At 38.4% G+C, this 120,564-nt stretch overlaps 7 protein-coding genes and 8 long non-coding RNA genes across 24 annotated transcripts; 7 read left to right on the top strand and 8 right to left on the bottom strand.

Moving 5' to 3' along the window:
* Positions 1 to 8,325: 8,325 nt before the first annotated feature.
* LOC126590603 (uncharacterized) lies at positions 8,326 to 10,997 on the top strand. The gene is made up of 2 exons (XR_007612099.1): positions 8,326 to 10,123; positions 10,299 to 10,997. It is a non-coding gene; the product is annotated as an uncharacterized LOC126590603 (long non-coding RNA).
* Positions 9,526 to 13,261, bottom strand: LOC126590589 (uncharacterized). 2 transcript variants are annotated; one of them, XM_050256048.1, is made up of 4 exons: positions 12,704 to 13,261; positions 12,401 to 12,632; positions 12,073 to 12,290; positions 9,526 to 10,783 (listed from the first exon to the last, which is right to left on the bottom strand). In XM_050256048.1, exons 1-4 carry the CDS (start codon positions 13,220 to 13,222, stop codon positions 10,358 to 10,360), a joined length of 1,395 nt encoding a protein of 464 aa, XP_050112005.1. In that variant the 5' UTR covers positions 13,223 to 13,261; the 3' UTR covers positions 9,526 to 10,357. The 2 variants fall into 2 exon arrangements, with proteins under 2 accessions (XP_050112005.1, XP_050112006.1); XM_050256049.1 differs by having other exon boundaries at positions 12,401 to 12,623; positions 12,704 to 13,260.
* A 4,233-nt stretch (positions 13,262 to 17,494) lies between these two features.
* On the bottom strand, positions 17,495 to 18,042 carry LOC126590607 (uncharacterized). The gene is made up of 2 exons (XR_007612103.1): positions 17,911 to 18,042; positions 17,495 to 17,816 (listed from the first exon to the last, which is right to left on the bottom strand). It is a non-coding gene; the product is annotated as an uncharacterized LOC126590607 (long non-coding RNA).
* A 723-nt stretch (positions 18,043 to 18,765) lies between these two features.
* LOC126590377 (reactive Intermediate Deaminase A, chloroplastic-like) lies at positions 18,766 to 19,412 on the bottom strand. The gene is made up of 3 exons (XM_050255846.1): positions 19,229 to 19,412; positions 18,925 to 19,040; positions 18,766 to 18,825 (listed from the first exon to the last, which is right to left on the bottom strand). The coding sequence occupies exons 1-3, from the start codon at positions 19,410 to 19,412 to the stop codon at positions 18,766 to 18,768; spliced, it is 360 nt and encodes a 119-aa protein (XP_050111803.1).
* Positions 19,413 to 21,454: 2,042 nt separating this feature from the next.
* On the top strand, positions 21,455 to 21,811 carry LOC126590376 (uncharacterized). Its single transcript, XM_050255844.1, has one exon. The coding sequence runs from the start codon at positions 21,455 to 21,457 to the stop codon at positions 21,809 to 21,811; it is 357 nt and encodes a 118-aa protein (XP_050111801.1).
* Positions 21,812 to 35,747: 13,936 nt separating this feature from the next.
* LOC126590375 (zinc finger BED domain-containing protein DAYSLEEPER-like) lies at positions 35,748 to 36,615 on the top strand. Its single transcript, XM_050255843.1, has 3 exons — positions 35,748 to 36,023; positions 36,120 to 36,429; positions 36,509 to 36,615. Exons 1-3 carry the CDS (start codon positions 35,748 to 35,750, stop codon positions 36,613 to 36,615), a joined length of 693 nt encoding a protein of 230 aa, XP_050111800.1.
* A 13,312-nt stretch (positions 36,616 to 49,927) lies between these two features.
* On the bottom strand, positions 49,928 to 93,239 carry LOC126590373 (uncharacterized). Its single transcript, XM_050255842.1, has 5 exons — positions 93,156 to 93,239; positions 50,978 to 51,038; positions 50,608 to 50,885; positions 50,229 to 50,330; positions 49,928 to 50,119 (listed from the first exon to the last, which is right to left on the bottom strand). Exons 1-5 carry the CDS (start codon positions 93,237 to 93,239, stop codon positions 49,928 to 49,930), a joined length of 717 nt encoding a protein of 238 aa, XP_050111799.1.
* On the bottom strand, positions 68,305 to 69,027 carry LOC126590609 (uncharacterized). Its single transcript, XR_007612104.1, has 3 exons — positions 69,009 to 69,027; positions 68,846 to 68,895; positions 68,305 to 68,395 (listed from the first exon to the last, which is right to left on the bottom strand). It is a non-coding gene; the product is annotated as an uncharacterized LOC126590609 (long non-coding RNA).
* On the top strand, positions 88,417 to 89,137 carry LOC126590600 (uncharacterized). Its single transcript, XR_007612096.1, has 2 exons — positions 88,417 to 88,788; positions 88,912 to 89,137. It is a non-coding gene; the product is annotated as an uncharacterized LOC126590600 (long non-coding RNA).
* Positions 90,115 to 92,714, bottom strand: LOC126590596 (uncharacterized). Of its 3 annotated transcripts, none has more exons than XM_050256066.1 (5): positions 92,416 to 92,714; positions 91,410 to 91,609; positions 90,661 to 90,758; positions 90,448 to 90,528; positions 90,115 to 90,321 (listed from the first exon to the last, which is right to left on the bottom strand). In XM_050256066.1, exons 2-5 carry the CDS (start codon positions 91,519 to 91,521, stop codon positions 90,205 to 90,207), a joined length of 408 nt encoding a protein of 135 aa, XP_050112023.1. In that variant the 5' UTR covers positions 91,522 to 91,609; positions 92,416 to 92,714; the 3' UTR covers positions 90,115 to 90,204. The 3 variants fall into 3 exon arrangements, with proteins under 3 accessions (XP_050112023.1, XP_050112022.1, XP_050112024.1); XM_050256065.1 differs by having other exon boundaries at positions 91,410 to 91,555; positions 92,416 to 92,707; XM_050256067.1 differs by having other exon boundaries at positions 90,115 to 90,315; positions 91,410 to 91,555; positions 92,416 to 92,707.
* Positions 93,240 to 96,347: 3,108 nt separating the features above from the next.
* Positions 96,348 to 99,937, top strand: LOC126590597 (calmodulin-2-like). 7 transcript variants are annotated; one of them, XM_050256075.1, is made up of 9 exons: positions 96,348 to 97,069; positions 97,366 to 97,523; positions 97,643 to 97,723; positions 97,859 to 97,911; positions 98,082 to 98,139; positions 98,514 to 98,576; positions 98,856 to 98,962; positions 99,377 to 99,481; positions 99,577 to 99,937. In XM_050256075.1, the coding sequence occupies exons 1-4, from the start codon at positions 96,964 to 96,966 to the stop codon at positions 97,868 to 97,870; spliced, it is 357 nt and encodes a 118-aa protein (XP_050112032.1). In that variant the 5' UTR covers positions 96,348 to 96,963; the 3' UTR covers positions 97,871 to 97,911; positions 98,082 to 98,139; positions 98,514 to 98,576; positions 98,856 to 98,962; positions 99,377 to 99,481; positions 99,577 to 99,937. The 7 variants fall into 7 exon arrangements, with proteins under 7 accessions (XP_050112032.1, XP_050112029.1, XP_050112025.1 ...); XM_050256072.1 differs by having other exon boundaries at positions 98,064 to 98,139; XM_050256068.1 differs by lacking the exon at positions 98,082 to 98,139.
* Positions 99,938 to 101,672: 1,735 nt separating this feature from the next.
* Positions 101,673 to 102,159, bottom strand: LOC126590605 (uncharacterized). The gene is made up of 2 exons (XR_007612101.1): positions 102,082 to 102,159; positions 101,673 to 101,971 (listed from the first exon to the last, which is right to left on the bottom strand). It is a non-coding gene; the product is annotated as an uncharacterized LOC126590605 (long non-coding RNA).
* A 317-nt stretch (positions 102,160 to 102,476) lies between these two features.
* On the bottom strand, positions 102,477 to 103,251 carry LOC126590606 (uncharacterized). Its single transcript, XR_007612102.1, has 2 exons — positions 103,123 to 103,251; positions 102,477 to 102,779 (listed from the first exon to the last, which is right to left on the bottom strand). It is a non-coding gene; the product is annotated as an uncharacterized LOC126590606 (long non-coding RNA).
* On the top strand, positions 102,796 to 104,170 carry LOC126590602 (uncharacterized). Its single transcript, XR_007612098.1, has 2 exons — positions 102,796 to 103,518; positions 103,613 to 104,170. It is a non-coding gene; the product is annotated as an uncharacterized LOC126590602 (long non-coding RNA).
* Positions 104,171 to 112,395: 8,225 nt separating this feature from the next.
* LOC126590604 (uncharacterized) lies at positions 112,396 to 114,258 on the top strand. Its single transcript, XR_007612100.1, has 3 exons — positions 112,396 to 112,481; positions 112,578 to 113,418; positions 114,116 to 114,258. It is a non-coding gene; the product is annotated as an uncharacterized LOC126590604 (long non-coding RNA).
* Positions 114,259 to 120,564: the final 6,306 nt, after the last annotated feature.

Raw genomic sequence — 120,564 nt, 5'->3', positions numbered from 1 at the left:
TTGGACAAATAAATCAGAGAAACCAGTTCAGCACGCGAGGGTTAAAACCTAACTTTGCCATTTCCACTACTGTCCTATTCTTCCCCTCTACAACACCATTTTGCTATGGGGAGTAGGCAGCAATGAGTTGTTTCTGAAGTCCATAGTCTTCACAGAACTTCACAAATTCACATGGGTGTATTCTCCACCTTTGTCACTGCTCATCTTCTTGATCTGGAATTCAAATTGTAGTTCAACCATCGCTTTGAATTTTTTTGAAAACATTGAACACCTTAGGGTTGAGATTGAGAAAGTAAATCCAACAAGTTCTTGTGCAGTCATCAATGAATGTGAGAAAATACATGTTTCCTGCCATTGTAGTGATCTGCATAGGGCCACAAACATCATTGTGAACTAACTAACTCAAGAGGATATTAGCCATCCAAGTACTTCTCTAATAAAAGCCTCTCTATGTTGCTTTCCAATGGCACAACTTGCACATACCTTACTGTGTTCTGTCAATTCAAGTAACCAATCGCCATTTCCTTTTGTTTCAGCATCTGTAAACTCTTGACATTTAAGCATTCTTTTATGTGCAACCCCATACATCTTGAATTATAACTTTTCTTGCAGTAGGGATAACATTTCCCATAAATAAGGGAAAACATCTACTACCACTGATTTGAACAGTTGCCACTAAGCACTCTAGCTTCCTGCCTTCAAATATACCAACCATATTGTCACCAAATAACAGAAAGCGTCCATGATGAACCATTTGACCAACACTCCATATTGTCACTAAATATATAACAGAAAGTATCCATCTTGAACCATTTGACTAACACTCAATAGATTTTCAACCAATCCAGACACTAACCTTACTTCTTTGATATACCTGGTTCCATGTTTGGTTTCAATCACCAAAGTTCCCTTTCTCGTAGGTTGAACCAGTTCTCCATTTCCTATTTCACTCCAAGTGTCACAGTCTTGTCAATATTGATCAACAAGGTTTCCTCAGATGTCATATAGTTGCTACACCCACTGCTAATGTACTAGACACTAAACTTGTTCATCACGACCTCAGCAGCATGACAAGCATAGAACATAGATGCTTCTTCCTCCACATGCTTAGCATGGTGAACAAGTTGATTCAACTTGCTGTTGCAGTCCTTAGCTATGTGATCAAATTTAATTACTACACTTATGGCATTTTGGTTTATCTTTGAACCAACAACTGCCATAGCGTAATTTATCTCAGTATTTGGATATTTCATTAGCTTTCTGTAAATTCCCATGCTACTTCGCAAGTGGAACACTTCTATCATTAGCTTTAAAACCTCCCTTCTTCTGGTTATTATCCATTGTTTCTTTCCTTTGAAATTGCTTCCTTGAGATCCATCTCTGGAACTAATATGCAGGCTACTAAATGCCTTCTCATCAGTCACTTCATTCTCCTCAGCATGTCTAAGCCATCTTTGCTTAAACCCTTTCAAGGTAGCAACAACCTCAGTGGGATTGATTTCATCCAATTTCTTTATTCCCTCAATCACATAGACTATATTATCATAGCTAGGAGTCAAGCTAATCAACAATTTTTCAACTACTTTCTTGTTTGATAGCTCTTCTCCATACATTTTCATTTTGTTAATCAAATCAAATAGTCTAGTCAAATAATTAGACAACAATTCATCATTCTTCGTGCCAGCATACTCGAAATATCTCCTAATGCCTTGTAACTTCACAGCTCTTACCTGTGAATCACCTATATACTCTTGCTTCAAGGTATCCTAAGCTTCCTTGGCTGTTTCTTGGTTTGCAGTTCTTGGAAAAATTTCATCTGAGACTGCATTTTCAATCAAACCAAGAGCTCTAGCATCTCGAGCAATTAGATCTTGAGCTACGATTTGCATCTTCTCAGCTTGCTCACCTTCACGAGCTTCTGGGAATGCGTAGATCAACATTCTCCCACAAATTGTGAGATTTGAAGATTGTCTTCATTTTAATACACCAGAAATCATAGTTGATTCCTGTGAATACTGGAGCTCGAAGATGGGCTCCCGATTCAGCCATTCTTCAGCTAGATCCATCTGACTCTTCGTCGGAGCTCAGCTAAAACGCCAAAGCACAGTACATGCCCCTTGATTCAAGATAAACCTATCTCTGCGGCCATGTTGTTTTCAATAAATTGAATGATGTTGTGAATGAGGTGTAAGCTTGAGAGTACGTTGCTCCCTTGTAGTCCTCTTGGATCCGATTACGGAAGCATGAGGATTCACACATACATATGAGTTGTGGTGAATCGAATAGGACAAGTAGCCGTTGGAAGGTCACATGCTCAACTCATGCGAGAGTGCTCACGTGCTACGCACGAGACCAGTGAGTAAAAGTATCCACTTTGACCAAGTAGCCTACGAAATAAATATAGGAAAGCTCAATTATTATTTTTGTTTTAAAAATTAAATGGCGTTTTTATTAACTCTTAAAGAGAAAGCTTCTCTCTTTAATGCGCTCTTTAAAGATGCTAAGGTGGGATAGAGTAAAATTTTCTGTATGCCAATAATACTTCTCATTTAAATCATTTTATTTTCAAGGAACAACTACTTGTTGTTTTAACATAGTTATGAGTTTATACATGCATAAATCAAAGTTTATTTAAAAAAACACACTATGGTTTTAATTTTTTCGACTTTTATAAAAACGATATCATTAGTGAGTTAAATTATTAGTTGATTTCTTATGGCCCGTTTACTAATCCGTAATCAGAGTAGGAGGAATTAAATTGAGGAGGAATTGAATTAAGGAGGAGATGGAACGAGGTGGAATCAGAATTGGATTCATGGCGAAACTGTTTACTAAACTATCTGGAATCAGAGTAAAAATGATGTTGATTACATAAAAGTTGTTTACTAACTCACATGCATCGGAATTGAAAAATATTTGATTACTAAACTGCCCTTCTTATAAATAATATTTTTATATGCTAGTTAATGTTTAATTTTGATAACCATATATGATTGTAAAATCCAATTAGCTACATGAAAATATAACTATTTAACAAAATAAATAATTAACAAATTTATTAAAAATATAAAATAACATTAAAAAAAAAAACTCAAAAAACAAAAAGCTGCGGTGCCTTTTCTCTCCCCTACATCCCCAAACCCAGCTCATCTCCACCTTTATCACAACCCTCCCCCACCCCCTGTTCTTAGATGACCATGCGGCCACGCCACACATTTTCCCCTATCTTTGTGAGTTCATGCATGGGTTTTGGATAGTCTGCTAGTCTGCGACAACGGGGCAAGGAGAAAGGGGTCGTGATTTCATTGAAGTTGAAGCTCCTCCGTTAGGAAATGGTGGGATTGGGGAGAAGAGAGATGGGTCTATAGATTGGTCATGGAACTGGGGAGGTGAAATTGTGAGGGGTATTTCGGTTTACCAAAAAAACATGAGGATAGTAATGGTAGAAAACTTGGATCCCTGATGAATCTATTTTCCAGGAACTCAATTCCCACCTCCAAGTCGAGAATCCAATTCCAGGAATTAGCGCAACATGAACCACATGCACTGCAACCTCAACATAGATGAGCAAGACATGCCGAAGCGCAACATGGACCAGCAAGTCAACATCGAGGGCAGCTGGAGGCTCCACTGCCCCACCAGGTGCAAATCCAGAAGGAAGTACAAAGGCTCGTAGCAGAGTAGCTGTGTGGATTCCAGTGCATTGACATTACCGACGATGCCCTCCGTAAAGACGTGGCTAACCTAAGCAAGTCACCCTTTACAGACGAGATCGAGTAGACGGAGCCACCGCGGAAGTTCAACCCGCTACATTTCACCTTATTCAAAGGAGATGGAGATCCGGTCAGGCACTTAATGCACTAGCGAAGTGTCATGACCTTTTACGCCAACAATGACGCGCTCATGTACAAAATCTTTGTTGTGACGCTCCAAGGTGAAGCGCAAGACTGGTTCCACACCCTGCTACCATGCTCAATCCTGAACTTCAGCAAACTTTCTTTGGTTTTCACTAAGGAATATTCATTCCGCTCGATAAAAAAAGAAGTCTGACCATCTTTTCAACATGAAGAAGGACCCGAATGAGTCGCTCTGCACATATGTTAAAAGGTTTAAGGCGAAGACAACGAAGATCGTCAGATACGATGACAACATTGCATGTTCAGCTTTCCGGAAGGGGCTCCTGGCAGAACACCCTTTATTCGAAAAATTGATCATGGGAGGGTAGCTGACCTTGGCAGCCTCGTATGCTTTGGCAGAGAAGCACGCACTATGGGACGAGGCCAAGCAGTCATGCGGGAGCAAGCAAAAAAATAAGCGCATGGACCATTCCCCAAACAGAGATGACTCAGCGCCTAAGGCATTCACCAAGTTCACGGTTCCGATTGGCCAGATTCTCTGTAAGCTTAAGAATGAACCATGGTTCGAACTGCCGCCACCCATGAAGGGTGATCTTACCAAACTGAACCAGACAAAGTATTGCGCATTCCACCAAGGGCCGAGGCACACTACCAAAGGCTGCATGAAATGGAAGCAGTACCTCGAGGAGCTGACGAATGAAGGCTGGTGCGACGAATATCTCGACAAGCCAGTTGATCGGCCTACGCAAGCAGCGGAAGCCAACACTAAACCCCCATTGAAGATGATGCGGATTAATGGCATATTTGCCAGGTCAAAGCATTTTCAGTCCACAATTAGCAATGTGAATGAATGCTTGGAGAAATCCCCCATTACCTCCTAAACTCCGTTAAGGTCTATCCAAATAAATTCGAAGCCTCAGCCAGTTCAACGAACCCCGTAAGCCGAGGATTATCCCAGTTGTTATGCAATTTCTACCTTCCAGCATAGTTGATACATTTCTTTATTCTCAATAAAGATCCAAGAAGTTATTCACAATCCTAGTTCAACTGCTGCCTACAACAACTGCTCAAAGCCTCATATGGGTATGCTATCAAATGCGAGAGGTTAAATTAATTCCCTGACACCCATCTGGGTCTGCTCTCCAGTACGAGAGGGTAAACTAATTCCCCGACACCCATCTAGGGTCTGCTCTCCAGTGCGAAAGGGTAAACTAATTTCCTGACACTCATCTATGGTATGCTCTCTAGTGTGAGAGGGTAAACTAATTCCTTGACACCCATCTAGGGTCTATTCTCCAGCGTGAGAGGGTAAACTACTCTGGAATATCCAGACGTGGATGGGTTTTACGACTGCTCAGTTCCCCTTGAATGGATCGATTACTTGCGCTGGACGACTCCTAGAATTGGCCACGATAGTCCTTCCCCTGGAATAAACTTAGCCAACTGAAGGATTCAATTATGCGGGATCCTGGGTCTCTAACCGGAAGAGACACTAAGTGTAGGACCCCTGCCTATGAAAAAGTTCATGTGACAAGATGGTCCGTCCTCGACGTGCAAGTCTTCATGAAGCGGCTTGGTTTTAAAGTGTTGCAATACTAGTTAAGCGACATGCGAGATCAAAGTTGCGACTCGGAAGGATATGGCCTCTGAGGAGCGACTTCGCCTACACCTCACGCCAAAAAATGCATCTGAGAACTAGGGATGATGCCTGAAGTGGTTACGCGGGTCGTCTACTTTTGTAAGTAAGGCACTTGGCCGATAACCCGACGGCTAAAAGCCCAAGGTAGCCCGTAAGCCAAAACTTACACCTGCCATGACTACGCGGACTTGCTTGCTTATTTACAAGCAGCACTTCCGGCCAACATTCTATGGTTTAAGTTTTGCTAGGACAAAGTCGAGTGTCACGACTATAGCAACTACGTGGACCTCATCTGCTTCATACAAGAAGCACGAGTTCGGTCGACGTCTCTATGAGTAAAAAATCTCGCAACATGTCCAGGGAGGGCCAAAGCTCAAGAAGCCACTAAATTCGAGTGTCACGACTATAGCAGCTACGTGGACCTCCTCCATTTCCTACGAGAAGCATGAGTCCGGCTGACGACATGTTTATATATTCCTGCAGGTTTAATTTTGCATGAAAAACTTCGGGTTTTCATGGGTGATGTTTTTAAAAAAAACTTAAACAAATTAAAGTGTGGGTGAAAAAATATAAAAACCCATTGGGCCTAAAATAATTAGGCAAATAAAGCTCGAGGCCCAAAAGAAAAAAAAAGAAAAAAAAGCCTATGGGTGGCTTAAAAAAATTGTGCTGTGTATCCCAGGCCCAAGAATTGGGCTGGGGGTCTCGGGTAGGACTGTAGGCCCACGAAGAGGTATGGGCTGTTGCGGGTAGACCTAAAAGTTAAAAAAAAAGTTCACGGGCCGAAAGAATAGGCTATTGCAGGCAAGCCCAAAGGCTAAAAAAAAATTCATATGGGCCGCTTCAAGCGAGCCCAAAAATAAAAATAAAATTGTTTTTTTTCTTTGTTTTCTATGCAGGTGGGGGAAACATGTGGGTCAAAAACAGGTTTTTGGGTCATTGCAGGTGAGCCCAAGGCGAAAAAACGGGCCAAGAAGGGTTCGGGTTTTGGAACCAAGAACACCCCAACGTGTGCTGGGTGCGTTTCGCCGGAGAGGGTGATCGGCGCCGCCACTTCAGGTGGCTAATTCTAGGGCAAGAGGAACTTGGGGCACCCTTGTTGGGTGTATTTGACCACAATTGTGAATCAGAGATTGGGAAATCTCAATGATTCAACCAAAAACCTAGAAATTAAAATCAGAATTTCAAGAAATCCGATGAGATTCGATGGAATCTTCAACCAAAGGACACCATGGATGAACTTCAGGTCGTCAGGGAGGTAGCCGAGATGGATGGGCAAGGCTGCATGCCGTGCAGCACGGTGGCGACTAGGGCTGGGCACGGGTTGGGCCAGGCCCGATTTTGAAAGGACTAGATTGAACCTGGGCTTAAAAGAAACAGGGCAGGCCGGGTCGGGTACAAGAAATTCTAATACAGGAACCAAACCTAACTCGGCCCGTTTGAAACGGGCCGGGTCCACGGGTCCCTTTTTTTTTCTTTTCCTCTTCTTCTTTAGCTCTCTCAAATTCTGATTGTTCCAGGAGATATCGGACCACCACGTTCTCCTACGCAAGACCGAGATCAATATCGGTGACCTCGTCGTTTACCCAAAGCTTGATTTCCTGCAGTTCCTGTCGTTTCTGAGCCACAAGATCAGAATCTTGTCGAGGCAGTTCACTGTTTTCCTATCCTCGCCGGAGACCCGCCAGCGAATCCCTATCACTGGCAAGGTCAACTTGAGCGCGATTTCCCACACTGGACCGCCGCCGTTACTCCGTTGCACCTATGCACCTCAAGATTGCCGTTGCCTAACCCGTGTGCGTTCAGATTTGACTGAGACCTTGACCAACCACCATCTCGTGCCTGTCTTGAACCTCTGCTACTGCTTGTTGTAGGGTCCTTATGAACCTCCCGCCCAAATCGTCATCGCATAATGCGTGTTTGAAGCCTGTATTCCACACTCGTTGCTCCCTTTCGCCGCATCTTTTCCGTTCAGCCGAGAACCTGCATAGACGAACACCGCGCCAGATGGATTGTGGGATTTAATCAAAAATGGAGATTAAATCTCCACATATTGGATAGCAGATATGGTCCGGGCTGGGGGCCTGTTTTCTTAGCAATTTGGACCCGCCCCGCCCCGTTTTAGATTTATACAAATTAGACTCGCCCTGTACCTGCCTCGATCCGCTTGTACCTGCCCCTACCTGCGGGTCCAAGACCCGTTTGACCACCCCTAGTGGCGACACCTTCTGGGTGTCGGGTTCAAGGTTTTGGGTTGGGAGCAGAAGCTCCAGCTGAGTTCTTGGCTCAGGGGCCCATCGGCAGGGATGGGAGAGGGCACGGGTTCGAATGAACCCTAGGTTTCCTGATTGCAAAAAAAAAAATGTTTTTTATTATTATTTTTTCAATTCAATTCATATACAATTCAATTAAAAACATATTGAATTTGATGCATATACAAATATATTTGATGCAATTCATAACCAATATCAAATTCACATAATTCAACAATTATGATTATGGGGCATAGACAATTTATGTAGAATCTAAAATTCATAAAACGTAAAGTTGGGTCATGCATCATGGTGAATGTTCATGCTACCAAGACTGCAAAAATATCGAGTTAAAAATCGTTGTTTTGAAAGGACCTAATTGCGTAATGATATGGATGAACTGGTTTGATGTTGAAAATTTCTTCAATGTTAGATTCCTAAGCGCAATGGTAGGAACTTGCTGATAACGTGTTGTAGCCTATTTTTTTTTTTTGACAAGTTTTGGGTGGTTGGCGACAAGGAGAAGAGAGAGTGAGAGATATGTGTTTGTAGAATTGTAGGAGAATATGTGTTGTTATCTTTCTTACATTGTACCTTTATTTATAGTAGTAAAAAAGAGAAGATATTCATTATTCCCCAAGTAATACAAGTTGTAATAGGAAATGATAACTAGAATTAAATCAAGTCTATAATTTACAGAATCATATTTAAACTAGGAATGTTTACAACAACACGCACTATGTACAAGCTAATATGATATTTCAAAAACAAATCGGAAACAATAATAATGTAATTCCAAATAAACGCGTCCCAGATGAGGAGAAGAAGGAGCGAGAAAAGAGGAGGCTAATAAAGTAATTTTGAATAATGTGTTGCAGGTAGAGGGACGAAAGAGCGAGGAAACTTTGGGTTGGGATGGGGGTGGTGGTGGTGGTGAAATCCAAAATGCTATATGAGGTAGACAGACCATAAGCACCAAATGTACCGACTATAGAAACCAAAATCCCGAATTGCTATATGACATTCTGCTCTCCGTGAGAAAACGCCAGCGTCGTCCCGAGCAAACGCCCAAATGCTTTATTTGCCAAATGCTCATCTCCTCTCCGTGAGAAAACCCCAGCGTCGTCCCGAGCAAAACCCTAGAACCTTGTCTCTTTTCAGCTTTTCTGCTGCTTCGAAGCCCAAAGTTGAGGTTCAATCCTCTGCCAAAATATCGAACCCGAAACAGGGAAGCCCAAAGTTGTGATACGCGATCTGTAAATATAGTCCCTGCAAGAAGATGGATGCTCAATTGAGATCCCTCCCCACCTCATTTCCCTCATGCCGTGGCCTAAACCTTATGTGGTAGGTATTTTAGGTATTTATTTGTTTAATTGTTTACCTCAACTTCTTTTTCTATTTCATTTTTCAGATCGTCGGGAATATATGTATTAAGGAATGAGGAGTTTGGTTATTTGATATCAAATTCAATATCTACAAAATTCGAAGTCAACTAAGTATGATTACTAACAGTGGAACAATGGCAACCTCTCTTTTTAATTGTTTTTATATTTTTGGTCGAAGCCTCTTTTTTTTATTTTTTTAATAAACAACATTATTTATATTAAAAAAATAAAGGGTAGATTTAACTTTACAATGAACTAGGAACACCATCATATCGTACTATTAAATGATTTTTTAGTTTATTTTTAGATCATCAGGATTGATTGAGAAGACCTACGAGAATTCCGTTTAAGGCAATCATCTCAATTTGTAGGACTAGGATGTGATCGGATAATTGTAGAATTCAAAGCCTTCTGCAGAATTTGATTAATTCTCCCAACAATTAATACTGCTAAACATAAAAGAAAATGCCAATTTTCCACTTAGTGGAAAAATACTTTGTTGTTGTTGAACAATGATCTATTTATACACAGAAGCTATCCTGGCTGAAAAAATAATTATGTTGTAAAACAAAAAAAAACCGAACAACTTGCATCCTCCGCCGCTGCTGCCATCCGAAGGACCTCCAGACTCCAACCAGTTGCCAGAAAGCAAGCCAAATCGAGCCCCCAAAGTGGAGAAAAAGAAGGCGTCAACAACCGCCAAAGAGCACATCGAAGATCGGCACCACAAATCGTAGGAAGCTCGCAGGAAACAACCCACGAGCAATAGAGGCAACAAGGAAGTCGAGGGAAGAAGGTGGTGAGAACAACCGAGCATCGAAAAAATCCGAAGCTCTACACATCTCCCTCCTAAACGGGCGTTCACGGTGTGGATTAGTGGAAGCCGATCTAGAGGATGAGGGCACTGGAGGAGTGAGCCAAGTGGAAAGGGTAGGGTGTGGATTGATGAAAACGAAGTAGGTGGAGGGAAAAGGAAAGGAAGAAAGGGGAGTTGAGGAAGGGAAACCAGAGGCAGCAGAGAGAAGAGGAGAAGGTCGAATGAACAAAAAGGTAGTGGACAAAACAAGCAGGACAAAAGTAAAGAAAAGGAAAACAAGAGGAGCAAGGGGCTACCACCAACCCTAGCCATAGCTAGGATCGGTGGCAGCGAGGAGGAGAACAGAAGCTGAAGAAGCACTCACACGCAGGCGGTGAGAAGAACTTTCACGAAGGAAAGGAGAACTCTCACGAAGGAGAGAGACTCTTAACTAATTTTGAAACAACCAAACTGAAAGCGAATACGACAGGAGAAGGGGACATTTGTAGAGGATTAGGAACATGGCGACGGTGGAAATGATACTGCACTGCTGACCAAATGCATTGAACAATGGCCTGACCTAGTCCAAAAATTTGAGGGAATGTACCAAAAAGCATGTTTTTGGGATGTGGATAGTGAAAACACGGTAGCATTCCCCGCCTCCTCAATTCAACCCCTTCCTTTATAGCATTTTGAAGGAGCTCGCACATGAAAAGAAGTACAGCCACAATTGCCAACAGCATGCTAATTAATGCGTAGTGAGGACTTCTTGGGGAGGAAACCTGATCAAAAGCCGATGCCAGAATCTCGATGCCGCAGCCAGTGAGTAACAGGATCCACTGTGATGAAGTAACCTGCAGTACAAGTTCTAGTGAGTAATAGGATCCACATTAAGTTCTAATTGTTTCGTTAAAACCTGGGGTAGGATTAGATATTTGATCTTTAGCTTAAATGTCAAAATAGTCTCTGTATTATAGTCATATGACCAATTTAGTTTCCGTGTTTTCGATTTGACTAATTTAGTTCTCGTGTTTGTCTTCTTTAACCAATTAAGAACATTTCATTCAATTTCTTTTAAAAATTCAAAAGAAAAATTATATGCCATATAATTAGCCTTTATCTTTATATATATATATATATATATGCAAATCCATGAGAAATAACACATATAATAGATAAAACTTCCAAATTGAAAAATGATTAAGATTGTGACATAGAAAAGAGAGGGGACAATGTTGGGGGGAGGAGGTTGGGTAGTTTTGAGGAGAATAATTTTTTTTAAAATTTTTAATTTAATATTATTTTTGAATAATTTAAAAAATAAGTTTATAATAATTTATAAATGTTTTACAGATATTTGATGAAAATGTCCTTAATATAAATTGGCCAAATTAAAAATACAGAGATTAAATTGATCCAGTAACTAAAATACAATGATGATTTTAACATTTAAGCCTCTATCTTATTCCCCATGTCTTCATGATTATTATAACTCATAATTTGTTGTTTTTAAACTCTTTAATGGCTCTTTTTGTTTCCATTGTGCCCCTATAATTAATTATTCCACCTTCTTGGTATGTCCACATTATTAGGAACTAATTTTGACTTTGATTAATTTATGCTTGATTTCTTCCATGATTATAGTGCCTGGAAAGATTTAGCATATCATCATGCCTAAATTACAAGATGAAAAAAGTCAAGGTATCCTTTGATGTTGCATCCTAAATGGCTGATGCTCATTTTGAATTTTAAAAAAAAATCAGAAACCATTTAATAGCAATATTTAGGGGTAATACAGGAAGACAAAACATAGTACATAAAGGAAATTAAATATGACATGAAATATAAATGTTGATTTGGACAGGTGTCCAACAATTACAATTAGTTTTTAATCTTATTTACGGTATTTATTTAAAAGTAATCATTTTTTAGGACTAAAAGTTTTCTATTTTTTTATTAGAAAACAGAGAATCTTCCGATCCCATGGATAAAATCAAGAGTTGTAATCGCGCAAATTACTTCAAAGTTCATTTGAAATTATGAATGATAAACGAATACGAGAAGAAAATATTTGTTTTAAGAGCTAAGAGTCTAAGACAAGGAAAGTTTGATCAAAGGATAAGTAAAAATTAATGGTGCGCACCTCTCGATCTGAAGCACTTTCAGAAAGCTCGGATTCGGATGGCATGGCTAGGTAGAGTGAGGCAACACCCTCACATGCTTGGATGAAGCCGCCTTGGCAGAAAGGGCATTTCATTTCGACATGCACAGTGACCACTTGGCGACACTTGTAGCAGTAGTACCTAGTTGGAATTGCTTCCTCCGTTGTATTTATCTCGTTCATCTCCCAACGACCTTTTGCTGCACAACCGGATATGGACTAGAATCATAAAGAAATAACTGTAACATAACGAAAAAAACAGCCAACCAACAGGCAATAGCCTTGCGTTTTTTAGAGCAACCGTACGCACCTTCCATAAATTGATGTGCAGCTTTGATAATCAAGGCTGCGGTCCACAACTTGAGCAAGGGCTGGGAAGGGAGAACCTGAGCAGCAAGTTCGTGATTGGCAGTGCCATTGGGCGTCACTACTCCTCCGACTCCGACATTGCTGTCAGTGGGCGCATTGCTGTCTTTCAGGTAACTTTTCATCTGCATCTGCATCTGCATCTCTATCACCAAGGCCTCCTCCCGCTGTTGAGGCTATCAATTAATATGTTTAACTTTTCAGGTAAAATTTCGCATGCGAATAATAATATGATTAAATTAGTTACCAAATAACTAATTCCGGAATGGAACGGGACTCGGGTTGGTGTTGAAGGCAGGCTGGAGAATCCGGGTCGGCGCATGGACCCGCATGGTGACCAGAACCCTGGAGAGCCTGGAGACCCAAACCCAGAAGATCCCCCCATCCGAACATTCCGAGAAGAGGGAAAAGACTTGAACTTTCCGAGCTGCAAGTTCCTAAACGAAGCTACCATTTCGTTAATAGAGCCCAACCCAAGAGACCGGCTCATCGGAGATACCGGCGGCGACTCTTCCGGCGGGGATGACAGGAAAGGCATAGTTTTCACACACGAAGCAGCAGCGGCCTCCATCGCCTGCCTCAGTGGCAAGTAGCACTGGAGCGTCGTTACGGCTTCGTGGAGATAGTACGGGCTGTTGAAGTCGGCGCCGTTTGCATTGCCGTCGGAGCTGACAGAGACGCCGTTCAGGGGAAACGGTGAGTACATGTCGGCCGTCGAATACGGAGGGACGACCGTTGGATTGGAACGGTGCAGTTCTCCGAGCATTTTTCTGGTGGGTTTTCTGGTTGGTTTATATTTTCCCTTGGGCTCTTATAAAGAGGCTCGAACGGGCGCGAACGGCCACGATTACCTACTCAGGCTCAGTTTTTAAGGGTCAGGATCCTAGCTCCACGTGGAGGTGATTCTAAGAGCTTTCTAAGAGGGGATTCTAAGAGCTTTCTAGGAGCTTCCATAAGATTCTAAGAGCTTTCCCTTTAGTTTCTCGCAGATGTATTAAAAAGATGTGATTTTTCTAATTTTGCTCTTTCCTCGGTCAAGTTTGCTTCCATCATTTTAATTTTGAATTTTGTTGATAATTGCAAATGTACAATATCGTCCAAGTAATATAGTGATAAGTAGAGTGTCGTTCAAAATCCTTTATGTTAAATGGATAATTTCCCAATACTACACAAATCATAACCAGTATGTTTACTCAATTATGTAATTCTTGGTAATTGTTATGAGAAGCAGTTTACTAAACTCAACCTGTCAGTCACAATTTAGTTATTCACACAAATAATGACCAGTTATTTGATAACGATAAAGCACAATAACAATTACTCAGCATGACAATCGAGATCAATATAAAATAACAATAATTAGAAGTTCATGATGATAGTTTTTCGCAGATGTATTAAAAAGTGTGGTTTTTCTAATTTTGCTCTTTCCTCCGTCAAGTTTGCTTCGATCATTTTAATTTTGAATTATGTTGATAATTGTAAGTGTACAATATCGTCCAAGTAATATAGTGATAAGTGGAGTGTCGTTCAAAACCCTTTACGCTAAATGGATAATTTCCCAATACTACACAAATCATAACTAGTATGTCTACTCAATTATGTAATTCATGGTAATTGTTATGAGAAGCAGTCTACTAAACTCAACATGTAAGGTCAATTTAGTTATTCACACAAATAATGGCCAGTTATTTGATAACGATAAAACACAATAACAATTACTCAACATGGAAAACAACCGAGATCAATATAAAATAACAAGAATTAGAAGTTCATGATGAGAGTACACCCTAGTCCTAGCAAAAGGACTTTAAAATCCTCCTCCTATTTTATTTGGCCGCAGCCTTCTTGAACTCTCAAAAATCCAATCCCTTTTTGAGAAAACAACACCTAATGCTTTGCACCGCCTAATTAATTTGAGCTGCTTAATTGGGCTGCCTTTAATGTCCAATGCACTACTCCATTCCTTGCTCGGTGCTCCAACCCACTTGGCAATTCTTTGATTTTCTCCAAATTAAGCCTCCAATTTCTTGTTTTGTTTTGTTCACAAATTATATCTTCTACAAAAATCACACAAAAACACATCAAACTCACCAATTTATTATAAAATCATGACTAAGTCATGGGTAAACGAGGCATAAAATATATAAAATATCATCCTAACAAATACCCCCAAACCTATCTTTTGCTAGTCCTCGAGCAAAACATGAAATGAAAACTAAAACAAAAACCAACTAAGCCCACTTTTGCTGGCGAAACGATTGCACTGTGCATGTGCAACAAGCCTTTAAACCCCTAGGTGTCCCTAGTCAGAGGAGTTGTGTCTCCTGAGGATTTACCAGTTACGCTGCCCACAAACACTTTACTGAAAAGCAAAGATGTTACAGTTATCACTTCCATCGATTAATGAAAACCAATGCATGCCAATCACACTTCCAAAACTAAAGTTATGCCCTTATAAGTCAATGCATCACAATGGAAAGTATGTTGCCAACATCCCAAGCACTCGGGCTTAAAAACATCCACACTTGGCGTGTGTACAAATTCGCTTCGACTCTAAGCCTCACTAGATATCACTCCATTATCTCATAGAACCTAGGCTTTCTCTCTTAAACAAGCATATGTGATGAGTTTATGCAAAGGGAATCAATATATAATCACATATGATCAACATTGAAAAACAGCAATTTATGAAAATAGATCTCATGAAAGGAATCAAATACTAAGAACATAGGTATCAACCTTCACCAAATAAGCTAGACTTCCCTATAAATCCGTTAGGTCTTTGAAACGGTTGTAACGTAAGGCTAGGTATTTGGGCTTAAGAAAGAAAGGATTTGGAAAAACATGAACTTGAGAAACACCAAAACTTTTTTGTATGTATGTAGGCTGGCACCCCTTTGAAATTTGATGCGATCCATGGCGTCCAGGACTCATGTTATAATGAATGGTACAATTTCTCTTCTTTTTCTAGACTCTTTTTTCACTTTTTTTGTTTTTTTTTTTTTTTTGGTGGAAAACAACTACAAGAAATATTAATAAGACATATGGTACCTCGGTACACGCCACTATTTTGATGTAGTACTCAACCCTGATTTCTTTTGGTATTACCTTGGTATCTCTCAAGCTATATGGTATGGCTAATATAGGGTAGGAAATAGGCTAAGTGTTTGGCTTCAATGGGGTTAATGGAGCATACAAAAGGGTAGGAAATAGGCCTTTTAGTAGTGGAAAACACACATAGCCTAACATCGTTTTTATAGTTCCGTCTAACCCAATGACAAAAATACCCAACATATATTAAAGTTCTTTAGTACCCAATGCAAATTAATGTTAAAGAGATCATAAAAATTAAAGAAAGAAATTGAAAAGTGTTTTAAGAGTAGAAACAAATTAACCCTCTCAAGAAAAGCATAGGCTCAACAACTCACATGGGTAGTCTCCACTATTTCTCCACATCATCCAAACATGGACAATTTGTCCACCAAAGTACTTGAGACATGGCAAAATGAATGGTAAAAAGAATGTGATGCAAAAACCTTCTAGGCAACCCTTTAGCAAAGGAAGAATTCTTAGCAAGACATATACATCGCCATTAATAGGTTAAAGTGATAACCTTAACAACTTATGCTTCCAAGCTCTTATTGTTTCCAACAAATTCTAACACCCAATCCCAAAATTTTAATTCCTACCTCATCCTTTAAATTTTAGCAACTCAATTCATCACATAAAGATGTATAAATATAAGCATGGAAGAAAGTGAGAGATTAGAAAGAGAATACACCTATTTTTGGGCATCATGGAAGAAGGAATGGCTTTACAAATAATGAACGCCGAGCCAAAATTATTGCCGTCAACATAGGATAAAAATCTGCAAAAATAAGCAAAACTGACTTTTAGTGACAAAAATAATTCCCAGAAACCGTCGCTAAAAGTATGAACATGCGTTTTGTGACAGAGAAAATCTTTGAAGATCGTCACTAAAGCTCTTTTATGACAGAAATTATGCAGCAAATTTACAAATTTATTTTCACTTTTTGAGCTTCTAAACGTCCCAATTCACAATGTAGGTTGAATTTCCGTCCCAAACCTATTCCAACACATCATATTAAACATTCTAAACATGTTGGCATCATCAAATTAACTTGAAAAACATCCAAAATTAATTTAGGTAGCTAAGTTGATTATGACCAAAATATGAACTCAAAGTGCAATTTTGCAATTATTTGGCATATAACAACAAAACCACTCCAAACACATTTGAAATGACAAACTAAACATGTTCAAATCATCAAGTGGGTGAAGAAATCAATATCATTAAACTTGCAACATAAAAACCTTAATTGTTGACCTTAAAAACAAAAATTCAAATGAATCAACCAAACTAACAAAAAAAACCTATTCTCTCCCCCCAAACCTAAACCTAACATTGTCCTCAATGTAAAATCACAACAAAAAGATGCACAATGAGTAGTATGGGCAAGGAAGGAATAAAATGCAAAACTAATAAACAAGGAAAGGAACGAATGAACCTGGTTGAGTTGCCTCCCAACAAGCGCTTGGTTTAAAGTCCTCGCCCCGACTTGGCATTGCAATCACTCAGGAGAAGCAAGGGTCACAATGTTCCTGATTTCTCCTCTAGAAACAGCATCAATCCAACTTCTGTACTATCAATTTGGCCCTTTCAAATTTCAATTTTCTTCTTGTTTCTTTGATTATTGTCTGGGTTAAAAATCTGAGAAAGAGCACTTCACATTCCTCTAACAAAATATAAACACAAAGTGAAATATAAACACAAATATAATTCCTCGACTTCATAAGGAAAAGCAGGGAAAGTTCAATTTCAATAACGTTGCTGGTCTCGATCTTTAGTTTTTAGATACAAAAACGATGTTACAATAACATCAAAAAGCAGGAGGCCAGGGAGGAAATTAAAATGTGAAACCCAACACAAAGATTTCACCTCTTATATTATTACCTAAGTTGCTGAGAAGAAGCTGTATATTAGGAGGTTACAGTGCCGCAATGCACCCAGTTTCAATTTTGGCATCCAATGGCAGCGCTGCTATCTGAAATATTGACCGTGCTGGGGCTGGAGATGGAAAATCTGCAACACAAAACCATATAACATAAGTCAAGTTAAAATGAACAAGTAAATGGTTGTCACCACAGTGTTGCACATAACTTATTGAATCAAAAGAGTCATGGACCAGTTGAACAAAATAAAGGATTGTGTGTTCAAGGAAGGAGCAGAGTTAAAGGAAATTGACATCCCCTTCAGGAAGAGAACAAGATTCAACCACTCATCACGCTTCAAGCAATTTGTACTAAAAATTAAGCAGAGCCAAATCTGTTTCTACAAACTTCAACAGTAATTTGAGCGTCAAATTGTGCTAAATGAGATTAGCTCAAATAAACAGAACATTGAAGAGCTAAAGTCAGCTCCATTCTATCTACCTGGAAGTCCCATCGATATCTCAATACCCTTATGCCTCACAGTTTTGGACAGATAGAAAACAAACAGCGTATTTAAGAATTCAATCTCAAATGTCAAGTTTCTCTCTCAATAAAACTCACATTTAGCATAGATTTCATTGACTTTCTCGAAGTCATTCCAATCAGCCAACCTGTATGGACATAAGAGACAATTAATTTCCTCTCCAACACTAGAGTCTCCAATCAAGATTGTGCAAAGAGATTCAAAAAAGAAAAAAAAAGCCAATCCGTACAGAATAGTCGTTTCAACCACAGAGGAATAGCTGGCCTAGCTTGCTTTCAGTACTTCCCCCATATTTTTCAGAACCTACAATAGTTTCGTTAGCCCAAATCTTACAAAAGTAGTCACACAACAATGCTATCAACTATACACTTTTGCAAAGACGACAACTCTAAAAACCAACAACTATGTTAACAAATTCAACTTCTCCTTGATGAAGATTTGCAAGATTACTCTACTTTACGATATAGTGTCGGAGATTACTAATTGGCGAATTGGATTACATATCTTAAAGAGATATAATTTAAGTTCTATAGTAAACATCTAATTGCAGTAACATTAACCCCTATTTAGTAATCTCTTGAACACTTGGATTAGTGTCATCATCATTTTTGCAAAGGCTGCAACCGCCAAAATCTCAAACAGTACTGATTTCAATCGACTGTCAATTACTTCTAACTCATAGCAAAGGTTATCAGTTTCGAAGGTTATAGCTTTGACAACAAAACAGTTCAAGATCAAGGACATTTCACCAACCAAAAGCGTAAAAAATAAAATCACAAAACCGATTAACATATGACCATCTCAAATCCAAATTAACTACACAAGTATGAAGTATAGCCAACACATGAGAGCATCAACAATACCTGCCCTGTCTGCATTTAAACACACAACATAAGTTCATATCATCCACTTCGTACCAACATTAATGGATTAAAGTGGTAAAAACAAAAACAAAAATCCAAGACACAAACCTCAGGAATCAGACCAAGACAACCGGACACGTGAACAAAGTTGTCGACTTTCATTGCCTGAGAATACGGTCCCAATGCAGCCGGAGCCTTGCCTGTGTGAACAGCTTCCTTAATTCCTAAAATCCAACCATACAAAAACTGCCCGTGTTAAATTCACACGCAAAGTACAGACCTTTATCCAGAATTGATCAAAAGGGATTCCTATTATGCAACCAAACAGAGGAACCGGATTTCTAACCCAAAGGTAAATGAGAAATCCAATTAAATTAAAATAAACGAGAGAGATTAAAAAATTGGAATTTACGAGCGTCGGTGGAAATGGCTGAGCAAGCGAAGCGAGAGGAGGGCTTCGATGAAGCCAAAGATCGCCAGAAAGTGGAGCCAGCTACCGAGGCAAAGCCCGCGATGGCGGCTAACGGAGCACGGGTGCGCAATGCGCCCATGTCGACCGCCGGCATCTGAAAGCTCCTCGCCGCACACCACGCCATCTCTCTCTCTGGGAGTCTGTGTCTCCGTTGGACTTGTTGCCACTACTCGTAGTTTACATGTTTTGTTTTTTATGTTTAGATACTCTATTTTCCCTTTTCTTCTGGGACTATACTTTAATTTTGTTATTAGTCTTTTATTTTGGGCCAAATCTGGTTGGCTCTAACCAGCTCTAACCATCGTAATTTTTTTTTTGAGTAAATTTCATTTTAGCCTTTCAGGTTTGGAATCGATTGCAACCCAATAAAACATTTTTAAAATATTTCAATTTCATACATTTACTTATCATTTTATTTCAATTTCATATATCCGTTAGAAAATTCGTTAAGTGATGACGTGACAAATATGAGATTCATATTTGTGCTGATGTGGCTGTCAAATTTGTACCACATGACAAATTTTTTTTATGTATTTAAAATATAATAATTTACCCTAATTAAAAAAAAAAACTGAAACCCATCTTCCCTTGACCCACCTTCTCCCTCTCCTCCACTATCTTCACCTCCCCTCCCATCCAAAAAATCCACCCCACCCCCACCTCCACCTCCCCCGCAACACCATAAAACAATCGTAGACAATCAAAACCCAATAAAATGCATATCTATCAAGAAAAAAAAAGCAATCAGAAGATTCAAAAACCACTTGAGAGAGAGGGCCGGAGGAAGTGAGCTCTTCATGGACGAGATCTTCGGTGGTGATGTGAGGAACGCCGAGAAGATTCAAGAGCCGGCTGGCGTATGTGCCTTTTCTGACGCCCGACGAGCCCAGGAAGACCCACTGCACGCTGCGATCCTTGGGATCCTTGACAGCGAAATTGGGCGTGGACCCCAAGCGTGGGCTGTAAAGCGAGGCACCGTGATAGGTGGTCTCAGGGGCAGCGCCTGAGTACAGGCACCGGCTTATGCGGGAGACAGAGGGATGGGGTGGATTTTTTGGTTAGGGGGAAGATGGGTTTCAGTTTTTATTTTTTATTTTTAATTAGGGTAAATTATTATATTTTAAATGCATAAAAAAAAATTTTTTGCCACGTGGCACAAATTTGGCAACCACGTCAGTACAAATGTGGATCCTGTATTTGCCACGTCATCACTTAACGGTTTACTTAACGGATTTTCTAACAGATGTATGAAATTGAAATAAAATAATAAGTAAATGTATGAAATTGAAATGTTTTAAAGATGTTGTATGATGTTGCAATTGACCACAAACCTGAGGGGGTAAAATGTCATTTACCCTTTTTTTTTAACTAACAATATTATCTCTTGCCCTCCCCCCCCCCCCAAAAAAAAAAAATCTAACAATATTATCTACATTAAGGGGGAGGGGTGTGGACTTAGCCTTATAGTGGGCTAGCAATAATGTGGTTCAAATTCTCATTTAGCGAGATTCGAATCTAAAACCTCTCACTTATAAATAAATATGAATACAACTAGAGTAGTCCTAAGTGACTCTATCCATCGTATTATTAATCAGTGAAAATGCACAATTTTTCTTTATAGGTGATCCAATGAGGTTTAACTAATTTTGGTTTAATGTATTTAACTAATTGAGATTTAACTAAATCTCAACAATTCATCCGTGAAAGAAAAATATGTGAGTGAATAAGACTTATCAATGGCACATGTATTTACGACTCAATTTGGGATTGCTGAGCTTTAAAATACTTAGTTGTAAAATAAAACAGTTGAGCGCTGCTAAACTGTATTTTAAATGTGTTGTGAGTATGAAAAGCAGTGTAAAAACGTTTGGTAAATTTCAATGTAAAAGTGATATAATTGTATATAAGGACAAAAATAGATACAGTAGTAGCGGTAGTGGCAACAACAACGATGTCGAAGGTAGTGGTGGTGATGGCAGCAACAATGGAGGTGGAGTGGTGCTAATAATATGGTGTGGTGGTCAGGGTTTAGAGGTAGCAATGGTGGCAACGGTAGTGGTGGCGATTACAGAGGTATTGCCGATGGCAATGATAGTTGTGGTAATGACGATAGTTGTGTAATGCTGGTAGTTGCAGTCGTAAGTGATGGGGTCGACAATATCGGCGATGGTGATGGCAATGACAACAACAATTGTAAGTTGGGGTGTAGAGGTTGCAATGGTGGTAGAGGCGGTGGTGGTTGTGGACCATGGTGGCAATGGTGTTGATTATGGTTGCAATGGCGGCGGCAGCGACGGTGACAATTATGGCAACGGTAATGACAACAATGGTGGTTGTAATGGCAGTTGTTTTGGAACTAGTAGTGGCAGTTGTGGTTATAGTTGTAGTGGTGGTGGCAGCAACGGTGGTGGTGGTGACAATTGTGGTGGCAGTAGTGGTGGCAACAATGGCGGTGGAAATGGCTGTGGTGATATAAGGTTAGTGGTTATAATGCTAAGTGGTGATGGTCACTTTGTTCTCTAAGAATAAAATGTATGTAGAAGGATAAATAATCTCTTCTTCTTTTTCTTTTCTTTTTTTTTAAAATTAATTGGGTATACATTCATTAAAAATATTCATAAAAGGCTCAATCTGTTTTTTGTAAAAGCACCTTTTATAAAAGTTGTTGTATACAGGTCCATGCTTTTAAAAATAAGTAGGGCTGGAAAAAATTCCTGAAAAATCTGGAATCAAACCTAAAAAAAATCCCGATCCCAAACCAAAATAATTGGCGTGGCCTACATATATTAACCATTGCCCTTTATCACCACATATGCTGGTACGAACCTCCTACAAATGTGTCTATTTCTTCAACATGAAATCAAAAAATTATATTGTTAGTTTTCGAACATATTAGGTTTGTAACTTATTTTTTTGTTTTTGGGTTTGTTACTTATTTTATTTTGGTTGCATGTTTATTTAACTTGGTATGAATCATTGATATTTCAATTTGTATGAAATTTGGGAATACCAAACCATCCCGAAATACCTAAATATTTCGGGAATCCTGAAAATTGGAATACCAAAATTTTGATTTGGGATTGGTCTTCAAATTCCTGTCCCAAAAATCTTCGGTTTGGGATTCAGAATCCCATTTTCGGTTTGGGATCCCATACTGAACCATCCCTAAAAATAAGTAGGATATTTTATTTTTACCAAACACTTTTTATTGCTTAACTTTAAAGTGAAACTGTTTTTGTTAATAATAAAAAAAAAGTAATACCAAATGGTGCCTCAGCGTTTTATAAGGTTTTATTTATTTTTTATTTTTTATTTTTTTTATATTCAAAATGTTTAATTAGGTTTGTGAATATATTAAATATGAAGATGATGCATGCGTATGTATGTTGATATAATAATAATTTTGACGAAAGAAATACAAAAATACTAAGGTGTAAATACAAAATCCTAACAACAACAACAAAGCCTTTTCCCACTAAGTAGGGTCGGCTATGTGAATCCTAGAACGCCGTTGCGCTCGGTTTTGTGTTATGTCATCCGTTAGATCAAAGTACTCTAAGTCTTTTCTTAGGGTCTCTTCCAAAGTTTTCCTAGGTCTTCCTTTACCCCTTCCGCCCTGAACCTCTATCCTGTAGTCACATCTTCGAACTGGAGCGTCAGTAGGCCTGCTTTGCACATGTCCAATCCACTCATTCCTAATCTTATCCTTTCTCGTGAGCCCACACCTCCAACGAAACATCCTCATCTCCGCTACACCCATTTTGTGTACGTGTTGATGCTTCACCGCCCAACATTCTGTGCCATACAGCATCCCCGACCTTATTGCCGTCCTATAAAATTTTCCCTTGAGCTTCAGTGGCATACGACGGTCACACAACACACCGGATGCACTCTTCCACTTCGTCCATCCCACTTGTATTCCATATATTCTGTCCTTGATCAGCTTAGGCGAAGACCTTTAGATTCCAACAATTCTCTCCAAAGGTTAAGCTTCGCATTTACCCCTTCCTGAGTTTCATCTATCAACCTTATATCATCTAATCGTAAATACAAAATCCTAACGCTTTACAAAATTACTACCTCATCTTCCAATAGTTACCGAGAATTTAACGACTCTTAGAACACCTCCAAGGCTCCAACCATACTTGCAATCCCTAAAATATACTACGTTTTCAATGTGGATTGTAGTCTGCACATAGGACAAGAGGCTTGTCGCTTTCGCCATTGGTCTATGCATGCCAGGTGAAACATATCCCCACAAATGGAAGTTTTATAATAGTCTAAAGATAGTTTGGAATTTCTCTAACCTCATCAAGTATACAAATGAAAGATAGTCCATCATAATATTGAACAAATTATATGCTAGCGTTGCCAAAGCTCATTTTGGAGAAGATAGATGCGTCATTTTTATTAACGTTCCACCATCAAATAGTTGAAGTATGTTGATATGAGGGGGGAGAATCTCATGTGGGGAGCATTCAAAAACTTTCGAAGTAAAGGACATGTGCGCTATACTTTTTTCCCCTTCGATTAAGTTTTTGTCACACTATATTTTATCTAGAAGATTAACGAGACAAGATTGAGCACGTCTAGCACTTTACCAATGATTCTGAAGAATGTTGCACTCTTTTTCCCCTTGTTTAGGGTTTTGTACTATTGGATTTTCCAAGCCAGGTTTTCAGTGAGACAACTATATCATTGTATGGTGGACATACAAGGGGGAGTTTTGAAAATGTATGAAATGTTGAGTTAAAATCCTATTTATTGTAAGCCTATAAATAGGGAGGCATTTAAGGGAAGAGATCCTCATTTTTTAATGGGGGATTCATTGTGATGGTCACATCACATCGAACTTCAAGATCCGAACCATCTATTTTTCAAGTTGCACATCTTAGATCATCTTTGCAAAATATTAGCCAAATCAGAAATATTTGAGATATCTAATTGAGTTCAAAGAAATTGACGAACACTCTGTTCTATAAGAAAGTGAAATTTCATTGTGATTATTAGATAGATAAATGGTTTCGGATTGAATTGGATTTTTGCAAGGATGATCAATGAATCAAGATTTACAAAATAAATGATTGGAATCGTTGAAGTTCGTAGAGTGAGTCTTACAACTAATTCTCATTTTTCTAATGTCTTTCTCTACTCTCTACTTTTCATTTCCCTTCACCACTTTCATTAGTTTTATAACAGGTGTTACATTTTTCTCCAAAATATCAGTTGGGCTATAAACCAACCCAATGGTTGCATCCGTACAAATATCTTCTGAACGGGCAACACCACCAATACTATACCATGGTTGCAACAAAATATCTCTCCTCACTTACACCAGCTCTCTCAATGAATCAAAAAACTTGGGGTAAATAAACGAAAATGAAACATCAGCTGTCTCTAACTCCGATTGAAGAAAATGGAGGAAAGTCAAGCTTACTCTGTGTTCCTCAAACTAGAGGAATCGCCATCCTCCTAAAACGGCGCCATTGTAGGCAGGCTTTTCAACGCTGGTTTCGTCTTCCCCTCCCTGATTTCTCCATCCGCGACACAACTTGGCTCCTTGATTTCTCCAGCTAGAAAAAGGCATCAATCCAGCTTCTGTGCTATCAATTTGGCTATTTCAAATTTCAATTTTCTTGCTGTTTCTTTGATTATTGTCCTGGTTAAAAATCTTAGTTAAGAGCCCTTCACATTCCTCTAACAAAACAAGACGAGTTAAATCTAAGAGAAAGGCAAAAAGCACAACGGAAAGGAGGGCATAGTTGTTGGAAAATTTAATAATATTATTATTATATTAAATTTATTAATTGAATGGAAATTAGAAGTGGAGCCTTTTGGTAGAAAGATGTGTCTACTCAAATGAAGAGTTGCAACTTTTAACTCTTCATGAATAGTCACATGCTTTCCAGAGAGGTATCTCACATTCTATAAATAGGGAAGCCCCTATAATCATTGTATGACTTTTCATTGTTTACATATACATATATATAGTGCATTAAATATTAGAGAGTCTATTAGAATCCATATGGGAGAGTTTTCAACACAATCGTGGTTCATGGAGCCTTATGATTTGGAGTGCTACTATTGCAAGGACATGGTCGTTGTATCTTGGGAGATGCGCCGATCAACCATGAGTACCGTAATGGGGCGTAAACTTGTCTTAAGGACAAAGTGTCCAACACTTGCCTCGACCGTATTTTCTAGGTTTTTCTAATCCATTATATCATGTTCATTTAACATTGATTACTCATGTGTATGCATTACTTTGATATATAATTGCATGAATTATTTCTTGATTTTTTATGCGACTTAATATAGCAATTATACCCTATTTTTCCAACAACTTAAGACACGTTTACTGGTTTGGTTGCTATTTTTGTTTTGAGAATAACATGCTTCCGAGACAAAGTAAAAGTTGATCCTAATGGCATGATCTTTCTTTCAGATTTATTCTATCATGTTTTTGTCCAATAGATTAATTTTTGTGGTAGAATAGTCTAGTATGTAGTCTTGGTTTCTTGCAAAACTGTTTGTTTGTATTCTTGCCTAGTTGGTTACTTCTTTGCCATGCATTAAGTTTCGGTTTGTAAAGTAAGTAATGCTTTGGGAGAGTTTTGTTTACGACTAACCTTATATATAATATATATACGATTTCATGAATTCACGGCTTTCAAATGATTGTCGATCGAGTGTTTGACAAATTAATTGACGGATTTCCAAGTGGTTGAGATGCCAATTGGGAAACGATTGCATACATTTACTTGTATATTGTGAATTATATAAGAATGCGTTGGAATGAATCCCTATAATTGATGGGTTGATTTTTTGTCTGGAAAAGAAATTCACTATATCTAACTTCATGAAAGGGTTCTCTGTAGAGCCTTCACCGACAAACATGACCCTTCCAAACTATAAGGAAGCGGATCATTTGACCCTTTTCCAAAGGGTAACCATTCCATCACCGTGATGATGCCGTTTGGGATTTTGAGTGGCAGTTTGGTTTCTAATAAGTTTCATTTTTGTATATTTGGTTTTCTGAGTTTTGCTTACTGTATGCATGTATGTTGTCTCACGTTGCTATGAGTTTATCTAACTGAACATGGTTTTTTTTAGCGTCTATATATCAATTTATATGTGGTTTTTCTTGTGCAAATGAAGCTTAATGCTTCTTGGTAGGGTTGCATGCATGAGAATGGCTTTGATTGCGTTGACCTATTTTGATCTGATACTTGTTTCTTTGAAATTGTGTTACACGTGTTTTGTTGAAATGATTATTTCAATTATAGTAGCTTCTCTAACTAAAGGGGCATCTGGTGTGAAGAGAAAGGTCTGTGGATTTGAACTGACGTATTATATATATGGATTCCATTTTCCCATTGTAAGTAACCCTAATATACACGAACAACTTGCATTTCTAATTGATAGAATACATTCTCAAACATGATCCGTTGGAATGAGTTGTATTCAAATGAAAGGGTATATAAGTTATAACCCCAAGAGAACTGGACACATGCCTTTTGGTGTAGTCAGAACTCATTATTACATTTGACTGTTTGAATGGTTGTGCTATGTACATCGGTTGCATTGCAATGAAAGGTTGGCTGCCAACCCAGTGGGTAATCACTGAATGTTGTCATTTCCTCATGAACCGGTATAAAGATAGTGTGGCGATGAGGATGTGATCCTTCGGGTTTTTGTTGCTTTACAAATTATTGTGATTTAAGAACACAACCTTTCTTGTTTTAAAACAAATGTTTATTGGTTAATTAAGAAATGCACTAGTAATATGCATATATTTATCAGATTTATGTGTCTATTCATAAAATCCATGTTTGCAATAAAAGGTATATAGAAATGCATTTCTTATCGTTTGGCATATCATAATTGCATATTTGAATTTCTCCATTGTATATCAAGTGTTGTACTATGGAGAATTATGAGTACTTTTCTCGAAAGAGTAATATAATGGGAACCATGTTTGTCACAGTAAGACGATGAAATTTGATTTTTAGTGACAATTAGTTGTGATGTTGTGACAATCAGTAGTGATGTTGTCCTTAGTTAGATTGTAAAGCATGAACTCATTTTGTTTGAGTTATTCGTCTTGAAGATGACGCTTCAGTTGTGGGGGCCAAAGTCTGCTTTGAAAGGTTTAAGCACTCTAGGGTGAGGCTTACCGTGAAAACTGTGTAAGACAAAACCCTAAAAAAATTGAAGATAGACAAAAGAAAGCACTCCGGCCAAGTTATGTAATTAATATATACGGTTGATTCAGTGACTTTTGGTTCTTTACCAAAAGAGTGGCTGTAATCTTTTGGAAATTACAAGTTTGGTTCTCATTTTAAGAAGTGAAGTATCCAAACGGGGTATAACGTTGTGATAAATTTTCTGACTATGGTTCTTGTTTAATTTCAAGAAACAAAAGGTCTGAATACCTAGTTGAATGTGAAATGAGTGCTTCTTATAGAAAGGACTTGTGAGGCTTGAAAGCCTAGAAGTGAAGAATAGATAAAAAGAAAATATCTTCACTGGTTCCTAATTCTTAAGTATGATGAAGGAGTAATTGATAGCATTAAAAAGCAACCACAATATGAGTGAATTGTGGGGGAGTGACATAGTTATCTTTGGATTATATGTCAACTTAAGTAGAATGAAAAAGTAATTTGCTTCTAGAAAGAGATAAGATTATCTCTTGCAATGATATTTTAAGGTATTGAAAGGTTATAGACTTTTCAATAAATACCTTAAATGTGGGAGGAGTTTACCCAAGCATAGGCAAATTACTTAGTAAGTCCCAATATATGTTTGAAAGACTTAACATTGGAAAACAACTACTCTCAAAGGAAATAATTTCCATGCATGGATATAAAGTTCGTGATGGCCATATAATGAATAGTCAACCTAGTGGTACCAATTTTTAAAGGTTTGATTAGAGAGTAAGTTGTATCATCGAGGGGAATGAGTTAAAAGCCTACGTCTTAAGAATCGCCATAATGGCAACCCAACCTAGCTGACTGGAGATCCCAAGATCTAGGTTCAAAGGGACAACCGAATTGTGGATGATTCAATGAGAGCACTGTGGAGATAATCTCCTACCCATGTCCTGTGATGAAGCAGTGCTATCTGCAGCGTATTTAGGATAAGCTTTGCTTTTAATGATTCCTATACTTGGAAATAACAAGTGGGGTATTAATGCAGGATACTCTTAATGGGAAGTCACCTATCTTGAGTGAGGAATGGGGCCGTTCCTGTGAGAAATTTTTTTTTTGAAGGGCTTAGTTCTCTAAAAGCAATCATGAGAAACCAAGAATTGTTCAGGACCAAAATGAACACAACCGAGCAACAAACGGCTGAGCAGTTCAAGACATCGCATTCACTGATTAGCCAAGTAAATCCGATAGTAATTCACTACGGAATGTTCAAAGCCAAAAGCCACCTATCCCGATGCGGTACTTTTCCTACTGAATTCTCTCTCTAGTGTCTGCATTATCATTTGCATAGTATTGCGTCAATTTCCATTCATGTGGGGGATTGTTGGAAAATTTAATAATAATATTATTATATTAAATTTATTAATTGAATGGAAATTAGAAGTGGAGCCTTTTAGTAGAAAGATGTGTCTACTCAAATGAAGAGTTGCAACTTTTGACTCTTCATGAATAGTCACATGCTTTCATCTCACATTCTATAAATAGGGAAGCCCCCTATAATCATTGTATGACTTTTCATTGTTTACATATACATACATATAGTGCATTAAATATTAGAGAGTCTATTAGAATCCATATGGGAGAGTTTTCAACACAATCGTGGTTCATGGAGCCTTATGATTTGGAGTGCTACTATTGCAAGGACGTGGTCGTTGTATCTTGGGAGACATGCGCCGATCAACCATGAGTACCGTAGTGGGGCGTAAACTTGTCTTAAGGACAAAGTGTCCAACACTTGCCTTGACCGTATTTTCTAGGTTTTTCTAATCCATTATATCATGTTCATTTAACATTGATTACTCATGTGTATGCATTACTTTGATATATAATTGCATGAATTATTTCTTGATTTTTCATGTGACTTAATATAGCAATTAGACCCTATTTTTCCAACAATAGTATCATAAAGTGAAATATAAACACAATTATAATTACTCAAGACTGCCGTAAGGAAAAGCAGGGAAAGTTCCATTTCAATAACGTCGGATGGTCTCACTCTTTAGTTTTTAGATACAAAAGCAATGTTATAATAACCTCGAGCAGGAGGCCATGGAGGAAATAAAAATGTGAAACTCAACACTCAAAGATGCCACCTCCTAGTTCCTACATTATTCTCTAAGTTGTTGAGAAGAAGCTGTATATTAGGAGGTTACACTGCTGCAATGCACTCAACTTCAATCTTGGCATCCAATGGCAGCGCCGTTACCTGAAATGTCGAACGTGCTGGGGCTGGAGATGGAAAATCTGCAACACAAAACCATATAGTACAAGTCAAGTTAAATGAACAAGTAATGGTTGTCACTGCAGTGTTGCACATAAATTAAAAGAGTCATAGTCCAGTTAAACAAAATAAAGGATTGTGTGTTCAGGGAAGGAGCGGCATTAAAGAATTTGACACCCCCTTCAGAAAGAGAGCAAGATCCAACCATTCATCATGCTTCAAGCAATCTAGATTAAAAACTAAAAATCTGTTTTGTAAGAACTTTAACAGGTAATTTGAGCATATAAGAATGTGGCGAATGAGATTTAGCTCAAACAACCTGAAAGTTGAAGAGTTAAAGCCATCTCCATTCTATCTACGTGGAAGTCCTATCAATGCTTCAGTACCCTTACATCTTACAGTTTTGGGCAGATAGAAAACCCGCAGTGTAATTAAGGATTCAATCTCCAATATCAAATTTATACAGTATCTGTTAGAATATGAGCATAAGTGTAGGTGTAATTTGGCCATATGTTTGAGTTCAAATTGGTTTAGAAAAGTCTCATCGAATGAGGTTTGGATGTCCTAGATTATATACAAATGAAACGGGGAATTGATCATATAATTACTCACTTATGATATTAAAATTGGGAAACAATATTGTTGGATTCCTACAAGTATTTTAACAGGAGAATAAAAGAGATTGTTTGTCAATATAAAAAGCGGCCGCTGATCTCACAGAAAAAAGAGGCGCTTATTATTGGACTTAGACCTATTGTAAGTCAACCATATTGTTTCTGCAAGAGATGAGAAGCTTACTATTGACGTCAACTATGACTTCATCTTCTTCATTTGCTAAAGGTCAGATTGTTTCTTATAGCATCCATAGAACTTACAATTAGCATTGATTTCAGTGGCCTTCTTAAGTTTTTCAAATCAGCCAACCTGCATGGACTTAACAAAGATCTAATTTCACCTCCAACACTAAATCCGGACATAATAGTCGTTTTAACCACGGGAATAGTTGGCCCCATTTGCTTTAAGTGTTTCCCCCGTTTTGTTAAGAACCTGCAATAGAAGCACACCAGGTGAAAAAAAAAACAGATTTTAACCATCAAATACACAACTAATAGTATAATACTACTTATTAATCTAACAACTGCAATCTGAGGCACGGCAGTTGGAAGAAGATGATGTCTCATGTGGACTCTAACAAATGGAAGAACACTTAAAGTAATAAAGGATAGCAAAATCAGTATCGACCATCCCTCCGGTCCACATTGACAACAATTCAAGAAAAAGAATCAGAATCAGACATTTCAGCTAAAGCATCGTAGTAAAGCCAATAAAAGATCTGCATAACCCATTCAGAATATTTCCTCTGCAGTCAAATAGCAGCACCTACGAAAATCGGCAGAAACAGTTAGTAATGGCATTGTTGAGAAGACGAAATATGCATTAGAAGTAGAAACACTCAGCAAATGACCATAATAACCTGCTTATACTGAAAGCTCTCGAGAACCACAAGAGATTACACCGTAACAGTCAGTAGATGACAGAACAAACTTTATTTGAAACATTTAGATTTACAGTAGAGAAATTTTCACTTATACATAATTATAAGCACAGTGATTCTTCAATGTTGCAACTTTGGTAGCTTTTAAAGCAAACCTTTATGCAGCAAACAATTTGAGATATGGTATCATATAACATTATGGTCGATTTGGACAAAGGAGAGGAATTAGACGGTGATGGCTAAAAGTTGACACTCTTAAGATGCAGTAACATACTCTGCTTATATTTTCAATGCTGATGTTGTGATCAAGTGTGCAAAACTACGTTCTTCCTGATATAAACTTATAAAAACACTAACCTCTAAGCCCAACAGGCTAAACTAAACTTTAAAATGAGGGTAAATTACATTTTACTCTCTCAAGTTTGGATGTAATTGCAACCTTATACAACATCTTTAAGACATTTTAATCACATACATTTGCTTGTTATTTATTTCAATTTCATAGTTCTGTTAAAAAAACTGTTAACTTTTGCGTTAGGTGCCTACGTGGACATCGCGAATCCCGCAATATATGTGCCATGTGGATTAATTTAAAAGAAATTATAAAAAATCTCAATTAAAAAATAAAGTTAAAAATAAATTTATTTTAAAACTTAAATCCTTCTCTCCAACCCAGATTCTCCAGCCCCTTCGTCCGCGACTCCCATGGCCGCAAGCATTGGTGGAAGACACCCACATCGACATCGACCTCCACGAACCTCTCACCACACCATTCATTACAGAGATAGAGGTTGAGGATTATGGCGAGCTCAGCGCATGTGGTGGATCAGCCATCGAGCAAAACGGATCTTGTGGAGCTGCCCGATTTACATCAGATGCGGATTGATTGATCAGCCATTCATAGGTTCAGATCTAGTATCCTCGGTACTGTGTCTTGGCTGTTGGTGCAGCGGGAAAAAGAGAGAAGAAGGGACCAAAACCCAGTGCGATGAAAAGAAATCAAGCGGATCAAAACCCATTGTAGATTTCGAGAAAACAAAAAACCCATGAATCGAAAAGCTTAGAGCAGTTCCACCCCTAACACAAATGAGCCAGCACCCAGTGCATTTATCCACTTATTGAACAATGATAAACCCCAATAAACATAAACAGTAATATGTCAAATGCATCTCCATCCCTAAAACTAAATAGCCTAATCAATTTTATTAAAATTTTATTAATTTTTATTATAAAATAATAAAAATTAATAATTTGATTTTAATTTCTAACTTTACTGTTTCTGCTTCCCAAAAATGCTCCTCCAATGAAGCAGACTAGAGCACGCCAACCCACCACCCATGCCGTTAATCCCCACTCCCTTCTATGATGAAATGACCATTTCCCTCCCTTACCACCACCACCATCCTCTTCGTAGATTGTACATCAAAGATCATTACTTTAAGCCTTTCTAAGACAACCCAATTCGAATCATTGCATAAATTCCTAAAAACTTAACAAAAACATTGAAAGACACGGCGATAGCAGCTTGAGTGACGAAGTGGTGGAGGCTGGGGCCACCGGATTGGCCTGAGAGAGAAGCATTGGTGTTGGAATTCGAGAAGTTTCTAGAGATACTGCGGCCAAGACTCCTCATTTGCGGCTGAGGCGGCAGCTTCTGGCGGTGGTGGTAGCATTGGAAAATGGACTTCTCCGGTCCCCAATTGAGGAACCTCAGAGTGAAGCGGCATGACCTATAGAGCTTGAGATGCAGAGTGTAGTGCGACTGGTTCAGGATCGAGGACAGGTATGACAACAACGACGACGCCATAGGTGAGATTCTAGCAACTCGTGCCTTCGGTTCCGGCTCCACCCTTGCCTCCGACGCCACGCTAGCGTCTGCATGGCGTCATACGGGCAGGCCCACGCCTTTGTCGATTTTGGGCTGGCCTGGAGACCAGCTTGGGCTGGGTGCTGGTCAAAAGAAGTTACACCATGGCAAGGTCGGGTGGGTCGGAGGAAGTAGCCTGCAGAAGAAGTTACACCAACTTCAATTAATTTCTTATGTTTTATGAGAAAACAGAGAATCTTTTGCTAAATAAAAATCAGCTGACAGAATCTCTAGACTAAGAACCTTATCTCGTGGCGTTGCTCGTCAACCTTATTATTTACATCTTGGGAATCAATGCCAATAACAAAACCACTGGGATTTGAATAGCAGATACCCTGCAATTATGAGTTTTAATCAACCAAATTACTTCAATGTTCATTTGAAATTATAAATGATAAACAAATACAAGCAGAAAATTTTGTTTTAAGAGCTAAGACAAGGAAAGTTTGATCAAAGTATAAATTACAGTGGTGCTTTCTCCATCTGAACCACTTTCAGAATGCTCAGATTCAGATGGTATGGCTAGGTAGAGTGACTCAACACCCTCGCATGCTTGGATGAAGCCGCCTTGGCAGAAAGGGCATTTCATTTCGACATGCAAAGTGACCACATGGCGACACCTGTAGCAGTAGTGCCTAGTTGGAATTGCTTGCTCCGTTGTAGTTATCTCGTTCATCTCCCAACTACGTTTTGCTGCACAACCGTATATGTAGGGTTGGCATTTTGAACCCGACCCGTTAACCCGGCACGACCCGACCCGTTAAAACTAGTATTTGGGTGAGTGTTTAACGGGTTGGGTTGTTAACGGGTCAACCCGTTAGTCACCCGTTAAGTAACGGGTCATTTTGGGTCAACCCGCGAAACCCGTTAGCATCCGTTAACATCCGTTAAGAATGACTTTTGTGTAATTTTATAGTTGGAATAGAAAACCTAGCTCTCTGTGTTCTCTCACGTTCGAACCCAACTGAGTGGCGCCGTTCTCTCCCTCATCTTCTTCCTCAAAGTTGGCTACCGTTCACTAAGTTATGCCACCCTCTCTCCGGTAAGTTTCGATTCCCTTTCACCTCTTTTTCCATCGCGATTAATTTTCGTTTTTGCAGATTATATTTTTCGTCTTTCTCAGTTTTTGGTTGAGCTTGGTTTGAGTTTTTGGTTGAGATTATATTTTCCATTTTTCTACATTTCTCAATAATTCATCGTTTTAGTTTCTGGGTATCCTTAGTTTGTCAGGTTTGACGAATGGGTTCCGATTGTTTATCGGTTTCTCCTGCTTTGGTTCTTGGTTTCGTAGATTCTGTATATTTCGTACTTTTTATTAGAATTTCATAGCTTTTAAATATGGATGTGGGAAAGTTGATTTATTTTTCTCTGATTCTTAAATTTCCATCACAGTACGAGTAGGATTTCGTTAATCATTAAGACTATTACAAAAATGTATAAGGGGTGAGTAAGGAGATATGGTTTCTGGAGCAGCGATAGTAGGGAGAGATGGTGGAAAGCTAGGGAGCAGGTTGGAAGTGATGACATTGACGAGTGAAATGATTGAGATCAGCTAAACTAAAACTAAAAGCAACTGTATACGAGTTCTTTACAGGATTTCCCATTTGTGTTGAGTCCACAAATCAGAATATTGCGTAGCGGATTCGGTCAAATGTGATGAATGATTTCCTGGAAGGAAATCTAGATTGACTTCTTTGGAAATTGTGTCTTCGGTTTTGGTTTATGGTTCCAGACGGGTACTTGTTATCGGCAAGTTTGGACTCAAATTTGAAATAAGTTTTAGATGGACTTGTCTGTCTCTCGTTGTGGCTGGTTTGAGTGCGTTAAAATGGGATGTGATGCACTCTGCTGTGATTAGTAATTAGTTCAAGTTTAACGGATTATAAGCCTACAAATATATTCACTATTTTTAGTCTAAGTTTATGGAGTTGCAGAAGATTGTTATTTGTAGATTATATAAACCCTGTGTTATCATCTGAACCTATTCTTTAAATTTTTGTCATATGCCTCCTCCACATACCGGGGTTGCTTTGTCTGAAAAAATTAACACCTTATTAGTTGAGTGGGGGATTGAAAAGAAACTGTTTTCCATTACTTTGGATAATGCCTCTGCAAATGATTGTTCTGTTGAGTTATTGAAGAAACAATTAAATTTTAGAGGTTTGCTATTAATGGATGGAAAGTTCTTCCATGTTCATTGTTGTGCTCACATCCTAAACTTGATAGTCCAAGATGGACTAAAGGAAATTGATGGATCAGTGACGAAAGTTCGTGAGTGCATCAAATATATAAAGTGTTCAGAAGGGAGAAAAAATAAGTTTTTTGCTTGCGTTGCACAAGTAGGGTTGGCAGGTAGTAAAAGAGGGTTGAGACAAGATGTGCCTACTAGATGGAATTCAACATATACAATGCTGGATAGTGCTATTTTCTATCGTCGTGCTTTTCTCAATTTGGCACTTGTTGATTCTAATTTTAGTTCATGTTCTTCATTGGAAGAGTGGGATAAAATAGAGAAGATTTCCAATTTCTTGGGGTATTTTTATGAAGTTACTTGCTTATTTTCCAGAACAAATTACCCTACATCAAACTTGTTTTTCCCAAAAGTGTTCAAAGTCCATTATTGTATTCAAGATGCTATGAAAGATTGTGATGATTTCATGAGACGGATGGGGAGTTATATGAATTTGAAGTTTGAAAAATATTGGTCAGAGTATAGTTTGATCCTTGGCGTTGCAGTGATTCTTGATCCTCGCTATAAATTGGAATTTGTAGAGTGGGGTTATAACAAGCTTTATGGTAAGGATTCCAGAGAGTTGAAGGATGTTAGTGGCACATTGTTTTCACTCTATGGTTGTTACATAGACAAGTTCTCTCATCTTCTTGTATCCAACTCAGTCAATCAAACTCCTACTCAAATAAAAGTTGGAGACAAACTTTTTGAGGTAGTATTTATATTTGTTATTCCTGATTTATACTTTTTATATGCATCTTTATATTGTTCGTTGACGTCATTGTTTCTATTTTTTTTTTATATGTAGGAATTTGATAATATTTACCAAGATGGGTCAACTTCAAATGAAAAAACTGAATTACATCTATATCTTGAAGAAAAGAGACTTGATAGAAAACAAGAGTTGGATATTCTTTCATGGTGGAAATTGGAGCAATTTCGTTATCCCGTACTTTCTCGTATGGCTTCTGATGTGTTAACAATTCCCATCTCAACTGTTGCCTCGGAATCAACATTTAGTATTAGTGGTAGGGTGCTTGATCAATATCGAAGTTCTTTGTTGCCTGAAACCGTTCAAGCCTTGCTATGTACTAGAGACTGGCTTTTTGGCAAAGGAGGTAAATTTTATATTACTTTGTATTTTTTTTCTTACATAATAGATTATAATTGTTTTCCTTTTTTAACTTTTATGTTTAGCTTTAGAGAAAGAGGGTGCTGACTTGGAAGAACTCACTGAAGAAATTTTTGACATGAGCCTTAATGAAAACTCAGGACAATGCTCCAATAGTATTAGTCTTGATTAAGCATGGTATGTATTTTCACTTGTTCTTTTAAAGATATTTTTTGTGATGTTTAATAATTAGGATGGATTATGCAAGAGTAATGTCTGATTTTGTATACTTGCTCATTGCTCTTGATTTTGTGGGTGTGTTGCAGATTTTGGGGTGTTCAATATGCAAATTCTTCCTTGAAGTAGCGATGTAATTGGGTGGTACATCTTGGTGATGTTGAATACGGCATTGCCCCATAATGTCTAGCTATGCTTCACATTTTGTAAAACCCTTATGGAGTTCTATTAATTAGTTGATTTGGAAGATTGTAGTATGATATATATATATATATATATATATATATATATATAAAATACATCTCGGTGATGTATATACCTCAGTTATGAGACCCAAAGTCACAAATCTTAAGGTCACAATTTGCATTGAGAAGTAGGTTACTCGGTTTCAAGTCACGGTGCAAAACATTTGCAGAGTGTCTGCAATTTTGGGTAAAAGATGTGTAATTTGTATTGGAATGCAAAATGTTAAAAAAAAAACAAAAAACAAAAAAAATTGTTAACGGGTGAAACGGGTGACTTATTAGGCTTAACGGGTTGGGTTCGGGTGACCCGTTAGCTTAATGGGTTGGGTTCGGGTGATCCGTTAAATTAACGGGTCGGGTTCAACCCGACCCAAACCCAATAAACCCGACCCGTTTACAGGTCTACGTATATGGACTAGAATCATAAAGAAATAACTGTAACATAACGAAAAATAACAGCTAACCAACAGGCAATAGCCTTGCGTTGTTTAGGGCTGGTTTGGTATTGCTGTGCTTTCAAAAAAAGCTGCTGTGAGAATAAGCGGTTGTGCTGTGAGAATAAGCGGCTGTGAAATAAAGCCAGTAGAGTGTTTGGTAAACTTTTTTGTGAAAGTGCTTTTGGAAAAAAAAGCAGGATGATAGTGTGTCTTTTTATTAAAGGAGCACTGTAGCTCCGTGTGCTTTGAAAAAATTGGCTTTTTTTCAAAGCAGCAAATAGCAGCTTCAGCTTTTCCTTTGATTTTCAGCTTATTCTCATAGCAGATGGTCCATGTACCAAATGGACGTGAAGAACGCATTCTTGCACGGTGATCTCAAAGAAGAAGTCTATATGAAATTACCACCAGGGCATCCACAAAGCAATGAATCGAATGTGGTGTGCAGATTGCACAAAGCCATTTATGGCCTGAAGCAGTCCCCACGAGCTTGGTATGCCAAACTGAGCTCAGTTCTCACTAGTGTTGGGTTCAAAAGCAGCAACGCCAATTCCTCCCTATTTGTTCGCACAAAAGTTGTGGGCACATTGGTTGTGCTGATTTATGTTGATGATCTGCTAATTATGGGTGATAATACTGACGAGATCTCCATTCTCAAACAGTCTCTCAAACAAAGATTTGCAATCAAAGACCTTGGGATATTGAAGTACTTTCTTGGTATAGAAGTGGCAACCTCACACAAGGGACTGTTTCTTAACCAAAGAAAGTATGCCTTGGATTTGCTCAAGGATGCTAACATGAGCGATGCTAAACCAGCCACCACTCCTCTTGACAATAAGCAAAAACCTAGCTTGAAGGGCAAGCCACTCACTGATATCACCCATTATCAGCGATTGGTTGGAAAATTGATCTACCTCACAATCACTAGACCAGACATCACCTATTCTGTAAGTCTTGTGAGCCAATTCATGCACTCCCCGACTCTTGAACATTTGACTCTGGTTAAACGGATCTTACGCTACTTAAAAGGTTCAGTGGGTCGTGGTATCATCATGCGAAAGAATGACAACACCCAAGTCGTAGGGTATTGTGATGTTGATTGGGCAGGCAACGCAATCGATCGTAAGTCCACCTTTGGATACTGTACATTTGTCGGTGGAAACTTGGTCACCTAGAAAAGTAAAAAGCAAACTGTTATCGCCAGATCCAGTGCCGAAGCTGAGTACCGTGCAATGGCTTCCATTGCTTGTGAGTTGATCTGGCTCAAGGGTCTTCTGTGTGATTTAGGGTTTCCTGCAACTCTTCCTATGTCTTTATTCTGTGACAATCAGGCAACCATGCATATAGCATCTAACCCCGTGTTTCACGAGAGAACGAAACACATTGAGGTTGACTGTCATTTCGTTCGGGAACAGGTGCAATCGCAGGTAATTCAGACACGGTATACACGAAGCTTCGACCAATTGGCCGACATTTTCACCAAGCCCTTGGCTTCTCATCAGTTTCAACAGCTTCTGTCCAAGCTTGGATCCATAAACCTTCTAGATCCAGCTTAAGGGGGAGTATTGGAAGTCAGTCCGGTTGTCAACATCCCTTAATTCAAGGGGATGTTATTTATATTTCCTAAGTTAGACAACTTCCTTAATTCAAGGGGATGTTATTTATCTTTCCTAAGTTAGACAACTTCCTTAATTCAAGGGTGTCAACATCCCTTAATTCAAGGGGCTATTATTTATTTATTTCCTAAGCCTAGCTCCGGTTGTCAACATCCCTTAATTCAAGGGGATGTTATTTATTTATTTCCTAAGCCTAGTGTAAAGCATGAGGTTATTCCTCTTATATATGGTTGTACAATTGTAAAAGAACTTATGAGTGAAATACAATTCAATCCTTGAAAATCAATAATTAGAGAAAGAGAGGACCTGAGCAGCAAGCTCGTGATTGGCAGTCTCAGTGGGCGTCGCTACTCCTCCAACGACGACACCAACACCAACATTGCTGTCTTTTAGATGGCTTTCCATCTCCATCTCCATTTCCTTCTTCAGCTGTTGATGCTGTCAATTAATGCCTTTACAGGATTCTTTGGGCTGTATTTATACTAGACATGCATGAGAGCCCAAAGTTGGTGACGAGTGCGAAAATATACTAGAGAGATACATGAGAGCCCAGAGTTGGTGACGAGTGGGGCCCTTTGCGAAAATATACTAGAGAGATACATGGGAGGGAAAAAGATTCTCGGATCTTTTTCCTGGAGGTCCCGTGATCGGAACTATTCATCGCACATCATGTGGTCAATTTTTGTTTGGTACTATTTATATTTAATTTTAAATTTTTAAATAATTTCTAACCGTACAATATATAATGAATTGTCCCGATTACGGAATTCCCGAGATCCCTAGGAAAAGGATCCCGGAGTTGGTGACGAGTGGAAAAATATACTAGAGAGATACATGAGAGCCCCGAGTTGATGACGAGTGCGAAAATATACTAGAGAGATACAGGAAAGCCCCGAGTTGGTGACGAGTGGGGCCCTTTGCGAAAACCCCAGGATGTGGCTTTTTTCTTTGTTTATTTGTTTAGTTAGTTTTCTAAATTCATAGTTTAATCTAAATTTTGTCTGAGCCCTGTCCTTTTCTACCGATAGATAATGTGTGTCACAATGGATGATCCGTACATGGTTATTCTGCTACTTTCTTATTTTCAAACATTCAGTTACTGTTTAATATAATAATCTTAATGAAAATAATTTAAATTTTAATAAAAATTACAAAAGTTTTAATATAATAAAAAAAAATAATAATAAGAAACACACATTATTTCTGAAACTAAACATTACTACACTATTTCTGAAACTGAACGTTACTACTAAGGTTCTAAAACACGCAAGACGCTAGTCGGACAACGGGCTGGGGCCTAGTGCCTAGGTGGGCCTAGATGAATTTAACTAAATCTATTATATTTCGTGTAAATAAGTGTCTGTTTATACTAATATATATAATTTCATTATAAACTACAAAATAGAATTACATATATATCATGTAGTATTGGAACATAATGAAAACACGGAGAACAAGTATATAATGTGTGTTCTTTAAGTAGTCAACAAGTTTCTGACAATTTACTGAAAAAAATAAAATACAAAATGAAAGTTATTTATTTTATGTCTAAGTGAGATCAACCTTGGTGGGTATGGGCAAGTTAGGCGGGTGATGTGTACTCAAAATATCAAAAGCTTAATTGTTGTCAAAAGTACACCGTTTTTCAATTTTTAGTGTATTTGCATTGTTCTTGGTATTCATGGGATAAGAGTGTGCGTTTGACACCCTTTGAAACTTAGCAAATAAACACATAAAATGTGTTACTAAGACATAAGAATGTGTACTCAAAAGATCTAAAGCTTAATTTGTGTCAAAAGTACCCAATTTTTATATTTGGAGTGTATGTACACTGTGTGGATGCAAATTTTCGCCTTCTCCTTCTTGGACAAAATTGCACCTACAAAACAATCAACACCTTTGGTCAAGGCCAAGAGCCTCACGCGCCCACGATGAATAGGGGGGCTTTGGCCGAAGAACCTCCGATGCCAAAGTTAGAATTTAAAGAGAAAAAGTGTTTAGAGAATTTTTGAGAGTTTTGCAAGAGTATGGATTTAGCTTTTTAGAAGAAATAAGGTCCTATATATAGGGAATGAGGAGGGTTTTGTGTGAAAATGGTGATTAATTTGGTGATTAATGGATTAATTAGGAATTAATCCATTAATTAGCCTAATTAATATAATTTGTATGGAAAGTTTTGAAGGTTATGGAATGAGGATGGATGAGACAAATTTGAACTTGTTACCTATTTTGGGTACTCCTGATTTGGTTGATGGATGATTCTCCACTGCTCGCGTGTAGGAGACCCGGTATGTCTCGAGGGTAAATTTGATATTTTCACCCAAAAATCCACATGTTGCCTTGTGATTATTTTTTGCTCCACAAATGCCTCCACACCTGCTGGGCTGCTTGTAGGCAAGGGCAGTAGGTGTAGAGATCTTCTTGCTCTAGGAAACTTAGGACTGCTTCCTGTTTTGATGTAGATTCCCTCTTTAATATGAAATTAGATTCTTCTAAGAAAGGGAAATAAATTTATCTCAAAGCCTATTTAAGTCCACCTTAAGTGGGTTATTAAATCAACTTTGGAGAGTGATTTATTCTACCCTACAAGAGAGAGAGAGCTTAGAGGATATTTGTTCCCCCTCATTTAGCAATCTTTTACATCTTGCCCGTGCAAATGATTGTCTTTCGTTGCTTTCTTCGTCTTCTCTGGGTCGCACCGATGCAAGAAAAACTTAATTCTTCTTGTCTTCTTCCTGGGTGGTGCTGCCACGGGGCAGTCGTCGAGGTGATGCGGCACGTTGGCTGGCAAGGGCCAGGAGTCGGTTTGACATCGGCCAAGGAAGTGGTTGACAGGGGTCATTGCTTGCGCTGCTCGGCTTGATTGAAGCCAAGGGTTGGCTCGGCATGGGCAACGGTTTGGGCTGCCACGTCTGGGCTACTTGCCCAAAATGAGGAAAACTACTTGAGTTTGATTTCTTTGCTGCCGTAGATGGAGCAGTCAATGATAAAGCTGTCAAGATCGTAGCTGCCAAAGATGAAGTGTTGGATAAACGAACTATTAAGTGCAAAAGTGGTTGCTGCCTAGTTGATCTTCAAGCATTCGATCTTTTAAGCTATGTGACCTTCTCGCACTAGAGATCTTACCTAGGTGGGTGTCGGGAAATTAGTTTACCCTCTCGCACTAGAGAGTGATTAGTTTACCCTCTAGCACTGGAGAGCAATTGGTTCACCCTCTCCCACTGGAGAGCAATTAGTTTAACATCTCGCACTGGAGAGCAAACCCTTTTGGGTGTCGGGAAATTGGTTTACCCTATCGCACTGGAGAGCAATTAGTTTAACCTCTCGCACTGGAGAGCAGACCCTTTTGGGTGTCGGGGAATTGGTTTACCCTCTCGCACTGGAGAGCATGGAAGTCGTTGTCATGAGTGCGGCTAAGGAAAGCTGGACTGCTGGACAACTGAAATAATCCTCAGGCTACGAGGTCGTGTTTGGCGAACTGCTTGAGACTTCAAACTGCTTGTGGAACCCACGTAAGAGTGTAAGCGCAGTGAGTTGCTCATTGAATTATTGCACCATCATTAAGTGTTTCGTCTTGTGCCTTTTTTTAGGCTTGGTTGGCGTGAGAAATTGCACAATCGCTTAGTCATGAACCTTTCTACACTCTCTTGAATTTTCCTTTGTTGGGGTGGCAGAGCTCTCGGCTGCCTTTGATCGTGATGTGCTGGTCTAAGCTGTTCTTCCATATGTTCGGCTCGTCTATGCCGCGGCTACGGTGGGTGTGGTATGTTCCTAGCAGGCGAGCATGTAACTCACAAGCTACTGGTTGAAATTGAGCCGGATTGAGTAACTACTTCTTTTCGTCCGCTATGTTGCATGCTTCGATGTGATGTGAATGACACTCCTTGCGGGCCTAGCCGCGAATGAATGCTTCGCTTGGAAGGCTGCTCATATTGATTATCGGAGTGTGGCCTCAACCATGAGTGTATACTTATCATCGGGCCTAGTCGAGAGTGCACGTTCCTCCGCGCGCTAAGACGGGAATATACGCTTTCTCGGGGGCCTAATCGTGAATGTACTTTACCCGAACACTGCTTGAAAGGTTCGTTTGCCTTTGTCCTACTTCGGGATACCTTGTCCGGGACACGTTGGATCTCGATGCGTTGCAAAAGTTGATTCACCAAGGTCGTCTATTGTGCAAGGGCGCTCGTTAACTCTATGACTTGTCGAGACAAGTGTTGTTCGCCATTTAGATTGGAAGAGCTTGGAAGGAATGTGCCTTCTTGAGCAATGGAAGTATAGTAGTCTCCAGGCATGAGATTTGAGTTGGGAAATGTCAAATCCGTGGAGAAATATGGTAAAAATGCCCCCGGCTCGATGGTTGCTCTAGATGGTTGAGATATTTTGGGGCCGACTTGGGCTGCTTAGGAAATCATGGGAGCAAGCAAGGCTGCAGGAGTAAACTGGGCCACGAGAGTGGGCTGCTCGGCGCGTGATGCTCGCGAATGCGAGGCTTGGACTCGGATTGGCAACGCATTGGGCTCGCGTTGGGCATGGAGTGACATGGCTCGGGCCGTGGTGGTGGAGCCATGGACCTCGCCGCGGATGATTGCCGTGGTGGCCACTACGGTGGTTGCCATGGTGGAGCCTTGTGGTGGTGGTACCGCTCCCCCTAAGATCACATTTAGTCTCGTGGATCGCCGTGGTCCCATTTCATGAATATTGGAATTTTCACTTGTGAAATTTTCTAAATTTCTAGCCATTGTATTTCTCTTTTACGTTTTATCAAAGAATCTTGGCAAATAAAAAATTCTAATAATAAGAACGTACGAAAAATACAAGTGGACTAGAAAATAGAGAAAATAGAGAAAAAACATTTTTGCGCGAGTCTTCTACGAGTGTGAATCTCAACTCTCAATGAAAACACCAATTTGTGGATGCAAATTTTCGCCTTCTCCTTCTTGGACAAAATTGCACCTACAAAACAATCAACACCTTTGGTCAAGGCCAAGAGCCTCAAGCGCCCACGATGAATAGGGAGGCTTTGGCCGATGCCAAAGTTAGAATTTAAAGAGAAAAAGTGTTAGAGAATTTGTGGGAGTTTTGCAAGAGTGTGGACTTAGCTTTTTAGAAGAAATAGGGTCCTATATATAGGGAATGAGGGTTTTGTGTGAAAATGGTGATTAATTTGGTGATTAATGCATTAATTCCTAATTAATCCATTAATCTAATTTGTATGGAAAGTTTTGAAGGTTATGGAATGAGGATGGATGAGACAAATTTGAACTTGTTACCTATTTTGGGTACTCCTGATTTGGTTGATGGATGATTCTCCACTGCTCGCGTGTAGGAGACCCGGTATGCCTCGAGGGTAAATTTGACATCTTCACCCAAAAATCCACGTGTCGCCTTGTGATTATTTTTTGCTCCACACACTGTTTTAAGCATTCATGGGAGAAAACGAGCGATAAAATAGTAACAGTCAGTAGATGACCCAGCGAGCTATATTTGTTAAGATTTTTGCATTATTGACACATTTAGATTTGTAGTGGAGAAATTTTCTCTTATACATAATTATAAGCATAGTGATTCTTCAATGTTGCAACTTTGATAGCTTCTAAATCAAACCTACAGATTTATGCAGCAAATAAATTGATAAAGGGTGTGAACTAATCTTTTGTGCATATGCAGAGATATGGTATCACAAAACATTACGGTCGATTTGGACAAAGAGGCATTAGATTGTGATGGCTAAAAGTTGACACCCTAAGATGCAGTACTCATATTTTCATGTTGATGTTGTGATCAAGTGCAAAACTATGTTCTTTCTAATATAAACTATGTTCTTTCTAACGTCGTCAGGATCTTGAGGCCTACGAAAATGGGTAGACAAGGATTGGTATTGGTGCTTCACCATTGTATGGCATGCCCGAATATCATGTATATATTTTGTGACTTTGTTTACTTAGGACGAGTGGTACTAGTGTAAACTATCAGTAAGGACTTTATTTACTTAGGACTAGAGTGGTACTAGTGTAAAACTATCAGTAAGACCATTGATTTATGAATTCAGAACAAGAAGAAGAGTCCTAAATATTATAGATTTACTGGTCATTATTGATATACAAACTTTACATTAAATGGCTGGGGGATTAAGGCTAAGTCATAAATAGGCCACCACAATAAATTGGCATCGAACTTAGTATTCATTAGACCTATAAACGGATCGGGTTTATTGGGTTTGGGTCGGGTTGAACCCGACCCGTTAAGTTAACGGGTCATCCGTTTCACCCGTTAACACCCGTTAACAATTATTATTATTATTATTTTTGCATAAAGTTTATTTTTTGTTGTTAAGACTTTACTAAAATTACTAAAGCATCATCAACTAACGGGTGCTAAAGGGTCTAACGGGTTGACCCAAAGTGACCCGTTATTTAACGGGTTGTTAACGGGTTCACCCGTTAGCGATCCGACCCGTTAAGCATCCACCTAAATACTAATATTAACGGGTTGGGTCGGGTCGGGTCCAAAATGCCAAGTCTAGTATTCATGAGTTGAACCTAAGACCTTCCACTACCAAGTGAAGATGAATACTACTAGATTGTAGTAAATTACTTGGTTTTCATAAAATCTCCATGGCAGACTGGCAGTCATCTCAATTTGTAGGACTAGGATGTGATTAAAGGTGACAACTTAAAGGCATGCTTCCCTGCCAAGGAAGAAAATATCGGTAATATCGGAAATATCGGTAGTCCGAAAACACGGAAATATCGATGGAAATATCGGGATAATATCGATATCGATAAAAATTACATGGAAACCACGGAAATTGTAAGAAAAACTTGGAAATTTTTAATGAAACTTTGTAGGATGTTTATTTAGTCAATTATCTATTAGTTTATCACAAAAAATTGGAAGGAAATGCATTGCATGATGGATTTAACTGATTTAAGTTGATTATATAGCGAGCTGGCAAACATTGTGAGTGTAGAAAATATGTAGTAATTAATGAAAGAAGTTTAAACACACCATAATCATTTATATATAATTAATTAGTACAATATTTGGAGGTTTTATTTAGGATATTAAAAAAAAAAAAGGGAAGTGAATAAAATGATGAAGAATAATGTGCCGAATTTGACAATTTAAATTTCTTACACATAAGCATGCATCTAGGCGTTGAAGTTCCAAATTATAGTATATCAATTAACGATTGAAAATCAATACATTGAATAAGATTAAACTTTAATTTGGATGCCGATTATGTTTTTTCAACTTGATATAAAGTAAAAGTATTGAATTTTGGAAGCTAGGAGTGTGTCAATTGAATTTTGGCTGACGTGCAAGGTATCAATCTCTTCGTCTCTTCGAGGGCTACAACTTTCCTTTTTGTTTCACTCAATTTCGTTGCGTATTGAAAAAGTTATACTCATTTGAATCTTACCCAGTTTCCGGCGACCTCAGTAGATTTCGAGGAAATTTCCGGCCAAACCACAACGAGTCAGACGTCGTGTGAGGTACCATTCTCTTCGTCTCTTCGAGGGCTACAACTTTCCTTTTTGTTTCACTCAATTTCGTTGCGTATTGAAAACGTTATACTCATTTGAATCTTACCCAGTTTCCGACGACCTCAGCGACCTCAGTGACTTTCGAGGAATTTTCCGGCCAAACCACTACGATTCAGACATCGTGTGAGGAACCATTTTCTTCGTCTCTTCGAGGACTACAACTTTTCTTTTTGTTTCACTCAATTTCGTTGCGTATTGAAAAAGTTATACTCATTTGAATCTTACCCAGTTTCCGACGACCTCAGCGACCTCAGTGACTTTCGAGGAATTTTCCGGCCAAACCACTACGATTCAGACATCGTGTGAGGTACCATTCTCTTCATCTCTTCGAGGGCTACAACTTTCGTTTTTGTCTTGCTTGATTTCGTTGAGTTTTGACAAAGTTATGACCGTTTAAAGTGGGTGTAAAATTTCGGCCGAAATTTTGATTTTTTCCCCCATTGGGCGAGTCCCACATCGCCCATGCAAGGAAGTGAGCAATGAATTTTTCCTATAAATCTCACACTCCCCTGGTGAGATAACCAAAACTTGTTTGGCCTTTGGGCCATGATCAAGTTAACTATGTGTTGAGTTTTCTCAACATATTTAAGTATTTTTTTAATAAAATATTGCGATATTGTCGATAATTTTTAAAATATCGCGATATTATCGATATTTTTGATAATATCGCGATATTTTGACGAAAATAGGTTGGATAGTTAAAAAAATTTCGGAACTTAAAAAAAACGACAATATCGGCGATATTTCGCCGATATTATCGATTTTTTCCTCCTTGTTCCTTGCTAAGAAAACTTTCTGCTGGTCAATCATATTCTCTAAGAACCCGCTCTAACAACACCGATACTGTCCCCACTTAACCAACTGCACAATCCTCAGGTGTGGGGTTTTATCACAAAAGGCCTCGATGTTAGTTAGAGAGGGGTATTTCTATTTAAAGCACTCTTTTAGCCTGCAGAAGGTGTGGAAATTTTCAGGTCGACGGGCCGAGGGCCCACTCTAACAACATCGATATTGTCCCCACTTAACCACCTGCACAATCCTCAGGTGTGGGGTTTTATCACAAAAGGCCTCGATGTTAGTTAGAGAGGGGTATTTCTATTTAAAGCACTATTTTCTTCTCCCTCTGTCCGATGTGGGACTGGGGTTCCAACACTCCCCCGCACGTGAGACCCCACTTATAGGTCACACGTGAATTTCCACACATCGGCAACCACGTGGAGCCATGTCGGGACTCACCCAATCACGCGGGGCCAATGGGGACCCACCCAATCACGTGGCAATACGGGCCCGTCTCCTGGCTCTGATACCATGTGGAAATTTTTAGGTCGACGGGTCGAGGGCCCACTCTAACAACACCGATACTGTCCCCACTTAACCACCTGCACAATCCTCAGGTGTGGGGTTTTATCACAAAAGGTCTCGATGTTAGTTAGAGAGGGGTATTTCTATTTAAAGCACTATTTTCTTCTCCCTCTGTCCGATGTGGGACTGGGGTTCCAACAGAAGGTGAAAACAACAGATTTTAACCCCCAAATATAAAATTCATCCAATTATTCTAACAACTTCAACAGAGGCAAGACAGTTGAAAAGAAGATGAAGTCTCGTGTGGACTCTAACAAATGGAAGAACACATAAAATCATAAAGCATAGAAAAATCAGTATTGATTATCCCTCCACATTGACAACCAGAAAAGTTCAAGAGAAAGAATCAGAATCACACATTCAGCTAAAGCATCGCAGTAAAGCCAATAATAGATCAGCACAACCCATTTACAATACTTCCTCTGCAGACATATAGCAGGTCCTACGAACATCAGCAGAAACAGTCCGTAATGGCATTGTTGACAAGACGAATATGCATTACATATCTCAACATTGAGTGGATACCATACCCTGCAATTTCATGTCCAAAATAACCTCCTTATACTGAAAGCTCTGGAGCACCTACACAAGAGATTACACAGTAACAATCAGCAGATGACCCAGCAAACTATATTTGTTAAGATTTTTGCATTATTGACACATTTAGATTTACAGTACAGAAATTTTTTCATATCCATAATTATAAGTATAGTGATTCTTCAATGTTGCAACTTGGATGGCTCTTAATTTAACCAACAAATTTATGCAGCAAATAATTCGATAAAGTGTGAATTAGTCTTTTGCACATAATCTCAGATGCAGAGATATGGTATCATAGAAAATTATGAATGATTTGGACAAAGAAGCGGCATTAGATTGTGATATCTAAAATAATTGACACTGTAGATTCAGTACTTCCTAGATGAGTGTATAGGAGTTTGGATACTCTGCTTATATTTTCCATGCCGATGTTGTGATCAGGTCCAAAACTATCTTCTATCTAATATAAACTCTAAAGACTAACCTGTAAGCCCTAAAGGCTAATTGAAACTTTAAGATGATGTTGTTTCTGTTATAACATCGTCAGGATCTTGAGGCCTACAAAAATGGGTAGAGAAGAATTGGTATCGGTGCTTGACCATTGAATGGCATACATAATGACTTTATTAACAATTTTGAGCTCTTGCTTTATTGCTCAAGAGATGTGAAATACCCGAATATCATATATTTATTTGAGACTTCATTTACTTACTGGAGTGGTACAATTGTAGAACTATCAGTAAGACAATTGATTTATGAATTTCCTAAATTTCTGGAAGAAGAAAAGTTCTATACACTACAGATACAAGGTCATTTTTTTTATATACATACTTTAGATTAAATGGATGGGGGGTTTAGGCTAAGCCAAACAATGGCCGGCATAATAAATTGGCATCAAACTCACAATTCATGAGTCAAACCTAAGATCTGCCACTAACAAGGGAAGATGAATACCAATAAACTAAAGTAAATTACTTGTATTTCATAAAATCTCCATGGCAATCGTCTCATTTTGTAGGACTAGGATGTGATTGGACAATTGTAGAATTCAAAGCCTTCTGCTAAACATAAAAGAACTTGATAATCTATTGAACAATGATCTTCTATTTCTACAGAGAAGCTATATATGAGCTTTCAATTATAAGTTAATGGTGACAACTTCAAGGCATGCTTCCCTGCTAAGAAAACCTTCTGCTGGTCGATCTTATTGTTTGAGAATCATTTTCTCTGCTCACTCAAATCTAGTCTTTGTCTTTGACTCTTTGGTTAAGCAACATCTGAAGGGTGTCATCGACAGTGTACCTCTGATTCTTAACTAATTTTAAAACAACCAAACCGAAAAAGAATACGACAGGCACAGGGGACAGTTTTATAGGATTAGTAGCATGCAGACAGAGGTAATAATACTGCACTGCCGAGCAAATGCATTGAACAATGGCAAGACATAATCCAAAAATTTCAGGGAATGTCCCAAAAAGCATGTTATTTGGAGGTGGATAATAAAAGCACCATAACTTTCCCCTACTCCTCAATACAACTCTTTCCTTTATACCATTGTGAAGGAGCTCTGAGATGCAAGCAAGTACAGCCACAATTGCCAACAGCAATTAGTGCATAGCGAGGCTTACGTGGGGACGAAACCCGATCAAAAGCAGCAGACAGAATCTCGAGGGCAAGGTTAGCGAGGAACAGGATCCACTCTGAGGATGTAGCCTGCAGAAGAAGTTATATGAACTTCAATTAAATTCTTACTTGTAAATGTGAAAGCAAAGAACCTTCCCAGAGATAAATAAATGCTGATTTAATTATAGTTATTTTTTACCAATGCCCTCATCTCGTGGCGTTCCTCGTAGACCTCATTATTTACATCTTGGGAACCAAAGCCAAGTGTAGCTAACCCACTGGAATTTGAATTATAGAGACCCTGATAACCCAAAATTACTTAAATGTTTATCGGAAAATTAAAATGACAAACCAATATGAGGAGAAAATTTTTGTTTCCAGCGAAGACGGGTAAATTACAATGGAGCTTTCTCTATCGGACTTGGATTGTCTGCCCTTCTATTTCGGTGCCCTCTCCGTGCCCTCCTGTTTGTGTGGTCACGGTTAAGCCACGTCAACATTTTATATTACTATTTCTTTTTGTTTTATTATTTTTATAAAAAAAACAACATAACATATTGACGTGGCTTAACCGTGACCACACAAAACAGGAGGGCACGGAAAGGGCACCGAAATGAGAGGGCAGACAATCCAAGTCCTTCTCCATCTGAACCACTTTCAGAAAGCTCAGATTCGGATGACATGGCTAGTAAGAGTGAGGCAACACCCTCGCATGCTTGGATGAAGCCGCCTTTGCAGAAAGGGCATTTGATTTCGGCATCCACAGTGACCACATGGTGACACCTGTAACAGTAGTACCTAGCTGAAATTGCTTCCTCCGTTCTATTTGTCTCGTTCATCTCCCAACTATCTTTTGCTGCACAACCATATGTGGACTAAAATCATATAGAAATAACTCCGCATAACGAACAAAAACAGCCCTGAATTTTTCAGAGTAACCGCACGCACCTTCCATAAATTGATATGCAGCTTTAAAAATCAAGGCTGCGATACGCAACTTCAGCGAGGCCTGGAAGTTGAAATAAAATACAAAAATGAATTGGTTTTGGTAAAGAGAAATAATCCTTCAGAACCACAGAAGTAATTCTATAACTAATTGGTACTTTTCCTCCATTGAATCCTATCCTAGGCCTTTTGTTTTGGTAACAATCATGTCCTTTCTTCGGAATCTCTATCCATGTTATCCTAGGTGTCCCCTTAACCTTGTTATTACCCTCCGCTTTCAGCAGATACTCTTTATCAATAGCACATCCAATAGTAATACGTTGCAACTTGCATACGACTAAACCATCTTAATTGGAGCTCTTTCAATCAAACTTGGACGCATTAACAAATGAAAATAAAAATAAATATTTTGGGGGATCTAGCCACTAGTGTATTTGTAATAAAGTTAATAATAAGGTCCTGGAACCGAAAGATTGTCCAATTTGGAAAAGAAGCTTGATTTCTTAACTAGCTTATTCGTAAAAGAAGTTGAAGTTTCACTATAGAATGAATTGACAATAAAAACGCCTTATAAGCACATATAAAGTCTTTTATTTCCAATACATGGGAATCATACTCTCAACAATTCAAAGATGGTCCAATTTTGGACATCACAACTGAAACAAGGAAGCAAAGTCAATCAGTTTTCTGGGATTCCCATCCTAGCGAAATGAGTTTTGATTTGCTATACATTTCCATTTTCCAGAGATGTATTTAATCACTGTAAAGTAGCAAAAAATGAACTTAATTAATTGGAGAGACAGAGAGAGCGAGAGAGAGAGAGAGGGAGGACCTGAGCAGCAAATTAAATAATGTGCCACAAAGACTAAATAAACACGTTAATCAACATTTGAATGATAATTTAATGATCTATGATCACATCATTTAGTTTATAAAATTTAGTGTAGAAATTTAATCTCTCTAATATTACCCATAAAAACCAAGCATCTGCCCCTTGCACCCAAAGTAATTTAACAACTACCAGCAAAATACAGATACAAACAAAACCTTTTGAAATCAAGATTAATTTCATTTAACAAGTACCACCCTTTGACTTTCAAACAGATTTCATTTCACTAGTAGACTACTAGTTGGTAATAAAAGATGAAGAATATCCATTTCATACACCTTTGGTTACCTAGTTTAACATTCAATATAATTATAGAAAACTAGATTTTAATCCCTAAATAAGATAAAGTTTGAAAAATATCTTATACAAAATTAAAAATTGATTTTAGTCCCTAGACTCTATTAAATATCAACACATGTAATCAATGTCTCTCCTTTTTATTTATAATTTTATGGTGTTCATAAATTAAATTTTATGAAAATATTATAAATTTTAACTCTCATTATGGTGAGTATCTTATATAAGAAAATATTTTCATAAAGATTTTTCGGTACACTTATGTTTTTGCATATTTTCTTATGTGCCACTAATTCATTACAATATATTTAGGTACGAACATTTTGGTACATTGGGTTTAATATAATATGTTTAAGTACGGACATTTAGGTACACTAGTTTAGTATAATATATTTAGGTATCAACATTTCAGTACACTAGTTTAGTATCATATAGTTAGGTACGGAATTTTTGGTACACTTATATTTTTGCATATTTTCTTATGTGCCACTAATTTACTACAATATATTTAGGTACGGACATTTCGGTACACTAAATTATGATACGGACCTTTAGGTACACTAATTAGAGGAAGTTAAATAAGATTAATGAATTAAAATGTGTATAATAATAATTTAAAATTTTAATGTAAGGACATTAAATAAGATATCTATTAAATATTAAAATAAAAATATAATATAAATTTGAATTAAGTACACATTAAGGGGGCGTTTGTTTCACCTCCTTAAGAGGGACTGGACTGGACTGGACTACAGTCCCATGTTTGATAGGTGTTGGGACTAAGTTAAGTGGGACTAAAGGGGACTCGTGTGGACTACGGGGCTCGCTAGGTAGTCTTAGCGAGACCCCCCAAATACCACCGGATTGCTAAGATCGTTGCTCTGCTCGACTCCTCAGCGCTTTGCTCAACTGCTCACCCTGCTCGAGAACCTCACCGGACCATCCCAGGACCACCGCCGCGTCCTCGTAAATCACGGCTTCCTCTGTAACTTTCTCTTCTTAGTTGCTACGCGCGTCGTCTTTCCCTGCTTCGCCGCTCTCATTTCCTTCTTCCTCACTGCCTCGCACATTAAAAAATCCAAAACATCCAACCCCAGAATTCGCAACCCCAGATTCGGAATCCACAACCTTCGACAGCCCACAAACAGAGACAAATTTAACAAAGAAGACAAAATCCAAACAAAAAAACAGCAGCAGAGAAGAAAAAGCTCTGAGAAAAAGAAGAATCGAGAAAGTGGAGGAGATGGCTGAAGCAGCACAAGGTCCAAGGAGAGCATTGCCCCCACCGGGAAGAGGCCCTCGATTCGGCCCCGTTGATCGCGAAAAGGTCCCCTCCCACTCTTTTAATCTCTGGGGTTTTAATTTTGTTTTTGCTGGTTTAATTTTTTTGTTATTTTGATGGGTTTTTCTTGTTGGTGCTCATTGAGGCTTCCAGAGAGAGTGTGGGACGAAGAGAACAAGGAAGAAAAGGATGGAGGCTTCCGGAGAGAGGGAGAGTATTATTAGAAGAAAAAAAGATAGAATTAATTAATATAATATTATTAGATATGAATTTAAAAATATAAAATATTGTAGTTTGTTATTATCCTTCTTTTTAGTCCGACACTGCACCAAACGCTTCACTAAATCAGTCCAGTTTAGTCTAGTCTAAGCCAGTCCAGCTGAGTCCCTGAAACTAATCCAGTCCGAGATAATCCGGTGCAACAAACGCACCCTAAGGGACTAAAATCAATATCCAATCTAACACCAAATTTTTATTAACTTTTAATCTTCTTGAAAACCTCATATAATTATTAGACGATGGCTTCCTTCTGCCTGAAGATGGACCAGTTGAATTAAATTAACCGACCTGATTCCCACGGCGTCGTTTATCCTAAGAGCAAGTCCACCCTTGTGGATTGCTTGGGGGACAGGCACCAAGAAAGGGCCCGAGGCCCAGTGGACAACCCTCCAGCCTTGGAGAGCCCGAGTGAGGGTAGGAGCCCGAGCACAAGGGGGTGGGGAGTTGACAGGCCTGCAGCCCGAGGGCCAGGCTTTTTTTTATTTTTTTTTTGTGTCAGCCCGAGGGCCTACAGCCCCATTTCCATGTTTTTTATTATTTTATTTTATTTAAACAAACAAAAAAACTACTATTTTATTACCTATTGCCAGGGGGGAGGGTTTCAAGGGTGGAGATGCAAAAGGTAATTACTGTTCATTAATGGTAGTTACTATTCATTAAAGGCAGTTACTGTTCAATAGGGTGGATTCAATAGTGGATTGCCAGGGGGAGGGCTCCAAGGGTGGAGTTGCTCTAAGTGATAAGCCTGTGTGTTTGGTGGTGGGCCGTAAGTGTTGGTTTTCTTGACGAGAGAGAATTTGCATGTAAACAGTAGTGAACTTCCATATTAAACCGGGAAATTCAAAAGGATATTTAGGAGGAGAGATTGCTTCCTCTTAGATCATCTTTAATTCTTGGGTTAAAACTTAAAATTTTTAACTCATAAAATTTATGTTTTAACTGAGAAACAATTTTTCTCCTCTAATCATTTTGGATTAAATTTTTAGTCTCAAATTATTAAAGAATGAATTTAGGATAATTTTTTTTTCTTAAAAGTAACGTAAAAAAAAGAAAAAAAAGAATTATCTAAACTATCTCTAATTTGAATTTTATGAACATTTTAACCTAAAAATATTTATATTCTTATAAATATTGAAAAATCACTAAACCAACATCATGAAACTCGTGAAATATTATTTTAAAAAAAAGGTACAAATATATGGTGGGCCAGCCCCACTCACTTAGGGAGAATCCTGAGCTAAATTCATGAGATGTGAGTTTTGGTTTAAAACTCATATTTGCCCCAAGGGTTGGAGCAAATTGGGATAAATTTAGAACTTAAAACTTGAGTTTTACTCTAAGGGTTGGAATAGGTCTTAGGAGTGTGATTACTTGTAGAGCACGAGAATCCGTAAACTGTAGGAATCTACAATTGGATCAGGTTTTTGTGTCTTACTGAACAAGAATGATCAATCTTAGCAAAGTCGGTGGACTTTGCCTACCTTTCCAGAGTACAACAAAATGTGTTGGCATCACTAATCCGTTTGAGCAGCTCAATTCGATCGGAGTTGTTAAGTCCATGATTGAAATTCTGAAGTAATCATATTCCGATTTACTTTACTCCGAGCCTAAATAACCATGATCTCACAATTGCCTATAACTATGTACCTGAAAAGGCGTTCCTCTTGAGAATAGGTAGTTGTCCAAATATCATATCTTTCGAAGAAGTTGGAATACCAACCGTTTAGTCTTCTTTTGACACATGACATAAAGACAGGAGTGATGAGAGATGTGTGCCATAAAGACAACAATGATGAAAGATGTCATGTTGCGTGTGCACGAAAATCAAGGAGCAACCTTTTGTGTTACCGAGTGATTCCAATCTTTGGACACACAAATCTAGAGGAGGACGATCCAAATTCAACGGCAAGATGATTTTGGTAGATCCTCTATAAATTCCTCAAGCTTTCCTTCGCTTCCCTCATGTTCTTCAAAGTTCTTTCAAGTGCGAGAGATTGAGAAACTCTAATTATCTTCCAATGATCAACCAATACCTGCAACTTACCTCAATTTCCTTGTTGATCCTTCAATCATCTAAGCGCGTGGCTTAAGCGATTATGGCGAATTCCATCGTCATTGCAAAGTCCGAATATAAGCTGATGAAGACGTTTTGGTACCGTTGCTAGGGCTTATTTGATTCAACACGTTTTTGCGTCATAATCTACTCTTGGTCCTTGGATGGTGACCTTACACTCATCGAGAGTGTTCCAGAGCTTGATCGTACGGTCACGGGAAGCCTAAGCGACCTAAAGCTGATCCGGGATTTTCATGGCGTCTCTTTGTCAACTCCTTTATAAAGTGAGGAAGTTGTGGGGGCATCATTAATCCACCTCAGACAAATCATCATCCTTCTTATCGTCTTTCTCGTTGGGCAGGAAAACCTCTTACTTCTTTTGTGTATTTGGAGATTTTTTTGCTAGAAACCAAAGAGAAATAGTCGGCCCCACTTGCTTTCAGTATTTCCCCCAAATTTTTTGGAACCTGCAATAGTTTCATAAGCTTTTTTTTTTTTTTTTTGTGTTTTTGTCGAAATATAGTTTCATAAGCTTAAATCTGTTAAAAACAGTTCGGACAAACAATACTATAAACTATACTCTTTTGCAAAGATGACGACGCTCAAAAACAGCAATTAGGGTAAGAAATTAAACTTCTCCTTGACGATGGTTTGTGAGATCACAATAATTTACTTAGTAATCTCTTTAAGACTTGGATTAGTATCGCTGTTACAGTAATTTTCAACTTTCAACATTTATGCAGATATATAAAACAGGATTCTCAACAATTCAAGACTACACAACCACCAAATTCTTAAACAGTATACTGATTTCCTCCAACTGTCAATGACTTCTAAATCATGAGAAAGTTATTTGGTTTTGAAGGTGGTAGCTTTGACAATTATGCAGTTAAAAATCAAGAATATTTCACCAACCAAATGCATAAAATTAAAAGCACAAAAGTATTTTTACAGATGATTATCTCAAATCCAATAAACACAGAACTATATGTAACTAATACATGAGAATACCAGAAAACATTTGCAAGCCACAAACCGCATACCTACTCAGTACGATCTTCAACATTATCAGACTTCCCAACCCGTATATAAACACACAACATAATGTTATATTGATAAGTTTATGTATGCGAATAGTGTACGGCAGCATAGAAGCTTCCTCATTATCATCATTCGAAAGTAGGTTCTGCAAATTCATTTCTGTGCCTATTTTTCTCAGCAAAACTAGCATGGAGACCTTATAAAATAGGTCTCATATATGTTAGGGAGCCTTAATGAAAATGGCTTGAGCCAACAAATATTTAACCAAAAACCATCCCAAAATGTTATTTAACCAAAAAGGCTCAAAGTTTAATAAAAAAATCATCTAAAACTATTGTCCACGGGCCAACAAATATTCTACCGAGTCCATGCACCACCATAAGGACCAAAACTATTGGCACTATCTTGGGAATGTCTTCACCTCCTCATCTTCTTTTTCCCTTCATCTTTCCTTGAACCGCTTTCCTCATGCCTGCTCTTCTCTCGCCTTGAGCCATTTTCTTCATATCTGATCTTCTTCCCCACCTCCCCATTTTCTTTTCCCTTCTTACTTGACTTCTCTTTAAATGAAGCTTTCTTCTTCTTTCTTGATGATTGCCCACTGTCACCTGCAGCATAATCATGTCCCCACGGTAAGGGATCATCTTCATCATCTAACTGCCAATTGCTTGGTAATTCCCCAATTTCAAAAACGACCAAATCAAAGTTCAAATTAAAGTTGAAAAATGAAGCATTCATCGGAACAAAGCAGCCGAAACAAGTTCAAAGAAGTTTAATGGCAAAAACCGGCGAAAAAGTGTCTAAAAAAAAAAAAAACTAAAACATAAAACTGTTTCTGGATAACCCAAAACATAATACTGTTTCTAGAAAAAAAACTCAGATACATTGTTTGTTTTGTCTGTGCACAAACAAACACTGTATCTGGAAAGAAAATAACCAAAATCCAGAAATAGTGACTTAAATTCCAAAAATAGTGACTTAAATTTCAGAAACAGTGACTTAGATTCCAGAAATAGTGACTTGATTCCAGAAACAATGACTTAGATTCTAGAAACAGTGACTTAATTCCAGAAACAATATATGTTTTAACATTTTACTGTTTCTTTTCTTTCATGTATCAGTTGATTATATTTAAGAAATATGATGCTTATTTTGCTTTGAATCCAAATACAGTAAATTTCATTATTTCTTTTCTAGCTTACATTTAAGAAACAGTGTTACTTAAAATCCAGAAACAGTAACCCGTCGTTATTATTGAATAGCATGCAGATTTCAAATCTATTTTCTGGAGAAACAAACGATGAACTCCATTGACGATGAAAAATTGAAAAACAATACCTCAAATACACTATAAATAATATTGACGATCACATTTCAACAAAATAAAACAAAATATAAATTAAATAACATGAGGATCTATATTTTTGTTTCAAAGAAAAAGAAGAAGGTCTGCAAAACAACGATGAACTCCATTAACGACGAAAATCTGGAATCAACCTAAAATAGTTAGGAGTAAAATTGACAAATCATAATTTATTATAGTTAAGTCAATTTTAGTTGGACTACTTTAATATGGGCCTTGTACGAATCATTAAACAAAACTTATAACATGGTTTTTTATTAAAACTAAAATATTTCAAACCCTTTTCATTAGTTTTCCTTATATGTTAGGGAAATTTTATTTAAACCCACATAACATCTTTTTACACCCAACTTACTCTCTACACCCATATTATTTTTAATTAAACTAGCAATATCTCTTTAAACCTAAATTTACTACCTAAACTACACTCACAAACCCAATCAATATGTAAAATTATCTTTACACTCATTCAAAAAATAAAAAATAAAACTCAAAGCATGTGTTCTCTCCTCTGAAGTTTTTACCTTCCTTGACATATCTGTCATATTTTCTTTCAATCTTCTGTCTCTTTGCAAGAACACACCACTCTTAGCATCAAACACAAATTTATCAGAATTTAAAACTGTTGAACTGTCCATGTGGACAATAACAAGCAGAAACAATCCTTTTTTTTTTGAACAATCGATACTATCTACACTAAGGGGGAGGGGGTGGGTTTGGCCTCACAATGGGATAGCAATATTGTGGTTCAAAATCACATTTGGCGAGAATCAAACCTAAGACCTCTCACTTACAAGTGAAGAGAAATATCACTAGGCCGTAGTACTAAGTGGCAAGTAGGGCTGGGTTCGGTTTTTTTCGGTTTCAATTTTTTCCGGTTTGGTTTCAATTTTTTTCGGATTTTTTTTTTAATGATGTAAATGGAAGGAATAAATCTCCCAGTTCTCATATATCAATGGAGCCTGCTCCGCCCAGAATCGTCTTCCATTACCTCCTCTTCATCACAAAATCTCTAATCCTTTAGTTAAGACTTTTCTAGCCTCTTCCCAATTTTTTCTTCTCCAAAAGTACAAATCATACAACTATTCCATCATAAACAAAATAAGAGACGCAAAAGAATTTAATTCCCTTTTTAAGACTACACAGAGGAAGAACCATATGTTTGCCACGTGGCAAAAATAATAATTTTTAATTTTTCAAAAAAAAAACCTGAATTTTTACAAAAAAAAAAAAAAAAAAAACCCAGATCTGCAAGAAGAAGAAGAAGAAGAAGGAAGAGGGAGAGAGAGGAGGGTCGCGCGGGGAGACCAACGAGGGGGGAAGCTGGTCTCCAGCGGGAAGAAGAAGAAGAAGGAAGAGGGAGAGGGAGGAGAGTCACGTAGGGAGACCGGCGAGGGGGGGAGCTGGTCTCCGGTGGGAAGAAGAAGAAGAAGGAAGAAGGAGAGGGAGGAGGGTCGCACGGGGAGAGGGCTCTGGCGGGGGGGAGCTGGTCTCCGGCGGGAAGAAGAAGAAGAAGAAGAAGAAGAAGGAGAAGAAGTCTGGCGGGGTGGGAGCTTGTTCTTCTTCTGCAGATCTGGGTTTTTTTTTTTTTTTTTTTTTTGTAAAAATTGAGGTTTTTAAAAAAAATTAAAATTAAAAATTATTATTTTTGCCACGTGGCAGACATTTGGCAGCCACGTCAGCATTATTTAACAGAAGGGCATAAATCCTAACAGACTTAGACCACAGGGGTTTAAATTCGAATTTTTTTACCAGAAGGGCTATCATCCGAATACCTTATGACCACGGGGACCATTTATCCGATTAGGCCTATATTCTTCAAGTACATCGCCAGGATTCAAAATTCTAAAAATTTAAAATTTACAAAATCATGAAATAATTCAACAAATTAAGATGCAGATCGAAACAAAAAAAAAAGAAGCAAATAGGTTCGTCTAAATGTCATAATTGGACTCCAATATCGCATGCCCAGTGCCCACATTCAAATTCATAGTCAAGTCCACAATAGATCTAGAAAATTCCGAAACATATTCAAAGAAAAATACAAACTTTTTCACCTTAAATTACATAAATTTCAAATGGGTAACCATAAAATCGCCATGATCATAAAATTAAAAACCCATGAACTGACAAATAAATAAAACCCACAACCTTTGCTGCAGCAAAATCGCCATGATCATCGCAAGCTCTAACAGTTCCTCTTTTCGTCGGGTCTCGAAAGGGACGAGGGAAAATCATGATTTGGAAGAAGGAATCCGTGAGGAGGACATGAGAAGACTAGAGAGAAAGTGATTTGGAGGAAGAGAGGAAGGAGAGGGAAAGGGAGAGAGAGAAACTGAGGAAGCAGCGGACGGAAGAAGTGTTTGAGATCTGAAATGAAATGGGAGTGAGACAGCTAGGGTTTGTAAAGTTAAGAAATTTTATAAAGCATTAAACAGAAGAAACCTATAAATATATTACTGGTACAATTACAACAACACAAGGCCTACAGTCAAGTTGGCTAGCAGCACCTTACCCCAACCCGCAGGGTTTTAAAGTTCAGAGATTAAAGAGCAACACAACTGACCAAATCACAGTATATAAAAGGTTCAGGAACTGAATCTATCACATTCCCACTCTGAACATAATCCCCAATTAGGATTCTTTTACCTAGAATAGTTTCCAGCTGTTTGTATAAATCATTGTATTCGTTGTACAAAGATATATCAATAAAATCACCAATTCTACAATTTCACATACATAACCAAAAAATATTATTACAACTCCAACGAAAGCATATAAACTTTGCCTGTCAAGCTGAACCAAGAGAGACACGAACGCGCGCGCGAAGAAAAAAGAAACATTTTACCTATGATCGTCTAGTCTTCCACTTTTATTTTGTCTAGATTCTAGTGAGTTTATGCCTTCAAATCTTACAAATGGAGTTAATGTAGAATTAATTGAAAAACAAAACTTGCACAAACTGAAAATAGCTTATTTTATTTAAGAGGATCCTAGGATTTTAGGCAAAATAGAACATAAGAGAAAGATTGTGTGATAGTAATATAAGGTGTACATGGCTTTATTGATAAATTTTAGTTTTATAGTTAATTTTAACTTGTACTTTATGGTAATTATGCAATAAGGAAAAAAAGAAACTTCACATTTAAAATTTAAGTTGGGTGTAAAAAAAGGTTCGGTGGCTTCAAATAAAATTTCCCTATATGTTATATAGCCCAAAGTAAGTTACCTTGGGATGACGAATCAAAACTTGGACCTAAGAAGAAAAAAAAGTTGAATATCAGAATGCGGAACAAACAAGACTACAAAATAATAAGAGTATTATTAATAGAGAAGAATGCCGGAACGGCTACAAAACCCTAAAACCTAAAACCTAAAACAAAACCAGATTTAGCCCAAGATTAGTGGGGCTGACTCACCATATATGTATATTTTATTTAGTTTGATATTTATAAATTCATTGAATCCAACGGTTAAGATCTAATTTGATAAAATTCAACGGGTAAAAGCAAAAATTTAACGGTCAAAATTTAAATCTAACTGCTATAGTAATTAAACAAAAATCTTTTATGTGTTTCATATTTTTTTTCATAGTGTTTAACGAGTTTCATGGTGTCGGTTAATAATTTTTCAGTATTTGTCAGAATCTAAATATTATTAGGTTAAAATGTTCATAAAATTAAATTAGGACAATCTACATTTTTTTTTTCTTTTAAAAAAGTTACTTTAAGAAAAAAAATTAGCCAAAATCCATTCTTTAATAATTTAGGGCTAAAATTTTAGGCCAGAATGGTTGGAGCAGAAAAACTGTTTCTGGGCTAAAATTTTTAGGTTTTAGGCCAAGGGTTGGAGATGGTCTAAGAGGCTACATCGTGACCAACTTGATAAAATAAACTAAGGTAAGGTTTGGTATTGCTTAAATTATTTTAAAAGCAGGGATGAAAAAAAGTTGGAGTAAAATTTGTGTTTGGTAACCCTGCTTATGTTCAAAATCACGATCATTTTAAGCTGAAAAGTGGCAAAAAGCAGAAGCAGCAAAATGTTGCTTCTCAAAACCAGCTTTTTTTTCAAGGAGGAGGGTGAACAGTAGAATTTAATGAAACTTTCTCAATCTCAAAAATACCCTCCTCCGTTTCTCCTTCTTGCTGGGTTGAAGATCGAATCTTCATAGTTGATATTCTTATTTCGTTGGATTTCAAAATTTGAAATCGAAATCCCATTGGAGTATTTTTCAACTTGTCGTCACAACGCAGACCAAAGAAACAAATCCAAAACCCCGCTATCAAAAACCATCAATTGCTCGATCCAAGATGCACAATTTCACATAACAGATCTTCATAGCAAGCTCCTTCTGCAACTCAAAGAGGAAGGTGGATCGGAAAGTAATGGGGAAAGTAGTGGATGGCAGAGGAGATGTGTGGTTTGTGAGAGCTTGCAGACACCATGGATGGTAGAGGAGATGAAATTGGGAAACTAGTGGTAGTGGAAGTTATATAATTAGGGGAAAAAAGGGTAGAAATCTCAATCTCATAAATCAGAAAGTCAATCTTGTCGATGATCTTGAGGTAGATGAGAACCGGAAAGTCGATCTTGTCGATGATTTTAAGGTAGATGAGAAGGAACTTTTGGACGATGTGGTCCTCAGAGTGGAGAAAAACAGATGAAAAAAAAGGCAAAAAGGATAACTCTAGAATTCTAGATAGGGGAGAGAGAGAAGGATGAGAGAGGGAGTGGGTGGCTAACTGATTTTGTCCTGATTCTTGCTGGAGAACTTAGGGATTTGAGTTCTCATATTTTCTTATCCCCATCACCCAAAACACGATACCCATAACCCAAACTTGGGGTTAATTTCATAGGGGTGGAGATGATGATAATCTGGTGGTGAGATGGTATAAGATCGAAGGTTTGTGTGTGGGGTTGTCTTGGTGGAGGAGAGAGTGCAAAGAGAGAGAGAGAGAGAGAGAGAGAGAGAGAGAGAGCTGAGAGTTTTCGAGAAAGTTCGGGAGTGTAGAGGGAAGGGAAGACATGGGGAGAAGGGAAATAGGGTGTGGGCCTAACGGCCACACAAAATCCTCACATAAAAATAGTAATATTAAATAAAATATCATAATAATAATATAGTATTATACCTTTTTTTGTCATTTCATACAGTCACAACTGTTTTACATAAAAGTTTATCAAACACTATAATACTGCTTTTTTTCTTTTTCCAAAAGCACTTTTACAAAAAAGTTTTACCAAACACTCAACTACTTTATTTCACATCTGCTTATTCTCATAACACAGCAGAAACAATTTTTTTTTCAAAGAACAACAATACCAAACCAGCCCTAATATAATCACTACTATATATAGTGAAAACTAAAGCAAAACCCTAATCCTTAACGGGCAAGAAACTCTAATATCCTTGGCCCACAAGAAAATCATAAACAATAATAAAATAATAACTAATTTTCCAACACCCCTTGTCAAACTCATGACAGTACACGTTATGAGTTTGCCAATAAGCAGATGCGGATGCAAGTTCTGTTTGTGTTAGGCGGACAAGAAAAGACAAGCTCCATTAGGCGGACAAGACAAACGAGCAAAAGTATTCCAAGTGATGCAAGTGCAAGATTCCAATTCCAATGCTAGTGCGAACTTTCAATCAAACAAACTTCAGTTCACCAGCACACAACGTGACTCGAGTGGTCACCAATTCAAGTACTCGAGTAATCGTCGCAACAACAAGCTCCAACAACAGGTTATTTCCATGATATCTGTGTGGGCCTCAAAAAGCCCAAACACAAAAAAACAAACAGCAAATTTTCTCCTTGCTCATATGGGCCTCAGATCAGCAAGTAGAAATCCACACGGTGTGGGCCTTTCTAAACGAACGTCAAATGTTTTTTTTTCCTTTCTTTTTCTTTTTTTATCCTTCTGTTTTTCTTTTCCAATATTTTCTGGGGTTTTTCTTCCAGAACGTGAGTCAAGCAGCAACGATGAAATCCAGGAGCGGGTGATCCTGCAAGAGGGCAGGGTTGCAGCAAGTGGGTTGGGTCAGTCAGATGCAGCAGCAGGTGGGTTGGGTCAGTCAGATGCAGCAGCGGGGATGCGGGTACAACAAGTGCAACAGCGGAGTCAGCGGGTCATGGTGCAGACGGCAATGGACAGCGACAGAATCGATTCAAGCAGCGGAGTTGTGATTGCAGGGTGGCGAGGAATGCAATGTCGAGGGTGCGAGTTCAATGACTGACAAACAGCGGTGTGGAATGGCTCTAGCGCGGCCCGACTCTGGTGGTTCAATTCCGGCATGGCTTCAGAAGACAAATTGATAACAGCCGAAGCAGATTAAATCCCGAAGGATTGAACCTGCTCTGAAAACAAGTAAACGACCACACAAAATTACATATCTAAACATTGAATCGGATATCATACCCTGCAATTTCATGTCCATAATAACCTGCTTATACTGAAAGTTCTGGAGCACCTATCAGGGCCGGCCCAGGCCCAATGCAAGTAGGGCAACCGTCCAGGGCCCAAAAATATTGGGGGCACCAAAATTATTAGGGTGGTATATTTATATATGTTTTCATAAGAGTATAAATTTATAAAACTTGGTTCAATGACACAGAAATTTAAGTAGAAGAGGTGGTTTGGTCATTTGAAAATAATGAGAGGTCTTGAGTTCAAAACACCACATGTGCTTATTTACTTTCTAATTTTTACAAATTTCTTTTCATAAGAGTATAAATTTATAAAATTTGGTTAAAGGATCAAGAAGTTTAATTAAAAGCAATGGTTTTTGTTGTTTAAAATTAACAAGAGATCCTAAGTTCGAAACGCTATGTGCATGTTTATTTTTTTCAATTTTTACAATTTTTTTTATGGTTGTTAATTTATTTTTAGTTACTAGCTAGTAGCTATGTGGGTTGTTATTTTTAAATATTTGTTTCAATTCAAGTCTAATCTTCAACAATGAGTAATACGTAGACCAAATTTTTAGCGCAAATTTGTAAATTATATAACGTGTTATCAAAATATTTAATTTAATGCCCATTCATTACTAATACATATCAATTAAAGACTCAAAAACATCATTATTTTTTTAGTCCCATATTGACAAGGTTAGTAAATAAGAAAAAACACCTCATGATTTATACAAAAACACTTTCAAAGTTCAAATAGAAAACAAAACTCATCATCTATCTACTTATAAGCCTAGAGTTGTTTGGTTTTCTTCTCTCAATACAAAATAAATTAGTCTTTTTGTGTTTCTAAATTATTGAGTTTGAAGTGTTTTTCTAAGTAAAATTTTATCAATGTCTTACGTGTGAAAATAAATAATTTTCTTATATGAAGTTAGGGCACTTTTTTGGGCGTCGCCCCGGGCCTCAAAAATCTCTGGACCGGCCCTGGCACCTATGCAAGAGATTACACAGTAACAGTGAGTAGATGACCCAGCGAACTATATTTGTTAAGATTTTTGCATTATTGACACATTTAGATTTACAGTAGAGAAATTTTTTCGTATACATAATTATAAGTATAGTGATTCTTCAATGTTGCAGCTTTGATATCTCTTAAATTTAACCTACAAATTTATGCAGCAAATAATTTGATAAAGTGTGAACTAATCTTTTGCGCATAATCTCAGATGCTGAGATATGCTATCATAGAACATTAAAATCGATTTGGACAAAGAAGAGGCATTAGATTGTGATATCTAAAATAGTTGACAGTAAGATTCAGTACTTCCTAGATGAGTGTATAGGAGGAGTTTGGATACTATGCTTATATTTTCCATGCTGTGTTGTGATCAGGTCCAAAACTATGTTCTTTCTAATATCAACTCTAAAGGCTAACCTGTAAGCCCTAAAGGCTAAACGAAACTTTAAATGATATTGTTTCTGTTATAACACCGTCAGGATCTTAAGCCTACAAAAATGGGTAGAGAAGAATTGGTATCGGTGCTGAAGCCTTCAGCATTGGATGACATACATAATGACTTTATTGACGATTTTAAGCACATACTTTATTGCTCAAGAGATGTGAAATACCCCAATATCATGTATTTATTTGTGACTTCATTTACTTACTAGAGTGGGAAACAAATGTAGAACTATCAGTAAGACAACTGATTTATGAATTTCCTAAATTTCGGGAAGAAGAATAGTTCTATATATTACACATACAGGGTCATTTTATTTTTTTTATATACATACTTTACATTAAATGGATGGGGGATTTAGGCTAAGCCAAACAATGGGCCGGCATAATAAATTGGCATCAAACTCACTATTCATGAGTCAAACCTAAGACTTGCCACTAACAAGCAAAGATGAATACCACTAGACTATAGTAAATTACTTGTATTTCATAAAATCTCCATGGCAATCATCTCATTTTGTAGGACTAGGATGTGATTGGACAATTGTAGAATTCAAAGCCTTCTGCTAAACATAAAAGAACCTGATAATCTATTGAACAGGGTTCTATTTCTACAAAGAAGCTATATATGAGCTTTCGTTGTACGTTAAAGGTGACAACTTCAAGGCATGCTTCCCTGATAAGAAAACCATCCGCTGGTCGATCTTATTCCTTGAGAATCATTTTTGTGTTCACTCAAATCTAGTCTCTGTCTTTGGTTAAGCACCATTCTTAAGGGTGTCATCAACGGCAAAGAATACAACAGGCACAGGGGACAGTTTTATAGGATTAGTAGCATGCCGACAGAGGTAATAATACTGCACTGCCGAGCAAATGCATTGAACAATGGCAAGACCTAATCCAAAAGTTTCAGGGAATGTACCAAAAAGCATGTTATTTGGAGGTGGATAATAAAAGAACCTTAACTTTCCCCTCCTCCTCAATACAACTCTTTCCTTTATACCATTGTGAACGAGCTCCCAGATGCAAGCAAGTACAGCCACAATTGCCAACAGCATACCAATTAGTGCATAGTGAGGCTTACGTGGGGAGGAAACCTGATCAAAAGCAGCAGACAGAATCTCTAGGCCAAGGTTAGTGAGTAACAGGATCCCCTCTGACGAAGTTGCCTGCAGAAGAAGTTATACGAACTTCAATTAAATTTTTACTTCAAAATGTGAAAGCAAAGAACCTTCCCAGAGATGAGTAAATGCTGATTTGATTATAGTTATTTTTTACCAATACCCTCATCTCGTGGCGTTGCTCGTAGACCTCATCATTTAAATCTTGGGTACCAAAGCCAAGTGTAACTAACCCACTGGAATTTGAATTATAGAGACCCTGCAATCATGAGTTGTGATAAACCAAAATTACTTAAATGTTTATCTGAAAATTAAAATGACAAACCAATATGAGGAGAAAAATTTTGTTTTGAGCATTCAACAACTTTCAAAATAAGGGACATATGCACATTCTACTCTTTTTTCCTTCGATTAGGTTCTTGTCCACTAGATTTTACCTAGTAAGGTTTTAACGAGGCAACATTGAACACGTCTAACACAATATCATGATCCTGAAGAATGTTCCACTCTTTTTCTCTTTGCTTACATTTTCCTATCGGGTTTTCCAAGCAAGGTTTTTAGTGAGGCAACTACATCATTGAATGGTGGACAATGTCAAGCATCTATGTTCCTCAAACTAGAGGAATTGCCATCCTCCTAAAACGACGCACCATTGTAGCGGCTTTTCAACGCTGGTTTCGTCTTCCCCTCCCTGATTTCTCCTCTAGAAACAGCATCAATCCAACTTCTGTGCTATCAATTTGGCTCTTTCAAATTTCAATTGTCTTCTTGTTTCTTTGAGTATTGTCCGGATTAAAAATCTGAGAAAGAGCCCTTCACATTCCTCTAACAAAATATAAACACAAAGTGAAATATAAACACAAATATAATTACAACGGAAAGGAAGGAATGGTATCATAAAGTGAAATATAAACACAAATATAATTACTCAACTCCATAAGGAAAAAGAGGGAAGGTTCCATTTCAATAACGTTGCTGGTCTAGATCCTTAGTTTTTAGATACAAAAACGATGTTACAATAACATCAACGAGCAGGAGGCCAGGGAGGAAATTAAAATGTGAAACCCAACACAAAGATGTCACCTCTTACATTATTATCTAAGTTGCTGAGAAGAAGCTGTATATTAGGAGGTTACAGTGCCGCAATGCACCCAGTTTCAATCTTGGCATCCAATGGCAGCGCCGCTATCTGAAATATTGAACGTGCTGGGGCTGGAGATGGAAAATCTACAACACAAAGCATATAACATAAGTCAAGTTAAATGAACAAGTAAATGGTTGTCACCAGTGTTGCACATAACTTGTTGAATCAAAAGAGTCATGGACCAGTTGAACAAAATAAAGGATTGTGTGTTCAAGGAAGGAGCAGAGTTGAAGGTAATTGACATCCCCTTCAGGAAGAGAACAAGATCCAACCACTCATCACGCTTCAAGCAATTTGTACAAAAAATTAAGCAGAGCCAAATCTGTTTCTACAAACTTTAACAGGTAATTTGAGAGTCAAATTGTGCTAAATGAGATTAGCTCAAATAAACCGAACATTGAAGAGCTAAAGTCAGCTCCATTCTATCTACGTGGAAGTCCCATCGATACTCACAGTTCTGGACAGATAGAAAACAAACAGTGTAATTAAGAATTCAATCTCAAATGTCAAATTTATCTCTCAATAAAACTCACATTTAGCATAGATTTCATTGACTTTCTTGAAGTCATTCCAATCAGCCAACCTGTATGGAAATAAGAGACAATTAATTTCCCCTCCAACACTAAAGTCTCCAATCAAGATTGTGCAAAGATTAAAATTAAAAAAAAATAAAAATAAAAATAATAAAAACCGTACAGAATAGTCGTTTCAACCAAGGAAGAAAATATCGGTAATATCGGAAATATCGGTAGTCCGAAAACACAGAAATATCGATGGAAATATCTGGATAATATCGATATCGATAAAAATTACATGGAAACCACGGAAATTGTAAGAAAAACTTGGAAATTTTTAATAAAACTTTGTTGGATGTTTATTTAGTCAATTATCTATTAGTTTATCATAAAAAATTAGAAGGAAATGCATTGCATGATGGATTTAACTGATTTAAGTTGATTATATAGAGAGCTGGCAAACATTGTGAGTGTAGAAAATATGTAGTAATTAATGAAAGAAGTTTAAACACACCATAATCATTTATATATAATTAATTAGTACAATATTTAGAGGTTTTATTTAGGATATTAAAAAAAAAAAAGGAAGTGAATAAAATGATGAAGAATAATGTGCCGAATTTGACACTTTAAATTTCTTAAACATAAGCATGCGTCTAGGCGTTGAAGTTTCAAATTATAGTATATCAATTAACGATTGAAAATCAATACATTGAATAAGACTAAACTTTAATTTGGATGCCGATTATGTTTTTTCAAGTTTATATAAAGTAAAAGAATTGAATTTTGGAAGCCAGGAGTGTGTCAATTGAATTTTGGCCGGCGTGCAAGGTATCAATCTCTTCATCTCGTCGAGTAGTACAACTTTCCTTGTTGTTTCACTCAATTTCGTTGAGTATTGAAAAAGTTATACTCATTTGAATCTTACCCAGTTTCCGGCTACCTCAGTGGCTTTCGAGGAAATTTCCGGCCAAACCACAACGAGTCAGACATCGTGTGAGGTACCATTCTCTTCGTCTCTTCGAGGGCTACAACTTTCCTTTTTGTTTCACTCAATTTCGTTGCGTATTGAAAAAGTTATACTCATTTGAATCTTACCCAGTTTCCGGCGACCTCAGTGGCTTCGAGGCAATTTCCGGCCAAACCACAATGAGTCAGATGTCGTGTGAGGTACCATTCTCTTCGTCTCTTCGAGGGCTACAACTTTCCTTTTTTCACTCAATTTCGTTGCGTATTGAAAACGTTATACTCATTTGAATCTTACCCAGTTTCCGGCGACCTCAGTGGCTTTCGAGGAAATTTCCGGCCAAACCACGGCGATTTGGCCGGCGTGCAAGGTATCAATCTCTTCTTCTCGTCGAGTAGTACAACTTTCCTTTTTGTTTCACTCAATTTCGTTGAGTATTGAAAAAGTTATACTGATTTGAATCTTACCCAGTTTCGGGCGACCTCAGTGACTTTCGAGGCATTTTCCGGCCAACCCACGACGATTCAGACGTCGTGTGAGGTACCATTCTCTTCGTCTCTTCGAGGGCTACAACTTTCGTTTTTGTCTTGCTTGATTTCGTTGAGTTTTGACAAAGTTATGGCCGTTTGGTGTAAATTTTCGGCCGAAATTCTGATTTTCTCTCCCATTTGGCGAGTCCCACATCGCCCATGCGAGGGCAGTGAGCAAGCAATTTGTCCTATAAAACCCACATTCCCCTGCTGAGAAAAGCATAGCTTATACGGCCTTTGGGCTATGATCAAGTGAAGTATGTGTTGGGTTTTCTCAACATATTTAAGTATTTTTTAGTATTATGTTGCGATATTATCGATAATTTTGAAAATATTGTGATATTTTAAATATTATTGATAATATCGCGGTATTTTGACGAAAATCATTTGAATAGTTAAAAAAATATCAGACTTCCAAAAAAACGATAATATCGGCGATATTTTGCCGATATTATCGATATTTTCTTTCTTGGTTTCAACCACAGAGGAATAGCTGGCCCCGCTTGCTTTCAGTATTTCCCCAATATTTTTCAGAACCTGCAATCGTTTTGTTAGCCCAAATCTTTGAAAAGTAGTCACACAGCAATGCTATCAACTATACACTTTTGCAAAGATGACAACTCTAAAAACCAACAATTATGTTAACAAATTCAACTTCTCCTTGATGAAGATTTGCAAGATTACTCTACTGTATGATATAGTGTTGAAAATGGGAATAGAAAGGAACGAAGTTACCCGAAAATTCTAGAAGCCTTGAATGGTGAATGATTCTTGAGATGAGTCGCGGACTAAGTCGCTCTCTTTAAGACGTTTCACGGCTCTGCCCAAAGTGTGCAAGCAGTTCACAAAAACCACGTCGTCCCCAAGATAAAACAGCCCAGAACCTTCTTCTAATAAGATTCTTCCTTGCACACCGGAAGAACCTTCGAACTCACACTCTCTCAATATGTTGCTTGCCAAAACTATGATTCAGAAAATATATATATTTTTCGTATATCTCCAATGATTCCAGGAACTACTATATATACATTTAGAATAAAGAGACGTTGAAGGTTTGAGAGAATTGAAAGCAGGACAAAATCAAAACGTAAGTCAAATAAAACGGTTTTATTGTGTATCATGTCAGAATTTTCATCTCTATTCAGAAAAGTCAATGGCATGTTTCAAACTTAAAAAGCTGTAACTCCTTATCTCATTGAAAAGCCAAAATCAATTGGTTGTTATGTATAGAATAATGATAATAATACAAAACGTTATGTATTTAATATTGGTAATAAAACAAAACATAAATATATTTAAATATTTAAATAAAAACATATTTGTTCCAACATATAGTGTCGGAGATTACTAATTGGCGAATTGGATTAGGTATCTTAAAGAGATATAATTTAAGTTCTATAGTAAACATCTAATTGCAGTAACATTAACCCTTATTTAGTAATCTCTTCAACACTTGGATTAGTGTCATCATCATTTTTGCAAAGATACAAAACATCATTCTCGATAATTTAAGATCCTGCAACGGCCAAAATCTCAAAAAGTACCGATTTCCATCGACTGTCACTTTACGTCTAACTTATAGCAAAGGTTATCAGTTTCGAAGGTTATAGCTTTGACAACAAACCAGTTAAAAATCAAGGACATTTCACCAACCAAAAGCGTAAAAATAAAATAACAAAACCGATTAACATATGACCATCTCAAATCCAAATTACCCACACAAGTATGAAGTAAAGCCAACACACGAGAGCATCAACAATACCTGCTCTGTCTGATCTACAACATTATCCGACACAAACTTCCCTGTCTGCATTTAAACACACAACATAAGTTCATATCACTGTAGACATTGAAATTTCGGTGGCATAAATGTTAGCCATTGCATTAAGATTACATTTGTAAACATTGAAATTTTAGTGTAATAAATGTTGACCATTGTATTAAAATTACAACCTTCATTCACTTCACCTATAACATCCACCCAAGTTTCACTTACAACATCCACCCAAAATTCACCTACAACATCCACCAAAACAAATGGATGATGGTGATTCATTCCCAAAGCCTATAAATAGGCTCCTCCATCAAAGAATCAAAGGAGGATTTTGACATACACTTTCTCTACTCCCAAATTGGAAGAGAATTCACACCACACCAAAGCCTTGAAGCCTCGAAACTCTGAAGCTCTCAAGCAAATCCCGAAGGATCAAGAAAACCCTCTTGGTTCTTCGTGAAATCCTCCTTCAAGATCAAGCCCTAACGCCCCCTTGAAGAACTTCCACTAATTCAAGATCAAACCCCGACGGCCCCTTGAAGAAGGTGTTCATCATTCATCAACTGTTCGTCCAAGATCAAGCCTCGACGGCCCTGGGATCAACAACACTACATCCACACGTTTCAAAGATAGAATCAGAGGATAAATTTGTAGAAGACATTGTAACCCCTAAATCATTAATACAAATATTATTTTGTACACGTGTTCTTGTCTCGTTTATCGCAGGAATTCCCGTGTTTACAAATTTGGCACGCTCGGTGGGACAGTCTCTACCTCTCATCTCTATCCTTGAATCCGCAACAAGCACAAATGGCGTCAAAGAAGGCCCAAGTTGTCCTCGTTGTTGATGCAAAAAACAAGAGCGTCATCACGGCAGGAGGCGTCACTTCAGGCATCATAACTCGAAGCAAGGCAAAATCTCTTTATGCCGCCTCTTCCGCCCCTGCATCAACTCCGCCGAAGGCACAAGAGCACCCGAGGCACAAATCAATGATCACCCTGGCCTCGCTCAGGGCACCAAGAGAGGAAAGCCAGAGGAAGTACTCTGAATCCTTACTTTCTGATGCCGACTCAAGCAGCGGCATAGCTATGCAAGTCATGGTTACTGAAGCGACTTCAATTGAGGAGCAGCTGGCTCAGATGAATGAAACAATCGCAAAACTCACAAGGACTGTGGATGACAAAGACCTGCAAATCGCAGCACTCGTTAACCAACTAGATGCAAAGCCCGATGAGAAAGCCAGGCAAGGGGATAATCCAGTAAAGAAGGAAAACGACGAGGATGAGGAACCTCCAGTGGAGAACGTCGAAGAGACGCTGAAGCTAGACCAAGCGGCGACGCTCATGGGGTCTCTCTCTATCCAGCAGCTGCAGGAGATGATCGCCAACACCATCAAGGCGCAGTATGAAGAAAGCTCACATGATTCCGTACTATACTCAAAGCCCTACTCCAAGAAGATTGACGTTTTGAAGATGCCGAGGGGTTATCAACCACCAAAGTTTATGCAGTTCGATGGAAAGGGGAACCCGAAGCAACATGTCACCTACTTCATTGAAACCTGCAGCAATGCTGGAACAGATGGAGACTACCTCGTCAAGCAGTTCGTGCGCTCGCTAAAAAGCAACGCCTTTGACTGGTACACCGACCTCGAGCCCGAGTCTATCAACAGTTGGGATCAGCTAGAAAAGGAATTCCTCAACCGCTTCTACAACACGCGCCGCACCGTAAGCATGCTGGAGCTGACCAGTACGAAACAGTGGAAGGAGGAACCCGTCGTCGACTACATCAATAGATGGCGTTCATTAAGTCTGGATTGCAAAGATCGGTTTTCTGAAACCTCTGCCATTGAGAAGTGTGTTCAAGGCATGCACTGGGGGTTACATTACATTCTCCAAGGCATAAAACCAAGAACGTTTGAGGAGCTGGCAACGCGTTCCCACGACATGGAGCTGAGTATCGCCAATCACGGAAAGAATGAGCCGATCACCCACTTCAAGAAGGATAAGGTGTTCGCCCCGAGTGTGGACAAGACCGGAAAAAAGCTTGCCAAGGAAACTTTTACCGTCAACACTACCCCCATCAAAACCCCATCCGCGCCTATCAAGACCACCTCTGCGCCTATCAAGATTTCCTCCAAGACCAAGGCAAAGGAGACAAAGACAAGTGAGCCTCCTCGCACCCAAGACAAGTATAAAACACCTTGAGAGAGTTGGAGCAAAAGACATACCCTTTTCCTGACTCAGACGTGGATGCGATGTTAGATGACTTGCTGGAAAAGAAGGTAATTGAGTTACCAGAGTGCAAGCGCCCTGAAGAAATGAATCGAACAAACGATCCTAGGTACTGCAAGTACCATCGTATCGTAAGCCATCATGTGGGCAAGTGCTTCGTCCTCAAAGAACTCATTATGAAGCTAGCGCAACAAGGGAGAATAGAGCTAGACCTTGAGGACACAGCCGCAACACATACTACTACAGTGGCGTTCGGATCTTTCGATCACGTGCCTCTCCAAACGACACTCGACCATTCCTATCAATGTGCAAGCTACACGGCGCCTTCTACACAACCATCGCCGGGGGCAAACGAACAAGATGCGTATACCGATGATGATGAAGGATGGACATTGGTGACCTACAAAAAAACAAGGAAACCAAAACCACAAGCCACAAGACCAAAGGTGGAACAAGTGAGAAAACACCGTCGCCGCAACAGTAGGAAGCCTAAAAGAAACGTAAAAGTCGATAAGCCAACGTATGCTGGGGAACCTATGGAGCAAGAGCCACGCATTCCTGTCTCCTTGTACGAGTACTTCCCGAATGACTTCTTCCAACAGTGCACTATTGCTGCATGCCATATGGTCGAAGTAGAAATGGAAGAACCTTCAAAAGGCAAAGATATCACCACTGAGGGAGAAGAAACTTTCACGCTCGAAGAAGGTCTGCCAACACACTTTAGCATTGAGGAAGCGTTACGATTACCAAAGAAGATGCGAATAGCATTAGCAGCTGTCTTGGAAAGTCCCAATGAACACGAAGTGCAAGAAAGCAAGAACGAAGGCTTGAAGCCTCGGCCACATGAATGTGCCACATGTTGTGCCATCGAGGACGCAATTCATTTCACCGATGAAGACTTGCTGCTAGGATCCAAGCCTCACAACCGTCATCTCTTCGTCTCTAGGTATGTAAAGGGGCACAAAGTCAACCGCATGCTTGTGGATGGTGGATCAGCCATAAACATCATGCCAAAGTCGACAATGACTACAATCGGCATCAAGGCGGATGAACTGTCTCTAAGTCGTCTACTAATCCAAGGTTTTAATCAAGGAGGACAAAGAGCGATGGGCATGATTCGAGTGGAGATGACTATTGGTGAACTCAAGTCGAGCACGATATTCCACGTGATTGATGCGAGAACTTCCTACGGCTTACTCTTAGGAAGGCCTTGGATCCATGCGAACGGAGTAGTACCGTCCACCCTTCACCAATGCTTAAAATTCTACTGAGAAGGAGTGAAGGTGATCTATGGCGACACCAAACCATTCACTGAAGCCGAATCACATTTCGCAGACGCCAAGTTCTACATGGATGAAGACATGGTGCCCGAAGCTCTTCCAAAAGAGATCAAATCCACGGGCAAAGCAACACCTAAAAAGCAGGAGCGACAAGCCATGCCCAAGAAGCAAGAAGAAGAAGTTACACCGTCTACAAGCAAGAACGATAATGAGCTGGCTAAACGTGCAACAACAAAGGGGAGTAGGACGCCCTCAAATGGACCAAACACACCCGTTTTTCGATACATCCCGATGTCGAGAAGAAAGAATAGTCAATCTCCGTTCGAAACTGGAGCAAACAAAGCCGATGCACAGAGGCATATGGATAATGTAAAGTTGCCAAGACGAATGCAGTTTTACCTCTGACACAGCTAGACGGGACTAAGGTCGCAAGACTACCACAAGGCTTCATAAAAGCTCTACCAAAGGGGGTGGAACCAAGCTTTCTCCCGACCCAGAGGACCGGAGAAGGTTTTGATCCAAACGCCTATAAACTCATGTCAAAAGCTGGCTACGACTTCGCTTTTTCTTCGAATCATGGAAAGAAGGTTTCAAACACCGTTAACAATAAAGAACGTGACCTCACCGAGACTCAAAAGAAGTTGAAGAAGCACGGTTACGGAGTTGATAACAACAAAGCTGGACTAGGCTTCACACCAAATGCACCCGTGAAGATTTCAAGCAAAGCGAAAAATGCTAGCACTCAACACATCAGCGTGAGTATTGAACAAGATCATGATGAGCCTAAATCCACCCCTTGGACGTCAGTCTTCGATAGGATGAATCGTTCAAGACCCAGAATGTCAGCACTTAACCGCATTGGTGGTCAAAACCGAACCTCCGTCTTCAAGAGACTTAACATGCCAGCATCCCAAAGCTCTGTTTTTGAAAGGTTGTCAAAACCTAAGAAGCAAAGCAACACGACTAGCTCTCTTCCTCGTCAGTCAGCTTTGGAAAGACTTGAAGACAACAAGAAGTTTTCTAGAAATAGGAAGACAACGTCAAAGGAAGAAAAGCTCGACATGATAGCAGAAAAATGTGATATTCGAAGCTCAATTCCTTCAAGGATGAAGCGCCAAGCAATCTTGGAGGTGGACACAAATGGACCACTGAAAGTAAGAAGGCGCACCATCATCCACACTGGACAATCTTCATGCCGACCAGCCCAAGAGGACGACACCGAAGAGGAATTCCAAAATGTCTTCCACATCACGATCCAAGAAAGCAGAGAAGATGAGATCCCCGAAGAAGATGTCGCTGCTGCGCCACCGCAACTTGAGGATGGAGGGCAATCCACGGTTGATTATCTCAAGGAGCTCAACTTAGGCACAAAAGAGGAGCAGAAACCTATCTTCGTGAGTGCGCTGCTAAGTGCGGACGAGGTAGATGAGTATTACCTACTGTTATCAGAGTACAAATACGTCTTTGCTTGGACTTACAAGGAAATGCCCAGCCTTGACCCTGTCATCGTTGTGCATCATCTTGCAGTTAAGCCTGGAACGCGACTGATAAAGCAAACTCAAAGGCGCTATCGATCCGAGCTCATTCCACAAATCGAGGTAGAGATTGACAAGCTAATAGAAACAGGCTTCATTCGAGATGTGCAATACCCCAAGTGGATCTCCAACATCGTTATCGTCCTTAAGAAATCTGGACAAATACGTGTTTGTGTAGACTTCCGGGACCTCAATGACGCTTGCCCGAAAGACGACTTCCCCTTGCCGATCATCGAAATCATGGTGGACGCAACCACTGGCCACAAGACACTGTCATTTATGGACGGCTCTTCTGGATACAATCAAATTCGTATGGCTCTCGAAGATGAGGAACTAACAGCATTCCGCACTCCAAAAGGTATCTACTGCTACAAGGTGATGCCATTTGGTCTAAAGAATGCTGGAGCCACATATCAGCGAGCAATGCAGAAAATCTTCAATGACATGCTACACAAAAACGTAGAATGTTATGTAGACGACGTGGTGGTCAAAACAAAGAAAAGATCAGATCACTTGAAGGATTTGCGAGTAGTGTTCGAAAGGCTGCGAAAATACAACCTCAAGATGAACCCGTTAAAGTGTGCGTTTGGCGTCACCTCTGGAAAGTTCCTCGGCTTCATTGTCAAGCACCGTGGCATTGAAGTGGACCAGTCAAAGATCAAGGCCATTCAAAACATGCCCGAGCCAAGAAACCTGCACGAGCTGAAAAGTCTACAAGGACGACTAGCCTTCATCAGACGCTTCATCTCCAACCTTGCAGGGCGTTGTCAACCGTTTAGTCGACTCATGAAAAAAGATGTTCCGTTCGTATGGGACGAAGCGTGCCACAATGCTTTTGAAAGCATAAAAAAATATTTATTAAGTCCACCTGTCCTAGGGGCGCCTGTGCCCGGGAAACCACTCATATTGTACATCGCCGCTCAGGAAAGTTCAGTGGGAGCACTCTTGGCACAGGAAAACGAATTCCATAAAGAATGAGCATTTTACTACCTGAGTCGAACACTCACCGGCGCTGAGTTGAACTACTCCCCAATAGAAAAAATGTGCCTTACCTTGGTGTTTGCCATCCAGAAGCTCAGACATTACATGCATGCTTACACCATCCACTTGGTTGCTAAAGCTGACCCGGTTAAATACGTCATGTCCAAGCCAGTTTTGACAGGGCGACTAGCTAAATGGGCGTTGATTCTTAATCAATACGAGATCATTTATGTCCCAGCTAAAGCCGTCAAAGGACAAGCATTAGCAGACTTCCTTGCCGATCATCCAATCCCAGCCGATTGGAAAATCTCAGACGACTTGCCTGACGAGGAGGTATTATACATTGACATATTCCCGAGATGGACGATGTTCTTCGACGGATCCACACGAGCAGACGAAACGGGGGCAGGAGTAGTATTCATGTCGCCACAAAGGCAAATACTACCTTATTCATTCCAACTAAGCGAATTATGCTCCAACAACGTCGCTGAGTACCAAGCACTAATCATCGGGCTCCAAATGGCGATCAACATGGAAATCACAACCCTTGAGGTATATAGCGACTCCAAGCTCATAATTAGTCAACTCGTGACTGAATATGAGGTGAGGAAAGATGATCTTGTTCCGTACTTCCGACTGGCAACTCAGCTGCTACAAAAGTTCGAGGCCGTAACACTAGAACATGTGCCGAGAAAAGAAAATCAAATGGCAGACGCTCTCGCTAACCTAGCCTCGAGTATGACACTAGGAGAAGACGAAGTTGCAGACGTGCCAGTTTGCCAAAGATGGGTCATCCCCCTCGCCACCAAAATGCTACGCAAACTCGCAGCAAAGCCTCGCTGCAGTCTCTTGCACAACTCTACACGGCAGCGCACCACCGAGGGAAAACTGTGATCAAAAGGCACTATATAGCGAAACCTCGTTGTAATATCCGGCACACCCACAACCTGCTACCACGGCTCTAAAAGCTTCGTAAAGATCCTGGCGTCAAGCTCTGCCTTTTCAAGATCAAAGATTCCTGGCAGCACAGCAAACAAATCCATCAGTGGAAGCACACACATTGTGCATATCTTCCACATTGTGCATATAAAAAAATAAAAAAAAAATAAAAAAAGGGACATTATATTATATGCATGGTGATGAAACAAGTGCACGGTTTGGTGAGGGGACAAATCAATTTCCACATACATGTACATGTGTGCACGGTATCAATCATAACCAACTTCCATATATATGTGCGTCATTCAAGATGGGACAACTAATCTCAGGGTTATATATATATATATATATATATATATATATATATATATATATATAAGTGTAAGTGTGTGCGGCTCCAGGCTATATATATGTATAAATGCATGCTGTGTGCGGCTCCACGACATATATATATATATGTATGTATAAACGCCTGCTGCGTGCGGCTCTGGGATATATATATATATATATATATATATATATATATATATATATGCATGGTGATGGGTTATACATATAAACGGACTCACGAAGTAAAAGCTGCATCCTGCCAGCCGACTGCCTTCTTCTTCCCGTCTGCAGCACTGGTCATCCCCTCCTCAACGCTTTGCACACCTTAAGCTCCAGCACCGAGACTCCCCTTGTCAAGCTCACTTCTGCAGCCTCAGACCACCGTCTCTGTCCATCAATGCGAAGCCAACCCGAACCCGTCGTTCGCCGTCAGGATCCGCATCCTACCTCCTCTCTGCTGCATTTCCTTCCAGCACCGAGCTCAGTAGCAGCAAACGAGGATCATCCAGGAACAATAGGCGCATTGTTAGTAGCATGAGCAAGAGAGGACGCTACATAAGAAAGCCCAGTCGACGAAGATGTAGAGCTGAAAGAGGTAGCAAATACAGAGACTTACCAGGTAGTAGACGCGAGGAACGCAGGAAGCAGTGCACGCAGTCGTGTTTGCAGCCAGGCAGCAGCTGTGTAGTGAATATGCAGTGCCCTATGTGTATGTGTGTGCGTATGCCTATATATATATATATATATATATACAACGATCTCAACGGTTGCAAAAGAAACTGATCCGCATGCGATGCAGTGACTGTATAAACAGCAATCCGCATGCAGTGAAGAATGTGATAAGGTGACTGCGCAAGTACAAAGATGGTCCGCACGCGAGAAGAACACAGTGCAGCGAGAAAACCCACTGAGGAACCCAGCTGTACCATCTTTAAGTCACTACTTACAAGTGTATACTACTATTAGCAAGTCAAGAATAAAAAAAAAAAAAAAAAGGTGGTGGCGACAAAATCATTGAAAGATAAAAAAACAGGTATGTCGCAATGCATGTCTTCAGGCCTTTGCCAGGTCATTAGGAACCTTGGCATCAATGTTTCCACTTCCTACCTAAATTGAAAAAAAAAAAAAGGAAAAGGAGAACATTGTCCCTAATAGTTCATTATCGTGTTCGAGAAACAGGATTCTGTTGCAAAACAATGAAAACTGAAAATGCAATGGTCATCAAAACGGGACTTAAATTTTTCAGAAGGCTTGCCTGAGAATACAATACGAACTCTGAAGTTGCGTTTGGAGGAACAAAGAGTTTGAGCAAATAATCACTGCCCCATTTTATTATGTCCTTGACATGATCAAGCTCACCAATATCAGCATACTTTTCGTGGTATTCGATCACAGTCCAACTCAACAGGGTTACGGTATAAGCTGTAGGGAAGTTGAACTTTATGTTGTTGCCAGAATCATAGAAACCACCCCGAAGATTCACCGGTTTACTGCTCAAATTCCCATCATGCAATCCTGAACTGGCGCGAAATTTTACCGGACTATTATTAGGGTAAACCCCAGCTGATCAGATAAGAAAATTTTCAGCAAGTTAGATAAAAAAGAAGTTCCATGTAATTCTTTCTAATCAAATGCATGATGGAAGAAACACGTTACATATTTGCGCGTCAAAGAACGTCAGAGCTTGGTTCAATGCACGCGTAAGATTCTTCGAAGGGTGGCGATGATGCTTTTGAAGAGCATTAGGCAAAAGTGCTTACTTGAAAAAAAAAAAAAAAGGGGGGGGGGGATTATATGTCAGCACCATGCGGAGGGCAAAGAAAATAAAGGTTTCAAAATGGGCATCATTACTTGAAAAATAATTGTTGTGTGGGTGTATATACGTGCCATGCATATTATAAGTCCCAACACTCTAACTCCCACACGTTCATCCGAGTAGAGAGGAAAAGCAATAAGCTCTGCTGTAAAAAAAAAAAAAAAAGAAGTAACACATCTATATGTTTTATTTGTACTTAGCACAATGCACGGAATAAAATAAGGCATGTCCATTAATATCTCCGAGAAATTACAAAAAAAAAAAAGTAGAAAAAGCCTTCACGAATGTCACTTGTGTGAAGCCTCAGTACTTGGAGCCTTGGTACTCGGTGGAACCCTAAAGGAGGGAGGCACTGAAGATAGCTTATTCGGAGCCTCAATACTTGGTCGAACTCCAGATGACGAAGGTAAAAAGTGCCTCTGGAATACATCCACAAACTTCTGATGGTCACTTTGAATTTGACCTTCGGAGTCCATCAGCTGATCAAGCTTCCTCTTCATGCTCGTCGAATAACTATTTGCAAGCATATGCAACTCTCTATTCTCACGCTTGAGCTGCCTAATCTCTTGATTAAGAGCCGCCACCTTGGCTGTCAATGATTCAACCTGGCGAGTTCGAGCAAGTAAGCGTTGGCCCATGTTGGAAACAGAGTTCGCACACTGGACACTGAGAGCCTGGGACTCTTGAACAGCTAACTCATCGGATCGTCGTGAAAGTATCCTATTATCTTTAGGAGTGATGAGGTTTCTAGCTACAACCGTAGCCGTTGTTGCATCCCTCATCACATAGTCTTCAACTGTAAGAGGGCCATTAGAAGAAAAAAAAGACGGGCGCCATACATTACCCTGACGCGGTGCACCTGTGTCACTGCTAAGACTCAAATCTAAGCAAATGTTAAAAGGGGAAGCCATTTTCAAAAAAAATACTAAAAGAAAAAGGTTGGGTGAAGTAAAGAGTAGTAGAGATAATTTTTCACGGGCAGGCAATCTTCAAATTGTGCATGTTGAATACAATTGACACATCTTTAAAAGGAGAGGCAGCACAACCATTCGTTCATAAATTGAAGAGACACCACTCTCCGAATTTCAAAACCCGGATTTTCCTGCGTAAAGTCCGTCGACACTTTTAAGACACAATCTCAGCTTTCGGCTATCACGTGCAACTTTGTCAGAGATCACTGACAAAGTTGAAAACATGTGAAGTCCATTATGCCAGCTATCGCACTTCTGCCGACAAGCGTGGGTGACAAGGCCACGCTCACCCTACCACTTGATGTTGAGAGCTCACCATATAATTCGACCTCCATCCTATAGCAAGACACACATCCAGCTTGACCCATCTTCCTTGCCGAAGGCATCTACAACCAAAACTCAGTTTTCTTCCTCCCTGAAAACACATCCAGCCTGACCTTTCTTCCTTGCCGAAGACATTTGCAACCAAAACTCAGTTTAAGACATTTGCAACCAAAACTCAGTTTTCTTCCTCCCTGAAAACACATACAGCCTGACCTTTCTTCCTCGCCGAGGGCATTTGCAACCAAAACTCAGTTTTCTTCCTCCCTGGAAGCGCCTCTTCAACCAAGCCACACCAGAGTAAAGGTATCTCATATCACTGGGGTTGAGAGCAAGAGTATCTCATAGCATGCTTTCTCCCTATCTTTTTCTTTGTCCTCCCTCTTCACTGCGAAGACAAGGATAAAGAAAGCAATATGTCGGAACCTCCACTCAAGCTCCTGGTAAGGAACCGACTGCTTGGAACCTTTCCTGATTGCTCACCTAGCCGTGCTCTCGAATACCCATCGTCAACATCTTTTGCTTCCTCTTCGTCTACCAAAGATGCCTGGAAAACAGATGATGCAGGTGAAGATGATGCATCAAAGCATATGGAGACAGGCGCGACGAATGCATGTGCTGATCGTCCGCTACTTCTTCAAAAGCAAAAGTATCTCATATCACTTGGGTCGAAAGCAAAGGTATCTCATATCATGCTCTTCCCCCATCTTCTCCTCTGCCCTTGCTCTTGCCTGCAGAACAAGAAGAAAGGAAACAATCAGTCGGAACCTGAAATTAAATGTCCGACCAGGAACTGATTGCCCGGAACCTTTGCTTGGTTACTTACCTAGCGTTGCTCTCGAGTGCTCATCTTCAACTGCTAATATATCTCGAATTCCCTCAGCAAATGCTTCAAGAGTGTGGATCTGTTGACATCGGCTCTTTGCACTGAAGCTGCCAAGCATGAGTGAGTCGCTGAAAGGTGGTGCTCCGAAGAACCATTTAAAGGCAAAAGGTTGCACACCGCTTCAGCTATGCAAAAGAAACAAGCAGAGAAGAATGCAACACAACGAGCTGGAACAAATCATAAAGCACGAAGCCCTTCCCTGCATGACCACATAATCCAGACGGAGGAGTTCAAGTAAAGATCCAAGCTGGACACCGTTGCTCTAACCCAAAAGGCTCGATAAGCTTTAACGACCTTTCGCTGGCACCTTCACCGAAGAGCAAAGTCTCGGTAATCCTTAAAGATCAAGTCACCAACCGGAAGAAGAGCCCATCAATCTTGAAGATCATACTGTTGACCAAACTACTCAAGATTCATATGAAAATGCTACGAACTTCCTTGATCTTTCAAAGCATGCATGTCCTGAAACTGCTCGTGGTCATGTTTAAGTTCGAGATCAAGCCTCAACCACCCTGACTCAAGATCAAGTGTCCACCACCCTTGAGTCAAATCCAGTTCAAGATTAAGTCTGTGGAAAGTCCTTTGTAGGAAACCAGAAAACTCCTCCAGCCTAGTTCAAGATCAAAGCTGTGGAAAGTCAACAAGCACAACAAAATACGTGCCGATTCATCCATTATCAAAGCCAAGGATCGTCTACTACACGAAGCTCCTTGTGGTCCAATTTCATCCAAGATCAAGCCTCAACGGCCCTTGAAGAAATTTCAAACAAAATTCAAGAACAAGCCTTAACGGCACTTGAAGAAACTCCCAGACCAATTCAAGATCAAGCCTCAACGGCCATTGGGTCGACAACTGCATTAAGGGACTTCAAAACGCATCTTCTACATGTAACAAGCACATGTATACAACGCGCCTTGAAGTGGGGGCATTTGTAGACATTGAAATTTCGGTGGCATAAATGTTAGCCATTGCATTAAGATTACATTTGTAAACATTGAAATTTTAGTGTAATAAATGTTGACCATTGTATTAAAATTACAACCTTCATTCACTTCACCTACAACATCCACCCAAAATTCACCTACAACATCCACCCAAAATTCACCTACAACATCCACCAAAACAAATGGATGGTGGTGATTCATTCCCAAAGCCTATAAATAGGCTCCTCCATCAAAGAATCAAAGGAGGATTTTGACATACACTTTCTCTACTCCCAAATTGGAAGAGAATTCACACCACACCAAAGCCTTGAAGCCTCGAAACTCTGAAGCTCTCAAGCAAATCCCGAAGGATCAAGAAAACCCTCTTCGTTCTTCGTGAAATCGTCCTTCAAGATCAAGCCCTAACGCCCCCTTGAAGAACTTCCACCAATTCAAGATCAAGCCCCGACGGCCCCTTGAAGAAGGTGTTCATCATTCATCAACTGTTCGTCCAAGATCAAGCCTCGACGGCCCTGGGATCAACAACACTACATCCACACGTTTCAAAGATAGAATCAGAGGATAAATTTGTAGAAGAGATTGTAACCCCTAAATCATTAATACAAATATTATTTTGTACACGTGTTCTTGTCTCGTTTATCGCAGGAATTCCCGTGTTTACAATCACTAAGTAGGTGAATGTTTGTAGGGTATGGTGCATTGCCAAGACCCATACTTTTTCAAGAGAGTGATTGACAAGAGACTTAAAACAACCATTTCATTCTTACTACTTCAGATTAAATCCTATCCCTTCATTTGAGTTTTAAGTGATCTAATCTGGAGTGTACACTTGTCACTCACACACTCACACATACATTTAAACTAAAACTAGCCGTTGGAGGCTAAAACCCTTTCTTCTTCTTTCTTGTTCGATGCAGGCAGCAACCATGCTTAGGAAACTCCTTGCTGCCTTCAATCCTCGACTCCAGAGAGAGTTTAGGTTCCAACAACAACTTAAACTGAGGCAAGACAGTTGAAAAGAAGATGAAGTCTCATGTGGACTGTAACAAATGGAAGAACACATAAAATCATAAAGCATAGAAAAATCAGTATTGATTATCCCTGCACATTGACAACCAGAAAAATTCAAGAGAAAGAATCAGAATCACACGTTCAGCTAAAGCATCCCAGTAAAGCCAATAATAGATCAGCACATCCCATTCAGAATACTTCCTGTGCAGTCAAGTCACAGGTCCGACGAACATCAGCAGAAACAGTCAGTAATGGCATTGTTGACAAGCGAATCTGCATTACATATCTCAACATTGAGTCTGGATATCATACCCTGCATTTTCATGTCCAAAATAACCGGCTTATACTGAAAGCTCTGGAGCACCAACGCATGAGATTACACAGTAACAATCAGTCGACGACCCAGCGAACTATATTTGCTAAGATTTGACACATTTAGATTTACAGTAGAGAAATCTTTTCGTATCCATAATTATAAGCATAGTGATTCTTCAATGTTACAACTAGGATGTCTCTTAATTTAACCAGCAAATTTACGAAGCAAATAATTTGATAAAGTGTTAATTAATCTATTGCGCATAATCTCAGATGCAGAGATATGGTATCGTAGAACATTACGATCGATTTGGATAAAGAAGAGGCATTAGATTGTGATATCTAAAATAATTGACACCGTAAGATTCAGTACTTCCTAGATGAGTGTACAGAGGAGTTTGGATGCTCTGCTAATGTTATGATCAGGTCCAAACTATGTTCTATCTAATATAAAATGTTGTTTCTGTTATAACATGGTCAGGATATTGAAGCCTACAAAAATGGGTAGAGAAGAAATGGTATCAGTGCTTCACCATTGAGGCATACATAATGACTTTATTAACAATTTTGAGCACATACTTTATTGCTCAAGAGATGTGAAATACCCGAATATCATGTATTTATTTGCGACTTCATTTACTTACTAGAGTGGTACAGATGTAGAACTGTCAGTAAGACAACTGGTTTATGAATTTCCTAAATTTCGGGAAGAAGAAGAGTTCTATATAATACAGATTCAGGGTCATTTTTTTTATATACATACTTTACATTAAATGGAAGAAGAGTTCTATTGAACAGGGATCTTCTATTTCTACAAAGAAGCTATATATGAGCTTTCGTTATACGTTAAAGGTGACAACTTCAAGGCATGCTTCCGTGCCAAGAAAACCTTCCGCTGGTTGATCTTATTCTTTGAGAATCATTTTTGTGTTCACTCAAATCTAGTCTGTCTTTGGTTAAGCACCACTCTCAAGGGTGTCATCAACGGTGTCCCTCTGATTCTTAACTAATTTTAAAACAACCAAACCGAAAAAGAACACAACAGGCACACGGACAGTTTTATAGGATTAGTAGTATGCCGACAGAGGTAATAATACTGCACTGCCGAGCAAATGCATTGAGCAATGGCAATACTTAATCCAGTAATTTCGGCGAATGAACCAAAAAGCTTGTTATTTGGAGATGGATAGTAAAAGCACCATAGCATTCCCCTCCTCAATACAAGTCTTTCCTTTGTACCATTGTGAACAAGCTCCCAGATGCAAACAAGTACTGCCACGATTGCCAACAGCATACCATTTAGTGCATAATGAGGCTTACGTGGGGAGGAAACCTGATCAAAAGCAGCAGACAGAATCTCTAGGCCAAGGTTAGAGAGTAACAGGATCCACTCTGACGAAGTTGCCTGCAGAAGAAGTTATACGAACTTCAATTAAATTCTTACTTTTAAATGTGAAGGCAAAGAACCTTCCCAGAAAGAGGGAGGAAACTGAAGGGGGTTAATAAAGTAATCCAAATAAACGTGTTGGACACGGAGGGAAAGAAAGAGCGAGGAAACTGAAGGGAGTTGACTGCTGCTGACCCAGAGACATAAAATCCTTTCTCTGAAATTTCGTTGTACTCTTCTGCTGACCAAAGACAAATGAAATAATGAAACTTTTAATCAATATTTTTAAAATTGACAGAAACCAAAATTACGCCTTTTTTATGTTTTGTTGCACTTAAAAATAAAAAGTTTAGCATGTTAATTTTCAAACAAGCTGAAGACTTATTAAACACGTAAGTTGCTCTTTAGAGCAGCTCCACTGTGGTATTTAGCAATGGGGATTGGCAACAAATCCAATCTAATTGCTCCCAAACTAGCTCCAGCCTATTCAGGCTATTGGGCTAGGGGGATCCCGTGGGAGAGGTCAGGCCGGAGTCCAAGGCCCGAGTGCCTGAGAGAGAAGTGACGTCAGGCTGACGTTAGTCACGTTTTAAAAAAATTTGTGTTAGGGGCGTGACGATGGGGCCCACGTGTCAGCCCCACTCAGTCACGTTGAATCTGGACCGTTTGATTTCCAGATTAACGATCTAGTTTTTTTGTCATTAAATTTTTTTTTTTTCAAATGAAAAAATCGGAAATGTTTGGATAGGCCATGTGTCACATTCTGGAATGAGGGTTGTAATGTGTCCCATGTGGGTGGGTCCCACAACACAGTGCTCAGCCAAACAATAATAAAGTAAGAGATATTGTTAGAGAAACTAAATTTGTAAATAAAATTTTATAAATTAAACGACATAAAAGTTAAATATTGAATTATTATTTAAACGGTAATAAATATGTTTATTTACATTAATAATATATTATTTATTTGATAAATCTAGTTTACAATTCAATCTTTTAACCAATACTGATAAAGTAATGCAAATAACGTGTTAGAGGAATAAATAAAAGGAAGAAAGAGCCAGGAAACTGCGGGTTGCAATGGGAAAGAGAGGAATCCCAGGTGGGTGGGTCCCACGCACAGTGCTCAACAAAAATAAAGTAATTGTAATACAGGAGTATTTGACCGAACACCGTGAACGAGAGGAGTCCCACGTGGGTGGGTCCCAATAACGTGTTGGAGACATAAAAGGAGGAAAGAGCTAGGACACCGCGGATTGTAACGTGGTGGGTCCCAAATAACGTGTTGGAGAAATAAAAGGAAGAAAGAGGCAGGAAACTGCGGGTTGTAAGGGGAAAGAGAGGAATCCCACGTGGGTGGTTGCCTATAAAGTAATTGAAATTCTAGAACACCACCACCGATTGCCAAGTATATAAAGGGTCTGGCTGCCACCAAAGTCCCAATCCCTACCCGCCGTCTTTGAGCAAATTCGTACCTGCTCATTTCTCCCTTCTCAGTTTGGAATATCCTCTCTCCCGACCTATTTCCAAGTTCCAGCTCCGGAGCTCTGCCAAAATCTCAAAGTCAAAGCAGGGGAACCTCGATCGAGAGCCCTGGTGACAAGAGAGATAACCAGAGAAGGCAGTTGAGCTCTTAATCAGCCAACCATGGAGCAAGACCTATGTCAATTTGTGAAACGGGATCTGTAACCATATTCCATGGAAGAATATGGATGCTCAATGTAGAGATCTGATACCTGCTGGTGGGAGGTCTTTATTTGGATAATTATTTTTATCAACTTCTTTTTCTATTTCATTTTTTACATCGTCGGGAATTTGTGTTTATCAAGTTCTATTTCTAACCTCTCTTTTTAATTCATTTTCAGATCTTCCGGATGGATTGAGACAACCTACAACAATATCAATATCCCGTTTAACGCAAACATCTCAATTTGTAGGACTAGCATCCGATCGGACAATTGTAGACTTAATTTCAATACTCGCACCAGTTAATACTGGTAAACAATGGCGGGGCTAGAAATTTATTTTTTATCAGGTGGACTAGTTTAAAGATTTAAATGTTTATAAACAAAAAATTTTAATTTTTCACAAGGTGAGTCAAGAATTTTCGTTATTCAACAAATTTAAACTTGTACAGGTACCTAGCTCAGGTAGCCCTTAATGTATGTACCTAGCTCAGGTAGCCCTTAATGTGGCTCCGCCGGTGCTGGTAAACATAAAAGAACTTGTGAACAAAGTTCCGTTTCTATACAAGCACTTTATGAGCTTTCATAATAAGGTGAAAACTTAAATAGAAGCATTCCCCCGCAAAGAACTTTCTTCCGTCAGTCGCTTCCATGATCACTTGAATCCAGTCGTTGCTTATGTACCATTCTGAAGGGTGGCATAAGCGACTAATCTCAAAAGTTTTATGTGAAGCAGAACAAACGAACAGAAACTTAGTACTGCGGTCAAAATGTCCAGTATAATAGGGCAAGTAACATGGCGACGGTATAAATGATACTGCACTCCCGAACAAATGGTTTGAGTAATGGCAAGACTTAATCCAGCAATTTCAGGGAATGGACAAAAAATCTTGTTTTTTGGGGGTGGATAGTAAAAGCTCCATAAAATTCCCCTCCTCCTCAATAAAACTCCTTCCTTTTTAACTTTGTGGACGAGCTCCCAGATGCAGACGAGTACAGCCACGATTGCCAACAGCATGCCAATCAGCGTATATTGAGGCTTACGTGGGGAGGAAGATAGATCAAAAGCAAAAGACACAGTCTCGATGACAAAGCTAGTGAATAACAGGGTCCACTCTGAGTCTGATGAAGTAGCCTGCCCAAGTTATACCAACTTCAATTCAGTTTTTTTATTTTATTTTTTTAAATTGATGAAATGTTTTCTCAATTTTAACTTAATTATGGTTTTTCAACTCAAAGTATATCACTATTTATTTTTAACTTATCAAAAGGGGCAGTATGACTTTTTCACTAATTTTATCAGAATTTTGTTAAAATAAGTCAATGTTGAAGGGATTGTTATTATAATTAAATTGAAGTTAAAGAACCATTGCTTCGGTCACATTAAAGTTGAATGACTATTTATCCAATTAAGATAAACCAGCTCACAAGAGATTTTTGAAAAATTGCTGTTTCAAATACAAGTATGATCGGTTAAACCATTACTCTTGGTATGCTACGTGCTTGGACGAAAACAGTGCTTTCACCGTGCTGATCACCAACGCTAATTTCAACATGCTTGCTGGGATTTGAACCAACACAAGCCTGCAGCTATGAACATTATGAGCCCTATTACTATCTATAAGCTTACTATTAAAAAAGAACAAAATCACGTATCTCAGAAGCAATAGTGAAAAACAAAGGAGAGTTAATTAACTCTACAAGCTTACTATTTACCTCTGCCTTTGCAAGATTGGTGTTAGCATGAGGACCAGAGGATGGTAAATGCGAGTCACTAGGATTGGATTCATCAGGGCCCTGAGAAAATCAATTCAACTAAAGTTTTACAAATATTGCAAGCCAATATGTCAAAGTTAAATTATTTATATGTTAAATGGTGTGGTGAAATTTAGAAGATGTGTTCACCATGATTAGGATTAATAAATTTACCAGCTGGTGTGATGCATTGTCGTTGTTGTCATCATGGAAACCTTCCGTAAGCAAAGATGACCTGCTGGGGTTCTCATTGGTGTACAAGCGATCAGATCCTGAAAAATCAAAACGAAATAATGAATAAAAATCATTCAAAATTGGAGTTTGACGATCTAACTAAGCCCATAATAAATGGACCACTTTTGATAACAATTAAACACCTTTGGTAAGGGAATTCTGCACCAAAGTAAATTATCAGCTAACTGAAATTCTCTTTTTGCATGTACGAATCCTAAACTAATGAGCATCGATCCCAGACTAATTTGCATCCTACTTATATCTAGGTAGGAACTCCTTGCAAAAACATACAAAAAAGAATCATGTTTTCTGTAACTCAATGAAACACCATAGAAACCTCTCCCCTCCTTTTCTCCATATATAGCATTTGGTTAATCTAACAGAAATTGACAGTATCCTGCACAACGACCTTGTAGGCATGGGACTGAACAGTTCAGATCAGACTACAAATAATAATCTCCACCCGTGTTCAATCAAAGTAATAAACTACACCAGTAAAAACAAAGTAAAATACAAATTGAATTCTTGCTCAAATTTTCATGTGTATTCTACAGAACCTTTTTAGTTAGGCCCCAAAGATTCAAGAACCAACAGAACGAAAAACAAATCCATTTTTACGCTAATGAAAGAGGAAGCTGTTTATCCAATAATGTTGAGCTTTTCCAACAAAACAAAGGGCTCAAAGAAACCTGAATAAGGGGGAAAAGAGAGGCAGCAGCGCAGCGTCGCTCGCGGAGATTGGGATAGCTGAAAGTGATGATACAGTGACTTGCTGCGTGGTATGCGTTGTTGAAGACACATTTTGCTTGCTTCATGCACCAACTACTCAACTCAACTGAAACATAAGCAGGGTTCTTATTAAGCTTTTAGCGTCCACTAGAAAAAGTGCCTGCATGTCGTTGCGGGTGTTTAAAATGTCTTGAAAATATATTTATACAGAAAACTCTTGCGGATCTCAAAACCGTATAAAACATGTAGAATTTGTAATATATACAACAGGGATACTATTTACATTTATGTGGACTGTAAGAAATAAATTATAGACCTTTCGCTCTAAATCAAGAATACTAAGAGGGGTGTATTTTTTAGAGATTTTAATTCTTTTAATGAATTTACGGGTATTTAATCAGGATTTTAAGTGATTATTTGAAATTCATGATGTATTTCATTATAATTTTAAAATAGTTTATTAAAATCCTTATAAATCTTGATGTATTAAATTAGAAATTGATTTTAAAGAATTTAAGAAAGTTGAGAATTAAAGAGAATTAGAGAGATTGTGTAGTGTATTTTAAGCATCCACAAATCTCACATCTTCTTAAGATTTCGAGATAATTGAATCAAAATTTTATATGAAACTTCTACAAATTAATTAAACTCCATAAAAACTCATAAATTTATAAATCTATTAAAATCTTTCAAATACAATAAACCTTCCCAATTCTAAACTACAATTTCGAGAACCATTTTTAGCCAGTTGAACATCAATAAGAGAAAGCCTGTCCCCCTTTAAAAATGAAGAAAAGAGCAAGAGAGAGCAATCGGAGAAGGAGACCACACTGGCGTTGATCGTACGGTCCAGCCGGAGACAGTTCAAACAGGAATAAAACAGCCAAGTTATGGGTATATTCAAGATTTCTTGGCAAACAAACAGGAATTAAACAGCTAAATTCAAATTGAGGGCAAAAATCTTACCAGGCAAAGGAGCTATCTAGCTCGTCGGAGTCGTAGAGACGCACCAGAGGCAGCTGCGGGAGAGCGTGTTCGCCCAGAAATGGTTGCGGGAAACGTGTTCGAGGGAGGAGTGGGGGAGTGAGCGAGTGTAAGGATCTAAGATTTCGGTTAGACGTTGAACATTGAAAGGATCTAACGAATTTTGGTTTTCGGATTGTAGGAATCTGAGCAAGCATAGTTATATAGGGGTGAGAGCCCAGTTCGGTGAAGCTTCCCAAAAAATGGAAAAACGTTCATTTGTTTTCTTCACCACAAAGCGCGTTAAAAAAATGGAAAAACTTTCAGTTGGCTTCCCTTTTCGCATGCAATATTTGTAGTTATTTAAAAGTTTTGTCAAACTCAGAAGTATATTCATTTATTGTTAATCAGTTTTATGGGATTCCCATCCTAGCGAAATGGGTTTTGATTTGCTATACATTTCCATTTTCCAGAGATGTATTTAATCACTGTAAAGTAGCAAAAAATGAACTTCATTAATTGGAGAGAGAGGATCCTTTTCGGATTCATTTTGTCGAGATCATAGTGATTCTCATCTTTTAACCATTCATCGTATTGTACTGTCAGTTTTCGTCAGATACTATTTTGTGTTTAATTTTAATTAAAAAAAATCAAATGATTTCTAACCGTACGATGATGAATGCTTAAGATGTGAAGATCACTAAGATCCCCACAATTTGGGATCCAAATCGGAGAGGAAGGACCTGAGCAGCAAGCTCGTGATTAGCAGTGTCAGTGGACGTCACTACTCCTCCAACGACGAGACCAACATTGCTGTCTTTGCCCATCTCCTATCACCAAGACCTCCTTACCTTCTTCCGCTGTCGATGCTGTGAATCAATGTCTTCTGATTACAGCATTCTTTCGTACGTATTTATATGCAAGAGTTTTTTTCGTCGTGCAAATATCAAGTGTGCTGCATATTTATTAAAAGTCTGATTTGAGTCCCACCTTTAATTATTAAAAAAAGAGTAATGCTAGACATACTAAATTTACAAATTAAATGATGTGTTACCAATAAAAAATAAGTACGTTAATAATTTAATTATTAACTTCCATATTATTTAATTTACAAGTCTTTCTAGCATTACCCTTAAAAAAAGTAATGTTAAGGAAATTAAAATTTTAAACTAAATTGATAAATTAAATAATGTGTCACAAAAATAAAATAAACACGTTAATCAACATTTAATAATTCAATAATCTGTGATCACATCATTTAGTTTACAAAATTTAATGTAAGAATTTAATCTCTCTAATATTACCCACAAAAACCAAGCATCTGCCCCTTGCACCCAAAGTAATTTAACAAGTACCAGCAAAATACACATACAAACAAAACCTTTTGAAATCAAGATTAATTTCATTTAACAAGTACCACCCTTTGATTTTCAAACAGATTTCATTTCATTAGTAGACTACTAGTTGGTTATAAAAGATGAAGATTCATCCATTTCATACGCCCTTGGTTACCTAGTTTAACATTCGATGTAATTATTAGACGATGGCTTCCTTCTGCCTGAAGATGGACCAGTTGAATAAAATTAGCCGACCAAATTTCCATGGATGCGTTTATTTAAATTCTATTTGGATTCAGGTTCAAAGCTATAAGCAATAGGGTAATGCTAGGGCCATTAACCGACCTGATTCCCACGGTGGCGTTTATCCTTTAGTAATAGAGTCCAAATCTTCTGCACCCAAAAATCCTTATGGTCTCTCTGTGTCTTTGTTAATTGAATCAAACATAATTAATGTTAATTTGATAATAATTAAAATAATAAAAAATAAAGCCAATTAACAAAGGCGGCGTTTATTTAAATTCTATTTGGATTCAGGTTCTAAGCTATAAGCAATAGGGTAATGCTAGGGCCATTAACCGACCTGATTCCCACGGTGGCGTTTATCCTAAAGTAATAGAGTCCAAATCTTCTGCACCCAAAAATCCTTGTGGTCTCTTTGTGTCTTTGTTAATTGAATCAAACATAATTAATGTTAATTTGATAATGATTAAAATAATAAAAAATAAAGCCAATTAACAAAGGCTCCTAGAGTTTTTGGGTTCAGAAGATCTCATCTCAAAGTAATAAGCCTGTGTGTCTGGTGGTGGGGGCGTACGTGTTGGTCTTCGTCAACATGTAAACTGTAGGGAACTTTCATATTAAACCAGGAAATTAAAAAGGATATTTAAGAGTAGAGATTGCTTCCTCTTAGATCATATTTAACTCTTAGCTTAAAACTTAAAATTTTTAACCTAGAAAATTTATTTTTTAATTGAGAAACAATTTTTCTCCTCCAACTCTTTTGTGTTAAATTTTTAGCCCCATATTATTAAAAAATAAATTTATGATATTTTTTTTCTTTTTAAAGTATTAAATTTAGTTCCTCCAACTCTTGAGTTTCCTCCCTCTTTCCTCCCTCTAAGACCAATACCCTTACCACGCGGCTTTATTTGGATTACTTCATTCACATCTTGGGAACCAAGGTTCAATGTAACAAAACCACTGGGACTTGAATCATAGAGACCCTGCAATTATGAGTTGTAATTAAGGCTGAAAAATTTTCCCAAAAATCTCAAACCAAACAAAAAAAAAATCTCAATTCCATATCAATTCCATACCAATTTTTTAAAAAAATCTCAAAATCTCAATTATGAGTTGTTATGAGGTAAAAAACCTAAATTTCAATTAATAAGAAATTGGGCAACAAAATTTCAAGCCCAAAAAACCAAAATTTTAGCCCACAGCCTAAAAATCTCAAATTTGAACCTGAAAGCCCAAAACCCAAAATCCATTCCCGATGCATCTTGAAATACCGAAAACATTTCGAAAATTCCAAAAATTTGGAATACCAAAATTTCAGTTCAAGATTGGTCTTCAAATTTCCATCCTGAAATTTTTTGGTTTGGAATTTGACCAATTTTTAGTTAGGAAAACTAATGAAAATGACTTTAAAAGTTTGCATTTTAACAAAAAACCATACTATAATTTATTTAATGATAAGGACAAAAAAAATAAAAAAACAAAAAATAACCTCACAAAAGCGCGTGCATTGCAAATTCTGTAAACTTACCATATATATTGCAACCCACACCTTTTATTATTATTTTCTTTAGTAGCTTCAAACCCTAGTCTCATAGCCCCAGGTGCCTCCTTCCTCTTTCTTTATTTCATGTTTAGGAGCTTTAATGATGATAGTTAGTAATTTCAATGCTCCCCTCATGTTCCCGCTCTCCCCATTTTCAACGAAAATGTAATAAACTATCTCACATAATAATCTTAACTAATAATTTCCTATTTGAACTTTTTGTGAGAATGGAATAGGCTCTCATCTTTACTAAAATTAGAGAAAGACCTGCTCTCTTCAGACTTAAATGACTAATTACTTTGGATAACACTTCATGAAGATATTTGACCATCATAATACTTTTGACGACCTATTCATTGTTAGAATGTTCACGACTCGTCCATTAATCAGTATAACAACTAATCATAAAACACAAGTAATCATTTGTATCTAGTTAATCACTACAAGAAAAATGGCCTTTGAGTACAAAATTAAGGACACAAATGAAGAGTTTGTGTCCCTTTAAACACCAATAGAGCGGAATAGTTCTCATCCAATAATGGGCACCACGTATTGTGCCCAATGCAAACAAAAATGGACACGAAAAACATGACTTTTGTGCCTTTGGTGTCCATCCAGCTTACATGTGTCTTTCAATGTCAGAAATAATTCTTTTTTATTAATTTACAAAGACACAATTAATGTTTTCTAGCCCTCTAGTTTAATACATTTATATAAAAAAAAGATTTTCCTGTCACTTTACACTTCCTCTCCTTAACCTTCACGCTTCACTCCCTCTTCTCAATTCCTCTCTCTCTCTCTCTCAATCCTCCCGCCTCTCTCCTCTCTATCCCCTTCCCAATCCAACCAAACCTCTTTATCCCTTGCACTTGAGAGTCCAAATCTTCTGCACCCAAAAACCCATATGACCTCTCTGCATTTGTTAATTGAACCAAACATATTTAATGTTAATTTGATAATAATTAAAATAATAAAAAATAAACCAAATTAACAAAGACACAGGCCACAGGATTTTTGGGTGCAGAAGATTTGGACTATGCACTTTGGTGGGATCGACGGCTGTGTGGAAAATCGAGGGAAGATGAAAAGTGCGTGGAAAGGAAAGCAGATGGAAACCCTACTGACTCCTGTTTCTCTCTTCTCTCTCTCTCCTCTACTGAAACCATAATCTTCCTCTCCTCGGCGCTCTTCCATTTCCCTCTTCGTCTGACCCTTTATTTTTTTCTCAAATCCTCCGATTCCCTCAAATATTTTCACAAAATATTCACCGAAGAGATCCTAATTTTTGTTTTTTAAGGGATTTTCTTTGTGGTCTCTGTTTTGAGGGGCGTTGTGCATCTCTGTAAACCTAGGGTTGTGAGTGTTTGGTGGAAACTCATAAAATTGGTTTATAGGGTTCCTTAATCTGTAATCGGGAGTTTCGGTGAGATGAAGGAGAGGAGCAGGGAGATGTGCTCGAGTCCGCGAACGGCGGAAGAGATCTTCAGGGATTACAGTGCTCGGAGAACCGACGCCGTCCACTCTTTAACTAACGGTACTCCGATCTCTCTCTCTCTCTCTCTCTTAATTTCCTTTTGGTTTTGGAAATGTCAGACCTTTTGGGTGATGTTGTTTTCTCACTAATTAATTGACTGTTCTGCGAACTAAATTTATTGATTTTTGGAGCGAAAATTAGCTCCAGTAACTGACGAGGTCGATTACAACAGTTGGTAAAATATACAATGAGAATTTGAGTTGGTTGCCTGATTTGATTTGGTTTTTGCTTTCAGGAAAAGCTGGGGTTCGAATTTTGGTGTTTTTGCTTACAAGATTTGAATATCTGTTTATTAGGTTGCATTACTGTGAATGAACTGTTCACGGTGATTCGGTCTCTGGATCAGAATCTGACGGAGGAGGAGCTTCAGGACATGATAAGCGAAGTGGACGTGGACAGAAATGGAACCATAGATTTTGCAGAGTTCTTGAGCTTAATGGCAAACAAAATGAAGGTATTTAATAGATATGCATGGCATTGCAGATATATATAGCTTTACTATATAAAAATTAATTAGGACGAAATGTTAATTTCAATGTTCTGAAATTATGTTTGTATGAATTTTTTCAATAGAAAACTGATGCAGAGGAGGAGCTCAAAGAGGCCTTCAAAGTATTTGACAAGGATCAGAATGGTTATATTTCAGCTACTGAGGTAAACACAATAAAAATTTCATCTGATTAATTAAATTTTTAGCGACATTTTCTCTACAAAAAGTTAATGAAAGGTTAATTTTAAAAAAATTTCATGTTAAGTGTGATGTTTAATCTTTGTGGCCTTTTGAAATAGGTGGGAGCATAATTCATTCTACTACAGATTGTTCCCCTTTTCATTTCCATGAGGTAAAAACTCAAATCTCTGTATTTTTGTGTTGGAGAAGTTGGTGGAACAAATTGTGCTTTACTCTACATATGACCAATGTCTATGATTTTATCTATTTTGATAATGCTTGAATTATGCTTCTTGGTTTTTAATTGGATAGTTCATAGCATAGGTTTGGTTGTGTATTTAGTGGAAAAAGAAAAACATGGAGAGGCACAACACACTGAGTATAAACTTTTTGTCTTCAGGTTAGCACAACTTCTTTTTCCTACCAGTCATGGATGTGCTAATAGTGTTGAGAACAATGCCTAATTTTGTTCTCATTTTGATAATTACCTTTTCCACCGCCTTCTCGAACTTGGAATTAGTTTGATAGCATTTTGGTTTTAAGCGTTTATAAAAGTCTTTCATTCCAATGAACAAGTCAATGATATATTAACTCTTATTTTGTTGAAGATTTAGTGCTAAAAGCTAGGAGTTACAAGTATTACATTCCATTCACCAAGTCATTGATAATAAAACTCTTATTCGCTTGAGGATTGGGATTTTAACTCTTCTCATCTTTGCTGCAGTTATCCAATTACAAGAATAAACATTCTCCATTACTGATTCAATGTCGCAGGTTGTATTAATTTGCATTTGGTTGGAAGGGCTGCAGAGATTTGATTCAAATTGGTGGATTTGGGTAAGAAAGAAACCTAAATCTTTTCTTTCGGTTTGTTGCAGACAACTTGCATATAGTTGTTGTATGCAAATTTTTGAGAAAATGGTATTTGAGAAATTACGACCAAAAAGTACTCGATAGGAAAGAAAGAAGCAAATTAATTTTCAGAATAATTTAGTATTTTTTTCCTGTGTGAGAGATAAATACAATTAGCTTTTTTTTCTTTTGTTTCACAGTTTGCTTGATTTTCTCACTTGAGTCTTATTTACTGATTTATTTTTCCCAATTTTGTTTCATTAGAACAAGAAGAATTCCCCATGCACCAGAAAGGCGTACAGGTGGATCTTCCTCAGGCCCTATGGCAATTGTAGCATCTGGGCTGTGCTCTGCAGCGTTTAGAATTGATGGTGAGGTTGGGCAAAAAGAGTTATGAAAGGCTTAATATTGTTTCTTACTTTCTTTATACTGATTTTCAATGTAAAAAGGCGGGTTCAGTCCATATTCCTTCTTCTCTGTGTAGTGTAGTAGGATTGAACACAACATATGGACGGACAGATATAGGAGGGTGAGTTGGTACTTAAAATTAGATACCTTAAAAGGTTTAAAATTAGATGTGGGGACGGTTTGTCTTCTTTAGGATTCAACTCAAAAAATTAAGGTTCCTGCTAATGGCAATTTTAAGGTCCCAGAAAATGATGAAATTAATTGGTACGTGCAAATGATATCCACCTATATCAATTCACATTTTGTACATTGATAGTGTTGGGAAGTTCATTAAAGTGGAGCTATTTTATATATGGTACAATTTCCTATCTTAGCAGGTGATTCCCAGGAAATTGACGAAGTAGCAAAAAAGTGGGAGCACAACCTTCTGCAAAATATGGACAGAGTTGCAGGAATTGAATAAACGTCTACAACAAAAAGAGGTGTCATTTGCGTGTGTAAATTGTTTTGTTTTAAATCAAAATCACATTAATGTCATCACAGAGTTTATGTAACTGTGCATTTGACGCTTGTGCAGTCGGAGACGAAATTTTTTGAAGGGTCCGACACTGGCACTCAAGCAGCATTTTGGAAAGAAAATTTCGGAACTAGAAGATGAGAAAAGAACTGTGCACTGGGTACGACCTTTTTTTTAGAAGATGAGAAAAGAACTGTGCAGGTTCACTTAAAACCTTAATATTTGATGCTCTTATTCTTGAGAGAACCGATATTCACTTAAAACCTTTATAATTTTAGTTTTATTTTAGTTGGGGATAGAACATGTAAAATTCTGGTTGTTTTTATATATAATGGTTGTGAATATCTTTGTAAATTGTAATATTATAGATGCTTCTGGTTGTGGGCTGTTTTAATTTTATTAAAAAATAATTTTTTGTTTAGCCTCAATCTCAATTTGTAGGTGATTTTGATTTTTAATTCTAATTTTTTTTAAATAGTTGACATATTGGGCACAATAACAATAAATGTGCTACAGTCTTCTGACAACTTTGTTAGAACTGGGCACAAAGGGAATTTTATTTGTGCTTACATATTTCAGCACAAAATACCTTACTGTGCTCTTTGATTAAAGGCAACGCCTATAGAGGGCACAAATAGAAATATAGTTGCTGCATTGTTGCTATTGATCTATGGGCACCATTGTTGTGCTTTTTGGCCTCAAAGGGTACAAATAATTTATTGTGTGTAGTGCCCATATTTTTTGTACTGAATGTTAATGACATGCCTTTTCCAAGTTTACTTTTCAAACCATTGGCCACTAATTTCTTGGCCCCCAAAAACCATAGATGCTAGTGTGCATTTTCTAGTTGAGCTTCATCGGTTGTTCATTGTTTTCTTGCCATGGTTAATGAAATAGTGATAATACTAGTTTTCAATTTAAGAAATAGTTAGTGTTTAGTTTACGAAATGGTGATAATATTAGTGTTTAGTTTAAGAAATAGTCAATGTTCAGTTTACGAAATAGTGATAGTATTAGTGTTTAATTTAAGAAATAGCTAGTTTTCAGTTCAAGAAATAGTGATAGTATTAGTGTTCAATTTAAGAAATAGCTAGTTTTCAGTTCAAGAAATAGTGATAATACTAGTATTTGGTTTAAGAAATAGTGTTTTGTTAGTGATAGTATAAGTGTTCGGTTTAAGAAATAGTTAGGGTTTAATTTACGAAATAGTGATAGTATTAGTTTACGAATTAGTGATAGTAATAGTTTTTGGCTTAAAAAATAGTCAATGTTTAGTTTACGAAATAGTGATAGTATTAGTGTTTAGTTTAAAAAATAGTCAGTATTCAGTTTACGAAATAGTCTGTGTTCAGTTTAAGAAATAGTGATAGTACTAGTATTTGGTTTAAGAGTTAGTCATTATTTGGTTTGAGAAATAGTTAGTGTTAAGTTCTAAATATAATCAATGTTCGATTCTAGAAATAATCAATGTTCAGTTGTAAAAATAACTAGTGTTAACATGACATGACGCAAACCTAAAAAATTGTCCGAACTAAAGATAAAATCTCTATTTCGAAATTAAAATAAGCATTGTTTATCAAATTGAAAAATGAAAAATTTTCTTTATTTTTTGTCTTGTAATATTATTACTTAGTTTGTTCCAAAAAAATTGTGAAACAATGGTCAAATAAACATACAATAAAATAAAAAGTAAAAATTGTAATATTTATGGAGTGAGAGTAGAGTGATACGAGAGACGAGAGAAAAGAAAAAAGTTGATGTGAACGAGTGAGGTGAGAGGAGAGAGAAATTTGATGGGAATATGTGAAAGAGGGGAGAGAGAGAGGAGCTAATAACGGTGGATGGAGAAGGAGGGAGGAGGGAAAGTGTGTGTGATTGAGTGATGTAACGCACGCGTCAGATTTTGTTTTTTATTTTTTGTTTTTTTAATTATTATGTTACACTTTTGACATTTTTATTAAAACTTAATTAAGATATTTTTATTAAAATTTAAGCTTTTTTTATTAAATAAAGTTAGTTGATGGTTTTTTGTTAATAAAAAGTTTAGAGAAGCTATTTTCATTAAAGCTCCATTTTTAGTTTTGGGATCCCATACCAAATCACTCCTAGTTGTAATCGCCCAAATTACTTCAATATTCATTTGAAATTTCAAATGATAAACCAATACGAGATGAAAATATTTGTTTAAAGAGCTAAGACCAGGAAAGTTTGATGAAATGATAAATTACAGTGGTGCTCTCTCCATCTGAACCCTTTGCAGAATGCTCAGATTCGGATGGCATGGCTCGGTAGGGTATGGCTACACCCTCGCATGCTTGGATGAAGCCGCCTTGGCAGAAGGGGCATTTCATTTCGACATCCACAGTGACCACATCACGACACCTGCAGCAGTAGTACCTAGTTGGAATTGCTTCCTCCGTTGTATTTATCTCGTTCATCTCCGAACTACCTTTTGCTGCATAACCGTATATGGACTAGAATCATACAGAAATAACTGTAACATAACGAAATAAACAGCTAACCAACAGGCAACGGCCTTGCGTTGTTTAGAGTAACCGCACGCACCTTCCATAAATTGATGTGCAGCTTTAAAAAACAAGTCTGCGATCCGCAACTTGAGCAAGGGCTGGAAGTTGAAAGCGGAAATTATCTATATACTAAAACCCGGTGAAAAGCACGGTTCACGAGCAGTGTAATGGCTAAAATGCCCCTGATCTAACGCTCACTTTTTTTGCATTTTGAAGATGCTACATGAAATGCGCTGTATACTGATTGATGAAAAGGTGAGCAGTCATTATTTAATGATCTTAAGTAATAAACATTTAGTATTGCCCATTGAAAATTTGTTAATTGTTTCAATGCATATGATCTAATGGTTCTGCTTTCTGTAAGAAACACTATCTAGGATCTGTTTATCATCTTTAGACATTGCTTGATTTTGTATTGTCAAATGGTATATATTTTCACTCATTGTGTCTGTATAGTATATAGAATTTTTTTTAATAATATTTTTTATACTTTAAAACAATTTTTTTTAAAGTGTTAATTAAAATGGTTAATTGATACTTACTGTTTGCCTATCCATATTCTTGCTTAGTATTTACCATGCACATGCATATTCATGATATACTAAATATAATGTTCATTCTTATTCACTTATTCGCTTTAACAATATTTTTTTCTTGCATTTTTTCCCATGCTGAATTGCCAACCGACAAGCAATGTAAACTTAAATGAATTTTGTTTCTTCATTGTTAGTATTGCTGTGCTTTGAAAAAAAAGCTGCTGTGAGAGCGGCTGTGAAATAAATCAGCAGAGTGTTTGGTAAACTTTTTTGTAAAAGTGCTTTTGGAAAAAAAAAGCAGTCTGATAGTGGGTCTTTTCATTAAAGGAGCACTGTAGTTTTATGTGCTTTGAAAAAAAGCCAGTTTTCCAAAGCTACAAATGGCAGCTTCAGCTTTTTCCTTTGATTTCAGCTTATTCTCACAGCAGCTTCCAAAATAAGCTCTTTTGTTTTAGTTTACCAAACACCAAAAACACTCCCAGCTTTTTTTCATAGGAGTTTTTTTTAAAATCACCTCAACCCCAAACTGGGGCTTAATCTACTGATGCTAGGAATAATTTGAGCTTTTACACTCTTTTGAACATTTTTCATATTTGACTTGCAGGATCAGTGTCATTGTACACCTTTCCACAACTGTTTGTTCTATCTTTCTCCCTTCGTGTAATTTTAGTCAAATTGAACTACTTTTTTTTTTTAACTTGAGATTTAACTGAAGTGCTAAGAACTTAGTTAAATGAAAGTTTACTTTGGTTTGATGACATTTAGGTGTTCAGTGTTGAGTGCATGATTATTAGGTCTACAATCATTGGATACATGATCTTTTATATGTTTTAACCATAATATGTTATAAAATTTTCAATGCTGCAGCAACGCAGGAGTCTGACTTTCCGCAGCAACGCGCGGGTCACACTTTCTAGTAAAATACTATAAATGAGTTGGTAAGGATGCATATAGAAATTTGGTATAGGGGAACTAATGAACTTAATTGATTAGAGAGAGAGATGACCTGATCAGCAAGCTGGTGACTGGCAGTGTCAGTGGGCGTCGCTACTCCTCCAACGACGACACCTGCACCAACACCAACATTGCTGTCTTTCAGATAGCTTTCCATCTGCATCTTCATACCCATCATCACCAAAGCCTCCTTCCTTCTTCCGCTGTTGATGCTGTCAGTTAATGCCTTTAACAGTTTACAGAATTCTCCTTCATCTATGTCATAGATATAGAGAAATAGAATGGAGACGGACGACTCTGTCAGGAAGTAATAACCATGGTAGAAAATATTGAAAATATCGGCGAAGTTTTTTTGACTTACCGATATTTTAATGAGTATCCAATGAGTTTTCGTTAAAATATCGCGATATTATTGATAATATCGTAATATTTCTCAATATTTCTTATAATATCGCGATATTAGTCCAAAAATTCCTTAAAATTTGGAAAAGTCTCAATTTTGAGTATAGAGGGGTTCGAACCCCACCCACTTAACTCCTTAAGGCCTTAACCACTGTACCACTTATGTTGTTGTGATAATAAGCTACAATATTTATATATATGGTTTTGTTTTGAATTCTTTTTACAAGAAACAAATTTGCACATACTCCAAATTTTTTGTGGTATTATATTTTAAATTGTGTCAATTAATTACTTAGTCAATGGCATGTGATTTTTAATTTTTCTATTTTTTATTTGGTCACTTACATGGTAGGGCTGGAAAAAATTCCGAAAAATCCCAAACCAAACTGAAAAAGTTCCAAACCCAAACCGAAAAATCCCAAACCAAAACCATCCTGAAGTTTGGGAATCCCATCCCGAAAAATACCGAAATTTTCGATATGGGATTGGTTTTCAAATCCCATTTGTTTGGTAATCCCGAAAAATACCGAAATATTCGGTTTCCTATTGACTTTTGGGTTTTGGTTCTTGAAAACCATTGCCATGGTTGCTAACTACTCTTCAAAATACACTCTCTACACATAGAGATGATGAAGATAGTGAAAATTTTGAACCTGATAGGAACTCTATGTGGTACTAAGCCACTCATGTATCTTACCATGCAATGTATAAAGTGTAAAATATTGTACTAATTCATTATATATAAATGATTATGGTGTGTTTAGACTTCTTTCATTAATTTCTACATATTTTCTACAGTCACAATGTTTGTCAGCTCGCTATATAATCAACTTGATAATGTTAAATCCATCATGCAATGCATTTCCTTCCAATTTTTTGTGATAAACTAATAGATAATTGACTAAATAAACATCCTGCAAAGTTTCAATAAAAATTTCCAAGTTTTTCTTACAATTTCCGTGGTTTCCATGTAATTTTTATCGATATCGATATTATCCCGATATTTCCATCGATATTTCCGTGTTTTCGGACTACCGATATTTCCGATATTACCGATATTTTCTTCCTTGGTAATAACACAAACAGGATAATAAAAAAAAAATTGGAAAAGAAAGCGGAAAAGCAAAACAAGTGAGAGAAAAAAAGGTTACGTGTTGAACCTACAACAAAATTGATATTCTAGACTTTAATCCATTTTTTATGCTATTGTGTAGAAATGTAATCATACGAACTTAAAACTTTAAACTGTACAAATTTCAGGGCTTTAAGCACACTCCTAAAGTCGGGAATTCTCCCTCTCCCTATCTCCTCCTTTCTCTTGAATATTTGATTGGTATTTTACTTTTATTAGGTATTCCATTTTGGAGTTTGCTTCAATCAAATTGTTTCACTGAAAAAATCAGCTAATGACGTGTGGTTTCTTTATGGAATTTGTCCAATCAATTGCTACGAATACATGGAGAGGGAGGCAGATAGACAGAGATCAGAAATATTCTTGCAAAATATGAAGAACGAAATATGTTATCCTATGTCTTTAATGAAATTACTTTCTAAAGGTTGTTCATTATTCACAAGGATCTGTGTGCATATGTTATTCTTTGTTTTTGTTAGTATATGGAGAAAAAAATATTAGTAATCATTTTCAAAGGTGTGGACATTTCTGTCACAGCAATAACTAATTATGTTGCTCTTTTAAGAGTTGGAAACTGGAAACCTCCCTTTTATATTTCTCCGTCCTTCATCATTGGTTTCATTTAGTGGAGGTTTTTCCAATTATTATAAAGTTTATGTTACATGAGATTTCGAAATTCATACCAGATTGGTGGTTAATGTTTGAACTTTTTAGAATTGTATGCTTTCCTCTCTAATCCAAATTGAGAGGCCATATCAAAGACTAATTATGCAAAAGAAGGGGTTAACTACGTTTTCTATTAAATATTTTCTACCAATGAACAAGGGACTCAGAGTATGCAACAATTGAGTTATTGTGTACCACATTCTATAAACATGGGTTGATTTATTTTAGATTTTGGTAACAATAACAAATTTAAACAGCTCAACATGGCAACGAAATGCATAATGAGGAGTTTTACATTTGATATTATCAGAATTGAGCTTCTGGATTCAATCTAATTCAATACGACTATTTTTTTCTTACTTTTCGTCTACATATGTACATTTTAATTACTATTTAGTATATGCAATTTACACTTCAACTCGTATTCTTCATTTCAATGATCCGTCTGCAGCCATGGAAAAAAAGTACTGAAGTTGTGGAGGAGATGAATTTACGATGGAGTTTGCAGGTGGAATTAATGGGAAAGTTTATGTCAAGAAAAATAGTAGAAATTATACTATGAAGCCACAAACCCTATCAACTCATCTTTAGCAGTGTTCAAAGAAATGTGATATAAGTGAGTTGTATTTTGTGGTATTTTAAGGACAAGACGATATATATAAATTCTTACTCAGCTTAATGCATGAATTAATTGTTTAATTTTTTTTCTCTTACACTATTATTTGTTTCTTTGCTATATTTCTTCCTTTATTCTTTGTTAATCTCTTCAAACGTGCTTTCTCGTGCAAAGAGCTTTATGTTTATTATGCATTTTACACACAACTTAGTTACGTCCTATTTTCTTTTTATTTATAAGTGTATGCCCTATTTTATTTTTATGAAGCCGTTTGAGAAAGAAAACACTTAACAAAACACGCTGCCCTGATTAAAAAAAATGTCTCTCGCAAGCGGGTGAGCACATGGGGAGAGACTAGCATATAAGAAGAGATGACACCAAAAGCATTAAGACTAAACCTCAGCTCCTTAAACTTTAATTTTAAGGTAACGTTAAGAAGACTAAATTTTTTAAACCAAATTTACAAATCAAATGATGTGGTTATATATGATTGGATTATTAATTAGTGTCAATTAATATGCTTGTTTCTTATGGGTGACACATCATTTAGAGTGCAATTTGATTTAAAAAATTTGATCTCCCTAACATTACCTTTAATCGTAATACCAAATACCATAAATTGCCCTTCAGTAAAAATTACAATTGAATTAAAAGGAGTTAAAGATTAACCAACGCATTTTAAATTTTAATGAATATAAAATTTAAAACTTATAACAAAACTAAAAAGCCCGCTTTGCTGAAAGGGGGAGTGGATTACGGGTAAAACGAAAGAGGAAGTTGCTAGTGTAGAGAAAAACTCCTGGAGTTTCTCATCGTATCATCCAAATTTTTAACATACAAATCCCCCTTGATGCTTGTCTGCTTCCTCTCTCATACTTTGTTCATGATTAATTAAATAATGATGAACTGATGCTATCATGATTAATTAAATAATCAAAGGGGAACTTGTATGTTAAAAATTTGACGATGAGAACAAGTAGCAGATGAGATCAGCATTCTTTGGTATGTATATTTATATGAGCGAGAAATGCACGGGGATGACGTGTGAAAAGAAAGAGGTTTGAAAACGTCCAATCCGGTTCTTTTAACATAAGGAAAACTAATGAAAATAGTTTGAAAACTTTGAGTTTTAACGATAAGGACAAAATAAATGGTAAAATGAATAGTACCAGGATTGACTTTTTAGTGTAAAAATATGATTTTTCGTTAAAATTAACAGTACCAAAAACTTTTTATTAAAATTTCCTTTAATATAACAAGGATGGAGGAACCCTTTTACAATTTTTTATTGATAATAAACTTGGAATTTCCTAGCCCAGGATGACGGTTCTCACATCTTTCTCAGTACGTGTATTTCTTTTGTATTTATATGCGATTTTTCTTTTCAACATGTGACAAAGGTTCGTGTTTAGATACATTGGTGAGTTGACTACTGCTGTCCCAATGACATAGAAAATCCTTCCTTTGAAATTTCATTGGACTTTTATTCTGACCAAAGACAAATTGAAATGATAAACTTTTAATCAATATTTTTAAAATTGACAGAAAGCAAAGTTACGTCTTTTTTGTTTTGTTGCACTTAAAAAAAAAAGTTTAGCATGTTAATTGTCAAACAAACTGAAGACTTATCAAATACGCAAACACGCAAGTAGCTCCTTAGAGCAACTCCACCCTTAGAGCCCTCTCCCCAGGCAATCAACTATTCAATTCATCATGTGAACAGTAACTGTCTTTTGCATCTCCATCTTTGCACTTGAATAGCCCTGACAATAGGTAATAAAATATTATTAATTTTTTTTTTACAAAATTAATATTATATTATTAATTTATCTTCTCCAATCTCTTCCCGAAACTTCAACCATTTTTGTTTTCTTCTTCCTTCCCACTTCCTCACTCCCCTCTCCCTCATTGTCTTCCTTTTTTTCTCCGGCCGACAGTCTCCCTCCCCGCTCTCTTTTTCTCCCCCATTTCTCCCTGTTTTCTTCCTCAAACGAGGAAGCTACGAATTTTGAGAGAGAGCAGCACCGAACCCACCCGCCTCCCGCCATGTCTAAATCCACTAACGTGTCATTCTTCCTCCTCCTGGTCCTCTGCGGCCAGGCCCAAGGAGGCCGCCTGCTTCTTTCCGACTTCAACCAATCAACGTCATCCGATCTGATCTCCGATGGAGTCCACCACCACCATCGGTCCCACACCTTCGCTCCCTACCTCACTCTCGAGAACGCCCTCTCAGCGGAAGACTCCACCTGCAAGCACACCTACTGGTTCCTGCCCTGCACCACCACCGTGATGACAACCTCTTCCTGATTCCTGACAGAAAAAAAATTTAAAAAAAGGACTGACGCTAGCCTGACGTCAGCCCCTGCTCGGGCTCTCAGGCTGGCAATTCCTTACAGGCCCTTTGCTCGGGCTTGCTCACGCTGGAGCTGGTGGACAGGGCCTCGATCCCTTTCTTCTCCCCCGTCCCTCGAGCAGGAGCTCCCGCTGGAGCTGCTCTTAAAGTAGCTCCACACCATTTTTCTTTATAAAATTACGTTAGATGCCATTGCTTTTAAATGAACAAGAATGATTTCTTCTTCTTTTTTTTGAGAGAAATGAACCACAATTCTTTTTTCTTTCTTTTTTTTTGACGAAAATGGACCACAATTCTTGAAAACAGTGATTTGTTGTGGCTTATTTTAATCTGAGAGAGAGAGAGAGAGGGAGGCGTACGGGAGAGAGAGAGAGTAGAGAAAGATGTGTTTGTAGGATTGTGTAGAATACAAAATCAAATCACTAAATTGAATACAAAAAATCCATCAAATATTCATTGCACATGTAAAGGTTTCGATCATTTTAATTATACTGATTAATTAATTAATCATGATAGCATCAGATCATCATTATTTAATTAATCATGAACAAAGTATGAGAGAGGAAGCAGACAAGTATCAAGGGGGGACTTGTATGTTAAAAATTTGGATGATGCCAGCTGATGACAAAACTTCAAGAGTTTTTCTCTAGACTATTAGAGCAACTCCACCGTAAGAGCCCTCTCCTCAGGCAATCCATTATTCAATCCACCATGTGAACAGTAACTGTCCTTAATGAACAGTAACTGCCTTTTGCATCTCCACCGTTGCACTTGAATAGCCCTGGTAATAGGGAATAAAATATTATTAATTTTTTTTTACAGAATAATACTAAATAAATTTATTTGTAATTTCGGATAAGATATTTTAAATCGTTCTCGTTGCGCCACGTGTAATTTACCCAAAACGACTATTATTGGTCATAGATTTCGATAAGATAATTAAGTTCATTTAGTGTGTTTTTTATTATTTGGTATGTTTATGTAATTTTATTTGGTGTGTTTTATTTTAATTCATTTAGTGAGGTTTTTATTATTTGTTGTGTTTATGTAATTTTATTTGCTGTGTTATAATTCCAACACTCCAGATTGTGCCACGTGTCATAACGGTAATTTTTCTTAATTTTAAAACTATTTTTTCTTTTTTATTTATTTATTTATAAAGCATATTAATATCGACCGTTGATCTCAGATCGAACGGTCCAAGTTAAAGAGCCGTTGAGATCGAACGGACCGTGGGAAGCCACGTGGCTTCCCAACGGTAACATTTCAGTCTGAAAAGTGGGTTGATTTTTCTGAAAATATGTCGGGCGACGCGCCCCCACGCGCGAGTGGGCTGCACGCGCCTAACAGAAAAAAAATAAAAAAAGGGTCTGACACCGGGTTGACATCAGCCCTGGCGTCACATCCACTCGGGCTCTCGGGCTGGCAATTCTTCACAGGCCCGGAGCTCTGGCCTCCACCTCCACTCGGGCTCATTCACGCTGGAGCGAATCAACAAGGCCTCGGGCCCTTTTCTCTGGCCTGTCCCCCGAGCAATCCACCACGGTGGAGTTGCTCTTACCTCATGCAAGGTCATGTGACTATGGGAGGCCCAAATGTTTTGTTGCATTTTCAACTTCTAAATTAAAACACAAAAATCAAATTTTTTTTTCATCGTTAGGTGGAGGTACATTGTTTTTCAAGCAGGAGTGGAGATTAGGTTTGACGATGAGAACAAGTAACAGATGAGATCAGCATTCATTGGGAAATTTTTTTCAGTATGACCGGTATACGAGATGGTACACCACATGTCACTATACAAATGGTGAGATATGTGTGTTAAAAAGTTAATAACTTAAAAAATAAAATTTTCCACCACTTATATAAAAACACGTGGTGTACCCTTTATGTTCCCGTCACAATGAAAAAAATTCCATTCTTTGGTATGTAGTTATACGAGTGAGAAATGCACAGGAGCCTCGAATTGATGACGTGTGAAAAGAAAGACGGAATTGATGACGTGCATAAAGAATTAAAGAGAGAACCCCCACCCATAAAAAGTCCAATCTGGGGTTCAACCGGTCCTTTTAAGAGCAGTTCCACCCATAACACAAATGCGCCAGCACCCAGCGCATTTATCCACTCAGTGAATAGTGATAGACCCCAATGAACAGTAATAGACCAAATGCATCTCCACCCCTAAAACTAAATAGCCTAGTCAAATTTATTAAAATATTATTAATTTTTATTATACAACAACAACAACAACAACAAAGCATTTTCCCACTAAGTGGGGTCGGCTATATGAATCCTAGAACGCCATTGCGCTCGGTTTTGTGTCATGTCCTCCGTTAGATCCAAGTACTCTAAGTCTTTTCTTAGAGTCTCTTCCAAAGTTTTCCTAGGTCTTCCTCTACCCCTTTGGCCCTGAACCTCTGTCCCGTAGTCACATCTTCGAACCGGAGCGTCAGTCGGCCTTCTTTGCACATGTCCAAATCATCGGAGCCGATTTTCTCTCATCTTTCCTACAATTTCGGCTACTCCTACTTTACCTCGGATATCCTCATTCCCAATCTTATCCTTTCTCGTGTGCCCACACATCCCACGAAGCATCCTCATCTCCGCTACACCCATTTTGTGTACGTGTTGATGCTTCACCGCCCAACATTCTGTGCCATACAACATCGCTGGCCTTATTGCCGTCCTATAAAATTTTCCCTTGAGCTTCAGTGGCCTACGACGGTCACACAACACGCCGGATGCACTCTTACACTTCATCCATCCAGCTCGTATTCTATGGTTGAGATCTCCATCTAATTCTCCGTTCTCTTGCAAGATAGATCCTAGGTAGCGAAAACGGTCGCTTTTTGTGATCTTCGCTAGATTGCTCCGGTCATTAGTGTGAATAAGTATATAAATGGATAGAGATAGGAAAGCAAACACAAGATGTACGTGGTTCACCCAGATTGGCTACGTCCACGGAATAGAAGAGTTCTCATTAATTGTGAAGGGTTTACACAAGTACATAGGTTCAAGCTCTCCTTTAGTGAGTACAAGTGAATGATTTAGTACAAATGACATTAGGAAATATTATGGGAGAATGATCTCGTAATCACGAAACTTCTAAGTATCGGAGTGTGGTGTCGTCTTGACTTGCCTTATCTGTCTCATAGGTAGATGTGGCATCTTCTCTGGAAGTACTCTTCCTCCATCCAGGGGTGGTATCTTTAACTGGTGGAGATGCACAAGGTAATGTATCAATTTCACTTGAAGCTTACTTGTAGTCTCAGGCTTGGTCAAGCGCGATACAAACCATGTAGTAGGAGTCCCCCAAGTCGCCGAGCTAGGGGGTCTGCTGAAAGAGGTGACATACAAGGTAAGCAATCAGAGCTCCGACTGATTGTTCACCTTCTCCCCATCTTGCAGCAGCATGAAGGATAAAGAGAAGAAAAATGAGAAGAGATGATATGAGATACTTTTGCTTTTGAAGAAGTAACTTTCCACAGGCTTATTCTTGAACTGAGCTGGAGGGTTTTCTGGTTTCCTCCAGAGTATAAGGCCGACTGAAGAATTTGAGGGTCAAAACAAGTCCATCAAATCTAGAGTACGTTCCACCCTGCTGATATGGGATACTTTTGCTTTTGACAGAGTAATGGATGTATCGGCACGTGTGCTGTTACGCTTGTCTCCACATGCTTCCTTGTATCCTTCGCACTTGCCCTATCTGTTCCTCAAGCAGATGCGGAATCTTCCCTGGAAACATAAGATGTTGAAGATGAGTACTCGAGAGCAATGCCAGGTAAGTAATCAGGTAAGGGGTTCCAGGCAGTCAGTTCCTGGCTGGAAGCTTGATTCCAAGTGCTGACTGATTGCTCTCTTTCTCCTTGTCTTGCAGGTAAAAACAAGGCCAAAGGAAAAGACAGGGAAAAAGCATGATATGGGATACTCTTGCTTTTAACCCTGATGATATGAGATATTCTTGCTCTAGTATAGCTTGTTTGCAGAGGTATTATCGGGGGGAAAGAAAGCTGAATATTTCGAAAGGCTTCGTTGGGAGTGCCCTCTCAGATATGATGAAGGGTTGAGCATTTTTGCAGGTCTGCCTGTCCGTTGGGGATGGAGGTCGACATATATAGGAGTCTCCCTAACAACAAGTAGTAATGCTATTCCTTTACCCTGCTTGGTCATAGCACGGTAGTGGGAGCTGCCAGTTTCACATGTTTTAACTCTGTCAGAGCACTTTGAAAAAGTGGTCTGTGGTATCTGGCTCTCGAGATTCGGAGAACGATGCCTCTTCGATTTTTGAGAAAGCAATCATGCTGGGGGTTTGGCTCTCGAGATTCGGAGAGCAGTGTCTCTTCGATTTTTGAGGAAGTAATCATGTTGGGAGTCTGGCTCTCGAGATTCGGAGGGCGGTGCCTCTTCGATTTTGGAGCAAGCAATCCTGTTGGGAGTGTTGTATCGAATGTGAGTAAAGGTTGGGCATGTTTGCAAGTCTACCTTGCCACGAAGCACAAAGGTTGACACACAGGGACTTTCCAATTATCCAGCAATGGTACTGTTCCTTTACCCTCTCTTCGCTTTTGAGAAAGTAGTCATGTTGGGAGTCTGGCTCTCGAGATTCGGAGGACGGTGCCTCTTCGATTTTGGAGCAAGCAATCTTGTTGGGAGTGTTTTCTCGAAAGTGAGTAAAGGTTGGGCATGTTTGCTAGTCTACCTTGCCACGAATCACAGAGGTTGACACACAGGGACTTTCCAATTATCCAGCAGTGGTACTGTTCCTTTACCCTTGTGGGTAATAATATGGTAGCTAGACCTTCAAAATTTATGTGTCTAAACTTTGTTAGTGCTGTTTCTTTGCTATTCTTTTACCTTTCTTGGTCAGAGCGATGTAGTGGGAGCTGCAAGCTTCACGTGCTCAACTTTGGCAGAGAACTTTGGCAAAGTTATCTGTGGTACCCATGAGCTATTGTTGCGTGTGGGAAGTGGGTGATTGAACAGTAAGATTCATGTGCTTTCTACTTCACCAGAAGTCTTCGACAGAATGCCCATAATTTCTGCAAAGCTGAGTGTGCGTGTGACATGTGCTGACAAGGCTAGAAAAGTAGGTGCCTCTTCGATTTCTGAGATCGGCCCTCGTGGTCTCTGAGCAGCCCAGCTTTTGAGAAAGCGAGCGCCTCTTCGATTGATTCGGAGAACGATGCCTCATCGATTTTTGAGAAAGCAATCATGCTGGGGGTCTGGCTCTCGAAGATTCGGGGAGCAGTGTCTCTTCGATTTTTGAGAAAGTAATCACGTTGGGAGTCTGGCTCTCGAGATTCGGAGGGCGGTGCCTCTTCGATTTTGGAGCAAGCAATCTTGTTGGGAGTGTTTTCTCGAATGTGAGTAAAGGTTGGGCATGTTTGCTAGTATACCTTGCCACGAAGCACAGAGGTTGACACACAGGGACTTTCCAATTATCCAGCAATGGTACTGTTCCTTTACCCTCTCTTCGATTTTTAAGAAAGTAGTCATGTTGGGAGTCTGGCTCTCGAGATTCGGAGGACGGTGCCTCTTCGATTTTGGAGCAAGCAATCTTATTGGGAGTGTTTTCTCGAATGTGAGTAAAGGTTGGGCATGTTTGCTAGTCTACCTTGCCATGAAGCACAGAGGTTGACACACAGGGACTTTTCAATTATCCAGCAGTGGTACTGTTCCTTTACCCTTGTGGGTAATAATATGGTAGCTAGACCTTCAAAATTTATGGGTCTAAACTTTGTTAGTGCTGTTTCTTTGCTATTCTTTTACCCTTCTTGGTCAGAGCGATGTAGTGGGAGCTGCAAGCTTCACGTGCTCAACTTTGGCAGAGAACTTTGGCAAAGTTATCTGTGGTACCCATGAGCTATTGTTGCGTGTGGGAAGTGGGTGATTGAACAGTAAGATTCATGTGTTTTCTACTTCCCCAGAAGTCTTCGACAGAATGCCCATAATTTCCGCAAAGCTGAGTGTGCGTGTGACGGGTGCTGACAAGGCTGGAAAAGTAGGTGCCTCTTCGATTTCTGAGATCGGCCCTCGTGGTCTCTGGGGAGCCCAGCTTTTGAGAAAGCGAGCGCCTCTTCGATTTCTGAGATCGGCCTTCGTGGTCTTTGAGCAGGCCAACTTTTGAGAAAGCAAACGCCTCTTCGATTTCTGAGATCAACCCTCGTGATCTCTAAGCAGCCCAGCTTTTGAGAAAGCAAACGCCTCTTCGATTTCTGAGCAGGCGCCTCTTCGATTTCTGAAGCTCCGTCGAGTGCAGATTTTTATAGAGGCTGGCATTAAGTTCCAAAGCACACTTGAATCTCCACCAGTAGAAGCTTCATTCTTGCACTTCTAAGATCTTGATTTGTCCGACCTCTTCTCTCTTCAACACCTTTGAAAATGTCTGGCCCCTCCGACCGTCGTTTTGACTTGAACCTTGTTGAAGAGGTAGCCCCGCCTTCTCCAGACAACATATGGCGCCCATCCTTCGTCTCCCCTACTGGTCCTCTTACCGTTGGGGATTCCGTGATGAAGAATGATATGACCGCTGCGGTGGTGGCCAGGAACCTTCTCACTCCCAAAGATAACAGACTACTTTCCAAACGGTCTGATGAGTTAGCTGTTAAGGATTCGCTGGCTCTCAGTGTTCAGTGTGCAGGTTCTGTGTCTAATATGGCCCAACGCCTATTTGCTCGAACCCGCCAAGTTGAATCATTGGCGGCTGAAGTGATGAGTCTCAAACAGGAGATTAGAGGGCTCAAGCATGAAAATAAACAGTTGCACCGGCTCGCACATGACTATGCTACAAACATGAAGAGGAAGCTTGACCAGATGAAGGAAACTGATGGTCAGGTTTTACTTGATCATCAGAGATTTGTGAGTTTGTTCCAAAGGCATTTATTGCCTTCGTCTTCTGGGGCTGTACCGCGTAATGAAGCTCCGAATGATCAACCTCTGATGCCTCCTCCTTCTAGGGTTATGTCCAGTACTGAGGCTCCAAATGATCCCTCTCCGGTGCCTTCTCTTTCTGGGGCTCTACCGACTGCTGAGACTTCTCCTAAGCAACCTTTGTGAAGGCTCCATCTTGTGTGTTTATTTTGACTCATGTATATGTACATATTTGTAGCTGATCGGGGATATCAATAAATAAGCTTTCCTTCATTTCAACGTATTGTGTTAAATACACCAAAGCCTTCTTCGCTAAGTTCTTTGAATTTTCTTTTGTTGAAGCTTGTATGTTGAAGCTTTCTGAGTGGAGCATGTAGGTTGGGGTAGTGTTCCCTTAATTTCCCGAGTGAGGAAAACTTCTCGGTTGGAGACTTGGAAAATCCAAGTCACTGAGTGGGATCGGCTATATGAATCTTAGAACGCCATTGTGCTCGATCCTGTGTCATGTCCTTCGTTAGATCCAAGTACTCTAAGTCTTTTCTTAGAGTCTCTTCCAAAGTTTTCCTAGGTCTTCCTCTACCCCTTCGGCCCTGAACCTCTGTCCCATAGTCGCATCTTCTAATCGGAGCATCAGTAGGCCTTCTTTGCACATGTCCAAACCACCGTACCCGATTTTCTCTCATCTTTCCTTCAATTTCGGCTACTCCTACTTTACCCCGGATATCCTCATTCCTAATCTTATCCTTTCTCGTGTGCCCACACATCCAACGAAGCATCCTCATCTCCGCTACACCCATTTTGTGTACGTGTTGATGTTTCACCGCCCAACATTCTGTGCCATACAGCATCGCCGGCCTTATTGCCGTCCTATAAAATTTTCCCTTGAGCTTCAATGGCATACGGCGGTCACACAACACGCCGGATGCACTCTTCCACTTCATCCATCCAGCTTGTATTCTATGGTTGAGATCTCCATCTAATTCTCCGTTCTTTTGCAAGATAGATCCTAGGTAACGAAAACGGTCGCTCTTTGGTATTTCTTGATCTCCGATCCTCACCCCTAACTCGTTTTGGCCTCCATTTGCACTGAACTTGCACTCCATATATTCTGTCTTTGATCGGCTTAGGCGAAGACCTTTAGATTCCAACACTTCTCTCCAAAGGTTAAGCTTTGCATTTACCCCTTCCTGAGTTTCATCTATCAACACTATATCGTCTGCGAAAAGCATACACCAAGGAATATCATCTTGAATATGTCCTGTTAACTCATCCATTACCAACGCAAAAAGGTAAGGACTTAAGGATGAGCCTTGATGTAATCCTACAGTTATGGGAAAGCTTTCGGTTTGTCCTTCATGAGTTCTTACGGCAGTCTTTGCTCCTTCATACATATCCTTTATAGCTTGGATATATGCTACTCGTACTCCTTTCTTCTCTAAAATCCTCCAAAGAATGTCTCTTGGGACCCTATCATACGCTTTTTCCAAATCTATAAAGACCATGTGTAAATCCTTTTTCCCATCTCTATATCTTTCCATCAATCTTCGTAAGAGATAGATTGCCTCCATGGTTGAGCGCCCTGGCATGAACCCGAATTGGTTGTCCGAAACCCGTGTCTCTTGCCTCAATCTATGCTCAATGACTCTCTCCCAGAGCTTCATTGTATGACTCATTAGCTTAAATTAATTTTTATTATAAAATAATAAAAATTAATAATTTGATTTTTAATTTCTAACTTTACAGTTTCTGAACTCCCCAAAAATGCTCCTCCAATGAAGCAGGCCAGAGCACGCCAACCCAGCACCCATGCCATCAATCCCCACTCATTTCTATGACGAAACAACCCTTCTCATTCCTACCACCGCCACCTTCATCATCATCACCGCCACCATCCTCTTCACATATTGTACATCAAAGATCATTACTTTAAGCCTTTCTAAGACAACCCAATTCGAATAATTGCATAAATTCCTAAAAAATTAACAAAAACATGGAAGACATTGTGTGTGGGCGTGAAATGTGGACTCACTGAGGCTGGGCTTCAGCATCGACGAGAGCAGCTTGAGCAACGAAGTGGAGGAGGCTGGGGCCTCTAGACTGGCCAGAGAGAAGCATTGGTGTTGGAAATCGAGAAGTTTTTGGATATACTGTGGCCAAGACTCCTAATTTGCGGCTGAGGTGACAGCTTCTGGCGGTGGTGGTAGCATTGGAAACTAGACTTCTCCGGTCCCCAATTAAGGAACCTCATAGTGAAGCGGCACAACCTCTGGAGCTTGAGATGCAGAGCGTAGTGCGGCTGGTTCAGGATCGAGGACAGGGATGACGACAACGACGACACCATAGGTGAGATTCGAGCAGCTCATGCCTTCGGTTCCGGCTCCACCCTTGCCTCCGACGCCATGCCGGCGTCATACGGGCCGGCCCACGCCTCTGTCGATTTTGGGCTGGCCTGGAGACTAGCTTGGGCTGGGTGCCGGTCAAAATGCTGGGTTGGTTTTTTGGCTGGGTGGTGGCCTATCAGTTCCCCGATGGAACTGCTCTAACATAACAAGCATGAAGGGAATTGGGATCCTCTTCAAATTATTTTTGTGAAGATTTTGAGATTCGTAAATCGTATCAGTTTATTGGACATTATGCGATCAACAATTATTTTAAATTTTTTTATTTAAAATTAAACACCAACTGTACTTGACAAAAATTAACTGCACGATATACGATAAACGGGCACGATTTACGAATTCTTGGAATCCTCATAAAAAGAATCCAGAGACGGAGAGGATTCGGATTCGGATGAACGAACCCTTTTGCAATTTTTTACTGATAATAAATCTGAAATTTCCTAGCCCGGAATGAGGAGTTTTTTTTTTTTTGAAAAATATTTTATTATTTTGCACTTAGTTTATTAAATTAATTTGTTTAGTTTTTGAAAGTTGCTAAAATGGATTTTATTCCTTTTCTTCCTTTGGCATCGTTGAACGGTTGGGTTCTTGTGTTTAGTTCTAATCTTCTAAATTCATAGTTTTATCTAAATTCAATGTCTAATCTAAACCCTTTCCCTCTCTACGATAATGATATATTGTGGCAATGTCTGTGTCCATGGTTATTCGGCTACTTTCCTATTTTTAGGAAAGGGATCCTCTCCGGATCCTTTCCACCTAATCATCATGATCCATAAATCCAGATTCTTGAAATTTGATCCAATGACTACAAACAAGGGGCCCATTAAAAGTTATAATTACTTTAACCGTTAGATCAAATTTCAAGGGCCTGGATTTGTGGGTCATGAGGATTAGGTGGAAGGGATCCGGAGAGGATCCCTTTCCCTATTTTTAAACATTCAGTTGCGAATTGGAACAAAGGTTTTTATCATAAATGGTCCTTGAGATTGACCAAACTTATTATTTTGGTCGTTGTCCCTGACATTCACTACCACACATCAATTTGGTCATTCTGTTAAAATTCCATCAATTATTCTGTTAGTTTGTATGTGGGACCTACAAATCCAATGAAATGGTGACACGTGGATTACACAAAATAAGGGTTTTTATTGCAAAATGGTTCTTGACATTGATCCAACTCCTCATTTTGGTCCCTGAGTATCAAAAATCGATAAATTTGGTCCATAACTTTCAATACCTCACATAAATTTAATCCTTCCGTTAAAGTTTAGCCAATATTTTTTGTCCCACTAATTCAATCATATGGCACAACATGGATTAACTATAAGAAACTTTTTTTTTTGTTTTTTGAAGATTTAAAACTAAAAGTAAAATAAGAAACTAAAAACCAAAACTAAAAGAAAAAAAAACCATCATCGTCTTAATCAAGGTATACTCAAAAGGAAACGGAATGCACCATGACGCAACTAAAGTACTTGGCCTCCTGAACTCGCTCTCCATTCTCTCTAGTTGGTTATAATCCTAAATCCTATCAAATTTGAATTGAATTTGGATTTGATTTTATCGAATTTAGATTGATTTTTTTTTCCAATTGGGGTTGTGGGATACGAGAAAAATGTCAGCACGGAATACTCTTCTTTTGGTTCACTCTTAAAAAAATTGTTTCTTATAGTTAAACCACGTTGAGCCATATAATTGGATTAGTGAGACCACATTAACGGACGAAATAAATTGATGCGCGGTAGTCAAAGTCAGGGACCAAATTTATCGATTTTTGAAACTCAGGGACCATTTGTGATAAAAACCTTTATTTTGTGTAATCCACGTGTCACAATTTTATTGGATTTGTGGGTCCCACATACAAACTAACAGAATAATTGACGGAATCTTAACAGAATGACCAAATTGATGTGAGGTAGTGAATGTCGACATTGATTGATTTTGAAAGTGAAGGATCAAAATGATTAGTTTGGTCAATCTCAAAGACTATTTGTGGTAAAAACAATTTCCCACCTTCTAGAAAGGAACAAGGCAGGTGGAACTTAACTTTTGGGCACGGTTTGAGAAAGCAGACAAAAACACAACAAAGATTACAAGGGACGAAAGTCAATTGGGAAATAATGTTTTATTGGATAACCACATTCTTTATATAATTAATGTTAAGTCCATCGGAACTGTCCATCAGCTCAGATAATGTTAAGTTATTGGATAACCATATTCTTTATATAATTAATATCCTCGGGATTCAGGAATGAAAGTCTTACAACAGACAAAAGTCAATTGGGAAATAACAGAAGCCCTTGAAGACAAGGCAATCTAAATTGCATCGTCCACTTTTGGGCATGCTTATGAATGTCGACCACTAAATTACAATTGGTTAAATTAGACAAAGGCAATCTAATGACGTTGAGTATGTCTAAAATACGTGGAATGATTGGACCTAAAGCCAAAAAATTCTATGAATATGTGTTTGTAATGTGTAACATAAACTGACTTGATACTATATAACGCTTACTATAACGACATGAAATTATATATACAACCATGTTCACTCGTATTGTATGAAGTGTGTATTAACCTTGTAGAGAAGTTCTG

Source organism: Malus sylvestris, chromosome 11, assembly GCF_916048215.2.
Source record: "Malus sylvestris chromosome 11, drMalSylv7.2, whole genome shotgun sequence".
Classification (NCBI taxonomy): domain Eukaryota; kingdom Viridiplantae; phylum Streptophyta; class Magnoliopsida; order Rosales; family Rosaceae; genus Malus; species Malus sylvestris.
The sequence above is the reverse complement of the archived record's forward strand: the minus strand, read 5'-3'. Positions and strand labels throughout refer to the sequence as shown.

What these genes read in the sequence shown, in the direction of transcription:
- LOC126590589 (XM_050256048.1), bottom strand. Translation starts at nt 13,222, where the DNA reads ATGCTCGGAGAACTGCACCGTTCCAATCCAACGGTCGTCCCTCCGTAT. An exon ending in ATTCCGGAATTAGTTATTTG is followed by an intron (nt 12,633 to 12,703) that starts GTAACTAATTTA and finishes ATTAATTGATAG; the next exon opens with CCTCAACAGCGGGAGGAGGC. An exon ending in AAAGTGCTTCAGATCGAGAG is followed by an intron (nt 10,784 to 12,072) that starts GTGCGCACCATT and finishes CTTGTACTGCAG; the next exon opens with GTTACTTCATCACAGTGGAT.
- LOC126590375 (XM_050255843.1), top strand. Translation starts at nt 35,748, where the DNA reads ATGGGGAGTTATATGAATTTGAAGTTTGAAAAATATTGGTCAGAGTAT. An exon ending in TTGGAGACAAACTTTTTGAG is followed by an intron (nt 36,024 to 36,119) that starts GTAGTATTTATA and finishes TTTTATATGTAG; the next exon opens with GAATTTGATAATATTTACCA. An exon ending in CTGGCTTTTTGGCAAAGGAG is followed by an intron (nt 36,430 to 36,508) that starts GTAAATTTTATA and finishes TTTTATGTTTAG; the next exon opens with CTTTAGAGAAAGAGGGTGCT.
- LOC126590597 (XM_050256068.1), top strand. Translation starts at nt 96,964, where the DNA reads ATGAAGGAGAGGAGCAGGGAGATGTGCTCGAGTCCGCGAACGGCGGAA. An exon ending in CGTCCACTCTTTAACTAACG is followed by an intron (nt 97,070 to 97,365) that starts GTACTCCGATCT and finishes TCTGTTTATTAG; the next exon opens with GTTGCATTACTGTGAATGAA. An exon ending in TAATGGCAAACAAAATGAAG is followed by an intron (nt 97,524 to 97,642) that starts GTATTTAATAGA and finishes TTTTTTCAATAG; the next exon opens with AAAACTGATGCAGAGGAGGA.
- LOC126590377 (XM_050255846.1), bottom strand. Translation starts at nt 19,412, where the DNA reads ATGGCGTGGTGTGCGGCGAGGAGCTTTCAGATGCCGGCGGTCGACATG. An exon ending in AGCCATTTCCACCGACGCTC is followed by an intron (nt 19,041 to 19,228) that starts GTAAATTCCAAT and finishes GTTGGATTTTAG; the next exon opens with GAATTAAGGAAGCTGTTCAC. An exon ending in GTCTTGGTCTGATTCCTGAG is followed by an intron (nt 18,826 to 18,924) that starts GTTTGTGTCTTG and finishes GTTTAAATGCAG; the next exon opens with ACAGGGCAGGTATTGTTGAT.
- LOC126590376 (XM_050255844.1), top strand. Translation starts at nt 21,455, where the DNA reads ATGGTGATGGCAATGACAACAACAATTGTAAGTTGGGGTGTAGAGGTT.
- LOC126590373 (XM_050255842.1), bottom strand. Translation starts at nt 93,239, where the DNA reads ATGGGCAAAGACAGCAATGTTGGTCTCGTCGTTGGAGGAGTAGTGACG. An exon ending in ATCACGAGCTTGCTGCTCAG is followed by an intron (nt 51,039 to 93,155) that starts GTCCTTCCTCTC and finishes TTCAACTTCCAG; the next exon opens with GCCTCGCTGAAGTTGCGTAT. An exon ending in GCCACGAGATGAGGGCATTG is followed by an intron (nt 50,120 to 50,228) that starts GTAAAAAATAAC and finishes CTTCTTCTGCAG; the next exon opens with GCTACATCCTCAGAGTGGAT.
- LOC126590596 (XM_050256066.1), bottom strand. Translation starts at nt 91,521, where the DNA reads ATGTGTCTTCAACAACGCATACCACGCAGCAAGTCACTGTATCATCAC. An exon ending in CTCTTTTCCCCCTTATTCAG is followed by an intron (nt 90,759 to 91,409) that starts GTTTCTTTGAGC and finishes TTGATTTTTCAG; the next exon opens with GATCTGATCGCTTGTACACC. An exon ending in CCAATCTTGCAAAGGCAGAG is followed by an intron (nt 90,322 to 90,447) that starts GTAAATAGTAAG and finishes TAATGTTCATAG; the next exon opens with CTGCAGGCTTGTGTTGGTTC.